This window comes from Anopheles coustani, chromosome 2, assembly GCF_943734705.1.
Source record: "Anopheles coustani chromosome 2, idAnoCousDA_361_x.2, whole genome shotgun sequence".
In the NCBI taxonomy this organism is placed as follows: domain Eukaryota; kingdom Metazoa; phylum Arthropoda; class Insecta; order Diptera; family Culicidae; genus Anopheles; species Anopheles coustani.
In genome coordinates, this window is record NC_071289.1 from 82346607 (window position 1) to 82490785 (window position 144179).

The 144179-nt window shown below is 43.5% G+C and overlaps 1 protein-coding gene across 3 annotated transcripts; it reads right to left on the reverse strand.

Annotated features, from left to right (window-relative positions):
• Positions 1 to 1515: 1515 nt before the first annotated feature.
• On the reverse strand, positions 1516 to 70198 carry LOC131267357 (poly(rC)-binding protein 3). Of its 3 annotated transcripts, none has more exons than XM_058270218.1 (10): positions 70060 to 70184; positions 57903 to 58233; positions 32860 to 32916; positions 29003 to 29119; positions 28759 to 28855; positions 28503 to 28666; positions 20849 to 20968; positions 16459 to 16552; positions 16046 to 16322; positions 1516 to 2842 (listed from the first exon to the last, which is right to left on the reverse strand). In XM_058270218.1, the coding sequence occupies exons 2-10, from the start codon at positions 57990 to 57992 to the stop codon at positions 2530 to 2532; spliced, it is 1329 nt and encodes a 442-aa protein (XP_058126201.1). In that variant the 5' UTR covers positions 57993 to 58233; positions 70060 to 70184; the 3' UTR covers positions 1516 to 2529. The 3 variants fall into 3 exon arrangements, with proteins under 3 accessions (XP_058126201.1, XP_058126200.1, XP_058126199.1); XM_058270217.1 differs by lacking the exon at positions 1516 to 2842 and adding an exon at positions 11262 to 12333 and having other exon boundaries at positions 16046 to 16268; positions 70060 to 70198; XM_058270216.1 differs by lacking the exon at positions 1516 to 2842 and adding an exon at positions 11262 to 12333 and having other exon boundaries at positions 70060 to 70197.
• Positions 70199 to 144179: the final 73981 nt, after the last annotated feature.

The following is a 144179-nucleotide window of genomic DNA, read 5'->3' on the forward strand; positions in this document are numbered from 1 at the left end:
ACAAAGTGTTTAAACCAATGTCGGGGAATCAAATTTTTTCCTAACTCTTTTACTTCCTTCCAATTCTTCTCTGCAAGCTAGCTTCTTTCGGGGAGATGGAAAGCGATGATCGTGTGATCGGTCGATTAGGATGTTTGAAAGGATCATCACCACCGTCCTTAGAGTTTACAGGCTATTTCTATTTATCTTTTATTTTTGGCACTTACGTTTCATTTAAGTATTTTTCTTTTTTAAGAGAAAAGCCTCACTTTTCGCTTGCTTTACCATTCCTCGCTTCCCTATTTCCTCTGTTTGCGCTCTAACGCTGTCCCGAATACTACCTGCCCGTGTAAACGAACCTGTAACGCTAGACTAGCTAGGTGATTTCAGGACCGTTTACTTTTCATTCCCACCGTAAGACAGTCGGGCGAAAACAGAAAGATTAAGCCGAAAAACAATCCTATCGCGCAACCAGTAGCGCCGTCTAGTGTTTTGATTAACTACCATTTAATTTATTGCAGTCATTAAATAATGAACGATTATCTACGCGTGACTAATCCGTTTGTCGGGTGTCCATCGAAAAGAGAGCATCATTAAATCAAGTGATGAGTTGCGTTAAGCGTGAGTGAACATATTCTACTATCCTTGTGGCATACCTAAGGCATGCGCAGCGATAAAACAAAGAAAGAAGTTTAGATGCTTATAACACATTCATAGTTTTGCATGCATTCCCGTTCCTTTTTCCATGAAGTTACACAAATATAACTTTAACAATCTTTAGAACATTGCAAATGTCTTTTTGTCTCTTACACGTTAAACGATAAACTAGTATGCAATTAAAAAAATAACAAATTAAAATGATCTCAAAAGCTAATCCGTATCAGTATTGGGCATTTTTGTCTCGTTCTAATCCACTTAGTTGTACTAATTTCATCCTAATTTTTGCTTGCAATTCTTTTAACCCGCCCCTCCAGCCAAAAACCTTTCGGATTGGTTCCTTCGCATCCGTTTACGTCTTTAGAAGTATCAGATTCCAGTATGTTTTTTTGTCGGTGCCAGTTTTTGCTTCGCAATATGGAACGCCGTAAAATTGTCCACCTCTTTGCTTGGTGGCACGTTTTTGTTTTCCTCTACCGACACGGGGGGGCGGCGGTTTTTACCTTTCTTTTTGTTTGAACACCCCTTTCCACATACACACATACGTAAGCACAGGATATGTTTCTATTATATGCATTAGTTTTGCTTTCCTGTCTCATTTTAGTTTTATTTAGTTTTTGCTTTAATTGAGCAAATGCCACTTTCACGGGTTTCCAAACGGTGGGAAGTTTTTTTTTTGTTTTTCATTTTCCCTTCCCAACCATTCACATCTGGATTTTATCGTATACTTCTGCATTTTCCGTCTGCTGTTGTGTTTTGTTTTGTTTTTTTTTTAAACTTTTTGTATTCAAAACCTTCCATCCATTCATGTTCTTTGCAGTACCAGTAGATTGACTACGCGTTTGAAACGCATTCCCGTTTTCGTGGCCAACTTTGCGACAGTTTGACATGCAGCCTGCATCCCTTCGCGTTGTACGATCGAACAGAACCATCTCTTCTTTCCTATCATTTGTTGTTGTTTTTTTTCATCCTATTTGTTTGTTCTGCTGTCCCTGTACTCTACGTGAACCCTTCCTATTGGTTTTGCTGCTACATACACAAGCAGTCACACGCACACATGCATCGGTTTTTTTTTTTTATATCCTAATGTTTCCACAATGGCCACGCAAACAAGCGCATTGTACCCTCCGAAACAGAAGATAAAGCGCGTGTGTTAAAGTTTTCTACGCCTGCTAGTATGCCTAACAACTATGCTACGAACGATCGTTTTCCCGACGTATCCAACCACGTTTCGCGACGGGTGGGAAGTTTTGTTTTTATTTGGAAACCAATCCCGGAAATCTCATCTGTTTTAGTTTTAGTATATTTTTGTTTGTTTGTTTGTTTTGTTTTAGGTGGCCCCCTTCCTGTGGACCGTCTGACCCATTGCATGGTTGGTCACCGAAGCCACCACACATCCCCCTGTCCTGTATTGCCTGTGACTTATGCTAATAGAAAAACGTTACAAAAAACAAAAATAAAACCGTGAAAAACGAAAGGAAAATAAGGGGGGGAAAACACGAAGCCCGGTCAAAGCTTGTTTAAAAACAAAAACATACGATCAGTTACGCGTTAGGACGAAAAAAAAGGTGTATACGCTCATTTCTTCTCCATTTTCAGCAAGTCGGGTGTTGATGTGGGAGGTGTTTTTTTTCTGTATGTGTGTATTCCTTATCGGCTGTAGGATCCTTTCCTACAGCTCCGATTCCGTGGGATGCGAGATTTGTTTCCCCTACCCCAGCAGGAATAGATCCAAGACGGTGGTCAGCACTGTTATGTAGTCCCGTTCCGATGCGATTTAGATTTATGTGTTCAATTTCAATATTGTATGGCGGTGAGGTTTCGATCCGGTGACGGTTGGCACGAGGTTGCTGTTCACCTCCCGGCTGCTGCTGCTGCTGCTGCGAGTCCACATTATTTCCGGTCCAGGTTCAGACCGTACCGGAGATAGGGGAAGGCGGCTACCGGACCGACGGTGGCCGGAGCCATCCCACCGTAGCCGATGGTGGCCGGCCGGGGGGCACCGGCTGCGGCGGCGGCGGCCGCGGCCGCTGCTGCCGCTGCCACTGCGTTGCCGTTGCGCACGCTGGCGGCTGCCGCCACCGCCGCCATGCTGGATGCCGCGGTCATCGGGCGCAGGATGCTGCTGGTGCTGGTGCCGTTGTTGCTTCCGCCGCCGCCGAGCCCTGCGCCACCGTTGCTACCAACCTCACCACCACTTCTAAAGCTGAGAGGGAGAAGAGAGCGAAAGTTTTAATGGATCGGCGCTTTCACGATGTGATTCGGGGTGATGTAGTGATAGCCCGGGATTGGCATTCCGGCAGTTTCCATGGAAATTCTGAAAGTAGAACGTTTTGAACAAAAGGGACGTACGCGGTGTGGTGATTGTATGCGTGAATGTGCGTGGGCGCGTGTATGTGTGTGTGTGCGCGAGGATGGTTGGGATAGAAATTTGAGTGGGGACAATGTAGTTTGTGGTTTGTTTTCAATTTCGAATGGACCGAATGGGGATATAGGGTATAAATTTGATTGGGTTTTTCGATCAGGAGAGGATGATGGGGACGGGGCCAAGATCGAGCCACAAATGTCGATCGTAAACGATGACAGTTCGATGAAGGGCCATACATGAATGTAAACGTACAATGGATACACAGGGATACAAGCGAAGAACGGGAAAAAGGATAACAGATCAAAAGAGTAAGAGAGAAAGAGAGAAAGAGAATAGAAAGAAGAGAGAAAAAGAGAGAGAGAGAAAAAAAAAAGATATATTTATTCATATTACAATCATTTTCGCATATAAAAATCACAGGTGTCCACCACACAACAGACAAAACCACTGAATGCAAATCAGTTGTACGGAATAATGAAAACTAGTACGCTCTTCATACTTTTCATTACACTATAGTTGAATGCCGTGTACGTGTGTATGTGTACAAGTGTGTGTGTGTGTGTGTGTGTGTGTGTGTGTGTGTGTGTATGTGTGTGTAAATATGCTATTGGTTAATTATATGGTGGTTTATTCGTTCGAACGGTAAGAAACGTACGAAAGAAAACGGATAAACTATCGAAGGTGATACAACAGCGCTTTGAGACTTAGTGAACTCAAACAAACATGACAAAGGTAGAAAATGGTATCATCCTTCAATAGAATCAATAAATAAAACAAAATCAAGCTTTTCGTAAAAACAGCCCTGAAAGTTTTAAAGGTCGAAGGCTAACCTCAATCGATTTCCTACGAAGCAAAAGGAAATGAATAACCGGGCACGTTGCTATGGAAAACGAGGCAAAGATGAAAAGTTTACTAAATCAAAACGATACAAATGCAGTAAAAACCTAGACCGATTCAAATTTAAAAATGTTACTTTGAAAAAATAATTGAAATTATGATTTATTTAAAAAAAATGTTTTTCCCAATGGTGGTAAACCTATCGCATTACTGATACGCGATAAGACACTTCAACATTTTCCCGTATTGTTGTGTGTTCTAAAAACACTAAATGAGAAAAGTAAATAAAAAAAAAATTAAAATGAAAACTACCGTGTGAAATAAAACTCAACTACACTAAGCAATATAATTCTATCGTTAAACTATGTTTTTCAGGGCAAAACAAACGTAACTAATCTATCATTAAAAGTAATACTGACGATTGGAACAAGTTGTTAAAGAGAAAAGAGCAGATAAAACAACGCTAAGTGAAGGACGAAACAAACCATCCCTACAGGATGGGAAGAAACAGAACAGAACAAACAAACAAAAAACAATCAGAACTTCTCCTAGTGGTAAAGTACGGAAGGATATATTGTGAAGAGCCTTTGGAAAGCGCCACACGCACGCACACACGCTAGAGAATGGCAGAACACGATGACGACGACGATTGGCTGTTACTTGGCCAAGAGAGTTGTTGGTGGTTTTTTTTTAGGGGGTGGAAAATACTGGGGTTGGTGGTTTCGGTGGGGCGATGGTTTGGCCGCTGGCTCAAAACACATACACGCACACACACACAGCTAAAAGACTATATGTTAGAAAAGTAAAAAAAAAAACACTGTTACAGGGCTCTGGCAACACTGGCGGGGAAAAGAAATCGAACAGTCTAAAAAGGCATACGAGAAACGGTGAAAACGAAATACGAGAACCAGAGTAAGTAGAAAGGGAAAAAGGGAGAAGTAGTAGTAGATAGATTTATAAATTATCACCCGAAATGGGTGAAAATGTAAAAGTTTCAATACGAAGGACGGAAGAAAGAGAGAGAGACAGAGTAAGAGAGTAGATAAATGTCAAACGAAACTAGAGTAGTAGCAGTGGAGTAGAAATAGTAGTAATTATGAAGAAGAAAAAAAACCCATACGCAAAAGGGTAACAGAAAATATGGCAAAAGTAATTTCTTACCGGGAACAGTTCATGATAAGTATGGGTTTTGGTTTGGTTGTATTTAGTTTGGCGGTACGTGAACTATTGGACATACGATTTGTGGTTTGGTTTTGGTTATGGCACATTCGGTATTTGGTTGGACAGGTGGTGGTGGTGGTGGTGGTTGTTGTTGGCTGACGCTATAAAATAGGAAGAGGAAACGTTTGTTTTTTTGTTTTGCACATTGAGGTTAATATGGATGAAATATGGCGATGAAAGTTATGATGATGGCGAACACGATCGATGGTATAGAGTAGGTGAAAGAGGTATGTAGGTAAACATTTGATAGGCGATGTACATCTGTTAGAGATCACTTGCGAACGTTCGCAAAAAAAACCACAATTACATCTTCTTCTTCTTCATGGCGTAACGACCTCTTGGTCATGCCTGCCCCTGAAGGGCTTACGAGACTTGTTTCCCTGTTGTACGTGGATAGTCAGTCCTCTCGTACAGGGGAGGGTCCGGTCTCGGTTGGGATTCGAACCCACGCCGTCGAGGTGGTGAGCCTCGGCGCTTATGGGTCGATTTTTCTAACCGGCGCTACCGCTCGGCTGTCGCGGACCCTAAATCTACATCTACGCGGACATCTGTTAGAGATCACTTGCGAACGTTCGCAAAAAAAACCACAATTACATGTTCCGTGTTTTTTTACCATTAACAATGGTACAATGTTAAGGCTATGGTAACGCAATAAAACAAGTATCCCCCACTTGACCCATTTTGCTCGGTTGTAAGTTTTATGCAATTTTTTAGCTTTGAAAATGGGATATAACAGAATGGAGCATGTTTCGGATCTCGAGTGAACTTCCAATATGGTTTGCTCAAATGGTCGACAAATCGAGATTTTGGATAAAGTGGTGTATTGGTATTTGCTATGCATTCTTCATTTTCCTTGCCCTGGGTCCTGGTTGGATAAATTTGGTAAAATCCTAATCCAATTTTTACTTCTACTTTTCCACTGAATTTCTTCATGACATCGGATAGATCCAAAACACAAGGAAGGTGGGAAGGAAGAACCAATGGACAAATAACAATATACACACACAACAGGAAGCTATATTCATGGGAAGGTTTCGGATTTCTTGGTGTGAGGGGATTGTGTGTCTACGACCACAGATCTACATCTACTACCCTTTCCTTCGCGGTGATGTTAGTTTGGAGGATTTGGAGATGACATTCTTGTGATATGTGAAAATGGTTTTTGCAACAAACGCTGGCAGGCAGGCGGTCGGGCGGGCGGTAGGAAAGGAGAGCAGGTCGGTGGATTTTACTAGCTGTCGTTCTGATTCTTTACTTTCTCCCGTTTTTGCAAGGAAGTTATTGCGCACTATCTCCGCACAAACCATGAGGAATTTTGGTGATGGTTGCGTGGTGGTAATTATAAGGTATCGGACCGCTTCGTCGATGGTTACTGATTGGGTTATAATGTTTGCGTGTCGGTTGTAAAAGTTATGAAACTGAAGACATGAAAGTAATGGTCGATTATTGGTGGTGAACCTGGGATTAATCCTGGATGGATGGATGGCGTATGCACATTACTCAAAGTTTATGGAACATTGGTGGCGTTTTGTTTTTTGAGGTGGTGTAGAGAAGAAGGTCGGAACGGTCGGAATTTGGTGGAGTTGAGAGTATGAAGGAGTTTTTTTTTGTTTTGTTTGGTGACGTGGAGGAAATTCCCAGTCTATTTCGTTGTAGAAGGCGAATTTGCGTTGCATTTCTGTTTTTCCCGCGCTGGTATGCAGGAACCGAAGTGCGTTGTCGAAGGCGCTGAAATCAGGAGTCGCATTAGTGAGTGCACCCTTTTTCCCGCTTCGCGCTGCAAACAACAACAAAAATAACAGTAAAAGTACTACAGACTAATCTCACTACTACAAACTGCCGGCCGGTTTCAGTTGGGCTTAACTCAAGATCTATTCTTTTATTCGTCTTTCATTGTTTTGTATTCTGGTTCGCCTTTCCCCCGTTTTGCTTACGGTTACACATTGTTGGAAGTAGGTATAAGGATATTAATCGTTTCACAAACTGCCTCTAGCAACGTACTACATCTGTACTTAAAAATCTGAATCCGAATTTGCTGCCGTGTCCAACTTCTATTTAAAATTCGTCTCGGTTTGGAGAAATGGAGAAAACTCTGCCTGATGTCTCTTCGTTTTTCGTTTTTCATTATCAATGTTTGAACAATTAATTACTGGTATTGTTTAATATATTATATGCTACATGTTTGTTTGTTTGTTTTAAGAGATGTGATACACTTTTTGGCTTCCGAAGGCAGAGCACGGGTGCACTCCGCCTCCGATCCGGTTACTGAAGTAAATCGTAGGGTTGTGATTACATGGACAATATATGAGTTTGGTCATTTAAGAACGTGGATAAATTGTTTGCACGTATGTATGCGTGTAGTTGTGTTTAAAAATGTTGTTGGTGAGAGATGCAAAACTTGTGTGTCGGGTGACCGAGAAGGAATACATAGCATTACTGATTATGGTCACTTATAAGCTAACCGCAAATCGAAGATGTTTTATACTCCCATTCCTGAACGGGGATTTTTGCTTTTCTTTCGCTGAGTGTCGCGGGGGAGTGGTGGTAGAAAGTACAGTGTGTTTACACTAGAGGATAGTAACAAGTAATCGTTCTTCCTGTTTTCCCTTTTAAAAAAGAACACTGGCTAAGCCTACATTCCTACATAATTAAGTGAATATTACTCCAATTTGCTGCTGTTAGCTTGCTTTTCCCGCTGTTTCTCTACCTGCATGACCATGTCCACTCCACTTAATCGGTACTTAACTAGCGCAACAATGTCGTTAGATCATGGCTTACGTACTCGCTGCCTTCTCCTGCTTTCCGTCCGAACATAGAACTGCGATGGGCGACACGGTTGTGTTCGGTTCGGTTATTAAATCGTTTATGTCGTGATACTGTCGCTCTCTGTCAGATGCGATTTTACGCGAGTACTCAAATCTCGGTGCGCCACACACGTGGGAAGGAAATTTGTACTATGTCTTCGGGCCATCACATACACACACACACACACAAATGCGCCGAGGGGGGGCACGCACGTAGGAAAAATCATGATCGTGCGTCTGCTCCAAGAGGAACATCCAAATGATTCGCGTTTGAATTGAAGAAAGTAGTTTTTTAAGCAAACGACTGCGCTGGCATTTCTCTCTGCTCGGTTCATCCTTGGAAAAGTTATGGTAAACGCGGACAGGGACATTGTTTATTGGTCAACTTAACCACACTTTTTTTATGCTATTTCCTCTAGCAATTTACAAAATCCCTTGAGAACTTACAATACCAAGTTCCATCAAACAAATAACGCAGAACAAATGTTTCCGCTTAATATTTAACATGTTTCTATTCGAGGTACGAGTTAAAGTCACACAATCTTTCCTCGAAAGAAAAAAAAATTACCATAAATCAGGTGCAATCAAGAGCTTCACGCTTTGATAGACGAGAATGAGTTGTGCTTTATGAATCTTTAAGCGAGATTCATTCATTGGAATCATTCACCTAAGATTTATTCAGAATGATTCATGAATCCTTTGCGATTTCAATCTTAAAACATTGATGAATCTTTCACGAATCTTCTGGGTTTTTTAATTGGTGTGCGACAATTAAGCGACAAAAAAAAAGGTGTCTTTTCCCAGTTTTTTGGCTTTAATTTCCTGTTCCCTTTAACACGTTCCGTACCGCGTCACCCAAATATGGGTGACAGCAGTTTTAGTTTTAAAAAGTTTTTGACCCATAAATAAATGAAAATGCAACATAAAATTTATAGTTATATTTTAAATAAGTTATTTGGTAAGCTAAGTTTTTGCTTGGCTTTCGAAAACAATCGGTTTAACAAATATTATAAACAAATTGTAATTTAATACTAAAAGTACTAAAAGTACTTAAATACTAAAAGTTGTGCTAAAATGCTTGGTACGCAACGTGTTAACAATCATGAATCTTTGGGATTCATGAATCTGAATCGGAATTACACAACTCTAGTCATCAGCCCTTTTACTCTAGAAAAGTAGTGGACTTATGCAGTAGGCTATGATAATAACTAAAAATAATCTTTTGGGAAGCGTTTGATAAATTTTATTAAATTTGATGACCAAATTTTAACAAAACTTATTGTACTAAAAATCTGTACTAAAATAGCGTGCCAGTCAACGTGTTAACTATCTTTAACTGGCAACGATTCAGATAATGAAAAAATAACTATACCAATTGTCGCTAGAAACAAGAGAAGAACATTCGCACTATGTTTGAATTCCTGCGCGGGAACGCCAGTTTGGAATTTTCCGGAGCAAGGAAAAATGCCATTTAACCTTCTGACTGAAGGTAGAAAGGGAAATAAAATGGCAAGCCCTAAGATTTAAATTTATCTCCTTGCGCAGTATAGTGCAAACCCCAGCACAGGAACGTCGGTTCCAAGAGGGAGGAAAAAAACAAACAAAACGGACCCCAAGAAGCGCCAAAAAACGGTTGTCGCTGCAAGAGTCTAATTCAAGAGTGAATAAAATCGAGAACCCGAGAACCTCGTCCCATTCTGCCGAGGCATCGTCATTGTAGCTTTGGCGCACCGTCTTCTGCATCTGACAGACTGACTGATTGCTTCTGACGCGCCGGTTGCACCCGAATGGCGCACCGTCCCTCTGTCGACGCTACCGCACGAAAGGGTAACTAACGCAGAACTAACACACCACTTAAAAATAGCGGGTAATCTGAAATTAAAATTCGAATCATTTCGTCGCGCTGCAGAGGGAGATTGCATTGCCCGGTTGCGCCGCAGTTAATGCAGATTTTAGGTTCCTTCCCCCCCCCCCCACCCATTTTGCCTCCCGAAAGGTATTGCAAGATAGTACGACGAGGATGTTGGCGAACTAGAGAGAGAGAGAAAGAGTGAGAGAGCGACTTGATGCTAGTCGTAAAGCGAAAAAAGAGATAGAGAGCTGGTACTGAAACCGTACAACCTAACCTTCTTCTATCTTCTATGCTCTATCTATCTATGTACTTATACATCCGAGATCTTCGAGATGGAAAACCCCGAGCGCGCACGCACAAAACTGTGTGTGTGTGTGTGTGTGTGTGTGTCCTCCCAGCCAGCCGTGTGCCTTCCTCGGGAGATTTCCCGTTCGGATTAAAACAAGGGTGCGCCCTCCTCCTCCCCCAGTCGGAAAATCCTTTACCTACCGCCAGCCAGCCAGTCAGCCAAATCTCAGCTCAAAAAGGAGTATTTGGAGGATGCTCCGCGGATACTATTTTAAGCCTTTTGCGGCGATGCTGCATCTATGGCAAATAAACGATGAAAAAAAAGCGCACGATAGCAAGTTTGCAGATGGTTTAAAATTAATCCATCCAAAGTCACAGCTCCACCCAGCCTGGCCCAGTAGAACCCAGAACCCTGGGTCTGTAGACGGCCGTCTCGGTTCTATTCCTATCCGCACATTGTCGCGTGATGGTGTTTTTTTTTCGTTCCTTCGCTTGCGTTTTCTCACCTTCAAAGCACGCGAGAGCGGGTTCCATCCTTGCGCTACCATTTCTTGTTAGTTTTTCCCGCGTATGTTCCCGTGTTGCCAACGGCAGCAGAGAACCTGCACCGTTCCGAGTCAACGATATGTCTGGTGTGTGTGTGTATGATCTATCTGCACGTACTGTGCTCGCAGGAAAAGGAGCGCATAAAATGGCGCAAGGGTGCGACCGTGCGTTCCCGAGTTTTTTTCTTTTGCGACGAAAATATAAACACTACACAGGACAGGACGAATCGGAAAAACCAGCGCGGAACCGAATTGGAAGCGAGAACCAAACCGAACATACTTAAAAAAGACGTAAAGATCCTGCGCAGCCAACTGCGAGAGAGTATTGGTAGGAGAAAGTTTCTTTAAAATCCTTATCGAATAAATGTTTAAAAATAAAACCCCCTTCATCGTCATCATCATCATCGTCGTCAGCCTGATCGGCATCTAAGTGCTAGCGACGTTCGCATGTCTGCACAATTAAGTTCTATTTCCGGCTGGAGTTTTCCACCTTACCCCCCCCCCCCCCCCCCCCCCCCCCCGTCCGCAAGAGTTTTTCTCCTTTCGCTATCCTATTTATGGCAGGCCGGAGGAAGGTTCGAAGCAGTTGGTAAAGCCCATCGCGATAGCGACGCTGGATGTTGGCCAACATCGGCGTGGACCACAATTAAAAATGGTGGAAGAAATTGTGGTAGCTTGGACCTTTTCCTTATCGAAACAGAAAAAAAATGTACGGGATACCCGATCCCGGATGTCCGGAGCGCTATTTCGAGGGTGTACGATTTATTTCCGGTGAATAAAAACGTAGGATCCGAATAATTCGTATGTCGCGTTTTTTGCGTCCCCATTCCTTTGGATGACCTTTTCTTTCTGACCTCACACGTTGGTGTCATTCCCTGCACGGTTTCTTAAAACTTAATTAGAAAATGAAAATTAAAATAAATCCTTCCGGTTTATAAAGTGTACAGTTTGAATATTGTAACACACGCACACACACGCGAGGCTTCCGGTGCGGTTTTGTCACGTGCACTCGAATCTCGGTGGTGGGTGTTGGGTGTCACTGCTGGAAAAATCTCGGGTGGTGTGCGACCCACCTCCTTCCGCTATACTCCTCTGCCTTAACTGTCTTACTTGTCTACTTGCTGTTTCACACACTTGTGTTCTCAATCATGTGTCTGTTTCTTCTTTCCTCTTCGCATTTTCACCCACCGTTGAGTGACCTCAGAGTGCCCTTTCCTTTCCAGCCCGCTGCCGGGTTGGGTCTGCCCTGCCCCCGGGGTCGTCCCCACGAACACACCCGCTTAGTACGGGTTGAACTTGTTGCGCTCGCTCTTCTTACTGCTGTCGCCGTTAATGGTGTTGTTGGCGTTCGGCGAGCGCATACGCGTCGTCTTGGGCCGATTGACGCCGGTCGTCTGGATCGGCGCGACTGCCGCGGCCCCGCTGGACAGATTGCCGAGCAGATCGGTCAGACTGCCGAGGGCGGACAGGCTGCTGAGCGCATTCAGCGTCCCCGGCTTGGACAGTAGCTGTGCCAGCGGGATGGCCGAGGCCAGCGGGTTCGAGGCCGCGGCGGCGGCGGCAGCGGCAGCAGCGACCGCGCTCGTCCCGGTCGCGCCCGCCCCGGGCACGCCCGAGTTGGCGGCGGCCGCCGCGGCTGCCGAAGCTGCCGCCGCCACCGTGGCCGCCGCCGACGGCGGCACGATACCGGCCGTGGCCGGCTGCGCGCCGCCCACCTGCGCCGTGGCGGCGGCCGCTGCCGCGCCGGCTTCGTCGCCTAAATTCGCCTTCTGAAGTTCGACGCTGTGGGAGGATAAGGAGGAAGTTTGTTAGGTTTGAGAAGAGAGAGATAGAGAGAGAGAGTGAGAGAGAAAGAGTAGAAAGAGAGAGAGAGAGAGATTCGTGTAAAGGATATTCATAGGCGGGCGGGCGGACGGACGGACGGACGGACGGAAGGATCGTTGAGTAGCATTTGCAGAAACACGGAAACAGAGAGTGAAAAGGGGTATGTTTAAGAGGGGGTGGGTTGGTGGTGGTTCGTTTTGAGTGTGCGTGTGTGTGTGTGTGTGTGCGGGGGGGGTTAGAAGGTATAAAAGAGAAAAAAGAGACAGAGACAGGCAGGTAAGGCGACTGAGAACAAAATGGTGTAGTGTAAAGGAAGGCCAGGACACGTGCACTCGGTTTTGGTTTGGTTTTCTTTTTTTTTTCCTCGTGGATGGTTTGGTTGGGGGAAATTCACCGGTGGCATGAGTTTAGTACATTGTTTTACACAACATTACAGTGGATGAACGTTGACGGCACGGCTTTACACACGGTCTCGCACGGAGGTTAGTAACATTCAGCGGAACAACATACCATCGGGAAGTGGGAGGCGGACGGATACGGCATTCAGCAAACCGGTGTATGAGTGTGTGTGTGAGGGGGGGAAAGGAAAATCGTGGGGCTCCCCGATAATATGTGTGTGTTGGCCCAAGGGAGGAGTCCGAGATCGGAATGGGAAGGACACGAACTTTACCACCAATCACCGACGTCACGTGGTGGAAATTATTCAGATTTTAGGAAATTCACCATGAAGTGGAAATGGGAAGGACGAATAGGTTAGCAGTTATTTTACAACAATAATACACGGGAACCACAAGAACACACTCATGAATACCAATTTTACACAGCTTCTCGGATCGTGTGGCTCGACTGCTTTTGGGAGGGGGGGGGGGGGGGGGGCGGGCGAAATGAGATTCACGATGGACGATATTAAATGTTTCAACCCAGTTTTCCACCAATCCTGGCGCAGCTGCGAGGAAAGCCGGGAATAATGAAACCGTTCATTATTGATGGCAACCATTATTGCTCAACAATATGCGGAGAGTATAAGGCATAAGGCGTTAATTGTAATATGCAATATGCATACGATGCGAACGGTTGTGAAGCTGGCAAACGAAAACATCAAAAATGGCACACATATTTCACCACCTGCAGGGGGGTGGATGTATGGCGCCGGTTTATTAATTATTGTTTCTATTGAAATCGAAATATCAATAACCTCCATGCGCATAACAGGGCTTCAAGCCAAAACAAAGCTGTAAACAACGACAAGCTTTCGATTGATTGTTTCCTTTCAAAATGGAATCAAACCAATGCTCTACATTCACTGTCATTTTGCAATTAAATCGTGAAAAAAGGTATGCTTCACATTTACGCGATATTAACACGTTCCGTACCGCGTCACCCAAATATGGGTGACAGCAGTTTTAGTACAAAAAAGTTTTCGACCCATAAATAAATGAAAATGCAACATAAAAATTATTATAATATTTTATATAAATTTTTGGGAAGCTAAGTTTTTGCTTGGCCTTCGAAAACAATCGGTTTAACAAATATTATAAACAAATTGTAATTTGAATAATTGTACTAAAAATTGTGCTAAAACGCTTGGTACGGAACGTGTTAAAGTGCGTAATACGTAATAGCGAATGATGTTAAACGTTGATAGAAATTATTAAACCCACGCCATTAGGTGTTAATTATAGTTCTTAGAACTTTTTTTCAAATGTAATTCTGTATTCATCTCCATAATTGCATCCTGTTTTGTTTTAGTTTATTTGTTAGCTGTTCTTCTTACTTTAATTAAATTTATTGAATTGATTGTTTATGCTACTGTGGCTTTTATTAATCTTGATTTATGAACTGTAGAGATACCATGAACAAAATAAATCAAGTACATATTTTAAAACCTGATTACATACTTAGAGCGAAAAATTTAATTCTGAAGTTATATATATATTTTTTTTTCAAATTTGTTTTCTGAAGTTTCAAGCTTTTCCAAATCAAAAGGCCTTGATATTGTTTTTGTTCTTCAATTTTAGATTTTCTCTTTTAAATCTGTATGGACAATCGCCAGGATGTTGCTTGCTAAACAGCATAAACGTATTTATTTCCCATCAAAACGTTTTGTAAAAAATATATACCGTGTTCAAATGAAATTGCCATAAAAAGTAGCCTTTTTCTGCCGGCCTCAAAAAATTGCGCGAGCACATATTTTTCACTAACCGTAAATGACACTTTTCCATCAATCTTCATTCCCAATACCGGCCCCAGCTTCACTAATGAAGCCTTTTTCCACCACCTTTAGCCATAGATTTCCATTCGCGTGGAACGATCGAGGGCGCCGGGGGGGGGGGACGAGGGCAACGGCAAGTTAAAGTTAGTAAAGGTGCTTGGGTGGTAATAATGATGATGGGAAAACCGGATAATGGCGGTGGACGTGGTGGGTGTCGTTCCCAATTTGGATTGGAAAACAAAGGGCTGAAGCATTCGCTGGAGGGTTGTAGACGGCGGCCAGGATTGCGGTTTCGGATCAGGGGACGTACAGGTTTGGTGTGTGTATGTGTGTATGTGTGTGCAGACTTTCTCTCTCGCGGTAATGGGGCTCGGACGGACGGACGGATGGATGGTGGGCGGACAGGTGGGCGGACAAGGTGGGACATCACAAACAGCGCGATGTGTCTCACAGGCAGGCAGGAAACGAATGGAGGAGGGTAGTCAACCAAAACCAGTGCTGTACACCACCGGAGGTTAGAACGGGAACAACCAAAAAACTAAAGCACACGCAACCTAATACAAGATGTATCACCAAGGAAATGGACACAAATCACGGACGGAGGAAGGATGATTTCCAGCAGCAGCAGCAGCAGCAGCAACGGCAACAACAGCAGCAGCAGCAGCAGCGGTCATAAGGAAAAGGGATGTCAAACGCGCGCGCTCACACATACACACACACACAAACGCGCGCGCCTTCTGATGGATCGATCTTAATCGGAAGGAAGTGATAGGTTGCTTCAAGGTTCTGGGAGAAGGACAAGAGTGTTTCGCGTCGGTTAATGGAGTAACACATATGGTAATAAGAGTATGGCGGGGTGGTTGTAGTGGTGGTGGTGGTGGTGGTGGTGATGAGAAGTCGTCGTACGTCGTCTTTACATTCGTGGCAAACGTTAAACAATCAAATCAAAAACCCAAAGGGACAGGATAGCATGGGAAAATAATCGAAACGAACGAGGCGAAACCAAGGGATCCTTCAACTGTATCCTAAAGTTGTAAAGAGGACGTGTAGCAACATGTTTCCTAGAGAGCCGTCGGAGGTGGACAGAGGCAACGGGGTGTCTATCGCGGAGGGATCTCAGACCGACGGGAGTGTTCGTTAACACGATGTAAGTAACAAAACACACACAAGAAAGAGCGGGGAAGAGAATCGTAGCGAAGAAACTTAGTGATAGTTCGTAGTGTTTAGTTGCAACCAAAAACACGGACCGAAGCGAAAATGGTCCCGTGGTAAGGTTTCTAATGCTCTCCGACCCGATCCGGGGTCAAGGGCTTTCGATGGAGAAGATGTGTTTGCATCCCCGCCGGAAATCATCGAGTAGAACCCGCAAATACTTGTATATATTCGGAAGATATATGCGTAAAGAGTATAAAACGAGTAAACATAGCGCACAAATCGAATCGAGAGCGGGCCACCTACCTCATGTTGATCAGATACTGGGCGAGCGCCACCGAGTCCGGATTGCCGGTGATCGTGATCGTCCGGTCCGTGTTGCCGCTGTCGCGCTCCTCGCAGTTGGAAATGCGTATCATGGCGCCGGAGATCTGGCGGATCTCGGCGATCTTGGTGCCGCCCTTGCCGATGATGCAGCCTATCAGGTCGTTTGGCACGGTCATTTCATGGGATTGCGATTGAACTGGGGCTACGTTGCGGTTGTTGTTGGTTCGCAGTTGAGAACCGGCCAATGCGGCGAGAGCTGCGTGGGGTATATATTGGAGGGCATTAGGTTTAGTGCTGACGGGCTGCTGTTGGAGGTTCGGGTACGCGGACGGAGCGCGGTCGATCGGAAAGTCGGTTCCGCTCCAAGCTGTGCGAAACGGGTAAATACTTACCAGTTGGGTTGAGTCCACCGGTGTTGGAGGGAATCGCGCCAGCCAGTCCAAGGGCGGCCAGTCCGGCGAGTGGATTCTTGGCGATTCCCGACACCTACAAAGAAGAAGAAGAAGAAGAAGAAGGGGGAAAGAAAAAGAGAATTTGAGAAAAAGGAAAAGACATTAGTCAGCGATCCAATGGTGGACACACTACACTATAAGTAATAAGCCATCTGGATCAAATGATTAAAAATAGTTAACTTTAGTTCTGTGCTAATGGGTTATTCCCTTTACATGGGAAAAATGTTTCGAAAATAATAAAAATATAGTACCTATACTTTGTTATCGTATATACAGAGGAAAACTACCAGCAACCAACATGCTCCGATAAAATTGCCAACTACATAACAAGAGGCGGAAAATCAATTTGATGATTTCCGTAACACTGTTTGCCATTTGAAAACAGGTTCAATTAACCTCAATAACATGCATACAAAAGCAAACGAACGGGATTGAATTAGAGTATCTAAGTTTATATCCAACACGAATGTTTACTAACTCATCTGCTCAACAAATTTGAGGATTTCCACTTGGTTCCACCAATTAGCATGAGGCTTTGATAGATAGCCTCAGCTGTACAGCTGTAGCAATCATGCTAGGGATACGAAATGAGGACAATGGCAATATGCTGAGTTGTTTTATAACCAAGCGAGGCTTATGTCTACCCAAAATACCGCAAATGAGCGATATGGAAACACCGGAACAAACGCTCAAAAACTGGCGCGAGGAAAATTAGCTTCACTTGTGTCGGTAAACATCGTATCATAGTGGATTGTTTAAATGGATTTTGAACGGATGTGTTGCGATCAATCGCGTTTGCAAAACAAACATCGTCGCACAATAATTATAATCCAATAACAGTATGTTCCATAAAAAAAAATGCGAAAATCGATACCTTAGATTCAATTTTGTTTTTTCATTGAAAATGTGAAAAGAAATTATAATTTTAGTTAGAGAATCGTTTTTTGAGCCTTTAATGATTAGATTACTAAATAGGTCCACCATTTTTCTCGATCACCTTCCTTTGCAGCATACCTTTTGAATGGAGTGCAACAATGCAACAATGAGTTATTTAAAGTTGTCAGGGATCCTACAATGGGGCGTGAACGTTCACAAGTACACAGGTTCATATGTCCATATTGTTCAATCCAAAGGATTCATTTCCAGGCTGTTGGGAGGTCAAATGTAATTGCCCAAAATTCCATGTTTTTCTTAAGCCACGCTTGCGTCCTTTTTTAGGTTCGTCACGATGCCTTGTACTATTAGAAAATGACGTGATTTTGTGCTCCAAAGTAGGTTTTCCTCTAAGGCAGACCGTGGTCCTTCAGAATGTTCATATTAACCTTAGTATTAAATTTTAATCCAGTTTCGATAAATGCTGGAGCCATTTTCAAGCTATTGGGTGCAACTATCTAAAATCTACGACTCCGGTCGAATGTTTGGTTGTAAACTTGATTTTCAGGTTCTCTGGAACATCCTCAATCTTCTTCGGAGATAAAAACCTGTCTCTACAGGATCGACGATGAACATTTTTTCATCAGAGAATACGATGACGGTATTCTTTTATTTTAATGTTGACTCCAAACGTTTCGAGAACTCCGTAGCCGTAATTGTTTGATCCGAGCGTTTGATCAAGGAGTGATCGTTGGATACGATAAACAATAGCCAGATGACATCCCGCAATCGGTACAATTTATTTTACGTGCTTTTGGGCGAGGAGTAAACTAGTTACTATCTCCTATGCGAACATTTTTCTCCACTTTTTTACTTGATAACCACTGTTTTGATGACATCTTGTCAAAGTATACTACCAGATGATTACACGGTAAAAATAATGTTCAAAGCTACCCGGAAAAAAGCATTGTAAACTTTCGCATTTTTTTATGGAACATACTGTACTTTTTCCTTTGATTGTATAATTACTCACTGGAGAGATTCGTTGGCGTTAGTGTAAAACTACCTTAAATTAAATTATGCACTAAAAAATGGAAAGGGATTTTACAATATGTTGACACGAACGCTTAGGACTTATCGACTATAAACATCGGTTTTGATTTCTCTGTCCTTCCCAAGCCTTTACTATTACATACAGTTTTCAAAACAAATATTGCAACAATAGTGATACATGAAATACATTTCATAAATACAATCTTCTACAAAATACCATAAAAACCGGTGTAAAACTCTATGTAAGAGCATGCCAATGTTGGATGGTTGGGGTTCATGGTTAAGCAACAGCTACACATTACTAAAAAGGACACAATGTACAAAAAGGAGCATTCCCCGCGTTTCCGCGACATGGATGCGAGTTGGGTGGAGCCAAGGGACACGATCTGTTTTCCACTTGGGGTGGGGGCGCATTTTCCGAACGTTCTTGCGAAGGGTTGTTAGTTGATGGACTTTTGCAGGATTCTCAGGATTTGATTTCGAGCCTCGGAAGACAAACGGGATGGGGGTGGGGTAAGCTACTGCTAATCTAACTCTAGTAGTTAGATGAAATGACGACAGGAGAAAATGTACACACGATATGTGGAACTTTGTTGCAACACCAACTTTTACCATAAGCCTTTGGCTTTCGTTTCTTTTTTTGGGAATTGAAGCCACACCAGCTTTAGATGAGTGGTTAATGTAGAGAGATGTTTGTTTTAAAGGGAAACTTTCTTTTTCTCTCGCTCTAAAAAGCCCCACTGCCGCACCAGAACATCGCCTCGGGAAGTATGTACACACACAGACACAGGAAGGTGGAAGGATGTCATTCGGAAAAGCGCAAGTATACAGGGAGCATCAGCTTCGGATTTATGATTTCGTTACACCATTGGGGATCGTGGCAAGGAACTCGCAAGGGTTGATCTCGAAGGGATGATTGCAGCGGATTAATTTCTAAGGGGGACATTCGTATAACAAAGGGGGTGGGGGTGTTTACTCTGCTCTAAGCCATCATTCCACGGGGAAGTGTTATCCTGGGGCATGGAAACTTGGACCGCGGTTGGACGGGTGGAAAAACAGAAGGAGTGTTTCCGCGGTGGGAAGGCTTGGGGGGACGGGAGTGGGCGGCTTTGCGTGGGTAGTTGGAAAGTTACTGCCAGGCAAACTCAGCACCAATCAAAAACGATTAAACTCACATCAGGTATCGGTTGTAGATGATGTGGAGGTATCGCTCCCTGTAGATGTGTTCCTTTTAGTAATGGATCGGCTAAACCGGAGATGCCCGCATGCAAGCCACCGGAAATGGCTAGTGGAAATACTGTGCAGGTCTAAACGAACGATTGTATGAGATAGTTATGTAGCGACGGAGAAAGAGAGAGAGAGAGAGAGAGAAAGATAGACAGAGAAAGAGATAGAGAGATACAAAAAATACGGTAGAACGACATAGCGGACGTGGTGCGCCATTAAGGATCGGTTGATCGGGAGGAGAGATTTGAGCGAGTGTGGGACTTCGTATTCGCTGCGTATTTTAGAGCGATGTGACGCAGAATTATTTTATTTAAAAAAACATCATTTCAGAGCAACATTTGCGCTCCCGCCGAGAATTGTGCGGATAGTTAATATTAAAAACGAAAAAGTATAGAGATAAAACTGGGCGAGAGTTAAAACGGACATACAAGATGACACAAACACACAGAAAAAAGATACTGTAATACGGAGTTACGGAAGGGAAGCATTCGAAACGTGTAACACCATCGGAATTTCGGGGACACTTGGACAACGAGGGTGTGTTGGGGAGTGTGGTCAATGGGTGTAAGGATGAGTTTCGTTTCATATCGGTAGCCTTGAAGAGCAAAATTAAAGAAGTAAAAACAAGTCAGCACAACGGAGACACGTACAAAACACAACAGAGGGTACTTGAGTAAGAGTAAAATATGTGTATGTATTATTGTTTGCAAATGCAGCTTGAACGAACGCCTCAAGTGATTTCATTAGCGGTGACTAATCGGTACAGTTGAAAAGATGGAAAAGCAGGCCATGAGGAGCCCGTAAAAGCAGGCGTAGGCGGCATCAAACTGATAGCAAAAACAAACAAAACAAAACAGAACGAAACGGTAACACAATAGAAGTAGCGGTTTGTTGTATGTAGCGGTACTAAATTTCGATACAGTTTGGATATAGGGCTAAATATCTAAGGAAAATTATATTTCCCCACCGAAAGGCGGACCCGCGGGGGGTAAGAGGTCCCTCCCGGTATGAAACGGTATTTGGGGGTGGGAAATGTGGAGCCTTGTTTTTTTTTAGCAAGGACTCTTAGAACAAGTGCAGACAGAGTGTCGAGATGCGATTTTTTTTTCTCTCCGTTTCTCCCACAAACAAATCCACCCCGCTCGGAACGTAAAGGAAAGCGCGGCTGCATACATACCTCTTGCGCTGGAACGGCGTAGTTACCCTGGATGGTGTACGCCTGGCCGTTGGCCACTATGACCGGGCCGTTCACCTGTGGCTTGGGCCGGTACGGGATTGTGGCTCCCTTCGGTGGTGACTGGAAGTAGGAGAAGAGCGGAAGAAGAGAGTGCATTCGTTAGGAAGTTCGTATAAGCGAGGGCGAATGTAATGTGCTTTCGGGAAACCGGGTGGCCACGGCAGGATCGTACGGAAGTGCACGGGTTCGAGATTGTAACCGGCCGGTTCGTTGCGGTGACCACGTTCATTAGAATGTAGCTCAACTGACCATTTTCACTGCGTTTGCTTTTCTATTGTTAGAAAGGGCCTATTGTCAATCGAGGTTGCTGGCCGGCCACCCAATCAATAAACTTTGGATTTGTGAAAGGACGAACGCCCATTCAATCATATCTGGGAGACAATAGGAAAATCGTAATTAAATGAAAGTAGAACTTTGCTATGGCAAAGTGAAAGATACCATTTAAAATGTCAACTGTCACAGGTTGTGTCATTCATTGGACGTACATTGGGTTTTATAAACATTAATGGCCCAGTTGAGAAGCTTTACAAAAGAGCTTTCAAAAGTGATAAACTATTACTTTAAAATTGATTGATTGAATTATTATTTGTTGAAAACCACTTTTTTTAAATCCTCTTATTAGACGTTGGTTTTTATTGTTATTGGAGCTCAGAAATTCTTTCCGTCAATTCGCGTTCGGCAGGATAATTCCTTTCGGAAAAACCGAACCTTGCATGCACTGACTTCTTTCGGGTACGTTCTGGAAATCTTGTGTTAAAGTGGCGATTTGTTTATTTTTTGTTACATTAGTTGAACATGTCTTGTTCGTTACTCTCCGTTGCACAATAGCGAAAGTGAATTCAATTTAATCAATTGTGATTTAAATTTAAAAGTGAAAGTAATCAAATAACTTCACAACATTTGGAGATTTTGTAGAATTTTACACATTTTTCTTTACATTAAAATTTTTTTTATGTAATAGACTGTAACTAGGTAGTATTGGCCAATTTCCGATGCCGTTGCATTAGCTAATTTGCAAACACTGAATTCTACGATGTTTCACACTTTTGGGACATCGTACATGCAATTACCAAAAATTACTTTATATAGAAATATCACAATTCGCCTGTATTGTATAATAGGAAAACATATGGATCATTTTAAAAAATTGTAAAGTTCATCCTTCCAACCACGACATTTCCAGTTGGAAATATTCGTTAGTCAATTTAAAGGCTTGTTTGCGCAGTGAAATAAACCACTTTTAAGGTGATCTTAACATCAATTTCGATTTTAATTACATATGCTCGACGGTACAGCTGTTGGTGGTTTAATTATTTTCAAATCAAATATGTGCCTGATGTGAATCGTATGTTCGTAGAACGGGGTTTTCACTAACTTTTCGCTCTGCAAAATCGATAAAATTTATGACGTAAAAATATGCCCCATCCCCCTGCACATCCCCTCCACCCTTCATCCGCCCGGTGTGTGGCATTTAGTGAACCACAAGCGTGTTGAACCACTTTCAGAGCGAGGGCCATGCAACCGCAACATTAATCAACTATTATTGGCAACTCCTGCGCGCAGTAGCGGCAACATGTGTGATGCTAATTAATAATTGACATCGATACGGAATTCACTTATCCCGTCCGCCAAGAGTGCCAATCAATCGACCGGTCGTCCGTAAGCGTTTGGTTGAGTAGAGATTTATTGAAAAAAAAAAAATTTCATAAAGTCTTACGTTAAACCAGGGCAAATCTCGGGCTAGGTATGCACTATGGCGTTAGCCTGAAGCGGTCGTATGGTTCCACCTGGATGGCTGTGGGGACTGTGAGTGTGCTTGTCGAACGCTCCGAACTCAGGAAAGAGGTCACCGGTAACAATTCCAATTTTTTCCCACTTTTCCCTCCCCGCTACTTGCTGCCAGCGGACACCTGCTGACCGGTGTTAAATTTAGTGATTAATTATTCACCGGTTTCATTAGACTGCTGGGATAAAGAAAGGACCGACCCACACAACTCCACACACTTCCCCCTTATAGTGGTCGTAAAACGCGTCCTGTGATTTTTGCTCCTATTAATTAATGTCGTTCCGTTTTCACCTTCCGTATGAAATGAAACCGCTAGGTGCCGAAAGCAGGCCGACCAGCCGGACGAAGTCATCGCGTTACGTCCACATGTTTGCCCCATTTTGGCCAACGGCCACCACTGTGTGTGCTGCTGTCGCTGCCTGTATTAGAGGTCCTGCTCCCGAAAAATGTCCGTCAGTGCAGTGAAACCTTGTGATTTGAATGCTTCCGGTGAAGCAACAAAACGTACGTCGAGCACCATCTGCTGGGCGTCATTTGTCGTCATCACTGCACAGTGGTACAGCTTCTCGGACAAAAGGCAGATTAAAAACATTTATTTATTGGGTTACAACCAGTGGCGGATTTAGTGCACGGTTGTCTCAAGCTACCGAGGCCCAAGGTCACAAGATTTATATACGGAACTGAATTTATATACCGGTAGGAAGAAAATGTTTTATAGTCAATCAATTGGAAACAAGCATGTATTTGCAATAAAACAACAAGGTTTTGGAATATTGTAAGCATAAGCACATGTTACTAGTTTCATCTATCTCACATGTCTTTTCGACATATCCTGTTAGATGCTGCCATACATTTGAAAACGTTTGAATTCGTTATTCGTTCTAATCCAAAGTACGTGTCAAATCAAGTATTTCAAACATTTTTTATTTAATCTCAAATGTGGGCAGTATAATTACATTATTTTTTCATTGTTTAATTAATTACAATTGATATACAAAATTGATAAAATCAAACATCAGTCCGGCACAAAACTTATTGATTGCAGGTAAAAAGTAATCGGTACGAATTTGTCAAAAAAATATATAAATAAGACGAAAATTAATTATTTTTTCCTGCTTAACCCAGGAGTGTAAACGCACGACTGGTTACAAGATACATAATGTAAAAATTTATGATCATCCAACCATTCGCTACAAATGTAAATATGTCCCTTAAGTCAACAATTATTTCAATTTTTCTTTTCCAATCATGCAAACATAATTGAACCTTTATTAGTTAGTAACTAAATACGTCGGCTAAATCAAATTAATTATCGGTAGTTTCTCTTGCAAACAATAATCCCAATCTGCCCTATTGTGCAGTAGCGAGAGATGAAACCAACCCTGGCGGACTTTTCCCAGGCCAAGAGCAATGGTTGCCTGGTGGAACGCGGTAGAATTTAATTATGACGTATTTTTCTACTGTTCTAAGCGACCATTGGAGCTGGAAAAAGCGACCCACGTGGAACAGGTAGAATGGAATAGGAAATTGTGGGGCGCGCACGAGTATGTTTGTGTGTGTATGCAACAGCTGCAAACCACATTAAAGGATGGAAAACCAGGACCCCAGTGTGGGGAGGGCCTGATGGTGGTGATGTTGTACCAAACTCGGCAGAGTGTGGCCAAAAGCTTTCTAATCTGTAAATTGAAATATTTTACTGTGTTTCGGAATGTTCCGTCACACCAGACGGTGGGGTGTAGTGAGCATGTGTTAAGCTATGCTATATAGAAACCACAAAAAACATGAAGAGAAACACAGACACACACACAAAATAGGGCAAAGAGTAGTGTTCTCCACCGACAGGGAATAATGGCTCTGCGGTGACAAATTCATAAGTGCGACACCTGTAATATATGAATAATTCACGAAATGTGTGGTTTGTTCACCCGCTCCACGAACGTTTCTTCGCAACGAGGTCGTATCGCTGCATAATACCCGGCGGATATTATTGGTTTAGCTAACGTGGCACACATAAATGATCTGTCAATTAGAGAATCCGGAATTTTGAGCATTACATTACGCTGGCTGTCCGCTGGAGATTAGACCGCAACCGCACAGGCCAATTTGATTTCAGCCAGGGCTTAGTTGAGGTTTTAAATAACGTGTAAATGACAATTGAAATTAAATTCAGTTTTTATCTATTTTTATCATTCCTGGATATTAGTGGAAACATCAAAAACATGGCGATGGATAATTTTCGGCTTCGGGTTTGTTGCGTCGAATAAAATATTGCAATGTGTGCTTTCAATACACATTTATTTACCGAAAACATTTCCTCGACACGATTCAGACAATTGCTGGAAATGTGTTAAAAAATGCCGCTGGTGCGATGTCGGAACCGCGTTGTTGTGTGTTTCTGATCTTTACGAGCGATCACACAAAATATTTGAAGAGAAAAAAAGTTAATAGCTATCTCGTCCAAACGCAGGCCACCAAAATCCCTTAATCCCATTCGTTATTAAAACTTCATAATAAGCCAGCAGCAATGAAATGGGATAATGAATGGTGCTATTCGACCGGCAGAGCGCGTGCATTACTCCTAATTGCCAGGTGGAGAATCGAGCAGGACGTGTTTTTTTCTCTTGCTTTGGTAAAGGAAAAACAAGCCAACGAACACGGGCGGCTAAAGCGGGAAAATCCTAGATGATTTTTTTATGCCGTGTCAAGCCAAATTTTGCAACATTTTTATCACGGCGCGGGTCATCGGAGGCTCGCGATTGAACGCAGGGAGGGCGAGGACAAAGAATGGCGGGGGAAAAAATACCGATTAGTTTTTCGTTAGCGTTCGGTTGTCCGCGGCGGCGAAGCGGTGGGCTGGAAAAACTTTGCCGCGCTTTGTTGGTTCCGGGTATGCTAGCAACGACGGCTCCGTCGGAAAATCCATCGTTACATTATTAATTATCTTCCTCAGCGCGGGAACGGCTCGAGCTGAATCGTTGGGTATTTTTTTCTCCTCCTCGCTGACACGCAAAAGATCGGTGAAAAGTTTTCCCCGAAAGCGCTGCTGCCCGCTAGATGAGGTAGCAAAAGTACCGGAGCGGATTGCTCCACCAAGAATAGCCGAGCTGTTTTCGTAGAAGTAGTGGCAAACCGGAGTCCCACCGGCACAGCATCATCCACGGCAAAGCTCGGAAATAATCGTACCGCACCATTCGAAATTACTTCATTAAATAAATTGCGAATTAACACTAAGCGGATTACTGCTTTTTCATTTGCTCACACAAACATCACTGCTTTTCTTCCTTCGCACATCCACAAGGAACAGACGATGATGGAGGGCACCACCATCCACACTCTTGGTTTGGTTGTTCCTTAAAATTCCCAACGAATCCAGGCGTAAGAAACCCGGGTGGCCGCATTGTAAAAGAAAGTGCGATTCAAGATGGATTCCATCGCGAAAGCATCTGACGATATTGGATCCCCACCCACCCAAGACTGACGATATTTTGGAGCGGGTGGAGAGATTCACCCGGTGTTCGCTCGCAAGACCCCACAGGAAACAATTTCTATCAAATTCGCAGTTCATTTTTCGACCACTTTTATGGTTTCCTCTTGTTTGCCAGTCTTTCCCTCCGCGGGCAGTGGAGGAAAACTTATCGCACCTCCCGCACCTTGGAGAGTTTATTGTTCAAAAATGAAAGTTCCGGCCGTGAACTGTGGTAGCGAATCGGCCAGAGTAGTCATTTGTATTAGCAGCCAAACGCGACGAGCTACCGAGTTAGCGAACTCAGCCATGCCAAAAGAAAGGCAAACTGATCGACTCAAGGCAATGTTTCCATAGGCTCGTTAATATTTTCAAAAAGCGCTAGAGAATTTATATTTATAAGTTATGGTACCGATTCTATTAGTTATAAACACTAGAATAAAAATAGGAATTGAATTTAATATCCCAAAAATGGCCGAATATTCTTTAAAAAACTGACTTAACTTTAAAAAATAATAATATAAAATAGTCAAAATTAAATGCTATATCTAAAAACGCTACAGTATTCTATTATGGACTTGAAAAATCTTCAAAACTGACTAAGCTATAGCGTGTTAAAGAGTGATTGAAAAGATCCTTAAAAAGCATTAGGGCAAGATTGGAAACCAATGTATTGTAGCTAAAATTTAATCAAATTTCATAGTTCACAGTCCTGCCTAGTTGAGAAAAGGGCTCAAAAAACAAACAAAGTGCGACAAAAAACTTTGGTAAAGCAGTACAAATTCCATCCGCTTGCCCGAGTCAGGCTCGGGCAAAACTGTGCAGGGGTTAATATTTTTTCGAATCAAGCCTGTATCCTACAAACTCCGAAATGCTTCGTTCTATCTAACGCAGATCACTCCTTTCACTTGCAGTGTATTCTATAGCAGATTGTTAGTCTGGTTGGTACTGATTCGGGGAAAAACATATACGACAAAAATAGATTACAGGAAATCGCCAGTGCCAGAAAAAACAATTTCACTTGCAGCGTGAAAGTGCGTTTTAAAAACTGGTTAGCAAATAACATTTCCTAGAGATGCAGCGATGTGATTTGAAAAGATGCACCGTTATAGTCGGTTAAATCATCATGTAATGAAAGGGGGCATCACGCAAGAGAGGAGGAGGCTTCACGTTCGCGTTTGTCACGCGAATTTATTGTTATAGTTCACAGACTGACCAGCGGCATTTGTACGGGACGCCCGGGACCCAGTCGCAAGACGAATGGGCTGACATTAGGGTTTAGGGCACGGGCACATACGATCCAAATGCCACCACCAGCATCGCGGCACCAACTGTCGCGAAATGTTGCACCGGACCGAAATCGGTCACCATCACACGAGGGATGCACAATGACCGCATGCTAGAATCCCAAAATTGGCAAGGGCACTTAATTAGAATGGTGCGTATGGAAAATGTCATGTCATTAAGGCGCACGAAAGGTATGTGGATGTTAATGTCAACTTAACTACGGTTAGATAGATGATTAAGCTCATCGCACCAATGTATGCTACATTGTAGGGGAATAAATTTGATTCCATGTTAACTGATGAACTTTGTCTTCGCCAATCGTTCGTAGAACCGGCTCGATCTATCTTTAAATCCTGATTTATTCGGTGTGCCTTTTGATAATCATTTCATTAGGTTACCATTTCATGAAAAAGATGACCTGCTCTATTACAACATTAAATTTTTTTTTCAGTAAACGGTTGACGCTACAGACAGTCCGCGGTGTGTTGAAAATATCAACAAAACAAAGTGTTGCAAATAACAACAAAATTGTATAAATAATCCAAGGATGAAAGGGTTTATAAAAAATATGTTATCACATTTGTAATTATTATTAAAAAAAAATCCACGAATGATTTTCTTCTAAACTGACCAAATAAACGTACAGCAGTAGAATAAAGAAACAGAAAATGGAAAACAACCGAAGATAACCCGTAGAAGCTTGGTTGTTTCAGCTTCTTCCCAACAAGCGGTAAGTGAATGTTGTAAAATATTTAAAATTGTAGTAAAATACATTGTAAGTAAAAACACGTTTTTCAAATGCTTGTTCACACCCCGGGCATCTTCTGGGGTTTTTGAAGTTTGCTTAAGATAATTTATTTAATAAAGTAACTTATTTGGTAAAATTAAACATTGTAATTTCAAGGGGAAGTTTTTAGTCGATTTTAGCAAGACTGTCCATTTTTATCAAGGTCGATTCATATCTCTATTTAAGTAGGATCGTTGTTATATTTGAAGGTATTGATAGATTTGTTACCATTTTTAGTGAGTCTCATAATAGTGGCACTGAGTAAACTTACCTCCAGCATAACGCAGCATATGTGATAGATGCACTGCGTAATCGCTTCGGCCGAACCGCTCAACGTGACGGCGCGTTCCGTCGAATTTGGCAACATTTCGCTTGCAACTTGTATCGAGCAGCCGGTGATTTCTCGGATTTCCTTGATTTTCGAGCCACCCTTGCCTGAAAAAAAAATTGGAATCGGAATTGGGGACGAGAAAGATGAAATGGATTCGAATTTCGCCTTTCCGAGGGCAACAAGAACATCCACTTACCGATCAGAGAGCCGCACTGACTAGCTGGGACGATCAAGCGGATTGGAATTTGTGTTTTACCCTGTGCATTTGTATTGTCTTGAAACTGTGAACACCACTGCAATCGAGAAAGCGATAAGAAACTTTTTGGTTAATAAACACGTCAACAGGACGTCGGGTTGTCAACGCCAAGGCGGCGCACGGGGGAGTGTATTGCGGGGGGACAGGGGTTTGTTTTTTTTCAAAATGAACATCTCATATTTACCTCCTCGAACTTCTTCGTGATTAGTGTAAAGGCTTTGTAGATCGCACTTCTGGACCCGGACACCGTCACGATTCGCTCCGGGCACGAGCAGTCTGATATGTTGATTTTTGCACCGGACTGAAAAGGAGCGTGGGAAGAGATGAAAAGACAGCACAAAAAAGTGTGATAAAAAATTAGAAAACTTTATTTAATTATGAACGCTTAAAGTGCAAAGATGGTGGCGGTGGTGTGTCGTGTGTTGGGCCCCCCGACCGGGTTGGTCTCGGAAGAGAAAAAAATGCCTAGGGCATCGCGTGACGTAACGCAGAGAGCGAGAGAAGGAAAGCCCGGCGAAAACTCTAAACAAATTTCGGAACGACAAAACTTTATGATTTGGCAATGTTTTTTGTTCTTTTTTTGCTTACGGCCAGGCGACTCGACGGAAACGACAAAATAGCATCCGAGTGGTCGATTTTGTGCCACAAAAAAAAAAATACGGAGTAAAGGAGCATCGAACGAGAAAGTGAACGAAAAATTCTCCCCCGAAAAACTGGAAAGAATTAAACTTCAGCGAACACACTCACTTCGGTGGTCGCTCGATGCCGGAAGTATCCCGGCAGCAAATCACATGCGGGGGCATATCAAAAAAAAAAAAGAAGGCCAAAAGTTTTCCCCGGGCTCCACTGAGTGGGTCGGATGTTGGACACTAACGGCGCGCAGCGCCGGAAGCGCCGGCGGATGTTTATATTCCGGGTGGAAAAAAAAAAACGTGAGCGTGGGGCCATTCGCTTTCGCGCTGGCCTTCACGCCCGATGGACGCGAGAATCAACCGCTTTGCACCCGATTTGTGTGTAATGGTTGTGCGGCACATAATTTATAAAAGATTTCCGCCTTAATTCGGAGCGCCGTTTCTTTGAAAGGCAGCGTCGTGTTGAGCTGCGACCATTTGCCCGAGCGAAGAACTTTACGCCGGCAGGACATTCCGAAACGATAAGAGCTAATCTAGGTGATTGAAAAGAAAAATAAAGCTTTGTTTATTGCTTGGCAGATTATTGAATAGATAGAATGCTCTTAAAGGTCGAACGATTCATCTTGTTATGCGATTACTAATGTTTTATTGCAATATCGTTTTCTTGTGAAAATCTCCATATTTTTGATTATTGTGTTCAAGTGTTAATAGTTTAAATGCAATGAAACACTTCGATCATCTAACGAAGTTTTGTTACTTTGCTATCCTCTGTTCGTCTTAACGTAAAATATTTCTTAAAGTAACTTTTTCTTAAGGAAAAAAGTATCCCTTTTTCTTAAGCGAAAAGACCAAACTTATAAAACTTATTCTAAATTAATTTATATACGTTCGCAATATATTTTGTGAATTGATGCGGGCTGTGGAAAATTCATTCAACTCTCCCTGTTAAGGCGGACAGATCTAATTTTGCAGCCATACGAAACGTCCTTTAAGCCATCGGCTCGAGGTTGATCGATTGCATTTCTATCAACGATTCTGATTGGGAATGTGAAGCGTTTACAATAGGTTTCCGTTGCAACTTAACAATCGCGAGAAGTTGCATCATAAGTCTCGATGGATGCAAGGACCGGTGAAACTAGCAGCGGAATCTTTTACCTGTTGGGGTATGTTCCTGTTCGTCGTGAAGGATCAGCGTATTTATTCATTTCTTCGTCGACGGTGGAGAAAGCCAGCTTCGTTAACGAAAGGATATGAAAGGTAACAACAACGACCGTACGAATCGTACAACGATTTTAATAACGTTTTCCCGAACGAACGCGCACCGTGCCGGAGAGGAAGGAAGGAAAATTCTACCCAACGAATGGTGTGGCACAACAAGGTGGGACAGGCAGGGAGACATTGTGAACGAACCGCGTAGATGATTGGGGGATGGTGTGGCACGGATTGGCTCTGGCTGCTTGGAGAGAAACCAGGAATTTCGATAATGGGATTATTTCATTCCCCATCCTTGCCACAGCCTTCGCCGGTTTTCCGTCTCCGAGGTGCCTTCGACGGGAAACCTCGAAGACTGAAACCATATTAGCGTTCTCTGGGGACCCGGAGGGGGGGGGGGGGGGGGGGGGGCGACCCGGGCAAGATGTAACAATAAACCGAAGCGGAAATAGATATTCTCTTCCCTGGGAAGCTTTTGTCTACCTTCGGCTTCGGCGAGCATTAGTACGTATCGTATTCCTGCTTGGTTGGCTTCTGCACGCTTCCACACCATTTGCACTCTCCTCGACACCCCGCCGCTCTCTTTCTAAGTCAAATCCTTCCGCAGTGTGGCCAGTAGTTATCGATCGGGTGAAAATCAACCTCCATTCGGCATCTTCGGAATGGCAAACACGATTGCAAATGAGCTTAACGATCGGTGTGAGCCATCCCGGGGTGCCGCAGCTTCTTGGCGCAAAGGAAACACAATATAACCTACCAGACGGAGAGGAACCAAATGGAAGACCTTTTGACTCGTGCTAGGGAAGTGCAAAACAAACCAAAAAAAAAAAACAGAAAAAGAAAGTTACGAAGTTCGCTCGCAGTAGCGCACGCGGGTCCTAATGATACTACTTTACGATTGCTGACAACGGGTGCAAATTATGAAGCCACTAATTAGGTCCAAACGCAAGTCGCTACCCCGGGGTGGAACCTTTCTGCAGTTCCATTTTACTGACGTGCCATAAGTTGGTGGGGTTGTTGAACGGGAAAGCTGGAGGGTTCGGTCATTCGTTCGCTCCCGATGTTATCGGGTGGATGGTAGAAGAAATTTCAATTTGTAAGCTTCTTAGCTTTTGCAAGCAATGAGTGTAGTAGTGTATTTTAAAATAAACCAACTTCTGCTTGTTAATAGTTTACATGCTCAGCTGGCAACACGAAAACATTCTCTTTGTAGGTATCATAAGTTTTAAACATAGTTTGTCGGTGGAAGGAAACATTAGTTGACCACATCACAAGCAAAGAACCGCAACCACTAAGGTTGGCAGGACAACTTAACGAAGTGTCATTAAATATATTCCTCAGGAAACAAACGAATGAAAACTCATTTGTTTAATGTAAACTAAATTGAATATTATAGCATGCCTTACGTAGAGAAATTTGTTACTCAACCAGAGCACTGCAGGCGTCTTTGAAAGCGTGATTTGGAATGAATTTGGCAGACAATCAAACCCTTCGGCTTCGGGGGCGGAACACAGAAGCTTTACAAAAAGCAATACCTCCCCCCACGCAAATGGAAACAATGTAGTCTGTTGTTGCTGTCTTGTTGTTCCACCCTACGCCGGTTGGCTAAATAAAAATAAAATCTCAGGTACACGAAAGCGAACAAATCTTTACACGATCGCGAAGGAAAAACACTCCCCGTGGAAAACTTGGGCAAACAAGCAACCTTCGAAAACGTGACAGATGGCATAGGAGCACGTTTATTGGATCATGCCCTTGAATGCGTTTTCTGAAAGCAGAAATCGACGACGCAGCAGCACGATGTGGAGTGAAGAACCACCTCCCACTTTTCTACCTAAATCTCCTTCAGCACTCTTAGCGAAAAGGAATGGTGGAGAAGGGAGGCGGGGTGGGGGGGTGGGGGGGGGGGGGGGTTCGGGGGGAAAATCTATTCCATCGGAAAGTAGCAAAACCTCCCCACTCTAAAGGACTGAAATTTCCAGAATCGAAGGAAAAAACCAGCACACAAAACCAAAGTAAATCAACTTTGGACAGAAACAATCGCACGGGGCAAGAAAAATGGAGTGTTTTGTGTGTTTTATGCGAGAGTGTGTTTCTGTGTGTATGTGAGTGTATTTGTGTGTTTGCAACTGGAGAGGAAAAATCAACTTGTTTTTCCTTCCCATTGCATCGGTTTTAAGCTGCCTGCCGAACTTACCTCTTCTCTGAACCGCTTGACGATTTCTCCCTTTTTTCCGATGATGCTGCCGACCTCCTGCGAAGAGGGAGATAGAGAGAGAGAGAGAGAGAGAGAGAGAGAGAGAGAGAGAGAGATGGTGGAAAGAAAACATTAGTTTAACAATCTTACAACCTGCCGCACGTGTTTGTCTTACAGGTGATTTGAGCACTTCGTTTTTGAAGCGGTTACAAGCGGCGCCGAAGAAAGGAAAACTTTTACCATACAGTTACATTTTCCAACTCTTAGGTAGCTTTACGAACTGATCGAAAATGTACAGATCTGCCCAACTGTACGGCGAGCATGGGGGAGCGTTCTCCCGATGGTAATTATGATCGAACGAACATGGGACCCGGAAGAGGATTAACTGGCGGCGTCCGAAAGCATAGGCATGCCGTTTGCAGAGGACTCGTGGTGGCTTTGGCACGAACAACTTAATTACCCACATGTTGCATATGGCGCCTCGCATGATTAATTATCTTCCCCATTTCTACCACCTCCCTCCGTCCTTCGGGGTGGCCCCACTGGAACATTGCTCTACCACTCCACGCAGCGTACAAGTACACTAAAACTAGCAAAAAGGTACGTTCGAGCTTTTTCGTGTTAATTTTTGCATCTCGCCGTTTTTACCCACTTCGGGCGTGATGCGACCCCCGGACCGGACCCGATCCGGTGGGAAACAAGAATGTTACCGACAGCCGGGAAAATGCGAAGTTCATCATTAAGTTATAAGCCAACGGTAACCCTCTCCTCTACCACCTCCACCACCTACGGGGCCGAATGTGACAATAAATCATCCCTCGATTAATATTTAATTCGTGTAAGTTATGGTGCGCGCGTAAAATCGCTTAAAAACGGAAATAATTGATTTCCAGCCGTTTTGAGCAACGTTGTGTGCTAATTAAGATTTATGTTGTTTAAAATGGCGGTAATTATCGTGTGAATGTGAACAGTAATGTTACTATGATTTAAGTACAAAGCAACTAAACCAATAAAAGTTACCTTTTTTATTTTATGAGAGTAATGGGACAGGTGTTGCCGATCAAATTTGCCTCAAAAGCGGGCGATTTTGTCTCTGAAGCATTTTGTTTTGAAATAGTTACTCGAATTTTGTCTCTAACTCATCTGACTTTGTCTCTAAACCATCTTGGTTTGTCTCAAGCCGAAAACCAGGGAATAAACAAATGAATTGTGGTTATGCTACATTTTAAAACTTCAAGAACAAGAAACACTTTATATTTGTATGCTTTAAAGTTATTCTTACGTATTTTTGAATTATTTTCCGTATTATTTTTCTATGTGCATGCGTACGTATATCAACTAAGAAGGGAACAGTGTAGTGTTTATCTCGATGGCATAAATGTACTAACTGAGATCAACCAATGTCACTCAACAGCTAACCACAATGCTGCCATCTTAGTGGACATACGTATAGATGCACGTATAAAAAGTATAAGTCAAATTGGTCAATAAGAATAATTTTAAAGCATACAAGAGTATAAATGTTTTTGGTATCTGAAATTTTAAAATGTAGCATAACCACAAATACTTTGTTTACCCTGTTTTTCGGCTGGAGACAAACCTAGATGGAGGTAAAGTCCAATGGGTTAGAGACAAAGTCAGATGAGTTAGAGGCAAAATTCGATGAGTTATTTCAATACCAGATGCTTTAGAGACAACAGTTGATGAGCCATTTCAATCATCGGTGAGCTAGAGCTGAACATAGGTGACAAACCCTGTATTTTCATTGCACACGATTATAAAGGGCACGGTAAACGAAGCGTAATCGCTGGTCTCTCGTGTAGCGTCGATATTCAGGCCAAGCGTCATCTTTGCTTTGTTTATGTTTTGCAATTTGGTAAAAATGTCAACTTTTCTTGAAGCTACTGCTATTATTTTGTTGTTTATAGTTAACAATACAAAAACCACGCTAAATTATCATAGAAATTTGATAAATAGTCACGGATGAATGAACTATTGATTCGTTTGTTTACGTACTGACAAGATTACGCATGCGATTATAGGGTAGGTGAGCCAAAATTCTTTTTGACAGATGGACCAGCAGAATGACACGATTACGCTAGCGATTACGCTTCGTTTCCCGTCCCCTTAAGAAAGCAAGAACGCATCCTTCAAGCATGCATGTGCCCTTCCTCAAGTGCATAAATCTTGCGAAGAGTTATAAATGGACTTGCACCTGTCGACTGATGCAACTCTTGCTTCCTTCGCATACTTTCGTGCATGCGATCGTTTGATAGTGTGCCACAATGTGACTGTCTGTCTTGGCAGGGACAGTGCTTTCCGCTCGGTTTGATGGGAAAAATAGATTCTGCTTGCCCGGTTGATGTGTGCGGCGTGTGGTCAGGAAGTGTGCCCGATTGATCAAACTGTAAAGGCAGGCATCACTTCCGCCTAAGCAATTGCAATGGTCCATCGGTCTTCGGTGCACAGCATCGAAATTGATTTAAAGTCGTTGAGTAAAAAATTATGTCACGGAAAAAAAATGTCAGAAAGAAGCATAAATCGTCGTTTAAATGCAGCCTCCTCCAGAAATCGATCGTTGCCTCGAAAATGTCTAACGGTGGAATAATTACTGTGGTGGCCGAGGATTATTTATTCATCCCATTGCCTTCATTAGGTAACACGCTTTGATGAACAGCTAAAAAAAGATTGGCAGTAATCTACTTAATTTGTTTTTAGTCATCTCATCTGATTTAAATTAACCTGAAATTTTGCGTCTACCTTTACTTCTACCTTTAAGCTGTTCCACAACAGCACCTACCAAAACGGACTCCCCTCGTGCCAAGATGAACTATTAATATAAAAATGCCAAGCAAAACTGTGAACACGATGTAACTTTTTCCCCCGATACACACACACACACAGAATGATGTTTCGTCTCTAAATCGTTTCGGAAAGCGGATAAAAAAACCGTCAAACAAGTACATGAACGAAAAGTAAAGTAAAAAAAAACACCTCCACGGAACTCGCGCGCAAGTAAAACTTTCCGAAACGCGAACCCCACCGACCAGACCAGACAAGGTCGGGGACAGGTTTGGCTTTTATCTCCGGTTATTTAATTTTCAGTTATGCAAATGCTCATGTTTATTTAATGTTTTCCCTTTTATCCAGCCGTATCCGCTTGTTTGAGTCCTTCACCGGTACCGAGAACTGAAGCCGGCCGCCTCCAGATATCCCCCCGGCCCGAACGACCTTCCAATCCTGTCCTAATTCTCTGTCGTTCGATTTCGTCTTCAACGCCGTACGAACGAAGAAAAAAAAACACAAAAAACCATTTTTTTTGGGGGTCCGGATTTCCGCCCAAAGGACGGTGCAAGAAGAGTGGGTGGAAAATTTCTTCTTGCGTTCCCGTGACACAAAAAAGTGTTCACCGGAATTGGCTATTTTCCGCCCGTAAATGTTGTTTTCTTCCATTACTTACAGGTCGTTCGACACTCGGAGGAGCTTGTATTCATAAATTTCCTGATTCTTTTAACGAAATTCAGGGAAAAACGGAATTATGTTTGTTGATGGGAATGTGGTTTTTAAAGCAAAAGAAAGAGGAAAGTAGTTTACATAAAGCGTCCTAGATTATTGCTATTGAAAGTAAGCAAATCGATGGGGTATTTAAAGTTATGTTTGGTTATAACTCACGACTAAATTAGAGCCCGCTTAATCGCAACCAGCAAAATGGTGGTATAAAAAAGCACATTACATGCCACAAACATAAAAAAGGAGTATCTGGCGCATAATGCGAAAATCCCCCTTTTTCCACAATAAATTTACCACGTTCCGAGGGCTACACTTAATGCCTCCGATGCGGTCCAGACAGGAGGAGGACCCAACTTAAGAGATAAATTAAAAAATCACATTATTCAATACTTTGCCACCGAAACACTGCTCCACACCATTGTAAAACCAGGGTGGTTTACGCTTGACCATTCCGACTCAGACCATTCCGCCGAGCCGCTGCGAAAACTCATTAGGGCGAGTCGAGGAAAAACACATCCGAGCGCGGGGGGAGAGGGAAGAAAAACAAAATGCGGCCGTTCATCCGAGTCCGAATGCTCGCGCCGGGCCGACCGGGATGAATACTTCACACGGAGAAAAGCACCAGCCTACACCCACACATACACACAAACACCTCAGGACGATGAAAATTTATTTCAATTTTCACGCACCGTCGCATTCGGCGGAGTCATAATATTTCGCGCGGGATGTCTGTCCTTTCGCCGCGCCGAGGAGGATCGGATTCTGTCAGGGAATGCTTTATTTTCTGACAATTTTCCACCGCCCCACTCGGTGTGAGTTTTATTATACCGTGCTCTTTGTTGTAGGGCGTCGATGCCGTTGTCGTTCGTTGAGCGAGAACGCACAGAAACACGGAAAGCGAGCCACAGAATTGGGACTACTCCCCGTCCAACGAACGGTTGAAGCACGCGTAAAGGCTTGTGTGAAGTTGGGGGACCAAGGGCTCGAGAGCGAGAACACGCGCGCCCGCCCGCCTGTTGGACATACGAGCCCCATAAATATTCACTCCGGTAATAAGCCAAACAATTTAGTATGAATTATGGTGCTCCTGTTTCGGCGCCTTTAGGCTTGCGGCGTAATGGGAAAAATGTATCCTTCTCCCCCATCTCCAACCGGTCGCATCGGTGTCATAACACACACTTCCGGGCCCGATGGGGGTGGGTTTGGAAGGGTGGGGGCGAAAAACAAACGGTAACATCGGTTCGCCACAAGGCGCGCGGACACAAGCACACGAAGGACGAACCGTTGCAGGACGACTTCGACGAACGCGTTGCCGGACGACGATGCTGTCTGCTGGAGGGGGGGGGGGGGGGGGGGGGGGGGGTTTGTTGCGGAAAACAACGGGTCGTAATCCCAGCAGACCACGGAATTTTTGTTTTCACGCTTTCCCAAACTCACCCCTTCTGGGTCAACCCCTACCCTACGGAGAAATGGAGCGAACCAAAACACGAGGGCACGTGACGTGGCAATTCCATCGCGAGCGAATGGTTGCGTGGGGTGGGGAGAGGAACTCCACCGCGTGTTTTGTTTGTTTTTTTTTCGAAAGTTGTTATCCTTTTTTATCTGGATTAAATATAAACTCTTGCAGGAATATTCATGACAGTGTCGTGAGGGACTGTAGAGCGAAACCCCAAACACCGATAAATGGCCGCGGATGGGCGGAAGTAAGCCATAATCATAAAAAGTATGCTCCCGAGGGAGCAAGCGACCACCGGCGCCCTTTCGCACGATGCAGAATTGTATCCCGTGTCGGACGAAGCTTGCCAATGACTTGTCGAAATTAATGTGTGCACCGGCACACCGATGCTGTAAACTAGCGTTCCCGCAAGCCGGCGAAGAATTCCCCACGGTTGATCAAAAGGTGGCTGTTCGTGGGAAAAAAAAAACGCTGGCCAAAACCATCCCTTGTCTCGTTATCGCGTCATTAAGTATTGCCTTCTAACACGCGACCGCTAGCTCCACTTTTCCGTAACCGGAATACGCGAGTGACGCGATTGAAGTCTTGTAGCATTCCGTCCGGCTTTCCTGGTTCCAACAACAAACCGGGTACTGCGGCACAGCTGGCGACTGATTCGTCACATAGAATCTGCCCGGTGCTGATGATGCTTAAAGAGGTGGAAAAACCTGTTCGCGTTCGGTGCGGAAAACCTCCAGTAACGATCGAAAGAAAATATCCAAAACACACATGGAACAAACCGTTATCGTCCGCAGATGGATTCGTTTACAGTTTTCCTTAGCGGCGCTCACACAAGGCATGTTTCCACTTATGGAAGGATGTGCGGACCAATTATTGCGATGTCTAAGCGAAAATATAAAACAACTTCGTTCCAACGCGATCGAACGGGATAAGAAAATAATGCAGTCGGTGTGCGATGGGCAAAGGCAAACAAAAACAATATACGACAGCATATCATGCCACCGCAAGACCGCCGGTGGTTCGTGTCCATAAAACACAGCTGGATTGAAACAACAACTTCGACACGCAACCACGATGTTGTGAGGCGATGAATCTAAATTGATTTTCTCGCGAAAGAAGGAAAACCCCCCGGGCAAATGGAATTCAGGTGAAGAATGTGAAGAATTAGATCAGGAACTCTAATAGCATGAAAGTATGAAAGCAGAAAACTCAACGACAAACAATGTTTCCATTACAAGAGTAAAGTATGATGTATAGTAAATTTGACTTTACTTTTTAATACCATCAGCTACATGTTAGACGTTTAATTTCAAGAAGATTTCAGACCAGAAAATGTTAAAAGAAATTAAAATGTATAGTATGTTCACTACTCAAGTTAATGTGATACATTTTATTTATATGGTTTTCTGTACCATTACTTTTTAATTTTACAATACGACACGTACCGTAACACAAGAAAAAAAACCTATTTTAAGATTTTGTACATTCAAAATAAAATGTAATATTTTTTAGTTTTGACACAAACTAATTGACTACGATAAATTTCTTCATGAAAGATGAAATGCTGTCAAATTATTAGTATCCCTTAAGCAAGAATCGCTTTAGGTTTAATTGTTCTCATTTGCTTTGAAGCTTAGAAATGATTTTTTCGAGGATGTTTTCGGGAGTGGAGGAGGATGCTTAAGGGATGACAAAATAGGTTCAACAATCTTATCAGTGGAAAATTAACTGCAATCGCATGTTTGTCGTGACAATAAACATTTTTTACCCGAGCTACACTTTTGTTTTGTTGCAGAAGAGAGGCCGGAGGAAGTATTAGATGAAATTTTGCATTAGGACTGTGTCTATTCGATCATCCCCGGCCCTAGACGGATGAAATTTTGATTATTTTTTATTTTTTTATGACGTGAACATATTTAAGTTAGTTGTGTACCATTTTTTGGACAAATTCGCTCCTGAATCTTAAATTTTGTTGTTGTTATTTTTCGTAATTTTAAGGTGTAGGTGTTCGAGAAGGATAGGGAGTAAGAAGGATATATCAACATGACAAATTCAAAAACATCAGAGTACAAAACATTAGCTACCTTCCAGCCTGACTTTGCGTGAAGATGACATACATGTCACAAGATTAAAAGTTTCCCAACTAAGCACCACCATTGTTTTATTACATAGGAGACGGTAGAGAGAGTTAGGGATCAGGTAGAACATTACTACGAAATCGATACCCATATTGCAATTTGATCATTTCTTAAGCTGGGGGTTATGTAGGAACCACCCTTTCCGCCTCTCACACGGGGGTGATTTTCCCCTCATAATATGTCCTTATTTGAGCAGGGTATGCACCAAGTTTGGGTGTTTTTCATCCATTTTAGCGGCGAGAAGTTAAAGTAGAAAATCCTTGGAAAATCAGCTTCCATTCCGCCAAGTTTGGTCCGAATCGGATCGGATGATTTTTCGCGATGCAATGACATATTCATGTATATACAACCAATGTTGCCTTTATAAATATACATTGACAGGTGCATGTATTGATCTATTCCAAAGCTGATCCAATTGCATATGGAAAGGAAGAATCGGGAACTCAAGGAGAAACTCTTGGGGTATGTGTCTTACCAAACGTGTGTGCTCTCGTCACTTTCTTCATTTCGTGTATTACCTAAAACGAGAGCAAAAGACAAGAAAACAAAGTTTAATAACGGTTGTTGCCTCCTGTGAACTATCTAGGCAAAGAATGTTTCCCCAATGGCGCAAATGAACGTTCTAGATCGGACTGCACCCGTTCTTGGCAGGTGCACCCAGCATCGGGAAAAGCAATAGGTCGATGATTTATGCCACCATCTCAGACGTCTTTGTACCGCGATGAAATGTGATCACCTTTCAGCACGAAGAATGTCGTGGCCACCGTGGTATTCCCGCGCTCTTCCTCCCTCCCTCTCTTCCTCTCTCCCACCCTCGATCGTCGATGGAGTAATAAATGGTATAGGAGTAAAAATTTTATTGCTGAATTCCCGTCTACGTCGACGTTGCGGTCGTCGCCGGGGTCGTCCTCCTTGTTGCGGTTTCCGCGTGCAGTGTTGGATATAAATTTAGACCAGCGTCGTGTCACTACAATCCACCCGCCTTCCACCCCCCAACCTCATTGATCTACCGACCCCAAAACGCCGAACTTCCACACATTTGAGGTGGAAGCGAAGAAGTACACCTTGATGTTCTTCAAAGTTTGATATTTATAAACAACGGCCGACCGACGACGGCGCAAATAATTATCAATCTGCGCTTCCTTGACGCTTTTTCCTGCCTCTGTTTCGCGCGCACGACGCGTTCGGCTCTTAATTTTCTAAGAAAACGGTTCCGGCAACACGCGACGGCTGATGCTGTAGCGATTGTAGCGTTATTTTCTTTGCTTCTTCCGGACGCTAGCTGGGTGCCCGCAGCGCTAGGGTGGCGATCGTTTATCTCCCAGTGTAAACAACATAGACGAAACATCACGAAACGATACCGGATCGAGCGCGAGAAGCATAAATCAACAGTCGGCTTGTGAATCATACCGCTGCTTTTGCACACGAATGAAAACTCAAACAACTGTCTAAATGGAGTAACAATATTTCAACGCGTTCGAGTGGTGATTGGCAGGAAAGTGGATTAAGTAATGGCAGTCTATTCTATTTTTGATCAACCTCCCAAGCATCTATTTAGTTGGATGTTTCTGATATCAGGCGTCAAGTTACAACACACCGGTTCAAATTGCACCAAGCGGAAGGTTCGCAACAACTAATTTTCATTGATTTTCTAAACCGACCATCTTGGGAGCAAAGGAAAGAGCAGGGGGGTACAATTGGCTCCATTCACATAATTATCACGGTAATGATAGCATCTCTTTTTTCAAGCGGGCGGCGGAACACCGTCCTGGTAGCGACGAACGAGCATCTAAAGCCTCCGTTTTTGGAACGTGAACGATATCACGTTTTGTATTGATAAGCAATTGAGTAACAGAAGGAGGGGGGTAGGGGGGAGGGGGAGGGTGATGTGAGAGCATGCGCGCCATTGAACGATGTTGTTGAAGAGCATAACGATCTCTCCGTAATCTTAAACATCTTGCTTGGACTACCTTCGGCGGTGGGTTGGTAAATTTTCTCCCCCCTCCCGAAAAAGGTGCCCCAATGGAAACCCGGGTAGGTAAACGCGTAGGGAAATTTGGCACATACACACACAGACATCTTCGTAACTGAATAAAATTGCGACCGGTGTGCGGTGTCTCGAACGCAGACGTGCGCTTATTGGCGGAAAATTGGATACGCAGGAGACGAATTAAGATAGGCGGGGACCCATCGTTTCCCGTTGCCGGTCGGTTTTCCACCCTCGCACCAGTTGACGTGTTAACCTGCCGAAGATATGTTTGCTCCAGCTCCGGTTTCCATTCCACACCAGCGTCGGAAGAAAATTATGCCCCGAGCAGCAATTTACGGCCCCCGGATTCACACCCTCGGGGGTGGAGGGGTGAGCGGAAGGAACCGGTAAATGGAAGCAATTTCGTCCCGAATAATTATGCGCATAATAAGAATTGCAAGACACTCTTTAAAGCAGTGAAAATATCGTTATTTAAAAGGCAACATGATTAGCAAACTGATAGCTGACAAAGTATCAACAATAAAAGTGCGATCAAAATTTGAGAGAAGTGCAACGTGAAGTGAAAAACTGGAGAATAAAAAACTACTTTCCCCTGAAGGAAGGATTGGAACTGGTAAAAACAACTTCTCCTATTTCTCTTTCATTGTTATCAAGCTTATCTAACTTAAATCACGCATTAGATTGGATTCAGCAAACAGGAACGCTTTCATTACCCCCAAAAAGAGACTTGAATATTAAATCCCAACCGGAAGGCTTGAAGCTGCCGCTCGGAGCTAAAATGCTAAGCACTAAATGAATGATTAATGATGCGCAGCGAAGCCAAGCTTAGGAAGAAATTGTATTTAGTTTTAGATGATTTCAATTGAAACGGCAAGGGTTGAGGTTTATTTAATTTAATGAACATCAAATCAATCCGTATTTTCAAACGAGGCTTCCGTCTTTGATCAGTGATTTGCGTAGTGGACTGAATATTTCGCTGTAGTAGATCGTTTGAAGTATAGATTGATGCATTAATTGTTGGGTTAGCATGCTGCAAAGGTTAACATGTAACTAAACACCACCGAACAACTGACGAGATCACGAAGTTCATTGCCGGATTGAGTAATTGCTGTCGGCAGCAATTACACACGATGCTTTCGTGAGAATCGTTACGTTGAATCGAACAGATCAACCGAAACTAAGCAATTGAAATCTACAATGATGATGTAACAAGCAGGTAGTGCTTTAGAACTTTTCATGTTTTTAGATAAACCAGAAAGATGGAAATTTTAACAAAAAGTATTAAGTTCTAACTTGCGATTAAGTAAACAATATGTTAACTGCAATATATTTTCAAGGGCGCCTACATTTGTAAAACACAGCCGTTTAAAGGATCCCCTCCCTTTGTTGATAGAAAGCAAAATGCCTGCTGTTTTTTAATTATGGGAAACACATCAGGTTACGACAACATGCCTTACTGTAACAACCGCCCACAGGCAGTGAGCGCGCGCGCCCGTACGTAAGCCCAGGGTATATTCCTTTGAAATTATATTCCACTGTTTCGTTTTGGGAAACTTTTCTGCTCGACTTGCGCTCGGGGGAGGTTTTGGATCGAGGGATTGGAGGGTAAAAAAGCTAAGTTCGTTTCTAAACCGTGTAACGGGCCTGCTAGCACTTTTCCACTCTTTGTGATACTTGCAGCAGTGTTTCGTCCTTTGCAGGACTTTTTTCTCTTTGCTCTAAAGCCCATTCCAATCGGCCTTCACCGGAGCACGGATCTTCACAGACGATGGATAACGGAGGGGAATCCTTGCGGTACACTGCTCTGATGCCGGTCCCTAGTAGTACGCCATTTTTGTATACCTTAAGAAGACAAACGGACCTTGTACTTTCCCTCCCCACCGCTTGGGAAAGTTACTTTCCGGAACATGGAAAATAATGGAAAACACGGTTCGTTTGAACATGATCGAACACTGTGCTAGAGTTGACAAATAAAAAGCGGAAAAGGGCGCTGCAGGCGGTAAGGGCAAACATTTGGATGGAAAACATAGGGGTAGGAAAAATCATCCCAAGACAAGGGCAGTGAAAAGTGATCGCCGGAAAAAGGTTCTTGTCCGCTGGGAGGGGAAGTTGCTTGACGGGCAGCGGAAGGAATCCAGGAAGCCGCGAAAGATGATAATATACCTGCACAGTTGGAGGAAGAAACCGGTTGAAATTGTTGTCAAATAAGGGCGGAAATGGATGCTCGGCTGCGATGGAAATATTTTAAATTCTAATAGAAGCCTTTTCGGAGAAGGTTAACAGTTCGCAGCAAAACCTAAACCTACCAAATAACATTTGTTTTCGTACGGTGATTTAAATGTTTTGCTAGAAAGGCAACGCAAACAAACCCCATTCAGGCGGTCCATATCATTTTTTTCAAGTGTAGCAGTGCTTTTCATACTCATACTCATCGCTTGATTGTAGGAAGTGTAAACAGTGAAAACATGCACAAACATATCCTCGCGCGTCTCTTTAATGATTTACTCCGGGGTCTTGGCAGGATTCGGCTGACAAGCGACCGGGAGGGCTCGGTCGGGATTGCGGGAAAATGCTGTGCAAAATTTTCCACTTCAACCACACATTAATCCATGATAATTGGTTTCCTTCAACCACAGCTACTTTTCCCTCCCAAGCCTCGGTAGAAATTTTCATAAAATTCCCTTCCTCGCTCCCTTTGAAACGCCTCTCCAATGGTTTCGACTAAGACAATATAGCTGGGCAGACAATATACCTGGTTCTTTGTTCACCCGTCAGTCTTCCGACATGGCTGTCTCCGAGTAACCACCGGCTATCGCACACACCACATCCAACCACGAGGACGACCACCGAAAACGCTGGAAAATATTTGTAAACGGACACAAACGGACTTTGAGAGAGTTGTCCCGTTTTGCATCGTTTATGATAGTTAACAACCCTCCCAAATACCACCAGCTCTATCAGGTACAGCTTCTGAGGCACCGCAAACGGCAAACAGAACGAATGGTCGCACTCTTTCCATCATCATACTATGCTCTTATAGAGTACCGACATGAGAATGCAATAAGGTACACATTTTCCCAATGTATTGTTTATTTCTGGAGAATGTTGAAATGAAACACTGTAAAATACAGGTCGAAATGTAGAACAATAACAGAAAATGTTGTGAAGCGTGAAGATTAAATGGTTGTTATGTCAATTATATGCATATGTATGAAATATATTTGAAACACTAAGTACATAAAATAACCAACGATATTTGCAAACTCTCCACTGCTCCACCAAAGCAGCAAACCGATAATATAATGTCCCCAAACTGTTGGCAAATTCCATTAGCGACAGACCGAGTGTGTGCTTGGGACAGAGAAATACAAAACAATCAGCTACGATCGGCATGAAAAGGCACAGCGAAAGTAGGGAAAAAAGTTAATTAAAAAAGTTTTGATATGTAAACCGGCAAACATCGTTTATGTGCTTATGTGCCAAAAGCAGCATGGCCTTATTGGTATTGGAGAGAAAAGGACTTATTGGTCTAGCCGATGGGCCGGGGAGGGGGGGCCTAGACACCGACGGCCATCCCAGGTAGGGCACGACAATCAGCGACAGGATGTGGTCGGGGTATTTGTGTTTTGTTTGCACACAGGCCGACGTCTATAGCCGATGCTGAATGCTGGTTGGGAACCTTCCAATTCTGGCGAGAGGCGGGGGTTCGATGTTGCGCCAACGATTTCGATTTTATCCTGCACTCCCACATTCCCCCCCATTCCGGGACAGGGTGAAGTGAAAAAAAAGAAAAGTAGAATGTGTTTCAGTACGAAGAACCACGTGCCGGTCGGGACGTGAAACCACGCTGTTTTGTGATAGTTTTCCTTTCTGTTCCGTCCATCCACAGAAGTTGACTCTAGTGTGTACATCTTGTGTGGTAATGACAGGGCACAATCGTTATCTCAAATTGTTTTGTTTGTTTCCTTTCTCTCTCCCTCTCTTACTCCCTTTTCACTTTGATACAGTCTGGAACCCAAAAGTAGGACAACTTTTACACATTAAGGACTCTTTTTTGTTGTTCAGGCAAACAAACTTGCGAAACATAGGGACATATACTAGTTTTGTTGTTTTGGCACAAGGTTTTAGGTCTTTTTATTTGACTGAAGACTAGACATAATGATGGCGTGTGATCCAGAAGATGGTTGAAATATTTAAAATTATTTTACACGTCATTTATTACGTCAAAGAATATGTTAATTAGCGTATCTAATACATTCCATGTTAATTTCACGGCTCTAAATTAAGATTTAACAAAGAAAGATTTTGCCAAAGTAGTTTAAGCTATAACCAATGTAAAAATAAAATTTTACTATCAAGCAAACGTTCATCAAGTACCCAATTTATTATTTAACGAATTCTGTACAGAATTGGCTTCATTATCCTTACATTTTGGTTATGGAAACAAAAGCAAAATGGTTATGGAGAGAAAATCCCTCAAGCTTTGCAAATTTATTGAGAATGGCACTGTTCCACCATTATTTACTCCAAGTTGTATGTATTCTGCATCCACAATGCACACATGATTAATTATCGATGTTTCTTATATTATTTCATATATGATGTAAAAGTAATCCATCAAAGTCAATATTTATAGGGAGTTGGAAGCACAGTCAATTAGATTTCTTAACATAATCTACCTTGTGTTGAAATTGTAGAAACTCAAAATATATCAAGTGTCGATAAATTTTTTTTTTTTTTAATGTGGCACGACATCCCCTAGTGGGACAAGGCCTCTCTCCGAAGAGAGTTTGTGTGACCGAAAGACGGTATATTATAAGATCGGTGGTCAGCCGTTCGTAATACCGGAGGGTGCCAGACTCGAGATTCGATCCCACACCTGTGGTGTGGTGTTTCCTCGCGCTACCGCTGCGCCATGGGCACCCCAAAGTGTCGATAAATACCTCCAATTAAACAAGTATTAACGGCGTAGCTTCTACCCCACTATTTGGGTCTTTTTCCCACGTGTTAACTTACACCATTTTGTTTCAATAATCATCTAAGAGTTTTGAACGTCGTATTTTTATTACCTGGTAGTAGAAGAGAGGGCAGTGAAGCAATATTTGAACATTTTGACTACTTAAATAATTTACGAGGATATAAAGGTTTCCGCTTAAGGGGGCATACTGTTTCACATTACCTTATTGATTCAAGAAAGCTACACTACGGGAAAAAAAACTATAAATAAACGAAACGTAGAGTAATTTCCAAACTGATAAGCCTATTAAGAATACAATTCTAATACTCAATTCCAAAAATCAGAAAATACCTTTTCAAAGCCTGTGTTTGTGTCGATTGGAAAAACTTTTACAGGAAGCAGATAAATAAGTAATAATACGTAACATAAAATTAGAATGTTCGCAGGGAATGATTCTGTGCGCTAGCTGACACCCTTTCGCGTACAAGATTGCACGAATCGTTCCCATTTACCAAGCGCACCAAATATGGCAACGATCGTGCCAGTGATATGTCTCGTATTAGCTACTGTCGGTGTAATGTCCAAAAGATTCTCCTAGAGGCTCCCAGCCACCGATGGGATGCCCACATTTACCATCTTTGGACACACAGGTCTCCGCACTCGGGTACTTTAAACAAAATGACAAATGTTTCGGTACATCAGACCCATCATTGTTGGACATTGAAGACGGGCGCGCTCACGTCCATCCATCCACTACATCCATAACCATTTAAAGAAATGCATCGTTTGCTTCGCCGATGCGATATCGAGATTTTCTTCGTCTCCACACTTCGGACGGGCATACATTGTGCATGTACGTGCACTTCCAACCGGGATTGCAATGCTGTCCATACCGTTAGCTGCCAACGGTAGCCAACGTGAGCCAATCGTGTACGAATCAAGCTGTTCGCTATCAAACCCGCGTAGGTCACCACTTCGTTTGGGGGAGGAAAACGTGGAAAATCGTGCGACGCCGGGTACAGCATTCTTGCATCACCACCGTATCGCTCCACAGTCCCCACGCTGCCCTGTATCTGATCTCTTAATCGACTTGATCAATAGGGTTCAGCATCTCTCGTGTCTTGTGCAATCGATGCGACTGCGCTCGACGTTCGTTGCGTTCTTCTTGGAGAAAAGCCGAAGGTAAACGTGGCATCCTTAAAACGGTCCGGGTATGACCCGGGTGTACGGGATGTGGGCAATACTCCGACCGGGCAGGCGTAGGCAAATGTCGACGAGGGTATTACGTGCCTCCAGCTGCTCCAGACTCCCACATACACACACGAATTCACCCAGGATGCCTGTTCCGATGTAACATCAATTATTTATCTTTCAATGGTTGCACCACCAGACGCATCAGCATCTCATTTGTATAATGTCGGCACTTCAGGGAGCCACTAGAGGTGCCGAAACCGATGGGGGGACGAGGAGAACAAGGATCCGAACACAGCCAACACAAGCAGCCTCACATGATTACGATAAGTGGGCCAGGAATGTGAAACGGGGCCGACCGAAGCGCATTCATGGGCATTGTTTTCTTCCCAAGGCCTATTCGTGTGGGGGTCAGCTCACTTTGGCAATAAACGGTAAGTAGTATCCTGGTGGTGAAGGCATTTTGGCCTGCGTCTTACGGTTCATGTTAGCGTTTGCCCAACACTGCGCCCTACGGATGGTTATATCAACGGAATAAATCTTCTCGCAAACAGCATTTTCGACATCAATTACACCGAGTGCACACAGCCTCACCAGAGTAATTTTAATTTCAATAAAAACCTATACCAATTGTCGATTGAACCGTTGCATGGTACCAGTTGTTTATATGAGTATGTTGAAACTTTGGGGATAGTTTTCCTTCCACGAAGGGTTGGTACACTTTTGGACGGATCTTTGCTTCGTTTAAACACATTAAAGGAAACCTTTTCAGTAGGTTTTCATCTCCCAGCTATCATCAGGGAATGTCTTATGTAGGTGCTGACAACTGCTGGAATCGTTACGCAACATCCACCTTTATTCGCATGTTAACTAGAGCATCAAGTTATTCCTGAGTAAAACAATTAGATAATTGCTTTTCTATGGCAGTGGAAGGGCTTCAACCGTATTCGTGTAGGGGAAGATGCTAGTAGTTCGATCGTATCCTTAGGGATTACCGAGCCTTAGAAAAGCATGCCTTAGGATACGTGGAAATGCCAGCTTACTACAGAATGTAGAAGAGGAAAATGCAACCCTTCCTGTGCTAGTAACGCAAAGGGAAGCTATTTGATCCTGTTATCGATCGGAGTCGTTTTTCCAGCATCGCACAGGTATGTTGGGCGAGTAATTTAATCATCACGCTCCCGTGCACCGAAGCTGCTAGCTAAAGCATTCTTTTGCTCAATTTTGCATAACTTGGGATACATTGACTAGAATTTACTCGCATTTCTTACAATTGCGATGCTTTCTTTTTCCTAATTTTTATTTCAATCGAATACTTCGACGAGAGTCTCACCAGGAGGTGTGGTATAATAATTGAGTGTGTTTAATTATTGACCCTCTCGAAACCATTTCTCGCCAAAATCCCCGCCCGGACTGCCGATCACAATCATGGAACAACTATTGGAAGCAAAAAATCCGCTACTATACTCCGCGCGCCATCACGCAAAGGCAATATTTGCATTCAATCTGTAAAGGAACCCAAACATAATCCCGCCAGTAAAGATAATCTCAACCTAGAGCATGCTCGATATAATTGGTAGAAACATATAACAGCACAAAGGCACCGCCGAAACTTGCTTCACCCCCACACCGGAGGGGGGAGGGAAAAACGTTTCGCAAATGGCGACCGACGCTCCGGGCACTCCCCGCCCACTCTGGGAGAATCTGCCAGCTGCCCCCGGGAGGGAAATCGATATGAATGAACTTTTCAATTATGAGAAGAATGAATCCAATTCAATTAAGCACCGACGAATCTCGGTGCAAAACCATTCGGGTATCGTTAGTTCCACTCGCCAGCGCACATTCTGGTCTGGTTCGTTGAAAATTCGCCCGATTCTTATCGGTAGCTCCAGAGCACACTGTACTTTCCCGAGGCTAGGAGCGTGGAAGAAAAAAAAATTGATCACATCGGGAAAGATATAGATGAGAGTGGAGAATGGAGTAGGTACACTTCGAAACGCTGAAAGTGTACGGGAAAATTTCATTGCAAGGACAACAAAAAATCATATTGACAGTGACGAGTATTTCCATTGAAAAGGACGAAAGCAAAAGCTTGGAAGTAAAAACCGTAAGTAAGCTGGAAAAAAAGCCAACACTTTTCTAACACAACTGCAATTGCAGTTTGCTTCGGTTTGATAATATCAAAGTCGGTTTGCTCCGTGGATTGACAAACCAACTGTGAATTAGTCCAATAATGGTATCCTTCGGTTATTGCACCTGAGATTATACACCTTTACAATAAAAAATTTTATATTTTCATTTAGAACATACCTTTTTTAATGACAATTTTGTAAAACTTGTTAAAAAAAATTGACTAAAATGTAAATTATTGGGAAACGTTTTACTTGGCTTGAGTTGTCAATGCTATGTAAATAAGAAACAAATTCTTATGAATTTGAATTTTAATTAATAACAGGTTTCTTTTTCCAAGAAAACATGGCGATCCCAATATCTATATATTTCTTCCTTCATGCCGTTGAGTTGTGTGTTCATTTATTTTTCACCAAAATATCAAATTTATCTGTAATTTGCTTGATGAATATTATCTAAATATGAAAAAATTCCTTGAATTTGATTTTTAATTAATTATAGGTTTCTTTTTCCATTAAAATATGGCGAACCCAATATCGATGAATTTCTTCCTTCATGCCATTGATTTGTGTGTTCATTTATTTTTCGTCAAAATATTAAATTTATCTGTAATTTGCTTGTTAAATGTTATCTATATATGAAAAAAATTCCTTGAATTTGAATTTGAATTAATTATAGTTTTCTCTTTGTTTCTTATAAATTTCTTCCTTTGTGCCGTTGAGTTGTGTGTTCATTTATTTGTGAAAAAATACAAATTTTATCTGTAATTTGTTTATTGAATAACGCAAAGAACTCAAATATGTCTCCTTTATAATCCTTGTTAACAAACATCTGCCCTCAACATGTTCCCGAAAATCTTGCCTTAAATCATTTAATTTCCCAAATCCGTTTACATCATGCCGCTACGGAAGCACTCTAATTGTCCCTCGGCATACTTTTAGGTATCCGAGCTTACCGTAAAACGCTACTGTTCAACAGGCGCTCGAAGCAAACCGTTGACGTGATTGTGAAATTTAATTTTTCAATTTTAATTCACACAGCCCCTACCCGTTTCGCACGACACATTAGATTTAATTACGGCCAAACAACAACGGCCGTACACACACACACGCACATGGTTAAAAGTCCATTTGCCCAGTAACAGTGACAGTTTTCTAGGTTCGGTGCCATTTTCCACCCCAAGCCCGAGGGAGCGAGTCCTTTGAAATTGAAAATGATTTTCGTACAAAAATCACATGCCAGCTTTTGCGTAATTCAATTGCCTGCGAATCCGTAGAAATGCGTCCGGACGCCAGCGCTGGGATTTTAATGCCTGCTGACTGCAAACGACACTTCGGGGGAGAAAGGGTAAACTCGCACAGTGGGTGGCCCACATGTACGTATTTTTCTAGGAATCAATCAAAGGCGAAATGTCCTCCCCGTGAAGTTATTGATTTTCATGAAAATGAGACAAACATTAAATTATTTTAAAAATAATAGAAACGGAGGCAAAAGAAGGAGTGGCTTGTAATATGCTTTGGTTCTTTTGCTCTCCTTTGCACGTTGCGTACCAAGTGTTTTAGCACAACTTTTAGTACAATCTTTTTAATTACAATTTGTTTATAATATTTGTTAAACCGATTGTTTTCGAAGGCCAAGCAAAAACTTAGCTTACCAAATAACTTATTTTTTTTTTTTTATGTGGCACGACATCCCCTAATGGGACAAGGCCTCTCTCCGAAGAGAGTTTGTGTGACCGAAAGACGGTATATTATAGATCGGTGGTCAGCCGTTTGTAATACCGGAGGGTGCCAGACTCGAGATTCGATCCCACACCTGTGGTGTGGTGTTTCCTCGCGCTACCGCTGCGCCATGGGCACCCCCACCTTATTTTTAATATAACTATAAATTTTATGTTCCATTTTCATTTATTTATGGGTCAAAAACTTTTTAGAACCAGAACTGCTGTCACCCATATTTGGGTGACGCGGTACGGAACGTGTTAAACAAAACAAAATAAAGACACTATACTTCATGTCTCAAAGTGCGCTTAAGGCCTGCCAATATCAGGCACTTCACTTTCCATATTTCAAGTACGCACGGATTTAAAATGTCTGTCTCAGGCACCGACGAGGTATTGTTTCTGACAGCTCGGAGCTGGCGTGCTCCGGACGTCGCTGCCAACTATTTGTCACGGTGTACACTGCCATGTCAGAAACACTATTTTCGCCTTAGTAACGACTATCCTACGTTTTGCGAAACATTTAAATGTCTTTTGTGGTGATCCGCGTTTTAAAGCTCTCCACAAAGACGAACAAAGCCAAAGGCATTGAATTTAAAAAAAATCCTCAAGTGAACTGATCCGTCAATAAGCGAAAGGACTCGCGAGCTCACATGTCTGACATTTCCGAAAGACTTTTCGCAACGCATTTGGCAGCTTTTCCCGCAGAGAGCCCATTGCAAGCCCGATTGAGATTTAAGCAGTTTGCTGATGATGGGGAAAAATAAAAGCAGGAAACACAAACGCTATGGACTCCCCTCGTTTGCGGTGTGCAATTCAATTAATTTAATTAGCCATAAATCACACACCACGGTTCTTCCTCGCGACACAAACTTTCACCAAGAGCGGGGTCGTCACTCGAGGACATTTATGCTTCCGCGTCATCGTCCCGAGGAGTCCCAGTCTCAAGGATAGCTGCCAGTTGTTGTCGTCATCGTCGTCGTCCCCCGTTCGGTAGTGGATAAGAAACATTCTTCTCTCGCACCGGCCGCATTCCGTTCCGAATCCAATTAGAATCTTCTGCTACCGAACGTCGACCGTCGTCCTCGGGGTTGCCAGGTTTTCACCGGCCAGAGCGTAAAGGGGTAATGGCATGTGTAGTGTGTGATGTGTTTGCCGTGCCGCGGACCGCAACAAAAGATTCAAAGTTGGAACCACCCCGCCGCCACTGGTTCACCCCGTTGGTCGTGGGTTTTGAAAGGCCTCTTATGTCGGGATGATCACGACCCGGCATTCTCGACCGCCCGGTGAGCCACGGCTCGCGTCTAGACCCGCGCGACCTAGCGGCAGTGAAAGACCTTTCGACGGAAACATGCTTCCACCTTCCACCGGACCCGTTGTCCCGATCCTGGACGCATTAATTCTACGTCACGTTGTGACCACCAACCAACCAGAGAGAGAGAGAGAGAGAGCGTCCGGGGATGAGTGGCACATCGTCACGGCAAAAAAAAAACAGGGTATTTCGTCTGGGACATACAGAGCCAGGGAGTGAAAATGCTACGCATATTTTACTTACAAAAGTAGTGGCTCACGAGCGAGTAGATCACGGGGGGAGGTATAAGAAATTCAACATTTTTCATAAGAAATTAAATAAAACAACAACCCACTTCGCTTTTGCCGTCTCAGTGTACATAGGCACGTTTTAGACGATGAGCGGGGAGAGATGAGTGTTTTCTTTCTCCGCCCAGCCTCGGACATGCGGACTAATTAACGGAATAGTCCTGCTTAGATTTGACGTATATATATAGACGCAAGCCAGACCGGTGTGTACCCGAATGTGTGTGCTGGCATTTCTCCGACTGGCGACCACGAACAGACGGTTGTTGCAACATAACGCCAAAACCGTGTGCTTGTATCGTACACATCGCTGCCAACCCCCATGGTGCGCACCTGAGATCAAACTATCCGAAGTCCGGCGGCGAAGTCCGGATCACTCACACGCGCAGTGTGACAACTAAATCCTCTGTCACATGACGCACATCGTTCGATGGGTATCGGTAAATTGTCCCCCAAAAATCCACCGACAGGATGCCGAAAGGATAAGCCTCCCCAAAAACAATGCTCCAGTGGTCCCGCCGATCGGAGCCGATCAGCGATGCCGAAATGCGGCAGGAGGCAAAATGGCCCCCACCGGACCGGGATAATAAATTATCGGTCACGATCGGAACACTGTCCCACCACACACACACACACACACAAACACCCTTCAGCTGCAACAGTCCTTTCCCGGCACGCAATGAACGCAGCACGTGCCACGTGAACGAATGTGTCGGCGAACGCGGACGAAAATAAATGCGAATTTTAATACCACTCCACGATGCGGCCGCCTCATTGCGACACTTTCACTGCGGCCAGCTACTTGCGTGTGTTGACGCGGAACAAAAATGTGCTGAAAAAATTAAATTCAGGTTCCTCAACCAGCCAAATATATTACCGGCTCGGCCGGCGGGAGATTATTATTTTTACGGAAGTATATCGCTAGAACAATGATGCTGTGCGACGGGAATTGAGGAAAAACTTATTTTATCACAATATTTATTCCACTAGGATGCCAGTTTTCGGGAAAAATAATGAGGGACTCGTGCTACGAAAAGTACACCAATGAAGAATGTAAATAAACAGGGTTTACAGATAAATTTGTAGCTACTGATAATTTGTGATTCGATGGCATTATTGTAAAAATGAAGCATAACAAATTCCCGAGCGATATTCATATTACATTTAGTGGGTGGCAGGACCAATCGTCGTCAACACACACACTTTTTCTACACTTTTTTTTATATTAAATTTGTTTATATAATATATAAAACCGACGGTATTTTACGGCTAAGCAAAGACTTAGCTTCCTAAAGAATTATTTTTCAATGTTACTATAATGTTTATGTTGCATTTTCATTTACTTATTGGACAACTACTTTTTAGAACTACAGCTGGCTATCAAAAGTGACAGCCATGGCAGTCAAGGAGTTAATACAAATACTAAACCTTGTTTGAAGGAAATTAGAAAAAAACTTCCTCGAAGATAATTATTTGTCACTTCGATAGTCTATTACTACATAAGTGCAATACTATAAAAGTTTCTATGTCGTCCATTGGCAGTAAATGATTGTACTAAAACGATGTACTAAAACTGCCATCGTGTTAAATCTAGCTTGATTCTACATTCAGCTGCTCGTAATAACACACATTCAAATAGTGTAGTTACATGGTAAAGTGTGATATCCCGGTGTAATTAAAAGCAAAACCACAAACGCATAAAACAAAGCACGTTTTAAGCTGCGAATTTCTACCGACAGGGGCGAAGCGAAAAAATAAAGGCTTTCAAAACCTGCACATTGGCAAGGGGAGAAAAATATTCGTCTAAAATTTCCCGCCCGGAACCCGCATCATAATCGTGCACCCGAGCACCGGGGGGAGGGCCCTTAAGCGGGGCGAGCCAGAAACCCTTCTTATGTCCAGGGATTTCCACCTTTCAAACATGCATAAACTCTTCAGCAACGATACCTTCCTCCTTCTCTTCCTACTCCTCATTTCCTCTTCCTCTGCTAGTGCGTGAAACGTGAGTCAGTGTTAAAAAAAATGGGAAGCAAAAACCGGGCGTTTCTTTTTGTTTCTTCCCGTTCCCTTTGTGTGTGTGTGTGTGAGTGTATCCTATAGCCGGCTTCCGGTGAAGTGGTGGGAAGGGCGAGTGCCCGGAAAAGAATCCTTTTGATGGCGAAACGCTCGACGGTGATCATGAAAATGATGAACCTGATGATAGGGAGCCACAAGGCTCCCGGGCAAAGGGGACGGAGGATGAATCGGGGGTGCCTGCTGGACTTGGCCGAACCGGTGAGGACTCTTCTGTATTTGCCGCTATCGCTGCCTGTCTGTGTAGTCCTGCTGAATATGTATAAAGCATATATCCATCGTAGTCGAGCCGAGAGTTGAGTTTCCCGTTCGTATTCCTTTTTTTTTGGTATCCAGCATCAGCTACAGCACGTGAGTTTGATCCAGACGCAATAGCTCAAGCTTGCAAAGGGAACGATAGCAATGGTGTAAGGGCGAGTGAAGGATGGTTAGTGGCGACTTTCCACGATACCACGCCATCCGCGCAACGGTACGTCGCACTCGCTCAAGTGCTGTATAATTAAAGAGTCTTCTTTTTTTGCTATGGCAGCACAATTTCTCATGCTAAATGAAAAGAACGAGCGCGCCGTATACTCAGCCACGCGCGATTCTACAATCGAGCATCTTCGCCCCCCGCCTTCGGCCGGGCCCTCCTTCTTCGCAGCAGCCCGAGATAATCGAAGGATGACTTTTTCACGAGCGTTGGAGGGTTTACAATAGTACAAAAATGGGGAAAAAAGTTGTTTCCTCGAGTTCCTCCGACTTTTTCGTCCACTTCCGTAACAACGAAAACCCTGTCCCTGGCCTCCCCCTTTGGTTTCTTCTATTACTGGGCTCAACATGTAGACAGGAAGTTCGCCGAACGGGAAAATGTTACGAAAAAGGACACGACACGAGCGTTGTTTCTTACTTTTGGCCGGCCTCGAAAGAAAGCGAAGCGAATTCTAAAGAAAAACTTTACTCGATGCTCCTTTAGATTTGGCATTTTTTCTAGTTCCTAGTAGGTTGTTTACTTTTTTGTATGCTCACGGGCAAACCCGCGTAGGAGAGGGCAAGGTTTTTCGACATTGTGTTTCTTCCTGGTAAGTTTTTGCTTTTTACTCATTGGGGCGTTACACTTATTTCAAAATTGCTTTGATCAGCATATTATGTAACTTAATTTGCAGTTGCTAAGCTTCATCGTATCTTGTTAATAGTTTACACAGCCGGAGATATTTGATTCCGTTCACTGGGTGCTAATTTTCATCGTTGGAAGGACTTGCTGAGACCATTTTCATGATTGAGGTCAAGGGTCGGAAAAGTCCGGCAAACAGACCAAAAACAAAAACATTTGAATTCTTATCGCAGTTGTTCACGATATTACTCTTTGTCTTCCTAAAAAAGTACGTTGAAAAAAAAACTCCCTCCTCCTTCCTAAAAAAGTACGTATTGAATGATGTGGTCAGTAATCAGGCAACTTCCTCGTTTACTGTTATTAGACGTTTTCGATCGCAAATCAGGTTGCCTATTGATCGTTCTAAAATTCCTATTTCCCGTGAATCTCGCTCAGAACTAATCGGAAAAATAACATGTAAACTTTGCATCCACAGTAACTCAACACTGAAGGAATACCATTTTCGACACCATTACCAAACAGAATATGGTTTACAATATTCAAAACATCCAAAAGCTCGTTTATGTTAATTCCAGAGAGCATGCCAACAAAATTTTGCCACTCTTATATAATTTGAGTGGTGGTTAATGTTAATTATAGTGAAAAAATTTATTGAAAAGTATAACGAACGTAGATTTATGTTGAAAAAGTCTAAAATAAAAATAAAGATAAAAATTAATGATTGTTTGAATGTTAAACTTTAAAATACGTTATCTTGTCTTTATGTTACTTTCTGTATTAGATAACTGATCCCCTGCTTTTAAAGCTGTTTAGTTTTTTTTTGAACAGCTTTTAAAGCTGTTTAGTATCATTTTCAAAACATTAATACATCGTTTGAGGTATCTGCCCCCCAACATGAACCCTTGATTTAGATGATTCTGGGTCAACGAGGCCGTCCTCGACGCGACTTGTCGAATTGCCTTACAAAACGTAAACAAGAACTGCCACGCAAAGTTTTACTTTTTTGCAATAAATTTTTCAATTCTTTTATGATATTTTGATAAGCCACCTATAAGAAGGTAGCATATCCAGAACGATCTCAAATGATATAAATTACATCCTTAAAATAATCTACCCCCAACTGAAATGCCTCCATCGCATCCGATCCCCAACCCGTAGATGAATGTCGTAAGACATCGATAAAACCTACCTTTCCCTGCATGATGAGCCGGATGGTGAGGGTGATCGCCGGATCATCGGACAGATTGATATCGTTGAGCTTGCCTTTGGATTCCTCCATTTCGCTGAACGACTCAATGATGCTCGCGGGTACGGAACGGTGGGGCCAAGAAAAGGGGTTTTCGCTTTCTGCGAGCGTTCGCACACTGTTTTATTCACGCGCGGGGGTTTTTTTTATTCTATTTCGCAGCACTGCAGCAACAGCGAAGGCGTTTGGTAGGGGGAATCGTGTCGATCGGCTGCCGTCACGGAGTATTGTTCACTTTGGGTTCTTCGGGTGTATGCGGTTTTGTTTTTGTCGACTGAAATATTTCGAACCGAATGCTGTAATATTTTTCTTCTCCAATGGAGAAAGGGCATTTGTCGTTTGTCGATCGGGTACGGAACAGATGCCCGATCACGATTATCAGACGGGCACAACCACTCCACGCGCTCGGACAACACACCACAATCGCAGGACGTTGTGCTTGAGTATGACTTTTTGCTCCACCACCAATCCTGCCCGCCTTAAGTTATTATCCTTTATCGGAAAACTGTCCGCATCATAAAAGGGACGATGTTGATTAATTAAAAATATCCTTCCGTCAATTAGTGGCCATAAACCACGTTTCTCCCGCCACGCGAAGTTTATACTTTCGTTCTAAAAAAGGAGCAGCGAATGATGCGAAGGACCAGTGGCACGAAATATAACAACATTTTTACCCAAAAAGGAAAAAAAAACAAACAAACCTGGGATGAAAACAACCCCTTTGCTCGGCGAAGAAAACTGTCCCCGAAAGGGGGCAAGCAAAAACATCCAATTTGAAAGAGTTCAAAAGAATTTCTCCTACGCTTTATGAACGATGTCATCGCTCAAGATGGATTAAATGAATTTAAAAAGTAAATTCAACATTCTTGCGCTTCTTCGTGGAAAGTGACGCCACTTCGGAAGCGGTTCGTTCCTCGGGATCCGTAGTTCTCGTCGCTCGTTTCTACCCCGTGTGGCTACTCCTGGCGCACCAGAGAGAGCGCGAACTAAAGGGTAAAGGAAAATAAAAGTTTCCCTCATTTTTTCCTTCCTTCTGGCCGTTCACTTTTCCTCATTGCCATTATATGGTACTTTAATTTTCCGTTCTGCTCAGCCATAAATTTAGCCACCGAGGCGACCTGGGCAGGTTTTTCAATCCACTCCCCGAAAGCGCCATCTTCGTCGCACGTCGAAAGCAACGCGCGTATCCAGAGGGAAAAGGCGCGCAAAAAAAAGGGACTCCTAAGCCATTACTGTCACCATCATTACACGGTCAGCGACACTTGGCATCAGCCGGGCCACTGCCGAAGCCCAGATTATCTGATGGTGTGGAAAATTGTACAACATCAACACATACAGCACCCTCGTCAGGAGTTTTTTTTCACCTTAGCTTGGGGATGTTGAAAGAAAGAAAAATTCTTAACTGGAAAACGGAAGCGGAGGAAACCAATTCTTATCGGATAAGCATCGCAAAACTACATTGAATTTAATTTTAACCCTCAATTGACTTCGCTAACCGTTTCCCCGGGGTCTGTTTGCCTCCCACTAATTGTATCCTTCCGAGCGCAAAGCTTTTCTTCGGTACAAACGCGGTACTGGAAAAGGACAACGAGGAAGAAACATGTTTTTCCGCTCAAAAAAAAAAAAAAGAACTTCCTCCCGTATTCTCAAGGTAGGGAGAACCTCTTTCTTGTGCTCCTTTCTATGCCCTTCCTCTGTCTAAACATTACACCCAACCCAACGCCGTAGCCGCACGTCAATCGAAAAGCGATCAACACGAAATCAACGAAACATCCATCCGAAAGCCATTCCCAGTTTAATCGAGGCCGAGGCATGGGTGGCAAACGTGGGCTTCTTGGTTGGTGGGGAATGCTGGCGGCAAATGAAATATATTTGTAAAAAAAAACAACCAAAGTGCGGGTTGAACCGAAATTGGGTTTAATAGCAGAAACCCCTCCCCTCCCAGCCAGGTTTGGCCCGGAAGGAGGGAAAGTTTTGCTGCTGCTGCTGCTGCTGAGGGGTTTGTTGGAGTTTTTCGCTTCGGGCACGTGGAAAGCGGCGTGAGATGAGTTGCGGCTTTGTGGCGTAATAGTAGGTAGGTGTGCGTGATTCAAGCCAGGATCCCCAGGATCGTCGGAAGCAGAACGTACGAACGGTTCACATGTCACTAAGCGGTAGCAGCGCGTGGATGTGAGATGGCGCGTGTCGGACGAGCGCGTGGAGGGTTTGTGGGAAAAGATTCAATTATGTAGCGATACGGGATGAATAATAAAATCTCGCATCCATCGTGCGCCTCGCGAAACGTATCCTTTTCCGCTTAGATAATTTTTTGCTCATTTAAAAAAAAAAAACATTTCTCTCGGTCTCTCTCCCTCTCTCTCTTTCTGTGTTGCTCCGCTATTCGATTGTGAGAGTCCGCAGGAATAATAAAAAAAAACAACATAAACAAGAAACTCGATCAGCAGCAACCAAGCACTGGAAGTGTGTTTCTCTCCACAGATTTGTATGGTGGCTTTCCTGTTTGGTATGGTTTGGGTTCCGTGCACTTTCGGTAAGCAGGTTTTACGTGGAGGCGGTACTTTCGGGGGAGTGCAGGAGAGAGAGAGAGAGAGCGAGTGGGGGTGGCTTTCGATTAAGCGGGGTATTGTGGGCCGGGACGGGGTGTTTCATTTTTCTTCTGCGCATCACTTCCACTAGGCGACCTTCAGGGCGCACCACTTGCGTCACCGCCACCCACCACCACCACCACCACCAAGGAGTAGCACGCCGATATACTGAGGGGTCGCGGCCACAGCCACACACACACACGCACACAAGCGCTTCGGTTGGTTCTTGTTGTTGTTGGGGGTTGGATTTCGTGGGGTTAATTCGTCTGGAAGAAAACGGAAAGAGAAAGTACGTGTCAAAATAGGAAGGAACAGGAAGAAATTTTTTGGATTAGTATCTAATCTACAACACATTAAAACATCAATCAATTCTAAGCAGATACCGCAGCAGGTTGCCCACCCCACAGTTTCCCCCCGACACCCCCGAGGGGGTGGGCGTGGATGGGTGGAAAAAAAAGTGTGCTATAAAAGAAGGAATTAAGTAACCGGCGGCAGCAATAGCAGCAGTACCACATTTCGGAACCATCAAGCGGTACGCAGGATGAATAATTCGTTCGGCCGAGGGGACGTTCGGACGGGGGAGTCCTTTGTTCGGAAAGTGAGTAAATTAAACGTACGTGAAAAACAATCGAAATCGCTCAGAAAAGTGTATGGAAAACGCATTGGGAATTACACCCGCCCGAAGGATTAACATTATTATGGTTCTTACAAAGCAATAAAATTGCTCCCCTTTTTTCTGGAACCACCCAGCAGTACCACCCAAGAATATATTAAATATTTTATTAGATACCCTAACCCTATTCTGGGAAAAAAGCTGCCTTACAACTCGAGTTTGGATTGTGTAAATCTTTCGATTCGATCTGAACAGATATCTGTCGAATGGCAACCGGGACGGTACGCCCGGCTGTCACTCACAGCAGTAACCATCAACTCCTCTCAGAAGCACCCTCTCCCCACCAAGAGGAGGGCTCACTTAGATTTTTCGCAAAAGCAAATAGACCTCTTCGCCCCCGTACCTCGAAGCATTGTTCCAAGAATGGCAACGACGATTGGCGAATGCTGCGCTTCAAAGGGCTACTTGTTTGACGAAGCCCGAATCCTTTTAAAAGCCGTTCAATAATCCACCGAGACGAATTGATTCACCCGCTGTCTGGAACGATAAAATTCCACCGGTTTGATCCATCTTCGGCTTCGGAAGGGCTTTGATGTAGCATTGGTAAAGTGGTTGGCGTTATTGATTGGAAAATTCTTCGTTCCCATAAATATCTGGAATATAATTTTATTCCCCTTTTTGTGAACCAAATCATCGGCAGCAGAACTTACATTTGATTGTCTTCAAATCATACTACGTTCTACCGTAGATTGGATAACATTAAAAGATGAATGCGTTAACGAGACCAATAATGTGGCATACATTACATCAAACACTATATAAGGAATGTGTAAGGTAGGGATAATTCTTTGATTCTTACTTTGATACGGTAAAATTTAAGTAAAATTAAAAATTGAAATTCAAAAGGCAACAAATGTTTTGTGATTATGCCCAAGAAAAATTACAATGAGTTCAACATTACATAAGTTAGAGATTCGATTGTAATGGAAAATGAATGAATCCGTCAGGAAATATTAAACATATGACAAATTAAAAGAAATCTGACCATTTGTGTTTGAAGAAAAGAGGAAGCAAAACATATTGTTTACCTCACAAACATAATAAACGTTGGTTAAACGTAGCTACAACAGGAAGCATGATTGTTGTGCGCACAATTACTTTATCTGAGCAGTGAAGCGAACAATAAAACGGGGAAAAACAAAACGAAACTCTATTGCCATTGAGTGAAACACTCTCCGAACGGGTGGCCAGCAACCACCGCCAATAAAAAGGACGACGCATGTTGCCGCACCGGCGTGGAGTGGAAACAACTATTACTGGCCGGGGCCGAAATCTTGTGCGATAAAAATATAACGCACCATAATAGGGCCATAAAAGTTTGGCAACGGCATCACGACGACGGTGGCAGCAACAACATGTTGTTTGAATCGTTCGTGGATATCCTTCCGTGCGCCCGGGGTTTTTTTTTCTTTCTTTCCGCTCTTCCTGCCCAGCTCTCGGCAAAGGACGCACACCAAAACGCACATATGTCGCCCAGACCGCCCCAGACCAAAGCACCGGCAAGCGGTTCTGGTGGCGGAGTTCTGGTTTTCATCTGTATCCGGGCCCGTTTTGTACGGTTGGGAAACGGAACCTGTGGAACAGAAGAAGAAGAAAAAAAAATGGCCAAGAACCGGCCACGGGAATGGAATATGGGAGACGCTGCCCATGTGGGGCTCTGGTGTCTTGTTTTTCCGGACCCCGTGCAACGCACATAAATGGTATTGCGGAATGCGCCCCGATGTTGGCCAAACCAGTGGTGGTGGTGGGGGGAAGCAAATCATATGAGAAAAAATCCAACTCCATACGGCAGTGAGCCGAGGCAGGCGGCTTTCGCGAGCCTGGGAGCCGAGTATCAAGTTAATACCGTTACATGAACTCGCCTGAAGGAACCAAAAGTATGTATGTGTCGCGGAGAAAAAATAAAACGAGAGCTCGATTGAAAGAGTGAGCGTCGGCACATCCAAACCCCATCGTGTACCGGTTCGGACGACAACACGCAGCATTCGGTGGCGATTTTAGGGGGGGGTAGGAGGCAGCGGTAGCGCATCATATTGCCTTGGCTGCAAAAGATGAAAAAAAAACGGTCGAACGGAGTCATAAGAGACACGCCGAACACGCCATGTATGAACGCCGTTTTCGACAAGTGATCCAATTCCAATCCACGGAAATCGGTAGAGTGGAACCATTTCGGTAGTTTTCTTTGGCAACCATTTGGAATTAGAATTGAGGTTTAGTATTGGGTAGTTTTCGGGAGGGAAAAGCTGTAACATCTTGCCCGTTCCGTATATGAAAAATTTAATTAAATAGTTTCAATGTCTATAGTAAAAATATTTTCCTAAACTTTACGCTCGTTTCAAATACGATCAATTCCTAGAACGTGCAAGATACCGTGTGACGATTTGTAGGAATTCTTCATGAAACACATGTTGCAAAGCAACGAATCAACTCAACCTTCCCATCATCGGACCTGCGAGTCACAGAATTGCTATGCTAAGTAAGAAAAAATGTTACGCTGTTATGCTCATCTTTCGTCCGTAAGCAAAGGCAAGCAAGTAAGCGACCAAAGAGACGAACGGCAGCACGACACGTGAAACATGAATAACTAAAGTCGTCGTGACGGAAAAGAAGAACCGAAGAATCGCGCCGGGGAGCGTGAAGCGAAAAGATAAAAAAAAACAACAAAAACGATACCAGCATTCATCAAAACCGGCGAAAAGTATGCATAAATTACAGGAAAACCAACGCAGTCCATGTGGCAAATGGCAGAACGAAACGACCGGCAGCCGCCATGTTGGAGAGAAAGATCGGGCCCGCGCACGGTTCTTTCGGCTGCATGGCTTTCGCCGTTTGGCATTGGCTTCTGCCACGATGGACCCAGGGTGGTTATCTCTTACACATACCGGGTTTTTGTTGGAGTATTTTTTTTGCATTTCTTCACCGAAGTCGTGGTAAGAGTCGCGGCTTTTCGACAATCACGTTGTTGCAATGTTTGCGATGAACGAAAACTGCCACGGGAGCGGGAAAGAAAACTCGTACATTCAATCGATGGGCAACCAAAACCCATCAGATGGAAGATTTGCGGCCACACAAGTACGTGTGTAACAAAGTGTGGGCTAGCCCGCGCGGTCGAGTGCCACCCTCCCGTTGGCCATTTGTCCAACCGTGCGCGACAGACAAATTAGACACCGTTTGTTGTCGTCGGTTCGGTTTCAACCCCGTTTTATCGGTGGTGGGACATTATCGATATCGATGCACGGTAGCAAACGTTGGTTCTTTCTTTTTTCTTATAACAGTTCGAAACCGCAAACGTTTCGCGGGTATGATAATACTGTTTGCAAACACTGGCTCCGGCTATTCGCGGTTTATGGAACCTTATCGGAGGCAGTTAGCAGCGTCGTACGCCCCTTCGGATTGGTATACAATGTTGGTCCGTAAGTCACAATAGGCACACATTTGGCCGTTCAACTAGAAGCCAATGCTGAGTGGCGTTCGATCCAATATTGGACAACATTATTAACATTATTTGAACGTAAATTTGTGTTCGAAAAACATTTAAGCCATGAAATTTGTTTCATTCTTACACATTCGTTTTACTTTAGGCATGAAATTTACAGGAACTTAGAAACGATATAAGTTAAAAAAAACCGTAAACAAATTATATTTCAAGTTTAGATGAGAACACTTGTACGGGTTTCTCAAACGAACAATTAAGATCATTATGTGGCAACGACGCAAACAATGGAACGAAGCACAGGACGGAAACAACCTACAAAAACTTATAAAGTCCGCAACATCAAGGACAATTTATCATCTTTAAAATAACAAATTATGTTTATGTTTTCCATCTTAAAAGTAAAAAAAAATTAAATAACCAACTTTAAAATAATAAGTGATTATAATATATTAGATTCCAAGCACATATTTTTGATATCGAAAATATAAAAGATGAAAAGGATTCAAACTTTTGGGCATCAGAAGTTAAAACTGCCAAAAGATACATAGTAAACAAGTATACTAAAAAATTCTCGTTTACCGATTGGGAAAATCTTGTAGAGTAGAGAAGCTATAGCGTGTTAAAAAGAGCAGTTAAAATTATCGCTGAAATGTATTCTGGAAAGATTCCAAAGCAATGTATTTTAATGTTAAAAAAAATGCCTTGTTTGAAAAGTTTAACAACATTTTGGGCAACAAAGCATACAGATTTCTGTGGAATTTGAAGAAACCACATTTGACAAATATCATTAAATACATCGTTTGTGAAAGGCGATCAAACAGTACGGTAGAAATGCAAATAAATAATTAGAAAAATTTTCCTTTAGGGTGACAAGATAAAACTCCAAAATGAAATTGATGTTCCCCCCATGTATCACCAAACGTACATCGGTCACAAATGGTGTAAACATTCGTGGGGCAAGTGTTTCGCGTCACATTTTTCAGATGCTATTTCAAGCAGCCATTCGGATCGATCATCGTGTCTTGCGGGTTGGCCGAAAGGAAGCGGGAAAAAGAAACGAATGAAGCACGATTGCATGGGCCGAGCCCAGTTTAAAACCTCTTGGTCACACATCCGTCATGCGTTGGGCGGTGATAAGAACGAAAGGCGACGACTCGTTCCCCTTGCCAGGCGATGGGCCAAATGTGAGTGTCGGTGAGGAGGCGCAAATTATAAGCTCCCTTAAAGAAACTGACCGATGAAGGCGTTTTTTTCCTTTTCTTTTCTTTTCTTTTCGTCTTGATGCGCTGATATCATTGGCACGCGAAAGATTCCAGTCGTAAAAGTGGATCAAAGCGCACACTGTCGCGGCAGCGATCCACCCGAAGGCGTCCGTTCCGAAGATTGTGTTGACAATGGCCACCACCCGGGCCACGCCGGAACATGAGACGTGTAAGTGAAAATGGAGGAATAAATCCTCTTATCGCTTTACGCTGGGTGCTGTCGCTGCCATCCGTCCATGTGTTGTGTGCAGCAGCAAAACCATGAAGTCGATGGTCTGTTCCCTCGGCTGGTCGTCTCGATTCGGTCATAGGCTGGTGGTCCACGGTGGGCCGTTCTCGATCGATGCCCGCCGCCGCTGGACAAGGCCTGGATATTGGTGTGCCAGTGGTGATGACTCTCTTTTTCCCTCGGATGTCGGGGCTTCCCGTACCAACGGACCGGCGGTAGGGGTGAGCTTCGCCTCGTGGTGGCATCTGGCCCCCGGTACGGTGTGCGCTTATGGCATTATGGGCCGGATATGGTGCAGATAGAGAAAACTGGCAACCGAAGCCCTCGCCGCTGGGAATACGGCAGGAAGCCATACAGAGGCATATCAGTCTCCGGCTCACGTCTGCTGGCGTTGGTTTACGTTCTTCCACTCGGAACGGGCCACTCGGAGGGGATGGGCAGATGCCCGGGGGGTTAGAAAGCTTACAGGAGCAGCCCTCCATTACCGGACCGAAGTGCGAATGAGGCTTCTAAAATCGATAGCAAAAATAAACACAACAACGGAACAATCGTCTGTCAAAGCCATGGCCTCAAACGCTTCATTGGCCGAATGACGCCTCACTGCTGCCCGAGGTACAAATATCTGGTAGTTTGCTCTCCTTCAACGGTGTGTTTTTAGATGGACTTCTTTCATTCAAGAAGAAGAAAATTGCATCAGAAAATGAACCGAATTGCTCCATGGCATACTTTTCCATTTCTACCAAACAAATAGCGTTCTTTAAAAACCAAGGATGCAATCAAACAGGATGATCACTGACGATGATAATGATGATGATAGCGATGATGGTCAACGAAATGCACAATTGTGCAGCAGACGTGCAAAAGGAGCAATCAAACACAAATAAAACGGAACAAACATATTCTCCAGCCTTCCATTTTCATTCCATTCCTCCGCTTCGCCATTTCGCCTTCCCTTCGTGGTCATCGAGAAATAAAATCATTCGATTCCAATTCTGCTGGAAGGTTGGAGTAGAATATTGAAATTTGGTTGTCGAAACGTAAAGCAAACAAATACCAACCAACAAATGCCCCTTTGAATCGAAAGCCAACCACCAGCCTGTGAAACCGATAGCGATTGGATGATAACGGGATGCAGGGCTTCTCAACTCTCTGTGAGATTTTTTTTTTTTTTTTTAATACCATTCAAAACTATTTGTACAGATTAAAGTAGCCACTTCAAAAAGCACTCAAACACGTCTACAAAGGTAATTAATTGTTTTTTTAGATCAGAATGTCTATCCGATATACTTGTTTCATGTAGTAAGAATTGCTCAAGATTTTATGATACTTTAAAGACGGCAAGAGCTTTTCCGCCAACTCACTGTTTTTCAGGTGAGTGCAAAGAGAAGACGTATGCCGTGAATTGGTGTCTGCAACCTTGGCAAAAAAATCAGTTTGCCAATAGCTTCATGACCTAATTTTTGCTTGATTTCAAATTCAATTCATGAAAGAGAAAAGAGTAATTGTGAAATATTACGGACTGATTTGCTTTTAAGTTTTTTGTGAAGCTCCATTTAGGCTCCTAGCAAGTAGCTCAAAAGGCGTTATCTGAGAACAGAATTATGACAAACTGTTAATTAAGTAAGCAATATTTCCATCAATGATAAAGCTGGGAAGAGTTACCTATATTATTACTAAAATGATCAGCAATAATAGTTTTTCTCATACCATCTACGCTTTCGAACGCTTCCAAAAGGACAACATTCAGAAACACTGCTTTTTTCGTTCGTCCTCACTGTCGTGGACCGAAACGTCATCCGGGACGAACTGTCATCCTTTACCGTGTGCATCTGGATGTGGTAAGGAACAGGCCGTGCAAGTGCACTTCGTACCCGGCGGGTAAATGTAACACAAACCGAAGGAGAACACCATCTCGGCGACTGCAACTTTCCCACATCCCAAACCGGTCACATTCCTTCCGGTCAGCGTCCATCGACAACACGGCATATTCGGTGAACGGCAAGCAAGCAAACCAAGCAACAACATCAACAACAAAAAATAACTGCAGCTGGGCAGTCTCGGTGATGATTGGTGCCGTTGCCTTTCGCCGCATCTCTTTTGGAAAGCCACGGCACAAAACGGCCGCGAAAGGAAGCGAAATGGAAGAACGAAATGATGTTGCTCGGACTGGTGCCACAATCTTACGCTGCCCTCGGGCGATTTAACTGGATGGCGCACAGGGCCACACAGCTGAACGCGAATTCGTCACATCCGGTGCCGGTCGGAGGGAGGCGTGCCGGTGGATGGCCAGCGCGTTGAAGGCTCGTTTTGATACGGGTTTTATTCTCCTGCTATCTGTGACAAAGAATGTTAACAGTGATTTTTACTTCTTCGAATTTATAGATTAGTTTTACAGCTAGAAAACACGGCATGCTGCGATTCTTTGCTAACATCCGCGATTTTTGTTTGACGAACGTCCCCCATTGTTCGGCCAGGGGCTATCTTTCCCGCTGGTGGATGGAAAACAACATGCTAGATAGAAGGATACACTTACCCGAAACAAGACGGGACAACAGGGAAACGTCGACAACCCGGCACACTGGGCGTACGGCCGGCGTGTTGAAGGATAAATCCGGAATCGATCGAAGCATGCCAAGACGTCAAAAAAAAAAAAATCCGTGCCGGGGATGAGATGACGTACCGGAAACGCTCGCGCATCGAAACAAAACATTTATCATCCACTCCGCACACCGTTAGTAGGTACAACACAGCGCAAGTTCTTCGGTGTTTTGCGAGTCAAAGAGTCCCATTACACTGAGCAATGCAAAACAAAAAAAAAACTGAAAAAAACACCGACACAAAAGGGCACCATACCCTCCGTGTTCGCGGGAAGCGCAAGCTCGCGATTGAAAACGATAGTGCGCGAGCGAGAACGCGCATCAGACGAGAAAAAAAACAACGCAAACAAAGAGCCCTTCGATGGAGCGAGAGCAACGAAGTGAACGAGATTTGCGGTTTCGTTTATGGTTCCTTTTCCATCGACACAGGCAAAAAAAACCCTTATTCACCAAGAAATGGCCGCACTTTGGCGTACGCGCTGTATGTGTCCCGAATTATTACAACCGGGAATGGCGCTATGTAAAGGGTTTATTTAGCTCGGTTGGGTTTTTTCTTCACTTCTTCTGCTGTGCATGTGGAATTCATTTCATTTCGATCACGGTTTTACGCTTGGCAGAACGCCGGGATTGTCACTTCGAAGCGATTTGTTTTTTATCTTTCTTTTTATTTTGTCTTCTCACGAACTCGAACTGAATGTCAATTGTGCCTTCCCTCGCAGCTGCAGGACGCAGGGTTGTCACGGGAAGGTGTGGTGTAAGGAATTTCGCTTTACCGGGATTATCGACTTATTAGAAAAAAACGCACACCAAACACCGTCCAAACGCACGCCGGAGCGCTTGTAAAGCTATCCTCGTTTGAGAGATTTTCATCTGAACTAAACGCTCCACCGTACGCCGCTTCCCGGTCGGACCGTCGACCGGAAACCAGGACACCGTAATAATGGCACCGAAAATTCACAACCGAACGCAGATGCACGCGCACCAAAACCCTGCTGGTGGCGGTTCCGAAGCGGGTCCTTTTTGGGAGCACCAAAATGTGTGACACTTTTCGCCGCCGTCGCACAACGCCACCGATCTCTTAGCGGCGGAAGGTCCAGAGTTCAGCGGCGACCACGTATCACGATGGTTCCAGCACGGTTTTCTTGGCACGATGCCCACAAAACAAACATAAAAAAGGAAAAGCCAAGAGGAAAATCTATCCGCCTGGCGTAGCACATACGCTCGTGCTGGGGGGAAAAAATCGAAGCGGCGTAGCACCGAAAAATCGACCCGCCGTCACACCGAGCATAAAAGTCGAACGCAGCCACGTTTAATTCACCTGCCCGGAAAAGCGCGCACGCAACCCGCAAAGCAAATTCTCACCGGAAACTGTGGGAAATGCTAGATTTCCAATCGCTGCCGACGGTGAGGTGTTTAAAAAACTACTACTTTTGGGATTGATGAGAGAAATGTAGGGAAGCGTGTGTAGCTCAAAACAAAGATAATACAAAACTAGCAGCGAGTTTGACAAAACACACTCGCATTGATCGCAACGAGAATACAGTCGCGGTACGGGTGTGTGTGCGTGGTACGAATTCTGCGAATCGTTTTCAATGCATACACTCACACCACAGCAGGAACCGGGTAGCAACACACCAACACCACTGCAAAATGCGGTCATCTACGTTCGAGGAATTACTAACACACAATCAAATGCTACTCGAATTCTTCTCACCAACACCATCCTGCGAAGCGCGAGATGAAACATGACGGAATCGTTTATACTCTCTCTTTGAAAAGTGCAACATAGATTCGTGTTTCGTTTGGTGCTTTCATTTATGAATTTAAAATCGTCAATTCAATTCAATTTTTCTTTTGTTGACTTCATGAAATTGACTTGTGATCATTTTCATTTCATGGTTTAGATTTTTAATAAGATTGTACTCCAATAGAAATCGTTGAAAACCGCACGCTTAACAATAGAAATCGTCATTGCAATCAAATTTGAACATTGTAAATCAGTCAACATGAGATAGAGAGAAATGAGGCAAAGCTTCTCTTAGTGAATAATTTCAAGAAATTACAAATTACAGTGGTAACAGTTGGAAAACATTGTTTGATTAGAATCAATCTGAAATCCAAGAAGCACCATTATGATAAACTTTTTGCAGACTTATTGTGAAATACTCAAAAGAGGTAAAATACGTTAAGATATGAATAAAAAGGTATAAATCATCTAACATTGTTCATTACGATTCGAATAGGCATATAATTACTTTTCATATGAGCTTTATTAGCCGACAATCCGTTTATTTGCCGCGTGCTTTTGACAAGAACAATCCACTTTTGTTATCTGACTCGTACTTTTGCCACACAATGCTGCCGATATGGAGGATTACGCGAAACGCTTGTGAACTCGGTTGATAGTTAAATAATCGGGACTATCTAACCGTGAAATATAATCTTGATGATGATTTTCTACCCCTCCTAGTCCGTAGAATCGACCTTCCAGCCATTTCCTATCATTTCCAAAAGTACAATACACCTAGGCACAAACCATCTCCATCCTTCCAAACAATGGAACATAAACCCCTCCACCCGCCGGGCCGAAGAGCCAAACTGTTTCTTTTACGAACCGTGCGTTAACCGTTGCTTGGTGGGACGAGGCTTTCACGAGCGCACCGCAAAATTGTTCAATCAGGGTGGTTTTCGTATGATTTTTCTGTTATTTTTTGTTCACCCTTCGGCAGGATTCTGATACTGCGGGACCTTTCCTGCTAGAAGAAGCAACACTACAGTAGAGGAATCGGGTTTATCACTGACGAACGTGCCATTCGCGGAATATTGGAGAAATTGCTGCATAAGCTTATATTTTGATCCCTTCACTTTCCGTTCGCCAAGGGGATACTTTTTTCTCCTTGCCATGTCGTCCACGTTTCTGAGCGATTTTCCAGCGTGCCAGCGGGTTTCCGTGTCCCATTGTCCGCACGGTTCGTGTCCCAATCGGTACTTAGGGAAATTGAACGGTCGCACCCGAGTGCCACTCGCCAGATCGAACAAACGTTCCGGCTGGTCGAGCATTATTGCGACTGCCCTCCCGGTCGCCAAACGATTCGTCCGATCCGGCGTCCGGATCCTTCGCGTGCCTCTGTTTTGTCGATTAAACAATCGAACGTAGCAAAAACGGTCGGATGCTGGACCGGTAAAGAGGCAGCAAAATAACATGAAGCTACAAAAAAAGGAAAACAAGTGGCACGTAATACTTGAACGGAAACGCAAGCAAAAGAATATTTTGTGCAAACACTTTGCGTTCCTTAATTTTTTCTGTCAATGTTATCGGGGCAAATAAATCCGTGCCGAGCAGGAAATCGAATTTGTGTTTGGGATGAGGGGTACCTTTTCGATAATTTTTAATGGGCGTTATGAAAGCGATCCAAATATATTTGTCTTGCGAAATGGTCTTAAAAACAATTATAACGCAATCTAACATTGAGGAAAATTTTACCTGAATTGAACAGAATCGCAACGGGTTGTATATTTCATGGAACAAAAACATTTACATAAAAATGCTAAATCCCTAGAAAAGTTAGTTGTAATTTCATTTCGCGTGGATCATACTTTCCACGTTGACAGTTCCGGCTTCCGATTGTTTTTCTCAAACAATTCAAAAGAAAACTGATTATAGTTTAGTGGCAATTTTATGTTTTGCTAACATGGCTCGTATCCACAAAGAGTATTCTATTCAAACTAGTTTATCAAAGGTCTATAAACTTTATCGACTATAAAACAACCATTTCCTCACCGGATCCAACCAACCTGTTGTTTTCCCTCATTTTCGGCTGTGTAATTCGGGCCGACCATACCCAAAGTTGCCGGATCAAATAACAAATCAGCTCCGTTTAGGGAAGAATCATCAGCAAGAAAAAAAGCCAAGAACATGCAAACAACAAATGGGTCAAAAGCCGTGCCACAAAATCGGATACTTTGAATGTCTTTCTTCCACCCTCGGTTTCCCAGTTGACAAGAGTGTGCGAATGAGCAAATCGCAACAAACGAGTATCGATATCCGGGATGATTAATATATCCCTTATCCGTGGCGAATCCGGCAGTAATCCTCGCAATATGTGCCCCGCTTGCATGGGCAAACATACTTAACGCTCGTGCCTGTAAACACTTGGTGCGATGGAAGTGGCTGGGGCCGCGCCATGTGACGGCAGTCACATAAAACCTAATAAAAGCGAACTTCGCCCTCCCCCCCACCGCGCCGGCGCTCCGTTTCGTGCTAATTTATGATCCTTGCTTTATCCTTTTGAAAAGTCATGCTGCCGGGATTGTGATGGGCGCCTGTCGCACGTATATCATTGTTCGTTTGTGCGCACGTTTTCGTATTATTCGTTCAACATCTAGCGCTGTCTGTTGAATGGTTCGGAATGGGAAGTGAGAATCAACACGATTTCAATTTTGTCACCCAGTTCGGGCTGGAGTCTTGTCCTCCTGTTCCACCCCGTAGTCCGAGTCTGTTGTTGGCCCCACCTTTTTTATGTCTATGTGTGGGTGTGTGTCACCGGCCGGCGGATCTTCTTGCATTAATGTCTCGGGGCGAAAACGAAAACTCGGCGCCCCCTCGGAGGAATCATCGCGACTGGTGACGGATTGTGGCGAGAAAGCAATAGAGCTGCTACATTTAATCAGATCCCTCCGGAGGTTTATTGCGATTACCGCTGTGCCCTTACGGTTCACTCTTTGTTCCTTCCAAAGACGCCAAAGTGTGACACCGCGGGGTAATGAGGTGCTTAAAGTTGCAATAAAAGCAACTTTAAAATGGTTAATGGTGCACCCGCGACTGCAGGATCAGCCCGGGATGAGCCAAATCCGAATGCCATTAGAAGTCAAGTAAAGAAAAATACAAAATAACAACAGAATAAAAAAAAAGCGTCCTAAGACGAGGTCAAACGAGATTGGCGCCTTTGCCCGACGGCGTAAACGAGGTGTCCTTAATTTATGGCTGTTTCATTAAGGATCTCGTCACTAATGTGCCATCGCAGCCGACGATAAATTAGCCGAAAGTTTTAGCTTTTTAATACCTCTTCATTTTTAACTTTGTCGGAGCCATTTCCGGGAACGTGACCCGTGCGTCCAGCTTTGATTAAATGTTGCGCTGTGTTTATGGCGAATGTTGAAGTAAAGCTATAAACTCTCAATTGATGAAACTGCACTGAAATAAATCTAATTATATTGTGTAATCGAAGTTGTGTTTGTGAAAATTATGATTGTTTTGTTACTTTGTTTGGTTTACAAGAATAACATTTTGGCAGTATAAGTATATTTAGTATTTCTTTCAAAGTGAAATTTGCACATTCATTGTATCGATAAGAATGGTGAAAGTAGATGCAAAATTCGAAAAGGTTTTTATCGTGGAAAATTGTACAACCCCAGTCCTGAAAGCGAAAAGCGGCGGTATTCCAACATCAAACATCGCACCCTTGTGCATTCCGGAACTGCTCAACGCTGGACGAACGATACCCTAAACACCCCCGGTATGCTTGTCAAGAAGCATCCGCTCAACATCAATCTCGTACGCAGCGTGACAGGAAGTCCTCCCCCCACCATTTCCGCCCACCGCTTCTCCGAAGGCTCCGCAACGCGGGCCTACAGGAGATGAAGGGAAGCATTCTTCGTGACACTACCACAACGCTTGGGTTTCATGGGAGGCTCCAAGGGGTGGTAATAGAAAAAAAAACAGGGCACCCAAGCAAACTCGGGAAAAATGGCGAAACCCATACACAGCGCAAAGCAGAAGGGAGGAATAAAAAGAGATTGACATCAAATCGCTATCCAGAACCTTCGCCAAACGCAGCTGGTCGCGCCCGCGCTCGATCCCCGGCCGAGTTATTCTTCGCCGATCAGTGTCGGTGCTTGTCGCCGATTTTGCACATCCTTATTTAGCAAGCGAGCATCCTGCTTGCGCCCGCCCAGAACGCGACACACAGAACGAAAACTTACAATCAAAACCCGGGCACGACAATGACTTTGTTGGCACGCGGGACGTCAAGACGGAGACGTTGAAGGTCTTGAGATTTCGTTCGCACTTTTCCAGCGCACTTTGCCGGTGCTTCACCGTTTGATGCTGATGGCAAAGGAGGGAAACAACAGGAGCGGAAAGGAAACCTTTTCCCTTTCTGTGAAAAACTACGGAGGAATCTCTTCGGGATAAAAGTGAACAAATACCAACACGTTGTCGTGCTGGTTCTCCGTAGGGAATTGGCAGCGGAAAAAAGGGAACTTTCCGATAGTATCTACCATTCGTTCATATTGCAATATCATAAACCCACGTGGTGGCAAATAAATTGAAACTTATGTCCCTGCCTACCTACTGGCTTTGCTAGGATTTTTCCTTCCACCAGTGATCTTATCGCATATTTGCACCTGCTTTTATGCGTTATATTTCTCTTGTGTATTTTTTTACTGCTCCGAATTTCTCTTCCCGTCTAGACGTGCGAAAATTCGAGGTTTTGTATAGCAGCGTGTTCATAAATCGCGCACAAAAATGGCGCTGGATTTTCCTTTTGTTGCGATTTCAATCGAAGTCAACCCGGCGTTCCCGGCGGGTGGTCATCGACCGGGGTGGTATTTTCTTTTCAAACGTTTCACAGATTTTCACCAACCTCGTTTCACAGCGGTGCGTCTTTATGCACGCCCTGTCCAGTTTGGATGACAATGAGTGGATCAAAACGTTGGTTAAGACTTTTATTCCTTTTTTTGTTCCCTTAGAAGTTTCATCTGTTGACCTGATGAGGGTTGCATTCATTTTAAATTTTATTTACGCAAAATTTACAAACTTTTTACCTCAAAATTGGTCTCATAGACATGCACAATTTATCAAAGATGAGGCGATGGCTAACATGAAGTGGGTGCATGGGGAGTATATCACTTTTCCATATATCAGTCACGTCATGCGCAGAGATGTACTTCCTAATGGTCCTAATGGTTTGTAATGAAGTGTGAGTAGTGTTTATATTAGGACTTTTTCTTTGATATATTTTAGCTTTTTTGTATTGTTTTTTGGTGTTCACTAAAAATACCATCAAATCTGAACCAATCTAAAGTTTTGTCGGGAAGAGTTATTTTACTATACATATGAAATGGAATCTAGCATAACTTTTAAATAAGTCTAAACACAAAACTCGTAAGCACAGAGGAAAAACATTACTCTTTTCTCCAAATCTCTCGTCTCACCGGGGCGTCAAGCTAGTTGGCTAATAAATTACATCAGTATCATCTACAATTTTAGGTGTTTTCACCAAATATAGGAGGATTAAACTACCCCAAATTGGGTATTATTTTCTCATAAAATAGTTTTCCAAATAAAGTGACAAACCCTTTCATAAAATCACATTTGAATTTATGCTGGTATTACAGCTATGCTGGATAAAAATAAGGCCCATATTTCTCTGTTGGATCATCACTGGGTGGGATGGGTTGTACAGTCAAACATATCGTATTTATTGGAGCACCTCTCGTAAGCCTCTTATCAAACATGAAAGACATATGTATGGATCCTTTTCCTCACACACACACACACACAGCCTTACACCCACATCTCCTATTTGAAAGTGGGGTATCCAAATTGGATGCCCTTGTGTGAACGGGAACGGGTGGATGCGGGCAGGGAGAAACAAGCCTCCGGCAGATGAAGGTGGGCGTCGGCTCGAACAGGGTCGTCCATTAACAACCTCCTTCGGGATGGGTCTGGTTGGGCGATCTCTTGACTTTCGAGCCGATGGAAACAAATAAAAGATCCAACGAAGTTGACAACTTCGACGCGATGATGATGTTGATGTCAGAAAGTCGAAATAATAAGTCGTCTCCATTTTATGGCAAAATGTGCGGCCGTTTGTTTGATTCGGGCCCAACCCACCGTAGGGCTGTTTGTCGTTTGTTCAATCGTGCAGACGGAAAGCTGGACGGAAAATTCATATCGTCGAGCAATGCGACTAAGCCCCAAGCTCGACCGAGTTGAGCTCCGGGATGGTATCCGGGGGCGCAAAACATTCTGCATTCATCCATGGTTTGGGAGAGGGTGGGAAAACGCTACCACAACTCGCTTTCAAAGCCCGATTGGGAGCCGTCTGGGCAGCGGGCGCCCTATCTTCGTTCCCGGCCCGGTCGGATCCTTAACCGGGGGGCGAAAATCCGCCTGTCTATCCGAAGCGTTTGCGGTTGAAGCGAGTCTGATTAAATTTTCAACGAAACTGTCAACATAAGGCTTAAATCATTAGGTAATATTGCTTCGAAGGTGACGCGCTTCGCTCTTCGCTACGTGACAAGTGCCAGTTTATACTAATTGAAGGCTTACGCTGACGTCCTGCGTCCTCACCCGGGAGTAGGTCGTCTCTGCCGACAATGTGTCGTGCCGACACAACAAGTACGTGGCAGTCGGATTAAATGCACGGAGGTGAACTAAGTGGACGGACTAGTTTTGAATAAGCAAAAAGCCTCTTCCACATACCAAGCAATTGGTGACGATGGGTAATTTACTCTTCCGAGCAGGCATTCACCATTTATCGTAGGTCTGCTGTTGGATTTTTTACCATCCTTTCGACGTCGTGTTTTGTGTTATATTCGACTTTTTCATTGTGGTCTTCGATTCGATCAATGTTGAAGACCTTTTCTGTTCCATCGATCCAAAAATAGATTAGTTTCATATTTAAATCGATGAGTAATGAAGGATAATTGCACACCGGAAAATCAAACAATCAACTCCCTGCTTGGGATTTCATTTTATTGAAAATTCGCCCCGAGTTCGTGTACGTTTACGGTGAACCTTGTCGTATACGGAGGGTGTATATGTAATGTACAATTAGCATATCTCATCAATATTCTTAAAGCACCCCGAGGGTGCCATTGCAACGCCATAGCGTACCCCATTGTTTCATCCGCCAGGACCTCATTTTCATTTCATTAGCCTCCGGTGGGCGAGCGAACCGTATCGATGATTTTATGCCCAGTTTCTTTTCAGACGCAACGAAATGAAGGGGAGCTTCCGGGCAGCTCGTGCACGGCTCGAGGGAGAATAAGAAGATCGTTTCGATTTCATCGACCCACTGAAAGGGTAAGGAAAACGGCTTGGGGCCAAATTTAAGCGATTGTATGGAGTGAGCTGGTGCTTGACGAACGTTCGAAAATTGAAAACTATGAACGAAACGAACGTTGCTAGTTGCTTAGCTGAAGATGGTAGATGAGATCAGATGACTGGTAATTAATAAACGATATCCGAAGCATAATTTACCGCTTGAAAATCAAAAGAAAATTGAAAATGAAGATAAAATTCATTCGATGGAGTAAGAAAAACTGAATATCGTGTACAACCTATTCAGTAAAAGTGTTGGAGCAACAATTTATGCCTTATTTAATACACGTTGTCAAAAATTTTAATTCTCCACCAAATTTATTTCAGCTTGTGGTTTGAAAAAACATATTTTAGGTACATTATATGGCGTTTAGTTTAAGTAGATTTTTTTTGAAATGGTATTTTAGATGCAATAAAATCCTTCTGGTGTTGCAGAAACAAATTTTAAAAGCTAAAAAATAATTATTTTAAATTACACTACAGTAAAAACCCTCAAGCTCAATAAAAGATGCAGCATGGGTTAAGACATAAATATGGACTGGTTTACAATTGAAGTAGGTATACTATATCATCATGTTGAATTTGTTAGATAGTTTTACATCAAGGAAATACATGAGATCGTGTCAATATTTTTTTCATTTTTTGTGAAGAATACTAAAAGTTAAATTTTAAATAGAAATGACACTCTGCACCCCCCTTTTAATTTTATTTAATAAACTTCACAATGTAAAAATAAAATAAAAAGAAACCGGTATGAAACTAAGAACTCAAAGTTTATTTTTATCACGAAAAAACGCCGATCCTACTCTTCACGATTAAATCTTTCGACGATTTGAAATTGCGAAACATTTATGATCTACCTTACCGCGGGAGACAGTTGGGTGAACATTTATAGCATAAATACTATTACCGGCATAAGTGCTACATAAAATCAAAGCACCTGCACTGCCATTAGAGTGGTGCTTTGAGCTTATTACATTAGCTTGGCACGACCTTGCTAAATAATTCCGTTCCGCTGGGTATGGAAGGAGTGCTTAAAAGCAAGGAATTTAAAGCGTGCTTGTGCGCGAACGAGGAAAAGAGAGTATGCTTCCTTTTTTCTTCCCTTCGTTATGCCTCCTCGTGAGCGTGGTTCGAAATTCACCCATGGATTGAGTGTGCGCCTCACTGGTCATGGTCGTAAGGCACAACGTAAACACCTCATATTTGCTCGTTGATGGTGGGCCATTTATTGCGTGGGGGTTGGGGTGAGATTGGGTGGTGGAAAACCAGACCCGCTGTTCCCCGCGCGCCCGTTGAAGTAGCGGGGACGTCAGGGATTTCCCTATCGCGACATCGAAACGCAAACACGGACGCACCCGTATTGGGTTGTTTGTGAAGTATTCGAACAATATTTCCACCAGATTGCGTCTTATCAACTCAATCTCGTCATCGTCACCGCCATCCATCCACCCTGGTTGTTTTTGTCCCTCCTACTCTCCGTGTCGCCCAAGGTGTCGAGTGTTATGGGTGTGTGGGAAATGAAAATCGGATGGAGTGAGTCGGGTTCGGGAAACAACGGGGGACACCGACTTTGCCGGTTGCTCTTCGCCGAGCCGTATCCTTCCGCTTCTATAACGGAAAATTGTTAAAAATAAGAAGACGAGGTCGTCTCTGGAGAACGCTGAGAATAAACAACATTCTGAACAGTCGTTTGCCCCAGATGCTCGGATAGAAAAATAAGCCATGCATATGTGCGACGATGTTTGCCGTTTGTGGGATATTTTTTTCTCTTTCTATCTTCCACACACACACACACATAGACATACACAGGCAAATCATCACATTCAAATAGATACGGACGAAGTAGTTAAGCCTTCAGCAACTCGTCTCCTAGGCAACACTTGTGCGTTGTTGAAAACACATAGGGGGCATGTTTGGTTTTTCAAAGGTTGATTTCGATTTTTCCACATCAACAAAGCAGGCTACGAATACTACTTTAAAGCTACCAGCCCACTCAACCCAAAAAAAAAAAAAAAACATCGCAATGGAAAAGACAAGCCAGTTCTTATATTTATCACCATTGCACTGACAAATTTATTCCCCTCAGGGAGTACCGAGTACGAGCCGATGGTGGCAAGTGATGGGGGCGCCTGGTAGCTGGTGAGAGTGGTGGCCGAAAAAAAAGGTGGGAAAAATAAACTGACAATTGAATTAAGGAACCTACCGTTTTTCGTCCCGAGCGTTTGTTTTTATAGAACCACCCGCTCCCGGTACGTTTTTACTCGTTCGAACTAAACGACAAGTAGCGGCGCTGAGTAGCTCTATCAAGTGCCGGGAAAAGGGGTACGACAGTGTGGGCGGGGAGATAGGGCATCGGGTCTTCGGGCAGCACCGGACAAAAAGGAGTTTTTCCCTCCGAAAGGTTACTTGATGGTTGGTGCGATCCCAAACGAGCGAAAATCAAGCGCAAAACGGTGTTGAAGATGTGCTGATACCCGAAATGTGCCATCAGAGAAGGCTCCCGGTCAAAGGTCCGCTGGGAAATCCACGACACCGTTGTCCTTCGGTTGAGGTTCCGTGGTGAAGCATTTTGTTTTTGTTGTTGAATTTTTAAACACGTCAATTTTCGTTAGTTACTTGTTCGTGTTTAATTTCGAACCACTTTTTGTTCGTTGCTTTTGTTTAATGTTGGTTAAAATCTCTGCCAGAGAATGTGGTTTGAAGAATTTTCGAATGTTACCCTTCAAACCATTGAGGCTAACGTTATGTAATAAAATGCTCTCAATCAACTTTGTTTAAATTCGGACAGCTGTTTATATTTATCAAATGTTCTAATTCTTAACCATCTTTGCTATAATTGAGCCATTATTTTATCTCCCTCCCAAGCCCATGAGACAAATTAAGCTTGCTAACATACAAGATTGCCTGTTCATCCAACAAGTTTATTTTAAAAGCAGGATAGTTGAACCCGCTTAGTTTTCCCTGCGGAATTTCCGTTACGAGCGTTTCATATCGATGAGAGATTGCTGATGAAAGTGCCATTCCGGTGTTCAACGAGTCCAATGGAGTGCCTGGTCACTTTTCAATGATCGCTTTGGGCCCAAGCGACCCCGGAACCCGGCAGGAAGGAAGCAGGCAAGCAGAACGACATGTGATGACAGTCACACCCCCAACAATGGACCTCAACGACCTGGTCGCCCTAAAGCGTTGCCATCGTTCCTGTGACTCCCCCGATGAAATACGTGAGCAATTGGAAGCGTCGGATAAATTACGACAATGTATCACAAGCCTGCGGCCCCCTCGAAGGCTCGATGAATTGAACGAGTAAATCCCCACGCCCACCGGCCCGCGTGCGATGTCCTCCGGGTGTAAACAAAATATAATAAATCTTTATTAAAGTCGGCCCTCTGGAGGGTTTTCCGGAAATTACCTCCCGCGTGGGCCGATGGTCGGTTGGTTTTTTGGAACCGTAGACCTACGGACCACGCAGGAATCTCCAATATCCGCCACGCCCTGGTGGTCCTGCCGTGGTTCGTTTTTCTTCATTTATGTCCCACATTCCTCCTTCCCCTTCCCCTCGGTACGCAACGTTCCGTTAAATGCGGTCAAACACATAAGTCATTCGGTGTCATCGGGGAAAGTTAATTAAGATGATCAACAGTCATGCACGGGCCAGGATGTCCTTTGATTTAGTGTGTGCCACGCATGGGAGTTAGTTTTGGTATATTGATTTTGAATTTTGTTCTTTTTCGGATGGTGAGGAATATATAGTGGATTGTGTCCTAATCAAACTCATTTTTCAAAGAATTATACGGTCCATTTGAAGTACGCATTGGAGGGAAAGCATTCTGAAAAACATTCAGGTTTTATATATATTTGTTTTGGTTTTCTTTTTTCATAGTCAAATAATGTAGTTGTAATGGAATGTCCTACTGTCGTTGCCGTTCACTATCTGAATATTTCTCCTCAGTTTGCAGTGGTTTGGTCTGGTAAACCACATGATTTCGTTTTCCATTTTTATTTTTTCGAGCCGTTAACCGCAAGTAGTAATTAAAATATATATGCTCGCTTGTCAGATTTCCCAGCCACAAATGAAAATCCCCTACGGTGCTTTGCGCTGCTTGTTCGTTCTTCGTTCGCCCACAGCTTTTGTTAGATGAATGTTTTAATGAAGGAACAGACACGGCTGGTGTGTGGGAAGAAAAACGGGAGGAAAAAATAAAAATAAAAATAACCAACGCCATACAAAGTCAAATGGTCAGTTTTGGTCGGCAAAATGAAAAGTAATGTAAAGCCACTGGATGGACAGCAGCTTCGGGGAATCTTTTGCTCGACTTGGACGGTCCAGGTGTAGACAGATGGAGAAAGAAAAAAAAGGGCCACACCAAACGAGCCTCGGAGACGAGCTTTCGCTTTACAAAAGGGAGGATCATGGGGGGATGGTTCTATTTTTGAAAGAAGAAATAACTACGCCGATGCTACACTATATGACGGGACTAACGCTGTGACAGGGGTCGTACAGGTGAGGGGCACAGATTTTTCAATTACCAAATGGACCGCTTGGTGGAGAGAGTTTTGTGCTGCAGTCGGTTGGAAAGCAATCCGAGTTACAGACGAAGTTTTTTTTAACTTTAGTTTTCTAGGTATAAGATAGTGGACAAACAATGGAAAGAGAATTGCCTGATGGATTAAGTTGATTTAAATGTCACAAACCGATGTACAGAAGTATCCCCTGAAGGATTGGCAGGAAACTGTTAGATAATTATAAAACTAAATGTTTATGAATGGTTTGAAGCATTTAAAATGAGCAATTCAAATTGATAAAAATGAAAAACAAAACTATCAATATGGTAAAGAGAAACATTTCAAATAATATTGAAGATTTAGAGGTAAGAAAATGTATAGTACTAGCTGGACGCTTCGACGATGTTCGGCTAAAAAGAGGTAGAAAGTAGAGTTATTTTTTTAACTCTTCACTTTAGAGCTATGGTTTTACGCTTCTTCAAAACATATGCTTGCACCTTTTCACCCCCCACCCGCTTATTTGATACTTATAATCATGGCATTTGACGAATGATTACCACACAAAGTAGTAAAAATTCTTAGTCTTCTGCAACACAAGTAAACATTTTGTACATTCATACAAATGTACTGTTTTTTGGTGCACAGTTCGTGCATGTTTCGAACGTTTTTGTATTGTTTATGTTAGTCAAACTTAGTTTCAAATGCAGAAGTTAGATGATTTTTTTTCAAAAACAGGAATCGAAGAAATATTCAACAACATCTGCAGTGTTTGACCATAATATGTACAAAGTTTCATAAGAACTAATTATTGGTCGAGTTTTTATTGTACCCAAACTTCATACAAAGAAAGCTATAATATTTGATAGATAAGAAAAAAAACCTTCAAAGATCCAATACAAAAAAGTACTACTGAACTTAATTTATTTTCCAACTCTCTGTGTTTGCTAAAGTTGTAAAGGATGTATCTAATGTAATGTTTCAGTTTTGCAATACTAGCAACTACAATCACGCACTGGACTTTTGCTTGAAAGTGGAACATTTTCCTATTTAATCACTACCGGCGACCGATGGCAGCCAACGTGAACTATAATTACGTTGCACGGGTTAACATAATCATCACCATTATGCAGCGCATGAAGTAAAGAAGCAGCGAACACAAAGCCCTCAATGACAGCATCTGCTTTCGGAAGGATAAATCACTCCTTTCAAATCACTACGGTTAGGCAAAAAGCTTCGAAAAAAGAAAATCTACCCCATCAACCGATGGCAGTCCCATTTCCACCAGTACGATAGTGTTGCAACAGATAAAGGGAAAACTTTCCAACTTCAACCATGGCTGAATGATGTCGACGAGTTTGCATGAAAACGTACATGTGCAGGTTCCGTTGTTAGAATTCAACATTCGACGGAGCAATGGAGTTCTTCTACGAAGCGCAAGAGTTTCAGTTCCTCTTATCCGTCGAAACACCGAATCTAGAGGATAAGCTTTCGGACCAAAGTACCGCCCCCGTTGTTGCCCCCGCATCGACAGGGGCGCGTTTTTATACGTCTAGATAAATTAAGCTCATTGTTCGTCATGCTTCGACTCGGAGAAGGAATGAGTGCTGTAAAATTTCGCTACAACATGAACTACATATACATCCTACTCGAAGCCTCTTCGAACTCGGGCTCGGGTCGGATCTGGCCGTCGTGGGCAGTCGGCATTTTTCCCGCTGCACAAAGTTCGAGACAGCAGATTTTGTCAGAAGTCCCTCATCGGAAGGGGAATCCGTTCGGACATAACGATGTTTAACATGGGTTTGCTTTGGCCGGAAGTATCGAATTACCTGCTAGTTTTCCGTGTAATACAGCTGGTGTGCTGGTCGCGTAATGGGGGGGAGTTATATTTGAACAAGAGGAGTTTTTCCTGTAATAAAATGTCTAAACCTCTCTATTGGAAATTTTAGATAATGGTCCGAAGGATGGTTATTTGGCTGAACATTCCACGGAAAATTGAAAGGTTTTGGTTAAACCTATGTCGACCGTTGAGTTGCCTGAGGGCCCAGAGAGCATTATAATCAACGTGGAAAAATACCCGTCACCCGTAAAACAATCGAGTACTTTTCGCTGCCCACCCCCAACGCCGCGTTGACAGCCTTTTCCGGTGCGATCCTAATTATAAGCAATGGATTATTAGACAATTTATAACAAATATGCCTGCCAGGGTAGGGGACGCTAATGAAACCATTTAGCAAGGTCCTAGCGTGGGCCAACCGTTACCGAAGCACTTTCGCTGCTTTCGTGTCGTCTTTTGCATACCCACTGGCGAACGAAAAGGTTTCAGGTATCACCGAGCGCTTGTCGTTTTTCCTTTTGCCGGTAGAACATTTGGCAAGTGCCACTCCACTGCGTTCCCCTTCGAGTTTCCCTCTCCCATCCACAATAAAAGGACGAAAAATGCAAATTAACAAACATTGGCCCGTGGCGAAATGTAAGAAATATAATTACTTCCAACCTACAAGGACGCACCTTCTTCGTTTCACGACTACTTACGCTCGGAATGCTGTGAGGTGTAGTGTTTCTTTGTTGTTTGCCCCCCCTCCCTCGTTCGCTGCACTGCAACCACCTGCGGGCGGTATGGAAAACCCCTTTCGCACCCTGACACTCTGCTCAGCCGGAAGCGCAGGTTTGGGAACGCAATTAGGCAAAAACATCTGCCGCAAGTGAAACTTCCGTCCCGTAACACCCCGGATAAGCTGACTTTCTGCGCCCGGAAACCACCCGGTTTTCCGTAATGGCAGAAAGCTTTCTTCTAATTTTCATAAGCCACAAATCGCTTTCCGCTCAGCACCACCTTCCCACCTTCGCACGGGCTGCAAAATCGGGGTTTCAGCTAGCGAGCTGTGAAATTTGTAATTTAATGTACGTGTATAATCAGGAGTGCCTTCAACGAAACCTCCACCATCTCCTGTCGCCGAGTGATGGTGCAAAGTTGACTACGCTGTCAACTGTTAGTTGAGATTTGTGCCGGTAGTTAAATCGATGTAATAGATTCGGTGCGACCAACGTGGGTGAGGAAGTATATAAATACACACAGACACGCACACAGATTCACTGCAGGCGATGGGTCTTCCTGTGCATTATTATCTTTAGGTGCCTGACAAAGTTTATTCTCTGCCAAGTTATACTGTATGTCGTCTGTGTGGCTTTTCTGGACAGATTTTGAGTAATCATTCATGATTTCCGTCAAGCTCGTGACGTGGAACCATTAAGAATTTTGAGTTTCAACACAAGGTTAGCAGCACGAAATGCTCTCCATTAGAAAGGGTAGGGAGTTGTTCAATGATGCCCTGCATTAGATGATTAAAAGATCGAGTGCCATCGGTAGGTTTTGGAAAGCGCTGTGATGATTTTGGTTGTTATGCTCCAAACAATCCTTAAAATATCGACTAAGAAAAATTGTTTCCCGAAAGCGCAAGACACTGTTAAGGTCTTTGAAAAACATGGAATTAAATGAAATAAGAATCCCGAAAACCAATTCCACAGATCGCGAGCCCGTATTATTCTGTAAGCGCATTCGTTCTACCAAACCCCTACATCCATTGGATTTGCGAGCACGAATAAATTAATTATTTGGCCCTGTCAATCATAGTCAAAAGCCCCGCCCGGATGCTGTCCTAAATGACGGATTACGTCCGTAATGGCACCTGAACGCGGCAGAATGGCGGATTCCACGGATCGCGGTGGGATTTCGCGAGCAACATTCCACGAAAGATTCACCTTGGCAAATGGAAGCCCAGAATGGAAATCACACCATGCGTCCATTAGCTAAGTGGATGGTTTTGTTGGCGAGCACAATTGGTCCTGTTTGATGCACGATCTAAAACAACAAAACACACCGGGAAGCCCTTAGAATTTTGTTTGCATGTTTGAATGCTTGAAAACTAGAAACGCTTCCATCCAAAGAAATTAAGGCAAACGTGTGCACGGGTGCATTATAAGAGTTTGACGTATAAGGTGTTTGTGTTTCGGTTCCGCACCGAGTGCCTACAATGGATGTTTTAACTTGGCCACGCGTGTCCACGGCCATCCAATGGAGTTTTCTTTCTTACACCATTATGAGCCAAAAGTGCTGACTTTACATCCGACTTGAATCCGCTCGAGCGTTCATTGAAGGCCTACAAATGGATTGTGTGCTGAAAAATGCTCACAAATGGGAATTTCTATCGCACCGGGACCATGCCTGGGTGCATGTGCAACGCATGTAGGAAAGCGGGAAATGCAGAAAACTAGAAGACTGTTGGTGTACGAGCGATTTGTGAAGATGTAAGAAGCTACAAATAGCCTTTTGAGCACGTTGAATTACTCGAAATGGATTCGCTTGGCAGCGATATTTTTCGAAGCGACTGCTGGGTTGTTGCCGCTGCCGTTATTGTTGCTGGTTTTATTCGCATCCCATCCATTTCCTGTCCTATTTATTGGGCGTGCAATAACAAGCATTAAACCATTTTAAGCGAAGATTGTCGTATCGTATCCGCAAGCGGAAAACCTAACCCACCGAATGATTTTGTGGAGATGTTAGAAAGGACATTTTTTCACATACACACACTCACACACTCACAAACCCACACACACACAGCCAGTCATGGTTGCTGTGCCACTAAGTTCTTTTTCCTTTTCCCTTCAAGTATCCATGCAGCCGTTTTTCACACCAGCAGCGATATGACAGAAGTTTTTCGTACGTGACAGTCCTTTGTATCGTTTTCAAGCGGAACGAACAACTTCAACGATATAGCAGATTTGTGTTTCTTCCTTGTCGCTTCCTTTGCTGGTTCCTGGAGCTGAAGCCATCGCAAGCGCTGTTTGCCGCTACTTGCCTCTTGTTAGTTTTCCCACTCAAGGACAACAGACGGGGGTATCTATTTCCGTGCTGAGTTGCAACATGATTTCTATCTCGTGAAGGACAAGTTTTTCTAAAAGAAAAACACCTCCAAGCTTTTATCTGCCCGGCGAAAGCGTATCTCATTTTCACACCCTGTGCTGAGAGTGTTGTACTGATGTGTATGTCATAATAATACCCATCAACAGTGAACTAATTGAACAACCAATTAATGCTTTTATGGGACTAACAATATTTTTCCTTGTGGCATATTGATTTTTATTAGTTGCATATGAGAAGGGTAGCAAGATTTCTCTTTGTTGCATATTGCTTAAACAACCATGCAATACAACCAAAACCGTTTGTACTCCCTTGTGAAAATCATCCTGTGTTCTCATTGTGATGTTATAACCGCTTTGAAATGTTTTTTACCTTTGATGAAAAGCTAACAAACCCCATGGAAACCAGTTAATATAGGGGTTGATTCCCCATCGATTTTCAGTGCAAACATTTATAAACCAAAATAGTAAACATTGGTGCAAAAGAATTATGTTGGTGGAAAATGTTTAAAAAAAGCTGGCATCAACGGTTTTAAACGGTTGTTGTTGGATGCGTTTTGGAAAAACCTAATAAAAACAGTCTGTGTGGATACTACTACTATTGATAGATGGATTAAATATTTGAGCCCCTTTAAATAGCTAACAATGTTGTAGACCTAAAGCGAAACCGTATCAGATTGTGTTGTAAACAAAGTCAACCTTTCAAACTAAGGTTTATTCGAACAATTAGTTCCCATTAAAGGTTTGTAGCTGTGTTTATTTATTCACAATTGATTTCATTTGGTTTCATGTAGTATAACCAAAATATCAAATATCTTGTTCAGATTTGCTAATAAGGAAATAGGAGACAACTTAAAAGGTACATGGAAGATTTTAAAAATATAAGGGAAGTATCCTCAATCATAACAAGCGTTCGTGAGTGAAGAGAACTTCAATGGCTACAAAATGAATTTTAAATTCTAATGATCAGGAAATACTTTTGTGACCTGAGAAACACGGCTTGAAAGCACGAAGTTGATATTCAAAACCATCTACAAACCACCACTAGCGGAAATTGGACCCGTGTTGTCCCTGCCGAGGCACAAGGCAGTATTAAACTACCAACGACCAGGATGATGCACTGAACTTTTCAACTTTCTGACTCACAAACATAAGTTCTGCAATTTATAGTTGAAATGCACCTGGTGTTTATTTGTGAACTTTCTCCGCTATCTCTGAAACGGTTTGAAAATTGGTATCTCCGGTCTGGCAGACTATGTTCCCGCGCAGTTGGTTCCCAGTTCGGTCTCCGGTCAAGTATATGATAGAAGGAATATCAATTGGACGGATAGCTGTTGCGTTCGTTGGGCAAAGTTTAACGATCCGAACCCGACCAGGAGTAAATGGACAAACAAAGTTCGTGGTAGTATGATTTAGCTGGCTTTGTTGTGTTTGTGTTAGGAAAGTTCACTGCGAAATGGAGACGAGCTGTTTTAGCAGATGCGTTTTAAATTTTGACAACTTTATTCATCCTAATACTCAGTGACTTCACTGCTATTGGTTTGGAAACAAGAAACATTTTGGTGGCTTGAACCGGGCACGTTTCAACCTACCCTGGGTGATGCAAATATTCGTCCCTAAAAGTAGTTACCTAAAATGACCTGTAAACTGTAACTTTTTACAAACTTTCGAAACTGAACTTTCAGCAGCAATAACATATCCGTACCCTGCGATGGACGGAAAATCGTTGCTACAACATACTTCATGTTCCTCAAGGGTGTGAGTAATGCTCGCACCGGATTCCATTAGCCATCGGTGGTCGAGCCAGCTCAGAAAGGATCATCCCCAGCGTCCCATTTGCTTCTTCACGCTTCTCTACGCCGGCTCCTGCGGACGTTCACGTGCGGGCACAAAACACAAAACCACAATGAGTAAGCTTTCGATGAACTACAGAATCAATTCTCATATACTCACGGATTCGGGAAAAACAACGTTGGCGGGGAAAGTAGTGGGCAGGCAACGAATGGAGCAAAAAACAATTCACTTCTTGTTTTTTCCTCTTGCCACGTGCAAGTAACGAAGCACGGAGGATGTAGCTGAGCTTATCGTTGATCTCTCCAGCGAATACTTGTCCGTCCGTTGCTTTATTTTTCGCCCTAATTCTATGTTTTTTCCAAGAATATCTTCTATGAACTAAACAAAACATGGAAGTGGGATCGAGTATGCTTCAATCGCAAGGAAGTGCCGTCGAGTTACTCGGATTCGAACTCATCTTGAACTCATTTTATTAGTTTATTAGGCAAGCATTTGGTGACGCGTGAACAGACACAAGGAAAGGAAAATTTTCGATCGTTGTTTGTTACTTTTTATTCTTGCACTTTAAAACCTACACACTTTTCAAGCAAACATTTGAAAAACATACACTGGTAACTTTTCGTACCGCCTCCATTGGTGTGGAAAAATAATTCGACAAACTTTGCTCGACTCACACACACACACAAACGTGCACGAGGGAGGAAGGTGTGGGAAGGAGAAATTACGAGAAAATAACGAGAGTAGAAAAACGGCTCCCGCTGGCTCGGGATCGTAGCAAGAAATTGATTATTATGAGATTTTCCCCCAAAACGCAAAAAAGCTACAAAAATTGGAACGATGTATATTTGAGTGGTTTATTCGAGTGTGCATAAGACGAACGAACGTGTGAGAACGACGAGGGAGTGGCCAGGGATGGCTTCAGAACGGTGCAGGGCAGGGTGTAGGGGACATTTGAGATGCTTCAAGATGTTCCCTGGACGACCATACCGTGATGGACTGAAGCCGCACTTGATTCGGGATCCGTTTCGCAACGAGGAAAGAATTCGTTGGTGAATTTTCTTATGCTTCTCCCGGCGCTCGGTGGAGGTGGTTTATTTTTTACTCATGTTCCAGCGTGGCTAGGCCACCGTTTGCGTGGGCGCAACCCCCTCCTACCTTTGGTAGTATTTTATGGCGCACCCGTCGTACGACTTTCGCTGGCGAGCCAACGCGCAACAATCGTGAGCTTTCGAATCATCATTGCTGGCACTTGTGCACGCGTTATTTTATATGTTTTTCAATTTGCCTGAGTATTCTTTGGTATGTTTTCTAATGTCATATAAACTTAAGTTAATTGGAAGACTTGAGGCACGGTACGGGTTTACGATGCTGCCGCTTTTTATATCCTCCATTTCGTGCTTAGCCTTTTCCCCCCATTTCGTTGTTACAGATGTCTCCCAACGCCGCGCGCTTGGAGGGAGGATATTGTGCTCGTCTGCTATTCCTTAACCCACGGGTTCACCTACAGCGAGATGAGCCACACACCTTACCAAGGGGAGAGTTATGATGAGCCCATTACCATGGCATGTAGCCATCGTATCAGCATAATCGTCGGCATAAACATCCGCCCGAAAACTGGAAAGGGTCTCGCCGGTCGCACGGAACCAGTTGACTTTTTCTTTGATTTATTTTCCTCCCCCTCATCCCCTTGACTTCCTTCTCTCCCTCAAGCCACCTCAGCCGAGGCACAGATGTATCCTGCATGGATCTATCTATTAACGAGCTCCATCCGGGCGCAACAGAATGGAGGGCAAAAAGATTGCCACATAAAAAGTTTCACCCAAGACAGCTCGTCCTACTAATTAGAGCGATTGCGTCTTGGTGAGGGTATGTTGTGCATGCTCGTCGAACGGGAAGGTTAAAATAAATGGTTGCCCTAGGAGAAACATGAATTGGCCACGTTTGTCTGCAGAGCTTCTTCAGCTGTATAACACATGTTGCCTTAATGCGGCCATTATTTCGTGCCGTGAATTATAAAAATATGATTTTTCAAACAAAACTGTGAAGAGGTGTTTCAATTCTATGTTTCATTATATGTTAAATGATATTTAAAAAAACCGGAGATTTTGCTATACTATTTATCAACCAATTAGATATTTGTAGTAATGTCGTAACATGAAAGTATTCATATTTAAAATAGATTAAGGCATTCATTATCAGATCATTAATCATTTGATCATTTCAAAAAGAAAAATGTACTCCTTTGAATATAGAAACTAATCAACAATTTAAAAATAGAATTGGTTTTTAAATATACATTCCAAACACCATAATAAACATTCCAAAAGAGCAATCAATACTAAATAAACAGCGTACAGGACTTTAAAATTTCAAAACGGGGGGTGATATGTTTAAAAGTGTGGTGTTTCAAGCTCAAAGCGAAATAAATCAAACAGATGTTTCCGGCATTAGGGTGCTTAAGGCATACAACACACAAAAAGGATCTCATAAGTTCGACACCTCATGCCTATTTGGTTTACTATTAGGCCAGTGCTTAGGAGTTGAGATTTAGTAAAAATATTGACCCTTATCATTATACCCTCAACCTTGGCGTGCAAGGAACAATCGATGGGCTCTATTCAAACATGTAAACATTTTCACTCCCGATGTTTACCCTCCAAGGCTCGGTGGAACCCAAACTCATTCGAAACTGGGTCCCGAAGGGGGTCGCCTCGGGCTGCCGACACGAGGAAGCCTTTCCCAGTTTGACTGTCTGCGCTCATCGGTATCGAGATGTTTCATCCAAGCCGACGTTTTAAGGACACGTTTCCGGTTTAGTTTTTTTTTTGTTGTCTTAAAGCAGGAAGCTAGGTGTGGAGCAATTACGGTGGGAAATGCTTGCACGGAAAACCGAGCGGATGCATCGGGATGAGGGAAAGTGGGGTGAAGAGTTCGGGTTGACAGTTTTCTTCCGAACCGCTCGGAAAAGGAGCCAATGGAGAGTGGTGAGGAGGGAAAAATCTGAAGAAAGTATGAAGAAACGCTAAAAGCTTGTCTAATTGAATTTGCTTTCCTATAATTTACCGTAAAATGGTTCACTCTCTTACATCCGAGCGATGCTGATAATAATGCATCGTGGCAGAAAGTGTGGCACGGAAACACAACGGAAAGAAAGGTCTCTTTTCAATCCATCTTGGCGCTTTTTCTTTCGCCTCCACCTTCACCATTCATTCAATTTTAGTTATCACATCCACCGTCTGATGGACTTCCTGGGATGGAAAGGGAAATAATAATGCATTCAAGCCGGCTAGAGCCAAGCGTCCCGTGTGGCCCTCGGCCAGCCTCCGTACTGTCATTTGACAAACGGTTGATGTGCCCGGCTCAAGCGTTTGACGGCGAGCAAAAAGCGCTACGCTTCCTTTGCCTGTCGTTTCCAACTGGTATTAATCTTTACGCCAGCGAAGATGATCGAGTGTAATAAGTGCACAATGCATGCGGAACTAATGCGAAATACGCTTACGCTACGTTAATGTGAGAAAAGTCGCCAGCACACTTACCACCGACTGTTCGGAACGGGAGGAAAATCTGCAAGGAATAAAGAGAAAAATAAACGTGAGAAATTCAGTAGTCAATTAATCTTCGTTCATCCACGTGAATCGAGACTGGATTGCGTATGCCATAAAAAGCAGCCCAGATTGGGAACGAGCTGAGGGCTAATTAGATTGACCCCTAATGGTTCTGTTCCGACGGGCTCGAGTGACACATCCGGTGGCGTGCCATTGCGAATTGGACGATTAGCGAAGTTAACCATGCGAAACCTTTCGCCACCGGCGTGCCGAAAAAGAAACAAACTCAGCTTAATTTCCGTTTGGCTAAACCTCACCCCACAGCAGCGGGAAACAAACCCGGCCAAGGAGTCAGAGAAGAGGCCACTCACGGGGAGGCTGCTTTTATGAATGAAATTTTGTCACACTCTCGGCAGGGAGGGCAGTTTGTAAGGTTAAGGATCAGCCGTGCGGTGCATCTCGGTGTGACATCCGTGTCGATTGGAGCAGACAGCCTGGAGTGTGTGATTTTCTCACCGACCCCGAAACGGCTGCTACGGCATTCCGAGCACGAACAAACGTTCCACCGTCGGCTTCAAAGACGCCCACCCGCCCCTCTTTGCGTCCGATCAAGGGGCGGAATGGGGGGGGGGGGGGGGGGATGGCTTGATTTATATTCCAAACATGACAGCGATCACTTTCGGAACCCTTGGGAAGGAACGGAGCGAAACGGTGGGCGGATCGGGGTGGCTGCAGAAGGCGTAAGGTGTCACAGTGTTTGAGGTAAAGTGCCCGAAGAAGTGCACCGAGCTGGTTGACATCGCACCAGAAAGCAAGTGGCACGCCGTACGGCAGGACTTAAATATTGTGATGTCAAGCAATTGGGTAGAATTTATGGTTCAGCTATTAAGGAATCCTTGCATATTTGGACTGAGGAAATTTGTTAAACTTTTCTACGTGCGAGAAAAATATATTTACGCACGGTAGGATCAATTATACCCTTTTTAGTTCTGTTCTTTCTATTGTAGAATAAAACGAATAAAATAACCCTATACCGTCGGAGCTTTGTAGAAACTATATTAAACAAGAACATTAAACATAAATGAGCATGAATAAAAATAAAATCACAAATATAAAAATCAGCACATAACTTTTATCCCATTTTGATCCCTTTTAGGTAGTGAATAAATTAAATTAGCCACTATTTAAAGCCGACCAAAACACCTAAAACCAATTTAAACATTCATCAATGTTTGATAAAAAAATTTAACAAATTTATTTAATTTAACACGTTGACTGCCAAGCGTACCATCTTTTTTAATAAAATTAGTGGATAACATTTATTAAGGCTAAGTAAAGATTTAGCTTCCCTAAGAATTAATATTAAATTTTACTATAATTTTTCATTTATTTATGGGGCTAAAACTTTTTAGAACTAATGACAGCTGGCGATCAAAAATGATAGCCATGACAGTCAACGTTTTAAACTTTACTTATTTAAAAACATTCTTTTAAAAAATGTTTGTTCTCAATAACAAACATTCTCTGCTGCTGTAAACATTGAAAACTAATCATGTTACATGATATAAACTCAACAGTGAAGTTTATTTACTGCAAGCTCATTGAGTTTTTATTTCTGTTGAACAATAAGTTAGTTTTCATTAGCTTTGGTACACGTATTGTGAGTTTTCCGATTGTAGCGTGGTGTGTGAAATGAGATACCCTGCCCTAATTAGTTGCTGAGCATTTTAGAATGATATGTTTTTGGCTCTTTGCGTCACATTGTCACCACTTAATTAAACTTTAATTATTTGAAATGATGTATACCGTGCCGGACCACATCAAGCCGATATGTACCGGTAATGGGGAGGAATTTTCCCATAACTAGCCGGAGTGGTTTCCACTTAATGATGACAAATTCGTTGCCAGCATAAATATTGACTTAGACCAAAGTTAAATGAAAGACAACACTGCTTGCCAGCAGTTCGGTGTGGGCTGTGGAAACCCGAACGAAACGATCTATCACTAGCCACTCTCGAGCGGGAGGTGGTTTTGTGTGAAGAAATTGTCATCCAGTTACAACCCGCACGGTCCCGAGCCACCACCGCCGCTCCGGTCGGCCTCCGTGGTCAGTATTTGGTTTTGGAGCGAAACCACGGGCGCAAATAAATTTAATGATTTGCTGCCTGCCCCAGCTAGACCCAGTCGGTTCCCGATGGAGAGTGACGGCTTTGCGTTGGTTTTGGCTTAATGAAAGTGGTTTCGAGGTCGACAGCGCACGTGCAGCCTCGAAAGTGACACTGAAGCCGAGTGGCCAGTGCCTTCAAAATATGCTCCATCATTAGAGTCGAGAATGGAAGATACAGGATAGGCAGAAAAAAAAACAGAACGCAAACCTGGAGTCACTCGGAACGGAATTGGATCAATTCAATGGGATTAATTATGGAGCTTGCAGTGGATAGTGAACCGAAAGCATGGCCTTGTCAACGATCCCCCGGATTACACCAGATGTCCTCGTCGTCGGCTTCTCACTTGTGTAGCGAACGGCGTGGAGTAATTTGCTTTTTAACAATTTTCATCTTGAAAATTTTCAAATCCCATAACACTCGGACGCTTCTGGCCAGGGTAATTCACAGCCACTTCACGGCGTTTTCCCACAGACAGACACTTAGTGCACCGCGGATGGCATGTTTTGGCTCGGAGTCGATCTAAAATTTATGCTGCATTAAAAGATGGAAATGACAATTTCGACACCGACATCCTCCGCACGGTTCCGCCCGATCGGAGGCAGGATTCGCGGATCTGTGGGATATATTGTTCAACTTTTTCCCTTCCCCGAAACCGCCCGCCAAAAACATCTCACGCTGGAGAGGGTTTTCCACCGCTTTTCCGGAGAATCTGTACCGCTTCTTGGTTGACTCGTTGACTTGTTTGGTAGAGCACAGGAGGTGGGTCCCGGGAAGGAGGCACGTGGCAAGCGGTTACTGGTAAACCAGACCATCGTATGTCCGGGGGCGCATGGTGGGAGGGACGGTGGGGGGGGGGGGGGGGGGGGGCTGCAACATAAATTGATTTTGCTTGTTTCGAGCGACAGTCTCGTTATTATTCAATTACTGACTGAAACTTTCCTAGCTTCGCTGTTTCAATTTCATACATTCCGGCCTGCCATCCTCCCGGCACTTTCGGTCTCCCTTTCCCTCCATCCGTCTGCTTACTATCTAGTCGACACCATTTCCCTGCAAACGGTACGTGTATGTGTGTGTGGGAGTGATTTTGTCGGCATGAGATTTTTTGCCATCGTTCCTGTAATGATCTTTACCAACTAGCGAGTGCATACTCGCAAACAGACCGTTCCCGCATCCGGCATCCCGGTGTTGCCCCTTGGTGACATACGGTTCGTCTTCCTACACTCCTGCAACACATACACACACACCCACACACATCGCCCATAGAGGACATCCGGTATCTTTGTTCGCCGCCATCGCCATCCTCTGTCGGCTGTTCGATGCCGATAGAATATTTTACAACGTACAAAGGAGCGCACATAAACTCGAAATCGAAGCGACAAGTCGGTGATCGACCGTACCCGCTTCCGGGTTTCCGGGAAGCCCGTTGCAAAGGAAGTGGCACGCCGGAAATGGCCCGGTGTGACGCTGGAAGAGACTGTTGGAGCCGGTGCCAACTGTACGGTGAAACCTGATGCAGCATCACCGACATTCGCTGCCTTGCGGTTTCTTTACGGCGACGGTTATAAACGGCTGGCTATAGGTTATTGTGTGTGTATGTAAATGCATTTGTGTGTGGGTGCTTTTGCCGCTGCCTTTCGGGTGCAATTCACCCCTTTTGCGAGGGTGTTTGAATTTGATAGTGCAATTCACGGCAACGTACCGCACGACGGTTTGGTGGAAAAGTTCGCGAGTTGATAATTACTTCGTACTCCGCTGTTTGGCGTACTTCTCGCGAGTTTGAAAAGGTTTTTGGTCGCGTTTGAAGGGGTATGGTTGAGTTTTTCCCTGGAAAGTGGTGACATGTTTTTTTTTGTGTTTTCGGTATGATGTTGTCAGTGACAAATAAAATATGTAAATTTTGAGAATCTACTACAAAGTCGGAGAAAGTTTTGTGGCTGTGGTTGAGTCAAATTAACATGTTATCAGTGATTTTAAATAGTTCCTTACAGCCATGTCACTGTCGACAGCTCAAGGTATCAAATAGACAGTTTAAGTCAACAACCTAATAAACAATTGTTACAAGATACTCAAACTACAACCAGAGGAATCTTCTCGGTTAGGAGGATGAAAACAGCACAACAAGAACAAGAACTAAATCGAATTCGTCAAATTTAATATTTAATAGAATCCAGAAAAATAGAAAACTCATGCTTTTTACATGTTTTGTTTACTTGATATTTTTATGGTTTTTTCAATGTAATTTAAATTCACAAAACATGTATGGACTTAAGTTTAAGTATTACTAAAAACACTCGAATCCAGATAGCGGTTATTTTGACACCGCACCGCAGTTTTTGAATTGATTTTCTCAAAAATAGCTAAACATTAAAATAGACCTTTTTCAAAATCCAAAGCTACATTTAAAACAAAAACTTCAGATTTTACTGTTTGACCAGTTCCGGGAAGCAAGTTGACCAGCCCTATATTGATTTTTAGCGTTCATTATACTCGCTCTTTTTAAGATGCGAAAACCTTTCTATGTTTGAAACTAGATTTTTCAATTCTGTAAATGACTACTTTTTAGGCTGCTATATTTGTTGACTATCAAATAAGTTTTTTGGATTTTTTTAGTTTTTTGGTATTTTTTAAGTATTTTGGATTTTTTATGCACCTTTCCATCATTTCACAAGCTCGGTGTAAAGCAAAACAGCGCGAATGTTATTTGAACTAATTTTATTTATCATATTTGAAGTACTACAAAAATTTTATATTAGTTATCCGCTACATATTACAGAATTATGAGTAGATTATAATTGAAATATACTATTCTACTATATTTGTACAAGTTTTTTAAATGGTTACCGACGACGAAAGTATTGCATTTTTGTTAAAGCTGCTCTCCATAAAACCTTTAAGTTTAATTTCAATTCAGACTATACATATTAAATGACATTCTTCTGTTTTATAATTATACAGTTGGATTGATGACTGTAAAATAAAGTATCAACACTTTGGCGAGATTTTTCTCAAAATATGCGGTAGGTTTTATCATTTGTTTTTGTCTGAGTATTGGACGTTTTCAACAATCATATCGTGTTGTTCTGCGGCTGCGAAAAGCAATTAATTTTAACTTTACCAAACGATCAAAAATCTTTGATGTTTCCGATCAAGACAAAACCCAAGATTGCTTGTCATTCATTATGCTAAAAGCAGAAAACGCATTGAAAGAAATCCATTCTCCCGATATGCATGATTGCTTTTCTATTCTCAGGCAGGGGAAAAAATTGTGAAAGAAAACGAAAAATATCAACCCATCTGTGGCAGCGTGGGTTTCGCAAGTCTTTTGGTTTCACCTGTCCGTTGTCGGATGAGTATACGAATTTTTCGGAAGTGCAACTGAATCATTCGAAGGTAAAATAGTGTTTCTTTCTTTCACACAGTATGAACCGCAATTGGTAGGTGCTTTGCGGCTAAGGACGACAGTTTTGGGGTCTAGTTGTGTCCGGGAGTGTTATTTTCAATCTTAATCTTTTGCTATTTCAACCTGTTCTGCTCGTATTCTTGCATTACAACCCACAAGCACATGCCAAGGATGAGTTTTTCCGTAACGACTCGGTTGCTGACCATAAAGCGTGCAGTTTTCGCAACAATCAACTACCTCGTAACAGTATTGCAATGGGTAGAAAGAACAGGCTTGGAGAGGAAAAGAACAACAGTACCAACCAATCGCTGCAAGTCACGCCACATTTCTTAATGCATCCATTAGAACTGGAGACAAGTACGCGGCACACGAAAAGACGCAACGGGAGGACTCTTCCGCGTGGCAAGGTGTGGCCCGAGGGATTCCAGTTTTGGGGGGTAGTAACCAAGACAGCGTGCACCGGGGGGGCGTATCGGCCATTGTTGTCGCCGTTGCCATGTTGTCGGGCATGCTCGAGTGACACTTCGCCGCGACAGATCGTGACTGGGAGTAAAAATACGTCCTTATAAATCTTTCATACCGCAGAACATTGCTGCTTGCTACAACGCGGCGTATCACCTCTCTCCTCCTGGTCTCAACCATGCGCCACGTCTTATGTCTGCGATACTTCTATTAGCCTCTCCTTCCTTCTAGTACTTGGCTTTTTTCCGCTTTCGCATCAAATCAGCCTCATCATTATGGGAATAATGGAGCTTGCGAAAAGAAGCTGCACAAAACTCTCCTTTCCCAGCCTGTTTCACCTTCGCCTGTTTTCGCCTTAAACCCGGGCGGGTGTACACAACACCGTTGAAACGGAACGGCCGTAGATGAATATTATTAAAAAGGTACCGCCTTCAGACCGTCCCTACCAATGTGCTAGAAGCTGCAGTGTGTGTGTATGTATGCGGCACACGCCAGCCAGAGATATAGAAAAAAAAATCGTTGTAGAAGGAAAGGATACAATGCCAGCACCGTGTTCCGCTCGTGTGGCGTATGAAATATAAACCTGTAGCGCCCGCGATGGCACGCACGCCGGGTGGCACTTTACAATACCGCGCCCGAAGTTTCTCCTCCACCGGAAGATGCGAAGACATTAAACGTTCGTGATAAGAAATAATTATTATTCTTTTATGACTCCATTTTCCTCCACCGTGTGCTCCACGTTACTTGGCGGCGTCCTTTAACATGGCTACGTTTTCAAAGACACTGTCGTTTCGGGATTGTTTGTGAGAGGCTCGTGCAACGACCGCGTACTGGAAGTGCCCGAAGCGGAAGGTTGTACCGGGTAACATGATTCCCCAAACTCGATGGTTCCGCGTTGAGCATTTTGTTTGAAGCGAGAAATATCTAATTGAATTATTGAAAAGTCTTTTAAATTGAATGAAATGCACACCGGAATGGCAATGTGCGTACAGAAAATAATGATTATTGCTGTCGACAGTTACAATTGCTTTTGTTTTCCCAGGAACTTTTAAAGTAACATTAAAAGCAATGAAAATTCATGAGCACACTACTCTTTAAAAGTCTACCAAGTTTTTGAAGTGTTTTAAATATGAATATAAATGATTCTAGGTGAAAGAAATCTTTAAAATGAATACAGTTATAAAAATTCCATGTTATCGTTTTAGAAAATCTACTTACTTCCTGAGTAGATACTATCTACTACTTACTGATTTAGAATCTTTACAGCACTTTCCAACCGTTTTCTGTGTTTAGTATAGATATTTACGGCATGTAGAACTAATAAGCCATGTTTTCTATTTTCATCCGATACGATGAACGAATCAGGGCTTAAGCCAACAATTACTTTCCGCGAAAATGTTAACGCTCTCAGGCTAACGTATGCGAATGAGTTGCAGCATTGGACTACAAATGACCAACCAGCATCGAGGAAAATACAGAGATTGGACTGACGTAAAATCAATACGCCTGCGGTGGCTCATGGTTACACATCACCGCCGCATCAATGATTGGTTTATTAAAATATCCGTAAACTCTGATGCTGTGTTTCTATTTCGACCCGTCAGTTATACTCAGAAATTGGAGCCCTTTTCCCAACCCTTGCCACGCCCAACGGTCATTAGTTTGGCGTTACAGTTGTTTGACCAACCAGTGCATTCAGCGTGTTTCAGAAATTCATTCGCATCAATAAATCCACCTAGAGTACCATGGACGGGTTGTTTCTGAAAATCCTATATGTATTCATAGAATTTCGCCCTATTCGAAACTGGAACGCTGTGCGAACGATTTTGCTTTTTCGTTTTAGCGTGTTCTGTGGTTTATAAAGCACAGTTTTAAATCTAACATTCATTGATTTTTCTGCGTTCAAAAAACTAAATTGACAAGCAGTCCCCAAACAAAACCATTAAGAAAAACAAACAGCATGTTAGAACGATTTGTTTTTCCTCAACACCGAGTTTTTCAACACTTCATTCCGAGTGAAATAAAAACTAATGCGGGAGCTAAAACATGATTGTGGTGTATGGGATGGACACAAACCCGAGATTAGTTTTCTACAAACAGCCTTTGGGGTGGAAGTCAAATCCTCTTAATGTGTTCAATGCACTCACTAGTCGCCAACGCCGTGTCTGTCACGGTCAGCTGAATCTGATCGTGTGTGGAAGTTCCGGTAGCTTTCACCAAACCACCAGGAGTACGACTTTTTCCGACGTTTTAATAACAAACGAAGCAATCGCGCACAAAATGAAGCGTGCTGATAAATAACTTCACGCACCGGTGAGTCACAAACGGGTGGGGAAAATCGGCAAACATCTGATGAAAACTGGAGTGCCGGTGAGTGAGTGATGATAAAACACCGATTCAATAATACTGGGTCTCTCGGGGAAGGAGGAGAAGGACCAAACTAATCCATGTCCACCGAGAAGGTACTATTGTTCGCGGCCACCGGAGACGGTGAAGCGTGGGAAAACTGAATTCAATTTTCCGATAATTTGATTGAGTGGCACTAGTTTGCCAACGTACATTTTTCCCGCACGCGGCCCAACAATGCCTGTCAGTCCGGTTTTACAACGCTTTCACTCAGCTCGACCTCAGGTGTTTTGTTTTTCCGACGGATCAGCTCTCGCTCCATTTGGCGAGCAGTGGTTTTTCCCTGCGGCTTGGGCTGACCTCCGGGACGTGGATTGTGATGAGCAGCAATGGGACGACGGTGGAAAAATAAAACAATCTGAATCTTCCCGATTAATTGCCAGCGCCCACAGAGCATAACGGAGCAGGTCGGTCGGTGGATGCACCAGGCACGAAGATTGGCATCCATTCAACGGCGAACGCTGATTGCGTTCACCTTCGCTTGTCGTTTGTCGAACCATGTGCACATGTGATAGCAATTCAGCGTACAGTAATAATGCATTTTTACAGCGGCATGTGGCGGTAAGTAAAATCAATTTTACGGTCGCGAAAAAACATCCTTTCTACTGCGAATAAGGTACTGCGTTAAAATGTATATCCAAAGGCAATAAATAGCTTTAGTTTCGTTTCAGGACGAATTTGTCAAAACTGCGTTTAACGGCATTAAAACATGCTAGTTTTTTGAGTCCTTATTTACACAGAATACTTATAGTATTGAGTTAAATTAAAAGTGAATTGATTGAAAAATCGAAACTTATTTTGCAATCATAATAACATCCACACAGAATTCGATAAGCCATGTTCATAAATTACAAACAAATAAATTACAATCATGGTTGGAACTGCTTTTGATTTTCCACAAAAAAGCAGGCCAAATCATTGTTAATTCAATACGTATCAGAAGAAAAAATTTAGACCGGATAGAAGGGCAGCAAAAATTGAAAACAACATACCTTACAACCAATCGTTCTGGAAGCCTTTGTTTCCAAATCAAACCCCACGCAGCGTACGATGTGAATTTCTCTTTGAAACAATTTTCATTCTTGAATTTATGTCCCCTTTGTGTCATCATTGGCAATGACAGGGAGTAGCAAAAGAACCGAAGCAAAAAATTCTATTAAAAAGTAATATTCGTCAGTAGATTAAACAACGCCTCAGCGCATCCCGGTAGCGAACCGATTCGTTCCGAGGGAAGCACAAATTCAAATCTCTGCACATCAGCGCCGACATGTAACGGGAGAAGCAAAGGTGGGAAAGGATTTATGCTACCAGGAACCACATCAAATGGGACCAAAATGAAGCAATGGAGGATGAAAAAGAGAGCCGAACGAGGGAACGCAAATGGGAATGCATTTTTAATTGGAGTGGTTTATTATTAATATACAAACTTGGAGCTGTGCTCAATGGAACGTACAATAATCGTGCTCATATGCAAACTGCACCGACGCGTACGTATGTGTGTGTTGCCGTGCGGCTAGCGTTCGGTTGTGTTTGTGGGTAGGACTGTGTTTTGAAGTGGAGTTTTCATAGAAAAAGGGTAGAAAACGGCGGAAGAAAAACTTCCCCGTCACACATACACGCACGCTCGCGAGTGTGCAGATGATGCACCTGGGCAGTTTTGCTTCTCTCTTTTCGGGTGCAGTTGCGTCATTACAGTGACTGTCGGCCCGGAAAACTCACGACCACCGGCCTTTTTCATAAATACGGTACCGCAGCGGAAAAACCAAGGCGAAGACCAGACCAACGCTTAAAACGCTTCTCTCAGCCGTCTCTGCTTCCTCCTTTTCGGCGCTGCAAGGTGAGTATCGTAGCTTAAGCAGCACGTGGCGCATGGTGTGAGTGAAAGTAGCCCCCCAGAGCAAATCAAACTCCAGTCCCGTGGTTCGCATACGTGGGTACATATTTACCAAAACCAAACACCGGCTGAATGCACACCGGAGTACAAAGTCTCGGGTAGGAAAATTTGCCCCTTTCGCTCCCATTCTCGCACACTACACACTACTCTAGGCACCATACTGCTGCGTCGTCGTCATTGCAGCGATGCAGCCCGACCCGATTTTCCGATTTCCATTTCCTTCCATCCCCTGGCCTGTGGCTGTGCAAACATCAACTCCGTCGCACTTGCTCGCTGACATATTGCCCTTGTTGATGATGTAGTTGTTGACTACGACCAACGAGGATGCTGACGGTGATGATGACGTTGGTGGTGGTGGTGGTGGTGGTGGTGGTGGTGCCGGAGGGAATGCATCAACCCTCGGGGGAGTACTGGAAAGTACGCCGGAGTGCCGACACTCGTTCGGAAAATGGCTGCGGGCCACGCAGTCCGGGGCGGGGGGTTGCCATGGTGGTGCACCCATGGTTTGATGCGAAATGAAAATGTCCACCGGCACATCTGCCCAACATGCAACAGCACGCGCCCGGAAGGAGGAGTGGAGCGTTGCCCTCGTATGCGCTGGAATTAAAATATCAGCTTGTCATCTTTCGTTCTAGTTTTATGTCATAGACGTGGGTGTGTGTGTGTGTGCTCGTTCCTTTTTTTCGTGTCCAGGTTTTCACCAAACAGTACAACATCTCTTGACACTACACTCGGGGAGAACATTCCACTCCCATCCCTGCGCACCACACCCCCTCTCCCGCTCTCTCTCTCTCTGTCCAACGATTGTGTGTACAAGTCCTTGTCAATCCCCGTCGGCGGGTTTTGATGAAGGCTGGAAAAAAAGAGACTCATCACGTTCGAAACCGGGGAAAAGAAGCAAGTTGAAAAAAGGTAACATAACATAACATAACACTGCCTGACTGGTTAGGAGAGGATATTGCGTTCGTCCGCCAGCCCGTGGAAGCGCCAACCGGAAACAGGTGGCTTGATACGCGAAGGCTTATCCCGTGACTCGGCTGGACGATCAATGTTTGCATCAATCTAAATGAACCCCCTCCTCCCACGACATGTCATCTAGGAATGTCGGTGGAGTTCATGCAACGCGATCGATGACAATCGACACGCGCCAGCGAGCTGCTGCATAATGCACTTCGTCGCTACATTGCGACGATAATAGGATGGGTTAATAATTGATCCACAGTCAACGCGCCTCTTGCGGCACGATTACACGTGGCCACGCGGCGTTCGCCGGAAGCTGATGGCTGCTAATGCCATCCTAATGGGTACGTGAAATCTCCATTAAGCGGTCATACGATGATCATCTTAATTAACATTCAATTGCCGCCGCCACAAGTCCTTTTACAAACGCACTCCGTAATCTGTGTTGCACACATACACACACCCTTTTCGATGACACCGAAGGATGCCCCTAAAAGTACGTAGCGGCCATCTCTAGAAGTCTGCACTTTTCGCTAGCAACCGTCGAAAGTTCACTCCACTTACGCCGTGCAAAGTTGCTGACGATGCTACCCTGCGCTCTTTTACACGCTGCCGAACGATCACCACCATCACAACCTGAGCGCTGAGTGCCTCAAGCGATGCCGTGCAAAACCTCGCTTGCTCCGGGGTTTTCACATTCGACCCAAGTCGGGCGCTTTTCTCCAAAATCTCCGGACTCGCCGGGCTTCCGCAGCACAGATTAAACAATCGTGCAACAAACTTGTCCCTAAATGCTTGGTGTATGTGTGTGTGTGTGTGTGCTCTTGTTAAAGATTCTTCCCCCAAGTCCGACCGAACCGGAGTCGAAGCGGCCCTTAAGCTTGTGCTGGAAAGTGGAAAATGGTGCGCGCGGGCAAACGATTCTCGAGTACATCCCGTGCTCCGAAGCGATCGGAGGTAAACATATGCGTCGATAAGCCGTTAAGATTCGTCGGGGAAATAAAATATTCCTCGAGCAGTCGACAAGTGCGGAGATTACGGGCGGACGGTCGAACGGAACAAACAAGCAGCTGAGCAGAACTGTTAATGCCTGGCTCGGAAACTTCCTTGCCCTGGTTTGGTTGAAGTTGAGTTGAATATTTTTCCTCGCTCTCATACTTTGCTTTCTTTTTTCAATGATAGTTAAGCTCTACTTTTTCCAAATCGAGTGTGTTCATGGAGTTGAATATCGTGGTTGTAAAAGATTTTCAATGTTTGTAACTTTTTGACATACTACGTCAGAATTGTTTACTGCACGATGGTGAAATTGTCTTGGAAAACTTCCAAAACAGTATTATAGTTGTTTACTAAACATCAAGACAACTGTATTCACTAAAAATACAGAATTCGATAAGCGTTATCAATCGATAAGCTGGATTAAAATCATTATCTACTGATTTTAACATCTTCCTTGAGATTTCTTCAACAAATCGACGCCGTTCAATAATAATCCGATGCGCAATAAAAAGCTTCACATAATCTGAATTTCCTAGAATTTTAAATCTACCAGAAGGCGTCACTTGAACTCGGGTTTTTTTTTATTAACTAAGGGTTTAGTTGAGATGTATGATTCTTGGAAGAATGATGTACTCCAATGCTCAAAGTAGTATGCTTGTTTACAAATTTTCTAGAATACCATGCACGTGTATCTATCAGATCTAAATTCAAAAGCCTCTGGTAAGTAGTTGTGTGAATCGTAGTTTAGTTTAGTGTTTTCATATCGGTTTCACAACTACTCGGTACTTTTTGTGTGGTTCGTTTACTGGAAAATGTATTACATTTAATCCCGCATCCAAAGCAAACTACCACTGTAGGTATCAGGTGAGAGGGTATTTACCAGTAAACACACACACACACACATCCCGGGTAATGATTCGTTACTTTTCCCGTGCGCTTCCCGAATGGCCCCTGAGCCATGAGAAACCGGCCAAGTGGTTGGTGTTTCAATTTCTGCTCAACCATAAGGGAACGCTTTCATGTTTGTTTGCGGAGGTGACTAGGCGCCCCGGGAGTCGGGGATGTTTGACAGGCATTTCGTTTGGCCACAAGGAGCAGGAACACATCGAGACCGAAGCGAGAACGTCTCGGCGAGACGTGTTTGCACGCACATCAAGCAAAAAGACCCACCCAGGGTCGGGATGGCGAGTGTAATCGGGCCACTCTTGTCCCATTACCCTGCCCGGGAAGGGGGCATCAAGACGTGTCGGCATCAAGTGAAATAAAATAATATTATTTTACGACATAATAACGATTATGTATAAATAGAGCGAACACGCTTGGACACGGAGGGGAGGGCACGCGGTAATGACGATAATGTCGGTAATGACGATTGCCTCGGCGACCGGGCGATTCTACCGGTTCGTCCTGGTTCTGGGGTGAAGTCCTGTGCCGATGGGTACGTTCTGCCGCTCCGACGGTGTTGCGGATTACGTTCAGTGAGCTGGAAATTTTTACCACCATATCTTCCTGGAACACTGCCGGCACTGGCGGGATTTGCGTCATTGTTTCGGGGAGTATTCGGGTCGGTCCACAATCTACCACGATGGCAGCTGCTTGCGCTGGCTCGGCTGCATCACCGCCACCGGAGGTCGGTGTGGTTTTACTCCAACCGATTGCACTCTGCCGAGAGGGCCTTCGCTTAGCGCCAGACGGCGAGCGATGAACTCGAACAGCTTTGCGACCTGCCAGTGCGGTGCAGATGGTGGACCGGTTTACGTTCTGGATTTCAGGACACGATAAGACGTGCGATTGCACACTTCCCCGACGAGTAGAGTGTTTGGATCCATCTCGTCTTTTGTCGTCTCATCGTCCAGCCAAGTTGAGTGCGTATAGTTCACGCAGCTGATTAAAGCCGAAGGCTTAGTGGGTTTATATCGGATGGATTTTTTTATAATTACCTGGAGCTCGTTGTTACCCAACTCGATGCATACAGAAGTGCTGAACATAAGGATGGGAATAATTAATTATGTCCATATCAAATATCCACCCCTTGCAGGCCCGGACCCCAGAACGGCTGAACGGGAAGACAGATTTTGACCTACCGCCGACCCCACTAAATACATGCAATTAATTCCCTGTCGCTTCATCGACTGTATCGTCATTAAAACGGACTGCGGAGTGAATCTGAAGCATACGCGCCGAAGCAGTTTTCACTTCTGTTGGCGGATGGATGGATATGGACACGGATGGAAACATGCGATCTTAATGTTGCTTTCCGGCTCACCCGAAACCTTCAACCAACCATTGAAACAATCCCATTTGCTGCCGCCCGTAAGGCCTCAAAATGTGTTCTTGAGGTCGAAAATCATGCTCCAACCGGCAGCCCACCGACGCTTAGCGCAACATTAAACTCCATTAATGGTAAACAAGTTAATTTCCCCAGGGTCAATAAAAGCACCATTAAGCCCGCACGGCCCACCGTTAATGCCGTGCGCTTCACTGGGCATATTCATTTTTTTAAGCGTGTGAATTTAAGCTTTTATTCGTACGAGAGTGTGTGCTTGTTTGTTTGTGTGAAAAGCTTTCATTCGAGTGGGCTGGAAAGGAATTTCGTTGCTTTTTTTCACATCTTCTTGCTGTGCAGCACATACCGACGTGATTGACACTGCTTTTAATTAAAAGTTCATTTTGGATTTGATTTTTTACCCCTCCCGCTGCGATATCATAATGCGTTAATTATGCTACATATGGGAGCAATGTTTGCAGTTGATAAATGGCCATGAATGTAGGAGGAATCTCAAATGGGATGTAAAACACCAGGCGTCTCCATCTGGTGATAAATTGGAAAATAAACCATGGCTGATTCAATGTCAGGAGGAAAGCTCTCATAAAATGGTGGTTTGATAAGCAAATTTGTTTATCAAAATCAATTTAACCATCTTTAGTCCTTAGATTTTAATTTACTTCAGCATTGACCCCAAATGTTTCATGTTCTGTATTTGATAGCCCGAATTTAAACACAAACACCCAACATAATTGGATTGGAATGGGAAAATAACTCAATTAGTGCTTTTTGAGGGTCAGTTTCAGAGATTCGCGTACACTCTTTCCTGTGACTGATTCAACGGAACAAATTGTAACAATCCTAAGCGAAAAGACAATAAATTCTCAATTAAAGTGAAGCCTCATCCTCGCGCAAGAAAAAAGTCTGTCACAAAGAAAAAAGATTCAGGAAAAAGTATGAAGCCAATGTAAAAATATCCCAAGTATGTTGTTTTTGGTCCATTAACTTATCCGAATATTTTCCAATTACATTATACTGAGATCGTGTATTTTAGTATTCATTGCAAAACGTTGATTGATGATTTATGACATCTTTAAAAGAAATTGAATAATCTTTCCATCCTGGTGGACGTCAAAACCCAGATGAGACCTGACTATGTTAAGGATTTATTTTCTACAAGTAATTCAATAAATATTTGAGAACAGCATTAAGATTAGCTTGAACATAAACACAGTGGCGGATTAAACGGTACGCGGACAGAGCGGCAGCGGGACCTTCAAGGGCTAAATTTACGAGATTTATACTTCTAAATGTTCGACTGGTTGGAATGAGATCAATCTTTTAATAAAGGATGTTACTGTATCCTATAGAAATTAATACTTAGAACCATAACGAAATACGAAACGTAGTGATGATTCACTATATAATAAAGCAGTATAAGCATGTATTTGCTTAAAAACAACAATGTTTTGGAATATATCAAGTATAGGACTATAACAATGCGTTTAAAACAATTTCATCTATCTGATATCGAACAATTCGTTTTTGACATATCTTGTTAGATGTTAACATACTCTGCGCAAAAACGCATGCATACCATTCCAAATGAAAATCATTATTCATTCTGAAACAAGATACGTGTTTAAACGCGTACTTTAAGCGGTTCTTAAAAGGAGACATAATTTTTCTCTTACATATTTTTTTGAAATTCTATATATTTAATAAGAATTATTTAACGACATTGATAAAACTAACCATCAAGGAGTCAGCAAAAAACTTATTTATTGTAAAAAAAGAAGTAGGTAACAATTCATTTGTTGAAAATAATTCAAAATAGACAAAAATTTATCATATTTTACGATATAGTATAGCGTAGTGCAATGTAGTTTAGCATAGTTTAGTATAGTATAGTATAGTATAATATAGTATAGTATAGTATAGTATAATACAATATTGTATAGTATACTTTTGCTTAGTGTTCTCCGTTCATTTTACCGCTTAACCTGCATAAACATTTTCAACTGTGCTCTGGTTTTAGATGAACTTAACAACAATGTTATAAAAAAACTGATTCACAAGAATCTTGTAGAACTAATGAAATCATACTCGCTTTTCACACGGATGGGTCGCAATTAGCAAAACACATTCTAAACTTTGCTACTGCGAACAAATAAACGCTCTGCGGAATATATGGCTTCAAAAAACATGCCGGAACCGTGATGACCATATGGGTTAAACAGAAAATTGAAACACCAACACACTGCTTGAGGGAATTTATTTGCAAAGGGTATCTGCTAGCCTAATGTTTGTTGGTGTTTGTCTTGCTTTCAGTTGGCAAAGAATTACTTCTGAGTCGCAAAAGCCCCACCAGCGAGCACGTGCTGAAAAACGATAAGTAACCCCAAAAACAAAGCAAGAAAGAAAAAAACGAAAGTAAACCCCAAATTCAACAGATCTAAGGGATGGATCAAGCTCAGAGCGCGTTCCGGGGGTGGACTAAAGTACGTTTCAATAAGTCATTCCCATCCCTGATTACCGCCCATTTGGGCGCAATGAAAAATTCAGTAGGGCAACATTCAATCAGCTAACAAATTATCCGTAGGAAAGTTATTATTTTCTAAGGTTTACTTTCATGATACGATATCCGCATTGTGGGGCAGTGTGAGAATGAGTGTTAGCGTATAAGTGTGTGTGTGTGTGTTTGTTTGGGATATTCCCTAGATACTACAGCATCATTGCTAGTGCTGTGCATAAATTTGTACCATTCTGCCATGAGTTTGTGTTTCTTAACTTTTAAAAAGTAGAAAAGCATTGTAACGTTTTCAAACAGGTATTCCGTTCAAAGCAGGAAACACTTATTGATGTAATGAAGGAACACTAGTTCAGTCACTTTTAACTTTTAAAACAAAGTAAAACTTCTCGGGTTCATATTAAATTGTGTTAAAAAGCATTCATCTTAATTTGAAGATTTTTCAGTTTACATTATTAGTGTTTACTCCTTTTTTTCTAAAGAGGTTTTCCCCCAATTTCGAAGTTTTTAAAGTAAAATCTTCTTTGCAAAACATTTTTTTTATATTTAAAAAACCTGTTTAAATCTTTCATGGACAATTTTTTCCCAGAGAAAAGGGTAAAGAATGAATGGAACCATGTTCGAGCATTACCTCTAGGAAGGTACAGTGTTTGATGCAAGTGCCTTTTTCGCTCCTCTCCCCATTGTTCAGCTGTATCCTTTTTGTCAGGCATCCTTTCAAAATCGACACAAGGTTGCCCTCTGCCGTCGACGTTATGTTGAAATAAAAAGCGCCCAGAAATGAGACCCGAAAATTTTCCTTTTCCCTTCCCTGCGGTGTCGTGCGCGTGGCCAGCGCCTTCCACGCGCTTGTTCCTTCTCGCCAGCCATATTTTTCGTTAAAAAAGTATATTTACGCATACTGAATATTTAATGCCCCGCAGAGGTTGGCCCCGGTACGCTACGGTGAGGCCCGATGGTAATGGCGGAAGAAACTCGCCACCGTCGAGAGAACTGTAAGAAAAAAGGCAACCCGGTGGCTTTTCTCGCTTTCTTTGCCGAGGTTTTCGGCGGCGATGACTTGATTCTTATACACTGCGGACCCGCTAGTGGGCCATGTGGTGGGCGCTTCCCGCACCAGGCCGCCGGGACCACCGCCGCGGGGCGTAAACGATCCACCTGGGCTCCTTGTTGAGCGCTGGAAAGTAAAAGAGATCGTCTCCGTTCGAGAGTCGATTACACAGCAGGAGGGCACCGAGGTCAGAGTTCAGAGGTGATGTGCTTTTGGGGTTTTGCCAGTTTCGCAGAACCCAACAAACAACGGCGAATCCTTTTCGGCTCGGTACGCTATCGCTGGCCATGGATCGCAGGAGCAAATTTGGTTACAATTTACACTATAATTCGAAATAATAAATAACTTCCCCATCCCGTCCTGCGGGAGTTTCATTTTATTCAAATTGAAGTTTTGATGAAATTGAATATTTGTACGTGTACTGATCTGGTTTTTTTCCGGGTGGGTGTTTGTTTCTTTTGTGATTGAATTCCAAACACAACCCATTTGTTTTGGAAGGGAAAAGCATACGGACGGAATTTACGAGTTCTTATTTATCAGCATGTGTTTGCTGGAATTTTTAAAATAACGAAGTTTTATCAATTTACCCGCATCCATTCGAAAGGATGATGTAAGAAAAATAAAGCAATATGCAATTCACATAAACAATGTGGATCACTTTTCTAATACTAGGGATCATATTTATTGCTTTCGAGGTATGCTCAACATTAAAACTTGTGTTCATGTATACATTTATTTGACTAGTTTACGTGAACATTTCGTGACTGAGGTTTTGGTGTTAATTTTTTTTAATTGTTTAACAGCAAACAAATACCTTTCATCAGTTTCCATGTTATATATTTTAGTGATAATAACCACAAACGGATGCAATATATTTTAAAAACATATCAAAATTATTCGAAAAGTTTAAAATAAAATTTCAGAAAAAATAAAGCGTAAAATAAACGGATTGACGACTTTAAAAACCAGCATTCGATAGTAATATGATGACTGCTCAGCAAATAAAACAGTAAGTAAATGAACCAATAAGGAAAACCGTTGGATATGTTATCGTATTCATAATTTTTTTACAATAAATTCTACAATAACTTCAATGTTTGCCGATTTTCTTTCAGCTAAAACTAAAATGAGCTTTTACATACCATAACAACAAATGGAAAGTGCACTGAAATATCATAGCTACCGGTTGGTTTTCACCGGATAAGGATTGAGTTGCCTAAATTTGCCTATCTTAGTTTCAAATTAAAAGTAAAGGCATCGTGAACCAAACACCTTAAGTTGCGTAACTTGAGAAGTCGTAATGGAACTTGAATGGAAAAAAATATACCTAACCCAAGTGTCGCCCGAGTGTCGGTCGCTTCGGGGAAGTGCGGCTCGAGCCTCGAAAGCGTCGCACCGCAGTCGCCGAGAAACATGAGACTTATTGAAACTCGTGCTGAAGCATCATTGATGCCTAATTTGACGCGAAAAGAGCCCGAAGAAGTTGGCGCTTCCGGGCCAGGTTACGCACACGCGCGACGACTGGGAACCGATTTCCTGGAAGATTTCATCGGAACGGAAGAATATGCAAATTGGGTAAGCTGGAATCTCTGGCAACCGAGACCGAGGGCCCAGCTAAACCACACCGTCATCAACGTCAACGAGTGGGTTAATTTTACCAGCGTCGAATGTCTCAACGTTTGAAGAGTGGATGGTATTTATTACTGGGACATAATTCACTCGGATGGTGTAACCAATTTTATGGAGTGATGTTTAACTCCCGAATGCAAAGTATTGTAGAAACTTGAGGAAGCAAGACGTGAAGAAAAAACACTTGGGAAACAGAAATAGTATTACAAGAAGTATAAAAATATAAGAATTTAACATTCCCAGATTCCGACAACCGGGAACACTTTCATGCGCAAAGAACGATGAGAAATGAGTGTTTACTCATAAAATCGCGCAAAGGGTAACGAAAGGCAAGGTGAGCATGTCTGCTCGGAAGGGCCAACGACAAAGTTCAGGAAAGCGACGTTTCTTCTGACGGTTTTATTGCAAAATATTGATTTACTGCTCCGGACGATGACGAGAGGTGGCGAGGAACAGCGATAGATTGAGCAGCACGAATGTACCATTTCGAGACCGAAGTCAGTTTCTTTAAGAACAAAACACACACACACACACCACCATAAATACACCGACAACAAACACGCAGGAAAACCCCGAAAGCGAACCGTCTTCAAAGAGCCGATTTTTCCACCTAGACAAACAGGTAACTCTAGGTGAGTGTTTCACTTGCGAGACGAGAAATTTCCGTTCGGTAGTACTTTTCCGCCGGAGGGGTTATTCGGGCTGTGAGAGGTGGGGGAGCGGGAGGAGTCTATCGTCATCGTCATATTTACCTTCGCACCGCGCGCAAAGGGCCACCCGGGACGTTCCGGATCGAGCTCTTTGATGGTTGAGGCTTACTGTGCGAGCACCAAACTGATTTCACCGCAGCAATGCCATCCGGTGGCCTTCGCCTGTCCCGAGATTCTGTTTACCTTGCGCCCCCTCGTGCCAATGAAGTGATGTAATGTAATGGCCATCGAGTCGGCCCGCGGGGAAGCCACCGGGACTCCGGTTGTGGGTGGGTGGGCCGATAGTCCGCCGAGTCCCGGAGTCCCGGTCCCTTTTTTGATACCAGCGCGCTCGGTGGAAATATTTGTGATGCGAAATTTGTGTACCGTAGGCCGTTCAGCCAGCCGTTGATCCCCGTCCGTTGCCACCCCAGCTCGTCTGTCTGCACATGAAAGCCTGCCTGTTGTGTCTTCAGAGTCGGGACGCTTCCGAGCAAAGCGCAAACTTTCCCCCCAAAGTAGCGAGTTTCTTTCGTGGAAAAGTGAAACGAGAAATGGCCGGTTGGCTCCTAGACAAAGGCAGAAGAGAATGGGAGGGGGAGAGGGGGAAATCTTCGAAAGTCGTTTCACAGGCTAGAGTAGCCTCGATCCCCGGTTGGCCCGACCTTTGACATCAGGGTAGAGATGGAGATGGTGTGCCCAACCCCTAGTAGAGCTGGCATCCATAATCAGAACGGATCGAACCATTGAGGAAACGGTTCGCTGCGCCCTGGAAGTGAACCTGTCTTAGGGGAATTATAGGAAAGGTAGGGATGATTTTTTTCCCCCGCGTGGAGGAGATGCACATCGAGAAGCACAAAGGTAACGAGGCCGAGTTCTTTTGCGTCCTTCAACCAAGCACCAAGCTCCAACGGTGCACCGTTGGAGGCTGCGTGGCATAAAAGAGCAACCGTTTCGGGCAGCCACTGATTGCTGGCGTGCCACCGCTTCGAGCGCCAGCTTTGACGTGTTCACCGTTCCGCCTCGCCTCGGCGATGGAGTTTCCGAGCTTCGGGCGGGCGAAAGCACCGCCGATACGCCTGGGCGGACACCCAACGGACGGAAACGAGCGTAGATGGATGGCGAAAGAAGTTTACCAGGCGGGGAGGAAAGAACCAACCGGCAGCCGAGCAAAGGATGAGGAGCGAAAATAATAATAAATCTATAAATATCACGGATTAAGGAAAGAAATTTGTTTGCTCCGATTGCTTTCCGCAGCCTCAATATACTTTTTCTCATGTTATTTCTTTCTCTCTCTGTATTTCTCTCTCCCTCTCTTTCCCTCGTTTTATCCTTCCTGCGATGGACGCAAAGGTGAGTTTTCTTTCCCTGAACCAGCCAGCGTAACGGTTGCGCCAAAGGTAATGCGAAATGGTACGTGGCTCATGCTTTCACCGTCGATTTGATTACCATTCCGAGTGGAGCTTGAGACGAACGGTGGCATCGGTTTGGGTTGGAAAAATCAGTTCGAATTTGTGCACATTTATCAGCAGCCACCTGCGCGGCAGGTGGAGGGTGCGCAATAATTTCTGAGCACTGAGCAGTAAATCGGTGATGTTTTACAAGACCCGAGTGCGGTTAAAGGCTCCATCGGTTGGAAGCATAGCTCACGGGGGACATTGTGTGTAACCAGTCTTTAAGAACCAATTCATCCTTTAGCAATTTATTTGTGGATGGTACGACTGTTCACTCTTTCTTATAGAAGAGATGTTTGTTTTTGGCTGTTTTACATATTTTTGTAAGAGTTACTCTTAACCTCGGATTTAAGTATGTTGTCTTAAATAAGTAATAAATCTTGAAAAATTGAAATTTATAAAAAAAAATATTGTACAATCGAATCAGGTTTATTCATAACATTACTTTTGGAATAATGTAGTGGTATGAATTAAGTACTATTTGTGAACTAAAGATTGTAAACTATTTGTTAAATTTAATGATTTGTTGGGTATCGTACCTGTAAAAATATTAATAATATACCTTAACACCTTATCAATATTGTCTACCAAGGATATACAAAGTATCAAAGGATGAATACTAATGCATTTTTCGTCAGCATTAGTTAAAGTGGAACTAAATTATAAATTATTTAAAATTATTTCGCGACCGTTTCCGAAATCTATTTTTCCAATTATTTACAATAAAAATGAAGAGAAAGGTAAAGGTTAATATACTCCTACGAAGAAAACTTTTACTCTTGGTCAAAACAAAGAATCAACTTGATGGAAAATTATCAACTTTTACATACCTTGTTTGACAAGATCCCACCGAAAAGTAACCAAATCCAAAGTGCAGATAGTTTCAAATTAGACTTAAATGTTGCTTTGTAACACGATTCTTTTTATGTTCTTCATACACAGATCACATTAAAGTTTAACGATAGTTATACTGCACTGAAGTTTAATATTTCTCTTTGTTACGTTTTTCGGTGACGTTTGACTTTCACGATGATGAGTTTTAAACCAGAGTTTTCTCCTTTATCTCACGATAACTTACGTTTGTCAACGTTTCTTAACTTGATCATCGTGATCAACCTATCGTTTTCACTTATACAACGTAGAGTACACACGAGTTCGATTTCATTTCGTATATCGTTTCATCTTTTATTGATTGCAACTAAACCGATGGCAAGACCAGCATATTGTGGGCACAATAAACAACTGGCAACCGTTTGAAAAATAAAACGAAACTGTAACCTTTGTAGACAACGTGTTTTCTTGACGATTTCTCAAAATGGGTCCCTTACACCCGAATGTTGTTTTGCGCTTCCTCTGCCTTCCTATTTAACCTGCTCGAGGTTTTGGGGGGTGATTTCCGGTCGTCTCGGTTGACTTCGGGGCGATTACGAGTATATAAATGTTTATTACGGTGGAGAAAAGGTACCAGTATTTACGCACTCCGAGTTAAATCGATGTAGGATATTACTGTTTGGGGGGTGTCGATTCGGATGGAAAATGTGTTTTTCAAGAGCTTAGGAACCGCAGGTTAAAGACACATTTTGAAACTCCTTAAGCAATAAGCATTCCCACTTTACACCTGGTAATTGTTTTGTCGTCACAACCAAGAAGTTCGGTCACAAACATAGATTCACAAACACATTCATGGATTTTTATTTGAGTTTTAAACTAGTTGCTTATAAACTAAATTCAACGCGACACGTGTAGTTAACTTAAAATTAACAAGTTGAAAGCACTGATAAATCAATTACCGATATGTTGAAGGATCACAAATTATGAGGGTTCGGTGGAGGATATACCAACTTTCAAATATTCTCGCGTATTTTCACTCGCCTAAGATGTACGCTCTAATCACGTGGGGGATATTCGTAGCGGGTAAGCACACGCGGTCAGAGCACACGGTTCGGTACGGATGTCGATAGCAGAAGGAACGCTCCGGAGCACACGGTGAACCGGTTGGCACGGAACACGGAAAACGCGCGTGGATTCGCGAGGGAGTCGAAGGATTCTCGGTTCGGTCGAGTCACTATCGCCCGGACCGGCTGTTGGTTTCGGCTGGCCGATGGAAGGAGGACCGAGTGTGTGTGTGCGTGTATGATCGGGAAGTGATGTGTAATGTTGGAAATGTTGTGGTTCTGTTGGTCTGGCGGAGTAAGAAAATTGTTCAAAAGCGTTCAGCGCGCGCGGCCGTACGGGTCAAAACTGCACAGAAGACTGAAGCGTTCGCGCTGCTGGCACGAGATGGGAAATCTCATCTCGGGTCGTCGGTGGTAAGCTAACTGCCAGCATCCCAAGCGGCAGGTGAACCCACACACACACACACATACTCACCAGCAACCGCCCCACACCCGTCCCGAACAACCACGGACCGATGCATCGTGTAACGGACCAGGCGCCTCCATGCGCTTCACTCCACCGGAAGACGACGCATTTTCCATCTCCGCTTTCGTTCCGGCTGCCTTCCAGCCACGCGGCACGGCCGCTTTGTTGGTGTGTTGGTTCTTCGGTCTTCGGGCTCGTACGCTCGGCTCTGCGTCCTTCCCCCCTCCGGTATACTCCTTGCGGGCGTCGCCCGATCGTCCACAGGAAGCCCGCTTTTCTGCCTGTTAACTTCATTTGAAGAGCACTTTGCCCGATGCTGGGTGTCCTGGGGGCAGAAGAGCGGGAGAGTACGAGCGAGAGAGAGAGCAAACAAACAGAGGGGAGTGGAAAGAAAGAATGAAAGAAAACAGAGAGTGAACGAGCGGAAAAAAAGAAGAAGTAACAGCCGGCCAAACGGAGTTCCTCTCGCAGCTCGATATCGCTCTTTCATTCGCTCCGTTCGTTCACTTCGCGCTGGCAGGCAACATCCTGGCAGCCATGCCGGTTCCCATAGCACCATACGGTGGGAAAGCTTTTCCCTCGCGGTGAGCTTTCACGGCTTCGGAGGACGAAAAGCTCCGAGTGAGGAAGCGTGCGGAGAAGAACAGCTGTCACTTCGCGCCTGAATGCACCTCACGTTGAGCAGAGCGGGAGCACCGGATGTTTGTGCCTCGTGGTCGGAACGGGTGGCTTGCTCCACTTTACGTTGCTCTGATTTCTACCCTTTGCCTGCGCCCGTGTGCGATGGTTGACGTTGGGCACTGTAAATTACAACACTGTTGTATGGCACGCTCGCGAGCATAAACGCTGACAGCGAGCGATGGAAAGCGAAGAGAGCGAAAGACGTATCGGCACATGGAGCTTTCCCTTTGACGGACAATGTACCATCGACCACGGTCGATATGGGTGTGTGTGTGTGTGCTTGTAAGGACTTTCCCGCTGGAGATGCGGGATGCTGGGGGCGGCGCTGGGTGGAAGCATTGACGAATGCCGAGCAAAGAGTTATGTGCAGCATCGTCTGTTTCATCAAATCTCCTCCACCTTTCCACCACCCTCCGTTCACCGGGGGGGAAGACATGCATTTCCACTCGAAGGGTTTTTGCTCGCACCGGCGAAGGCGTCTCCCGGGGACAGGTACGGACGAGTTTGTGGAATCATTTCCCTTGTAAGTTATTTCAGCAAAATTGTTCTGCATACGCCAAACGTTCCTGACGGAGCAGGTTTGTCGTGGGGCAGGCGAGGCGCGAGGCGTAGGTCCGGGCGAGGAAACTGTAACCCGAAGCAGAGTGCAGGTTAGCAAGGATACACGGAAATTAACTGCGGCAAGCTAATCGATGAGCGACGATTCGTTACCGGTCTGGTACATACGTTTCGGGTGTGGGGATAGTTTATTCAACCGAAAGGTAGGAAAATCGCGGTCTTTAAGTGTCAACCGGTGCACGGTGTGGACGAAACTGATCCACGGCACGATTTTTCACTCAGGTGTTGATTGTGTGAGCTCCCAATATTAATCTCGAATGAAACTTTTACTCAGAAAAACGAGATTTTGTACAGTTCTTACGTTTTTGCGGGATATTTTCAATGAAGACGTGCAAATTGGTGGAAAAATGGAAAAATGGAAAAGTGTCTCGTTGTTCTGTTATCAGTAATTTTTTAATAAGGAAAAATGTAAATATTACTCATATTTCAATGAGCCTCAAAACATAATAGATGAAAAATACAAATTAATCCATTCCTTGAAAGCCACCTTTGAATCGATCAATCATTTAGTAAAATAAAATCTAAAACTAGAATAATAAGTTTAGAGAAAAATGCGGTTGGATGATTGCAATATTTGTTTTTATTTTCACTTGTTTTGAGGTTTTGAGGAGGAACAAGTACTAAAATTACATTTGAAATAATTTTCAAAACTATTTAATCGAGTAAAAACAATGATTGAAACTTATGAAACTGTTTTTGTTTATATATCATGGTTGAAAAATATTATGCAATTTTGTAAAAAGTGAATTTGAATCTATATTACGTTATTTGGCGTACGCAATGGTAAACCAAACATACAGAAATTTATGTTGTATTTTTTAATACCGTGTTTTATTTCTCTTGGTTGTTTTGCTTGGTTTTAAAGTTGTTATTTTTTTTTGTTTTTAAGCGATATCAAACAATTGACCTTTAAATTTAAATTTTTTTAAATTTAAAATTGACCAATTGAATTTAAAATTTTAAAAAACAGTTTGGGAACCTTTGAACCCAACGAAAAAGACTGAAACAAAATAAACTATCAGCTAGTTTTCTACGGTTGTATCGATATCAGCGGTTGTTTTCACATCAATGACTATTTGTTGGACCTTCTAACCTCGAAACTGTGCGGAATGACCTTTCGGGGGAGCTTCCCAGGGTACATTTTCAAAATTGCGTAATAACCTTTCCGATTCCGGTGAGTTGGGGGTTTCACTCACGTGAAGTTAAACCATCCCTGATCAAGGTGGTGAACTTGTATTTCGACCGCCACTCACATCGTTCCCAGGAACAAATCATTAATCGCCGGAATTCATCCACTCCAAATTCCCGAAACATCGGCAGGACTATAGTAGCTCCGATCGACCCCGCAGTGCTTCCGACAATTGGCAAATACACCCTCCCTCGAGGTCAACCAAACGCACACGGGCACACGTTGGGCGCTTGAACAATGCATTGGAAGCCCCGTTGGAGTGCACCGATTGTTTTCCAGCACGCTTCACTGCTTGAAGGTCGGACCAAGTGGTGGAGGAGTGGAGTGATGGTATCGAGAAAGGAATAAACAAATGCGTTGTGGTAGCGAGGGTTTCGACATGTCATTGATATGGTCTAGTAGTGATATGGTTTCCACAGACACACACACACCCCAAGGTAGGAGTTGTTCTGAACCATACCGTGCGGAGGAGGCTGAAGGGAGGAGGGCGGTCATGTGAGAGAACGAGGGCAAATGTTATGATGAAAAGCTCAATACGTCGGTTTATGGTTAGCTATTTTACCTCCCGACCAGCAGACCTCTTCATCCAAGCCTGTCTACATGCCGGGTTCACTTCTTCACCCAGAAAATGTTCCCGTGTGCAAGCAACGCTTTCGGAAGCTGCCGCGCCAACCAACGATTCGAGCACTGTATGTGTGAGTGTGTGTGTGTTTTGGACGGGACGCCAGCCGATATCATTTACGTTAGCCAGCACACATTCGGCGGAGAAAAAGGGGGGGAGCTTTTCACACCCGTGTTTCAGTGAAAGCTTTCCTTTCATCGCACCATCCATTTCCGGTGGCAGGTTTTTCCCAGCATCCCGGTTTTCCCTACCGGTCGGTGCATTCAAATACATGCGAACTGGAGCTGGGAGGGGGTCTTTGGTCGAAGGGAGGGATAAAAACCTCACCAGTTAAACAATGTTTGGCGCTGAATAGAGGACGTATGCTGCCAGCGCGATAACAGACTGCAAGGGATGATCGCTAGAGTGGGAAATGGCTCAATGCTGTCCGCCCGTCCGAGTAAGGGGCTGTGATCGAGCGCTACAATGCACCTGTTCTGCGGGGAATGGCTACGGGGCGTGATGTAAAAACCCTGGCAACAAGCAAGTGCGGTGCGATGAGGGAAACGGGACGCGTGGCACGAGCCACGTCAAAGGTGTGTGTGGAACAAAAATATGCAATGCAATTTGCATGGGATATTTTGCCGCTTTACTGTCGTGTTTTTTTCTCCGTGCCGTGCTTCTCTTTCTTACAAACAAATAATTTCCCAGGATCTATTGCACTCTTTCTTCCGGGGTTTCCACTTACAGTGTTTACCGGAAAATCGTGATCGGCTCGAAAAATTTGCAATTTTTAGGAAAAACTATGAACGAAGCAAAAATAATTGCTTATTCCGGCACCTTTACACCCAATTTACAAATATTTATCCAACTTTAAACTCTTTATTCCGATAAAAATGATGACGACCACATCACAAAAAAAACAACAGATTGCTAAAAATATGTTTTTGGATTTTAAAGCTGCAGCAATGATCAAATTATCTTCTTATTTTGCAGTGCATCAATCTGTTCGAGTATATTCAATCACATCTGAATCATTTTTCATTCTAGCAAATGCAACACAGCAGATGCAAATGAGCAAGTGAATTTGAAATACGAGACAAATTAAAATTAATTCATAAGGAAATTTCCGCTTACTAAGATATGTTTACAGTAAAATTTTAATTTTTTTTTTTTTTAATTAATAATAGAAACTGAAAAGAAATCTAAAAGAAAAAGAGACCACATCTGTTTCAAAACAACGAATCAGCAAACAAAAGGAGAATCACAAAAGAAACTTATTCGTGTCTGGAAATAGGTAAGGAATAAATTCGCTTTTCCAGTACTCAACGCGGCCACATTTTTGTGGACGAGACTGTATCCGATATTATACAACATCGTTTTTTTTTGTTCCAGGTGAAGGTTTTAACAGCGAGCAACGCCAAAATGGAAGGAAACCACGCGTGTTTCTCCTTACACATACAACCAAACCCTTCCTGCTGCGAGGGGGAAAAACATTTTTATTGATATTTAATGTATCGAAAACAGGTTTTTCGTTGGTTTTCACCCCCGCTACTGGTAAGCTTCCTGTTTGCACGCTACCACGGAGCGGAAGTTTATGCAAAACGGTAGTAATAAACGATTACCGAATAAGGGGGTAGTAAGTAACAGGGTTTAACGCAAAAAAGTGGAGAAAACATTCAAAACAGCATAAACAACCACAAGAAGAATAAATAAAATCGTGAACCTTTAAAACGAGTGTGGAGGGGGAAGATGATAGTCATCGACCACATTGGGCGGGTTGGGTGGATTTATTCCGCTTATCCAGATCTGCCCATTACGAAATGCGAGCCTGGGAAAAGCTCTTCGGTAGGCCCTTAATTAAGTCATTGCAAAATGAAATGCTCCAATTGACACCCATCATGTGGGCAGGAGCGGTGGGGAGATAAAAGGGAAGAGCGAGGGAGAGTTTGCGAAACGCGGGGAAAGCGGGGAAAACGGCAAGAAAGGAACCCAACGATGATACACTGTTGTGGAATGGGATGTAATATTACGAATGTTAACATCCTCATCGTTGCTGTACCTTCATCAAAACCCTCCCCGAAGTCCTGATGGTTCCTCGGGCCTCACTTTACACTTTACATTTCCTACACTTTACACTCCCTCCCTTACTCTTTCCCTCTCACAAACACACACTTTCTCTCTGTTATTTTCACTGTTTATATTCCTGTTTTTATATGTATTAACTACATCATCAACTTCTTTGTTTCCCGGATCTCTTCATTCGCCCGACTCGGCGAGTGACTGGCGCGAGTGGCTACATGACCCAAATTCATCCAATCGAAGAATTTATTCAAATGAAAAGATTATGCTACTTCAGCGACCTTTGTGTGCCAATGGATGGACGGCGGTCGGCAGGACCGGCAGTTGGAGCATCATTCGCGTGGGAAAGGACCTGAATTTAATATCCTTTCAGTCAAGCACGATCCCGGCGAAAGGAGTACCAGAGGAGAGGGTCTGTTCTCCCCACGAAAAAAGATCGTATGCCCAGGATCACACACACACACACACACACACACACACACACACACACACACACACAATGGGAGACGGGCTGGATAAAAGGATTTTGCTTTCGTTAAAATTGTGCCTGTGGGAAGCTTGCTTCGGTGCCGTCTGTTTTTTGGAGCTCCGTTCGAGTGGTCCATTGTTGACTACCTTTATCGTATTTCTCGAAAAAGGGTACTTCTGGTACGGGCCATCCCGGCACTGGGCTGTTTCCATTGGCAACAGCTTCATACCATCCCAGATGAATACATCATCCGAGCGTTTGTTGCCATAATGATGATGAACCGGGGTCGGTAATTGAAGAACGTTTTTCCCGAGGCAACGCATCGCCGGGGTAGGTTTATTATTGGCAACGGAAAAATCAAAGTTCGTACGACCACGAGGGGCACTTAGTTGCTGAAGTTTACGAAAATAGAAAGTCTCACAACATTCACATGGATGGAAGAGCACGTAAGCTACCTTGTGATCTTTAATTGGCCTGGAGAGCAATCTCTCCAGGTACCTTCCAGGAAGCTTTGATGAAAAATGTTCACCCGAGCCTTCGGAGAAGATTTCAGCGGCTTTTGGCATCTTAAAAATACACATGGTTTCGGTTCCCGTATCACTCGCCAACACTAATTCACTTTAAAAGATTGTTTTCCAGTGAGAAAATGTGTTGTACAGAAATTAATATATTAATTTTAATTAAATAACCAAATTAAATGGAAAGGACGATAGAATAGACAGGATTTTGAACGACGTTGATCAAACGGTCGTGATCTTGAAACGACGTTTTCAGAAGTGTTCTTTTAGAAATAAAAACAACATGTAGCTAACCTATGCACAAAAAATTCTATCGTCACACCATTCCCCTGACCTGCCCCAAGAAGGCCATTTATCTTCATAAAAAATACACACACGGTCGTTCAAATCGAACAAACAGAAAAGATGGAGTACATTTTCATGCCCCTTTCATGTACGGACACACTAAGGTTTGGAAGTTCCGAGTGTCTTTTTGCTCCCCAAATTTATGACATTTATTAAGAAATCATACGATTAAGATTAATGATTCTTCAGGGCGAGCGCAAAGAGGGACAAGGAAAACGATAACCATTTCCCAGTTTTTCCATCCGAATGTGTGTTTCTTGTTTTTTTCTTTTGAAAAAGTTTTGCTCACCTGCCTCGTTCGGTTTCTTTTAAGGATTTCATATCGCCCCTCTTTTTTTCAGCAGGTGAAGCGTTTCTTAAAACATTGGAAAACAGGCAAACAGCGCAAAAGTCTAGCACGAAATTCGATTATGTTTACTGCTAGTGTGGAGGAAGTCGCGCGCCTTTTAGAAGCGATTGATTTTTCCATTGTGGTTGGTGTTGAGTGTATTGGAACGTGGAGCGAATTGGAGGGGATGGCAAAAATGCCATCTGTATGGAAAGATATATGTCCATGCTATCGGCGATTGTTTTGCTGATATTGAGAATTATTTTTCAGTCTTAAAGAATCAGAAGGCAAGATTTATTGTACACGGAGCGACACCGGCGGGGTCTTTTTCGATAAAATACATAAACATGGCTAACATACTTTGTTTGTCAAAGAGTGCCACTGGAAGAAAAGTGAATGCGATTGGGTTCGGTAAAGTTTTGCCAAACCAACTGGAAGCGGCACGGACAGTCTTGAGGCCCGTTCAATGTCGGGAAAAGTTGGTTCGGCCACCGGCAACCTATTCGGATCATCAAAAAATCATTCGTATAATATATGATATCAATCAAATTATCTTCTTTGTGCCATCAATAATTGACCATTTTCTCGTTGATGAAGGTGTACGGACTGGCCTGTTCGGCGTTAGGAAACTCCATTTTCCTTCTCCATTACGCACACACACACACACACACACACACACACACACACACACACACACACACACCCAACCGTCGAAACCATTCGGTGTGCGGAGAGTTGTAAAGAAAGCAAGCCAACCGCCGGCGACCACCGGTGACAAAGCGAATGGGAAAAAGATTCGGAAAAGCTGGAAATGTCATGCCAACGGATGGAAACGAACAAAAGTTTTCCCTTACTTGGCACGGCTCGTCCGGTGGGTCCAAAGCATTGTAGCAGCTGAATACATATTGAGTGAGTACTGTGCATGATACGCTTGATGTGACGTGACACAAAACGGGGAAGGAAAAAATAATAATTGCAATGATTGATGTCTTTGCAGCATTTCAATCAACAGCAACATTCGACAGGCGTATGCAAGTCGGTCGACTTTACCGACTTTAGGCTGCACGGGAATGGTGCAAATGTGTTGGCGGCGTCGAAGAAGTGAATACTTATTTTGCAGCACCGCCGTTGACATGTTATGAAGTAAATTTCGATTTCTGAATTTGACATGTAACGAATGTTTTGCTAGAGAAGAGTGCCGGACTTGAGTTCAGCTGGTTCGATTTGAATGTATGCATCTTTGTATTCAGCCGCCCTAGGTCTATTTTCATTTTTTGAAAATAGACACACATCAGATATGGTGAAAATTCTGGAGCGTTTTTCCAATGCTCAACTGTATTGTGATTTTATCAGGCAGTTGATTGGAAAAGGTACACCAGACTTGATTTCCATTCATTATCGTCCTACAAAGGCAAATAGAAAATTTATGTTGGGTATGAAAAATCAAATAAAAATTTATTCGAGATCTAAATTTGTTGCAAGCAACTTAATTATTTTCCTGTTGATTAATTGAAACCTTTTGTTGAACTTTCAATCACTATTAGTGCAACAATCGTCGGACCTTTCCCGTTCGAATCGTTTTATCGTGATGTAGCACGAGGTGTCAGGTTTTACAGGCACACGGACACCCGTGTGTCAATATTTAATACTTGCTCCCAGCTGCAAACACTAACACACTTGTTAGCTGAAGTGACTCTCGTATTACCGACGTGTCCTTCATCGCAGCACCGGACCGTCGCCGTCATTCGATTGCCAAATATTATGCTCCCAAATTTCCGCTCGTTACATGCAGACCTTGGTGCACTCGGTACCGGGTATCCACCGACTGTTCCGTTTGGTACCGCAGGAAAAACCCCGGTCGGGTTGTTGTTGGGTTCCTGGTTCGCCCGCACCAGGAGTGCATCGCACAAGGGCTGGGTTAACGCAATTATCGGGCCTATTAAATTATGACTGAAAGTAAATTCAATTTCCTGCCCCCTTCCCCCTGTTCGTTAGACGGTGCAGCGGCGTAGTTTTTAAAAGAGCTCAGCAACCGGTAGCAACCCTCTTCAGTGCTGCTTCCTGTTTGCCTCTCGAGCGTGTGCCCCGGTCCGGTTGAGATATGATACCATTTAGTGCATGTTGCAAAACGCTTTGATGAGTTCGTCCTCGGCCCACACTCGCACGGGACGATGGACAAGCTCGGATCGAACCCGTCCGATACCCGTCCCATCCGAAGGGGGGACCTGCTAATGACTAACGATGTGGAAAATGTGGCAGGTATGGGTTTGCTACACGGTGAAATGAGCATTAATGAGCAGTTGGAATATCAAAGGCGCTTTGATGGTTAACATGTTTGCCTCGGTGCCTTCGCGTGTTTGTTTCATTTGGTGTAGCCATAAATAAATAGCCGTGGAAACTCCGCACGATGTGATGGAAAATTAGGAATGAATCATGGTAGATATTTCAATTTTAAAGCTTGTTCTATTTGAATTACCCATGGTTATAAGATACAAACATGACATAAATAAAAGGTAACACTAAGTCGTGTGTTTAAAAGAAGCATATTACTTGCTGTATGCTTTTAAAGTTTTTATGTTATGCATGGGAATTGCACTAAAACAAATATATTGTAAGGTTTAAAAAGGTTTGAATTGAGTTTTGACAATAAAAGAGTGAATTACAATGATAGGGATTCAAATTATTCCAATTGTAAATCGTTAAAAATTATTATTGAGTCAAAAAAGAGCTTCATCTCTAATTAATTTAATTTAATATGTTGAAAAGGAAAGAGCTGTTTGGTTTTACAAAATGAAAGAGAAATAAACTTCAAATTGGATGAAGTGGATGATTTTTGCTTCATTTTGAATGGTTTTTGGTTTGTTTTTGCGGCTAAACCACGACTATGTATTCATAATGATGAGTTTCGGATTTGATACAACCTAAGTGTATCTAAAATTAGATTTTTTGAAGAGCACATCACAAAGTGCAATATATTTAAATGACGAGCAACTCTAAGTGATCCTAAAAACATTCACTCAACGCTGGACGGTGATGAGGAGTTGAGTGTTTTGTGATGAAATTCTTGTTTTGCCGCACTCGAACGTTTACTAGTTGTGCAATAACGAAATGAATTTCATGACGGGGTTTTTGAAATCCACTAAAACTGTTTCTAGCACGGAATATTACATACCGGCAGGCAGTGGGTTGGAAAGTGTTCTATCATTTTTTGACGGACATGACAATGCATTCCGCCACGTTGAGGAAGCTCCAGCACACAAGGCCTAGGTTTGTGTGCCTACACATACTAAGTGCAATGGAAAGCAGCTATGGTAATGTACACCAGGAATGAACCACACATCGGGGGGCTCGATATGAGCAACAGACCTTCCCAACCCCGGTTGCCAGCGAAGCACAACGAGACGGAAAACCGAGATATGAAGTTTTGCGAATGGAAGCGAGCGCTGGCCCAACAATCGACCCAACCGAGCCGCCTTGCATGACGTTTGCCCGACACAGACGACACCTCGCCCACTGGAGGTCCTTCAGGCGTCGCACCGTAGTCCGCGATTGTTGCCGGTGACGTTGTTGCCTGACAGCTTCTGGCTCGTCCGCTCCCCTCCACCTCCGCTGTAGTGCGAACCGTTGGCGGGAAACTTTCAATTGGAGCGAAGGAAAAACTGAAACAAAAAAAGACACTCACACATCCTGACAGTCGCCGGGTATTAATAGTGGCCCGGTAGAGTGTGGTGGGACTATATTTTTCCAAACTAATGGAAACATTTATTTCACTTACCGTGTAGATGAAAAGTGTCGTGTCTCAGTGCCTCGTTTACCGGTGACTGCTTTTCCGAAGGATTTCCTCTTGCGCCCGGTTGGACACATCACGAGCCCAAATGTTCGATTTACCGCAACCGTTCGTATCCCTCCTGCCCCGCGGGACTCACGACACGGATGAATGGTTAAACGATCTGGGATACGTACGTCACACGCTCCGGGGCTCAACACACCCAACCTCCCAACCAAAACCGTTCCTCCCATGTATTGGGGGTGAAATGAAGAAAAAAAAAAGTAGAACCGTCCCCTCTCTATTTACGCACACACTCCCGAGAAGGATTTAGCGCTGACAGGGTTCGATCCGAGATTTTCACCCGAGACCGACACCACAAAACAGTGAGAGGCGGCACACTCTCTACGCAGACGAGGGACGCTGAAATTGTAGCTTTACTGCACCTGAAATGTTATGATTTTCCCATTTGGGATTCGGTGTGTTTGGTTACCCGTACCCAGGATGGCTGGCTGCCTGGATGGTCCACACACACACACACACACACGTACGGGGGGCGACGTGTGAGCAACAGAGAGTTTGGGCAACGGCGGGACGTACGAAAGAAAAAGCCTTACCGTGTATTCATTTATGTTTTGCTTCAATTAAAATCCTTTTCTATTTCACTTTGGCAGCTGAACGGGGGGACGGGTAGACGGTACAAATGCAGGTCAGCTAGTGGACGAGGATAGGATCCGAATGTTCTAACGCTTCCCGGGTGGGGTGGGAAAGCTGAGTTGATTAAGGTTAGAACAGGATTTCATTTTAATTGGTTCGGAATCGCTCGGCAGTCACCTGAGCTGTTGGTAGTGGAATAATTAAAATAACAGGATTTTCCCAGCTGTCAGCAATGCAGCTCGATGCAAGGTGTACGATTTTCCAAAGAGCCTGTTCCATGGCGTATGGGTTGTTGGATGTCGAAACTCCGACGTTTGTTCGTTTATGGAGACGCAAATGTGGGAGTGAAATGATTTGCCCATCAATTTTTTTTTAACTTTATTTTACTTCTTTGTGCTTATGATCTTACACTGATTTTCTTATGTGAAATTTACATGCGCAATTTAAAGTTGTTGGGAATGGGTAATGTCAAATTCATGATTTTCCTACTGTACCGTCCTTTTGGCCCATATTGTTTTTTTTTAATTTTAATGTCGAAAATATTTTGCAATAAATCTGATTTTTTTTATCAAATGTGTGACAATTTTGTGAATTTACTTTTCAGTGAAAGAAAATTAATAATATAAAAATGGGAGAGTGATCCAACCTTCATGGATTGTGCTTTGATGCAGAAAAGCTAACTTAATTTAAAGAAACCAGTGTAAAGGTTTTATTAATTAAGAGAAAAATTCGCAGAATGGTTTGAGGATGATGGACATGGATTTGTAAAATAAAACATTTCATAGAAAACGATATTGGTGGAAAATTGTTCTCTTGGAAAGTTATTGATGGTTTCGCAGAAAATAAGGCTTTTGGCAATGAAAATTTGTCAGTGGACACATAACATAAAGGAAAATAGTAGGTCAATTTAAAATTTTACTCCTTGTCAAAAATGTGCGGTTTAAGCTAAATTAAATTTGTTTTAATTTTGAAATAAAAAAATCAAATGGTGGATGTATTGCATGTTTTTAAGGCCTTCAGCTTTTAGTTGCTTGTGCCCCCTAGAATGCTAAATCCACCTCTGACTGTATCCAATATATATTAGCATCATAAACACATAAACATCTCTCCAGAAGAATCTTTATGTTCCATAAAATCAATGATCAGTTCAGATTATAAATGATCCAACGCTCAAATTAGAAAACTCTTCATTAATTAATAAAAATCTATTGTGCCGCCAGCCGGCTTCTGCGTGCACAGTCATTTTTCCCCGTCGTCGAAGGAAGTTTGCAATCAATTTTAAAGTCGCTTCCATCGCTGCGCCATGTAACCGATGCTGGAGGGTGTTTAGAGGGCTCTAAAAACTCAACCATGAATCAGCACTTACCTAGCCAATAATTACACCTTACGGCGGCATCAGGGATCTCTTGCCCTCACTCTTTCTCTCTCTCTCTGTCTCTTACTCTTTCCATTTTAGAGGAGCCTACCACCAGCACTACCGGCATAGTAGGTTTTGGCCGGGCATACAAAAGCAGATGCCATCAAACGGACTAATTTTAATTAATTAATTAATAATTCACACAACAATACGCCTCGAGGGTGGCGGAGCCGAGGGCGTACCTGGCGGCATCGAGCCGTATCAAAGATCGCCATGCTCTCGATGCGGGGAGAGATCTTTGAGTTTCAATCTTCGTTCGTTTGTCGCGCCGGAATTCCTTCCGCCATCGGAGGGGGCAGCAATCCGGCGCGCGCGTGCCCTACAGCTATGTTTGTCTGCTTGCCAGGCGCAGCACGAAGTTTAACTCCTGTTCCCTCTCTCCCCCACCCCCACCCTTGACAACCTCCGGAAACGAGAGTAAAAAGGCGGTAAACATTCCAGAGCTCCGCAAATATTATCAGAACCACCCCTGACCCCGGCTCTACGCCCTGGCCGGGATGTATATTCCGAGTGGCTTCTTTCCTTCCTTCCTTCCTTCCTTCCTTCCTTCCTTCCTTCCTTCCTTTCTTTCTTTCCGTACCCTTCAAAAGTGAAAGCCCAAAGCAAGGGTGAGTATCTGATTCCGGAGTCCCGATTGTACCAAGTTCTGCCGAGAACCCACCCTGCCTACTAGGCTTCTCAGACCACACGGTTCCGACTCGGTCCTGCCCTCTTCGACAATCTATTCCACTCTCAAAGGAAGCCAATTAAAATGGAAAAACTTGTCCCCACTTTCGAGCTTATGCGGACTATTATTCCGGCCGTTGTATTACAATAACAAAAGAGGAAAATTAGTACTCACCAAGTGCACCCAGGGAGCGTTACAAACTACGCCGACCCGTTGCGTTACGAAGAGCAAAGGGTGTTGTTCCAGGCCGCCCGGAAAGACAACCGGAAGTCGTGCCGTGTCAAGCGGGAAACTTTTGCCATGCGAGAAAGGGCGAAACGAAACGCACCCTGCCGGATAAGATGGTTCCTGGGCGGATGCGCTGGACTGTGTGGTTTTGCTAACCACTTGGCGGTAAAGTTCGTCTGCTCGGTGCAAGACACGATAGAGAGGCTACCTGGTCAGCACAATCGGATAGTTCCGTCCGTGATCCGGAACCGGTGAATCAAGACGGAGTGTGTTTTTCTTTATTCTATTAATTAAACTCTTAAGTAATGCAGCAGCGTTGGGATGTTGTAATTGAGGTTAGGAGCAAGAAAAATAAATGCATCCAAAGAGCTTTGTCAGCTTGCGGAGCAAATTGTTGTCTTACAAGGCGTGAAATTATTTGAAATGTTAATAACCTTCATGCCTTTTCACCACACTAAATCATGCTCTTTGTGGCCTTCATCGTCTTAAATTTGCCATAGTTATAAGCGAATGCAAGGTTTACAGATTGTTTGAAGCAAGATAGGCAAACCATATCCGGTACATATGGTAAAATTTGCTTAGATTGTGATTTTGATCGGATAATCAAGTTAGGAGCGCAGCTACAAAGCACAAACTGTACAGAACTTATCCTTTTCTCGGACCCGCTCTAGCGCAGGCGGAAAACTGTGGACGGTGCTAGAAAGTTGAAAATTGTAAGAGGGCTCGAGCAGCTCAATGAAGGAACAAGGTGTGAGGGAATATGGAGTAAGGTACGGATTGACCGGTCTCCTCTCGAAACGGAAACCATGTTCATGCCAATGTCGCGAAATTCCATGGCCATCATGGCTGAAACTGGAAGTTATTTCTGAGCTAGTGTCGAGCTCAGGGTGATCGTATGCCGGTGGTCTCAGTGTGTAGTTTGGCATGCCTTTTCGGAAAATTCTTCCTCCCTACTCTATCGGGACAAAAGGCAGAAGCTATCGGCCTTGTGGCTGCGGAATGTATGCCAACATGTGGAGTAAGTATTTTATCGCTTGAATGATTTTATTCACGTCAGTTGGTTTACATACTTTTGAAATATGAACTTTTCTTTCGAAAATATGTTTTAAATTATTCCGTTGGGTTGAGCAACTATAGTCAACACATTTTCAAAATCAATCTAAAAGCAAGATCTTCAACTTTCTGAGTTCGCCCACTGAACACATTTAAATTTAAATTGAACAAAAATCCGACACAACCCATGAAGAAAAACCCCCGGAACTCGAAACGGATAAGAAAAACCATTAGGAATCCCTAAAATGTTTTATTAGATTGCAAACAAAACTAATTAAGAAACTAATCAAATCTGTCCACCTGAAAACCGTGCACTAGATTTTCCAAATTAAAATTTAATCGACATTAAAATAATTACCCATCACCGGGGCCGGGCCGACGAGGCGAAATCTTTGGCGAACTTTTTCCGCCCGGCACGCCAAGCCAAACGTCATGCTGAACCGCGACTTCCGGGACTTACAGTCCGTCCGTGGGACAATAAACAAGTTCGGCAAAGCAGAAGTTTACGTTTACCATTTACCAGCTCCGTTTCGCTTGGTAGGTTAGGAGGTATTTTCGGCTTCGGGTTTTACTTTTCCGGGGTTTGCTAGAATAAACCATCGCTAATTCGGGGGGGGGGGGGGGGACGTCTTGAACGATTGACAGCGGGGCAGTAGTTTCACTAACGTTATCATCAGTTGATCAAGATGCAGACTGCGGTAGAGGTTAGAGTTGACTGGCTTCTGGTTAGAGACAAATGAATGAATTTATAAGTTTCAGTAATTGCAAGATTTGTGTTTGTGAAAAGTGATATTATGGGGTAGTTTTGGTAGGGTTTATGTTGGTGAAGAATTAGTTTACTTGTTATTTATGATAGTTTGCAATTCATAAGTGAGAAGCTACCAAACGATCATAAATTTAAAAATACATTGTCATTTTTACATTATAAGAAATGTTCAGAAAATCAATCTTTTCCGAAAATTACTCTTCTAATAAATCACTCCCTCTAAATAACTCTCTATACTTACTTACTTACTTACTTATGTGGCGCTACAACCGCTGAGCGGTCTTGGCCTGACGAAGCTCCATCCGAAACCGCTCACGGTCGCTCGCCACGCTGGTCCAATTCCGTATCCCGGCTTTATTGGCGGCTTCGTCTACGCCATCCTTCCACCTCAATTTAGGCCTACCACGCCTCCTCTGTCCTTGGGGACAGCCTAAAAGGACTTTACGGGCTGGGTCGTCTGGTGCCATTCTCATGACATGACCAGCCCACCGGAGCCTGGCGAGTCTAATTCGCTGTACGACAGTAAGGTCGCCGTACAGCTCGTAGAGCTCGTCGTTATAACGGCTCCTCCATTGTCCCTCCTCACATACTGGGCCAAAAATCCTCCTGAGCATCTTCCTCTCGAACACGGCTAAGAGGGTTTCGTCCGATTTGGACAGAGTCCATGTCTCGGAGGCGTATGTGAGCACTGGTACTATGTATGTTCGGTATAGTCCCAGCTTCGACTGTCTTGACAGGTATCGTGAGTGGAAGAGATTTCTCAGACTGTAATATGACCGGTTGGCTGCCAGCACCCTAGCGCGAATTTCATCTTCAATGTTGTTGTCGGTGCTGACCTTTGACCCAAGATAGGTGAAATTTTGGACGACTTCAAAAGTGCGTTCACCTACTTGTACGTCACCCCCGCGTAGGCTTTCGGCAATTGTTGGCAGGGCCGCTGATGGTGCCACCATCATCTTGGTTTTTCCCTCGTTTATCTGCAGTCCGAGGTTATTCGCCGCTTGCTCGATCCTTTGGTATGCTTCTGCTACATAGGAGAGTCTTCTACCAATAATATCAATATCATCAGCGTATGCCAGGATCTGGATTGACTTATAGAAGATGGTCCCCGAAGTTTCCACCTCCGAGTCTCGGATGGCCCTCTCTAGCGCTAGGTTGAAGAGTATGCAGGCAAGCCCATCCCCTTGGCGCAGTCCCTTGGTGGTAGCGAAAGAACTTGAGAGTTTTCCATCCACCTTCACCTGACAAGTGACGTTGGTCATGGTCATTCTTACAAGTCTGATTAATTTAGCCGGGATTCCAAATGAGCTCATGGCTTGATACAGTTTTACCCTGGCTATGCTATCATATGCGGCTATGTGTTTTGTTGGTACTCTGCCATCTTCTCCAAGACTTGCCGCATGGTGAAGATCTGATCAGTGGTTGATCTCCCTCTTCGGAATCCCCTCTGATAGTTTCCTACTATCTCTTCAGCGTATGGGTCAAGTCGTTCTTGAAGAACGAGGGAGAATATTTTGTAGGCGGTATTCAACACCGTAATACCCCTGTAGTTACTGCAGTCTAACTTATCTCCCTTTTTGTATATGGGGTAGATGATACCAAGATTCCAATCACAAGGCATCGATTCGCTATCCCATATCTCAGATATCAGTCGATGAATTTCGTTCTCTAGATTTGCGCCTCCGTTTTTGATCAGTTCGGCTGTTATTCCGTCCGTGCCAGGCGACTTGTTGTTCTTGAGGCGACGGATAGCCTTTCGTGTTTCTTCAATGCTAGGTGGCTGAAGCATGATTACATCTGCTGGTGGAGCCTCCAGCTGCTCGTTAAACTGATCATTTAGTAATTCATCGAAGTACTGAGCCCACCGCGAGAGGACCTCTGGCTGGTTGCTGACCAGATCTCCATCCTTGCTGCGACAGCAGGTCACCTTCGGAGTAAAGGTGCTTCGGTGGCCTGCTATTGCTTGGTAAAACTGTCTTGTGGGTCCGTAACGCACTCTGGTTTCCTCGAGTTTTTGCATTTTGGCGTCCTCCCACAATTGCTTCTTTCGCTTGAAAACTCGTTTCTCTTCTCGTCTGAACCGGTGATATTCTTCTGCGCATGCCCGTGTTCTTTGTTTCTGCTGCATTGCTCGGTATGCGCAGTTTTTGCGTTCATTCACAAGTCTACACTCCTCGTCGTACCAGCCAGATCTGGTGTTGCCACGACGTTCTCCTAAAATGTTTTTGGCACAGTTCGTGATCGTTGATTTTAGAGCATCCCATCTCCCACTCGTATCTGTTTCTCCTTGTTGCAGTAGTAGAGACTCATTTATGGCTCCCTGGTAGGAGAGTTGGACTCGACTGTCCTTAAGAGAGTCCGTGTTGTATCGTGTCTGCGTGTTGTTTCTACCCACATTGGCTCGTGGGCAGGCGATCCTGCATCTTATCATTAAGCCAACCAGGTAATGATCAGAATCGATGTTGGCCCCTCTATAAGTTCTGACGTTTAACAGACTCGATTGGTGGCGGCGATTTATCAACACGTGGTCGATCTGGTTGGAAGTGGCTCCATCCGGGGATACTCACGTGATTTTGTGGATGTCCCGTCGCGCAAACTTGGTACTTCCGATGACCAGATTGCTCGCTGCTGCGAACTGGACCAATCTACTACCGTTTTCATTACTGTGCTCGTGTAGACTGTGGGTTCCGATGTACTGGCGGTACATCGACTCCCTACCGACTTTTGCATTGAAGTCCCCCAGGATGATTTTGAAGTCATACCTGGGGCAACTTTCATAGAGTTTCGCGAGGCGGCCGTAAAACAGGTCCTTCTCCTCTTCATCTTTGTCTTCGGTAGGGGCATGAACGTTAATGAGGCTTATATTATAAAATTTGCCTCGCATGCGTAGGTAGCATAGCCTATCGTTTATAGCCTTGAAATCAATGACTGCGGACTTCGCGCGTTGACCTACGGCGAAGCCCGTGCCGAGCATGTGGTGGCGGTCGTGGCAGCTATAGTAGATGTCGTAGCTACTGCCACGCCTATTCTGCACACCACTACCTAGCCAGCGTATCTCTTGTAGTGCGACGAGGTCCATGTTTAGCTTGGCTAGTTCTTCGTCCAATTGTTTCAAGGCTCCGGTTCTATACATTGTGCGTACGTTCCATGAGCCCATTTTAATCGTTGTCCGGGGGCGTTGCATATGTCCGTTACCGTTGAATCCGTTCCGTATATTCGTTCGTCTTTCTGTAGTCGGAAGTACTGGGGCCGAGTGACTGGCCCTGCGACCCAGTGGCAGCTTTGGTTGCGCCTGGTTGCCCCCCAGGCGTTCAAGCAGCCCGGCAACCCGGACTGAAATAACTCTCTATATGAATGTAAAATTTGTCTATTTTCATAGCAGCAAATTTCTATTTAGATCAATTTTCTTCTCTTTCTTTAATTTTAAATTGAATTTAATTTAAACTATGGGCTTATAAATTAAAAATAATTTGATTTGCTTTTTTAAATAATTTATCTTTGGTTTTGTTTATCTCCAAACTCTGCTAGATAAATTTACAATTTATTGGTTAGACTTGATTTTTTCTGTAAAATCTTTCGGACACTGATATCTCCGGACTAACAAATCACCTATTTGAATGCCTTATGTTTTGCGTGATACCGAATTTACCGTAACTGCTTCATACAGGTCCAAATAAACCCAAGCGCAGGGGCCTACGTTGTATGGCCACTATTGGAGGTTTCTTCACATATCTTTCTTTTTATCGCAGTTGTCGTCTTCAGTCGACCAACTTGGTTCGTTCCCTCTCATGGGACCAACACGTTACGGACTAGTTCCTTCAGGCCCTCGCTCTGGGGGTTTTTCGGTGCGGCGTTACGCTTGAACTGCGTTGCGAACGACTACTTTGAGGAACAATTTTTGCATCATTAGTTTCCTCTCCGCCCATTCGCTCTGTGGCCGGAAATCTGCCCCTCCTTCCCTCGTTGCGTCATGGCCGATGGTAGAAAGGGCCCTACGTGTCGCTGTGTTTGTATGTGCGTTCCCCATTGTACAGGTACTTACCCAGTTGGCGTATGTCCTGTCTGTAACAACGACCGTCCGTGTGACCATAACAACAACCGTCCAGCCTCAGCCCCCTCTCATCCACCGCGCGAACGAGAGGCCGGAAAAGAAAGCACTCATCTTCAAGGAGCAATGGATAACGTTGCCTGGTGCCTCACACACGAGCACACGATAACATCTTCTCGCAAATGCATCACGAAGCGAGGGCGACTGGTGCAGATGGGTTTCTTACCCGGCACGGAAGATGGCGACCTTCCGGTGCCGCCCCCTCCGTTCACCCACCACCCAGCAGGCACCTCATTGTTCGCTTCGAAACCGATGGGGTCGCCCGATGGTACGTTTGGGAAATTTCCCGCACCCGCTAGCGAACCGACACGAGAGTGGAAATGTTAACAAAAAGTAAATATGACATGCTGTCAAAATGCCACGGAAATGATATCGTTAGGCAAAATTTGCTCAATCGCTAAAGCTCCGGCTGTGGTGGCATTACGTCACGACAAGGATCTCGTGTCGGTGAATGCACGCCAACGACGGACGGCTTTTCCAAGCCGAGACGGGACACGGATGCCGGTGATCGGAAGCAAGTGTACGAAAATTGACTGTGATGAATTATTGCAATTGCTGGTTTTAAGAAAACTCCAGAAGCCCCGTCTCTCCGTGGGGTTTCTTTTTGATGAAACTTTCAGGGTTTTCAGTACAAACAGCGAATCATACTTCTGTTGTTCTCTTCGCAATGCTTCTCCCTATAGCATTTCCCCGTTTTCTATAAGACAGTAATCTTTGAAATTTAGTTTTAAGTTTTGTGAAATATGCACAAGATTTTTAAATTTCTCATAACGTTTGTAATTATAAAAATAGACAAATTTTCATCGGTGATAAGAAAAAAATTAACCAAGCTAATTGAATGAAGTAAATTTTTTTGTAAAGTTACATCTTTTCAGTACATTCTAAAATTATTCCGACGGCCAGTAAGCCAGCCTTACGGTACTTGGCCGAAACTATAGCCATAGCTGACAAAACCAATCGTTGAAGGATGTTTTTCAGTTGTTGTGTGGCATGCACAACCAAATGCTACTTCGTTTGGACTTCAAAATTTTGCAATAGATTCTTCCCTTAAGTATTGTAAACTTTTTTCCGACTGGTTGTAGTTGAAAGGCATAAGGAGGGTTAACTGTGTTGGGTATATCAATTATATTTAATCCGTTCAACTCCTCCAATGCTCTTTGGACATGATTTACTGTTACCAGATATGCCCAAACCACTGAATCGTACTCATGATGATGTTTTCTGATAAAGTTGTTTAATTTCGGAAGGCACTTCACACTATACACTTCTCCATACACCGGAAGACTTGACAAGGAGAACAGAGACCTGCTCGCTGGTTTTCAGCCACGATATGGCGATCTATGGGAGTTAAGGGACCCCAAAACAATTTAAATATACTGTAACTGTAAGCTTCAAGAGCAACGTAAGGTACCAGGGTTTTTTACTATTTGTCGCAGTCTGGCTATAAATAATCTTTGGTCACGTGGTCAGCGATAAATCTGGATGTTTTCGTTAAAATCTATCAATTTTTTTTAATGCAAACATAAGAAATTATTGGACATGTGTAGATTTTTTAATTTAATTTAATTTAAAATTATATATTTATTAACTTATACTTTTAAATATTAATCTTTTTGAAATAACACCCAGTTTGTGACGACATTTGATAGAAAATAAATAGCATGTTTTATTTCCGATGCAACGTGCGGTTAATTACCCGCTCTAATGGTTCAAAATTGTCTTTTCATTTAATTTTGAGCGTGTTTTTATGTGCATCACATCATTCACACTTACTCCAACGATGTCTCGGGCGGTCACAATACTCTGCCGTTCTTCATTGCTGCTGCTTCCAGTGCTCCCGAGGGAAGGGTTTTTAATGTTTTCCCGTTTCATAACGGCGAAAAACAACATTTGTCTCCAGCCAGACACCGTGTTAACCATCCTCACCCCCTCGGTATCGGACGTAGGTTGGATGTTTTTCTGCAAACGACTGCCGATCGTTTCACAAGTGTGCCGATAATAATTACTTCATCAAACAAACCATGCATGATCATTAAAAGTTTTATTAATTCACATCGCTAGCAGCACCCGGAGCCCACTTTTGCGGGGATTTTCCCGCCAAGCACAAAACGAACGTCGGCGGTCCAAGATGGTGGAAAAATCGAGAGCACCATCGACATCGACTGGCAGCGCCGGTTGTGCGTCGTTAAAATGCCGTCATTGCCGGCGTTGGCAGATCGACGCAAAAGTTTATTGAGCCTTCCGTTCCACACCACACGCCAACCCGAAGGTGGGGGTGCTTATCGCGAACAGCGGCTGTGGCGGAAATGTGTAAACACGGGCTCTGTTTCGCACCGCTCTGCAGACTGTTGATTCATTTTTGGCTCCGATAGGTAGCCATTTTCTAATGTCACTGCACTGCAGAAGGCAGGTTGTGGTGTTTTTTCCCCTTCTTAGGAAATTCCTAGCTTTTATATAGCGTATATAAAGTAGTGCCATCGTGGGCAACATAAGCGGGATGTTGTTGCAAAACTTTTCCGAAAGAACGCTCCCGGAGTGCGAACGACTCGTTTACGGTAATGGAAATGACGAAGCTAGAACGAACGGTGGGCTGTATTTTTTGTCTGCTAAACAAAAACTCGGGAAACGAAACGCCAGCTAGAAAATTCTTTATTATTTTTCGGTTCTATTTTTCGCTCCGTTTCGACGTCGAAAAGATTCGATACCGCACGCGCCACGTTTGAACAACGCTCCTCCACCTTCGAAACCCGGGGCCCCGGTGGGAAATGGTGTGCGCTGACAGCAAAATTAAGAACAACAACTTAATGACAGTGATTAATACTGGGTAGGTGCAAAATAGTTAAAAAACTGTGCACTACTCTTGGCATAGTTTGCAAGTTCGTTTCGGCAAGCTGCCGGAAAAAGGTGAGCGGTTTGCACCGTCGGCGGTTTCGGGCAGACGTGCGGTGGTGGGAAACATCCCGGGGGGATTGGTTTCTTTTTTGTTAGTTTTCTTCTTGGCCAAACTTGATTAATTTTGGATAGTTCTGGCACGAAGGCAACGGCTCCATCCATTTACATTGGGTGCATCGGAGGGGTGGGCGAAGGGGGTCAGCATCAATTTGTGAGAAATTCAACTTTTAATTAATTGCAAGAAGGTAAACAAGGTCATTTTGAAAAATCTTCAGTATGTGCTAGGAAAAGAGACACATTGTTTTTCCAAGGAAATCGTGTACAAATTTCTTAGAACTAATGCATTAGCAATTGACCGAACAATACTTGTAAAATAAAAATGTGCTGCATGGAAATGTGTTTCATAATTCATCACGATTCGAGTAAAACCAATTCACAAAATACCTTCAATTTTAGGCAAAAATATCAAAAGCCCATACTCGACATGCTGAAAACGTTAAAGGATCAATCCATTTATTTTCACACGCACCACAAAACCCTACTCGGATGGTTGGTAAACGGTCGAACCGGGCCGACAATAAATCCAGGAGGCGTCGGTGCAATGGGGTCGCCTGGTGCCTCAACAACAGCGACACAGTTTTCCACTCACCGGCGCCGGAGCGCCAGCGTTCTCAGGCATGTAGTTTTAATTTCAAAGAGCATCATTTTATGCTCCAAATAATAATATCAAAGCAGGCCGTTTTCTAGATACCTGCACATTACCGGAACCATTAATCCGGTTAGGTGGTGCACGGGAAACCCCGGCTACGGTGGATCAGTGGAAAAAGGGACCGTGTGAGCATTACTCGTGTGTGTGAGTTTTTTTTTTTGTTTTTTTTTTGTGGCATCCTTACTCGGCCCAGGAGCACGAACTCTTGTAAATGTATCCTTATTAGTGCCGACTGAATGAGTTTTATTTATAAATGCTTCCATGATACATCACGGCTGAACGGTCGAGACGGGGCATCGGGCCTTCCCCGCACTGGATCTAGCAAACGCCCTACAATACACACACACGTGCTTACACACATAAACACACTCCACTCGACACATTCCAGCGTGGTAAGAAATGAATACCGACCACGGAGCTACAACCTTCACCTGGTGTAAGCAGTTTAGCGCACCGGCGGGGGTAAAAAAAAACAGGCAAAAATAGCCACAGGAAATCGGATACATATGATAAACGCTACAATGTATGTAGAGTGGACTGGTCGGAGCTTCTTCAAGCGTAACGGAGCCTGAACGATGCACGACGGAAGAAATCCAGACAGCGGACTAGCGGAGGGTGGCTGCCGATTCGGTGGCTTTGCGATGGGCAAAGGGAGGGAAAACCAGAGGGAGGAAGAGCGGTAGCTAGGTACCGGAGCAAAACCCGTCGGTGGTGGATTGCGCAAAAATTACTGTTGATGCCGGGTCGAAAGGTCGTTTTCCTGCTCGAGATGTCCTTAATACCTGTTTTCTTTTCGTGGCGCAACAGAATGAAAGTAGAAAAGGGGGGAGAGGGAAATACACACACACACGCCCCGTGTGTAGGCATATGCTCGGTAAAACTGACTCATTGAACGTAGTCTGTCATCACCCCACGCAGCCAGCCAGCCTCCGGCCGAACCACCGGCAATAGGCCAACACAGTGGTATTAACACACATTCAAGCTCGAGCAAACATACCCTCTTCCGCCATAATTATCTCATATTTTATTTAAACCTTAATTAAAATACCGTGTTTTTCGGAGGACGAGAACTATGCCACAAACTTACTGAAAAGGCTTGCTCCTCTTTGTACCGGGTTTTTTTTCCTACCCCCTACAAGAGAAACCTGAGAAAAGCCACCAAAAACACACTGCTTCAGGAGATGATCGCGTGACAAGACTTTCTCCTTAAGGCTGCAAACCGCGACGCGAATTTCCTCAGCGTCGACCGTTTGGCCCAACCACCGAACAAGCTTCGCTATTAGCTTTTTCACGCGTGAATACGAGTAGACGCGTGTCAGCCAGGTTTCCCACCCCCCTCCCGTTTGTGAACTTCAAGATGCGTACCGAACTTGGTTGGTTTGCTTGCTGATTCAGTTGAATACTTGGAAGCGTAACTTAAATATTTTGACTGTAAACAATTACTGCTTGCGTCATCGTGTAGGTTTGAAAAAGGGGCCTACAATCAAAGCATTTGGAAACGAAATTCTTGAGAAAAATGTGTAATTAAGTCTGTAAAAGGATATTACTTAACCTATGCAGGTTTGAACGAGAATTGAAGCTTGTCGAGAAAACAGAAGCAAACAATTATCTCCACCTTTTGTGCGAATGTTATGTTGATTTAATGACCCTTATGTAATGGTTTTTTTTAAACGTTTTTCTATTTTCGATGTTACCAATCAAGCTATTGCAGTATGAAAAAGAGGAAAGAGGAATAAAATTTAAATACAGATTTGGATGTTTGTGTAAGAATTTACATTACATCATATCTAAAGAAAGACAAAAAATACAATTATTTTGTTGTACTACTTATGTTGACAATATGAGAATAAAAAGATAAAAATGATGCTATCAATAATTAAACAGCACCTGTTTAATGAAAAGGAACGAGATTTAAAGTTAGGAAAAACATAAAACAAGTGGAAAGCAGGAAAACGTCTCTCTTTACTCTGATATAAGCACAAGGAGCACATCCTGTAATAAGCAGCAGGAAAAAAGGGAAAAAAATTTAAAAATAAATCAACAAATTTGTAAAAACGACAACAATTCTATAAAAACCAGAAATTTTGTTGTTTTTATATTTGCAAATGTGTTGCGTTTTTAAATGTACGGAATCGAATATAACGAGCAAAAATGGATTTGAGATTTAGTACAGATGGGTTATTATGTTTGTTCGTTCGTTTTTATGGCAACCTTACTATTCAAATGCAAAGTTCTACTACAAAGTTCTCGGACGATGATAATGCACTCGCATCCTTTTTTAATCCTGAGCTTTTTTCGCTTGTTAGCTTTCTCTCTGAGAAAGCATATTGAAAGCATGAAAGCTTATGTTTGTTTCGTTAGAGAATCAAGCTTGCGTAGCATACAAAATGGCATGCAAATCGTTGTACTATTACTTGTTTATTTTTCCTCTAAATTGTATGTTGTAATTGTTCCAGTTAGGTAATAAAAAATTCAAATATTTATATATTTTACATGAGAAATGCTAATGACAACTTCGTAATGTTTTAGTCGTTTCCATAGCTGCGGGTTCCTGCACTCATGCATATGTTCCAAAGATCCTTTCATAGGCCAATATATGTAAGTGGAAGCCCATAAGAACAATTGGTTACCACTAATGCTCATAATTGAGTATCCATCTTTTATTTGAACATACTTAGCCAACTATTAGCGCCCCACAGTAACCGTCAATATTGACTCGGACAAACATCTCGCATGATTTCTTATTTATTATACACTACGGGCTCACTCTAGCGGCAACTCGTTTCTCGCTCGGCTATCGTGTTACAGCCGACGCATCGGTATTTACATGAAACCAATACGCGGCGCCTGGTGGTCGGGCCGGCTTATTTATTGTTATTATCTTCCTCTTCATAGGACTCGCTGCTCGTGTACACAGCCGCGTGCTGCCAGTGATATGCATCAGAAGTGAAAGCGGTACGGGTCGCATCATCTTTGCGCGTTATGGTAAACGATTAATTCCAACAAACACTTAGAGGACAACACCGGAAGTTAGCATTGGAACGCACAAAGCGCAAAAAGGAAGTGAAAAGTGCCATGGAAATCTCGCGACCAGCTTTGTTTGCTCGGTTGCGTGACAGTTTGCAAACAAACCAAAACACATGTCATTCTTTCGATAGTAAATGTTGCGCCTAGTAGATCGTAAAACCGTATTTTTGTCCCTCTTCGGGAGTCCTTGCGCGGTGAGCAAGTTTGAGGAGCGTGGCAGCTCACCAACCTTTGCTCAGCAGTCTCACGGACAGCCACATTTTTCTCTCTCCTTCTCAGCTAGTTCTGCTCAAAGAGAACGAGAGCGCCATTCCTCGAATCCTTCCGAGCAACCGAGGGAAAATTTCCATGAGCACTTCCGAGCAGGAAAGCTTTCACGCCGTCAGTTCACGTCGTACTACTTTCCAAGCAGCACCACACCACGGGTTTTTGGCTCCGGAGCACCTATCACCTACATTATATACCACCTTTTGCTTCACTTCCTTCACGGTGAAAACCTATCGAAGCCACCCTGTTCCGGTGCGGGGAAAAGGCATACCCTTCACGTTCGCTTCACGCTTCTCGCGCGCACGGTTGCAGTTTCACGATTGAAAAAAACGACTCGGTTTGAAGTGCAAGAAAGCTTTCGCTGTAGGTAAAACGAGGGAAGAGTGGACGAATTGTTCTTCTTTCTTTCGCCATGGCGGCCCCATCCGTGGGGGTTCGTTAAGAAGTGGTTTGAAGTGATGTAGAACGAAGAAAAATGGACGAAGATTCTTGAGGTTTTACAGCAATCCCGAATGGTGAAACCAACCCCCGTCACAAAAGGGGAAAAGAACAAAAACTCATTCTCAAACAGACACACATACACCTGCGCACACACACATACAAAGAAACACCCATACACCAATAAGCGTGATAGTGTGCCTCTCCAATAAGTTTATCGGGCCTGTAACGTTCGGAATCGTTTCGTTTTGGAGGAAAGCAATGGCGTTTGGTTTGCGAGGCGATTGATAAGATAAATTTGCACGTAAGAAAATGTGCCAGCAACGGGAGAAACTCGGGAAAATTCTTTGTTTGTCTTTGGATTTAGGAGTGAGGATCGATTTATGTAATGTCTACAACGCTTCGTTGAATGTGATCGCCGTGGCGTTGTGTACGTGGGTGGAAATGGGAACCGATGCATGCTATTTGTGTGTGT

What these genes read in the sequence shown, in the direction of transcription:
- LOC131267357 (XM_058270216.1), bottom strand. Translation starts at nt 57,992, where the DNA reads ATGGAGGAATCCAAAGGCAAGCTCAACGATATCAATCTGTCCGATGAT. An exon ending in TCACGAAGAAGTTCGAGGAG is followed by an intron (nt 28,856 to 29,002) that starts GTAAATATGAGA and finishes TCTCGATTGCAG; the next exon opens with TGGTGTTCACAGTTTCAAGA. An exon ending in TCAGTGCGGCTCTCTGATCG is followed by an intron (nt 28,667 to 28,758) that starts GTAAGTGGATGT and finishes TTTTTTTTTCAG; the next exon opens with GCAAGGGTGGCTCGAAAATC.